A 132539-nucleotide genomic window follows, 5' to 3' on the forward strand; every position below is an offset into this window, starting at 1 on the left:
ATAACAGGCAAGTTTGGCCTTGGAGTACAAAATGAAGCAGGGCACAGGCTGATAGAATTTTGTCAAGAGAATACGATGGTCATAGCAAACACTCTTTTCCAACAACCCAAGAGACGGCTCTACACATGGACATCACCAGACGGTCATCACAGAAATCAGATTGACTATATGCTCTGCAGCCAAAGATGGAGAAGCTCTATACAGTCAGTAAAAACAAGACCAGGAGCTGACTGTGGCTCAGACCATGAGCTTCTCCTTGCAAAGTTTAAGCTTAAACTGAAGAAAGTAGGGAAAAGCACTAGGCCACTCAGGTATGAATTAAATCATATCCCTGTTGAATATACAGTAGAGGTGACAAATAGATTTAAGGAATTAGATCTGATAGACAGAGTGCCTGAAGAACTATGGACAGAGGTTCGCGACATTGTACAACAGGTAGCAACCAAAACCATCCCAAAGAAAAAGAAATGCAAGAAAGCAAAATGGCTGTCTGAGGAAGCTTTGCAAATAGCTAAGGAAAGGAGGGAAGCGAAAGGCAAGGGAGAAAAACATAGATATGCCCAATTGAATGCAGAATTCCAGAGAATAGCTAGAAGAGATAAGAATGCCTTCTTAAATGAACAGTGCAAAGAAATAGAAGAGAACAATAGAATAGGGAGGACCAGAGATCTTTTCAAGAAAATTGGAGAGATGAAGGGAACGTTTAATGCAAAAATGGGCATGATAAAGGACCAAAATGGCAGGGACCTAACAGAGGCAGAAGAGATTAAGAAGAGGTGGCAAAATTACACAGAAGAACTATACAAGAATGAGCTTAATGTCCCTGATAATCACAATGAGGTGGTCACTGACCTCGAGCCAGACATCCTAGAATGTGAAGTGAAGTGGGCCTTAGAAAAGCTGAGCAACAACAAAGCTAGTGGAGGTGACAGTATTCCAGCTGAGCTATTCAAAATCTTAAAAGACAGTGCAGTAAAAGTGCTACACTCAATTTGCCAGCAAATTTGGAAAACTCAACAGTGGCCACAGGATTGGAAAAGATCAGTTTACATTCCAATTCCAAAGAAAGGCAGTGCCAAAGAATGTTCAAACTATCGCACCATTGCACTCATTTCTCATGCTAGTAAAGTCATGCTTAAAATCCTACAAGCTAGACTTCAGCAGTATGTGGATCGAGAACTACCAGAAGTACAGGCAGGATTTCGAAGAGGCAGAGGAACTAGAGATCAAATTGCCAACATACGCTGGATCATGGAGAAAGCTAGGGAGTTCCAGAAAAACATCTACTTCTGCTTCATTGACTATGCTAAAGCCTTTGATTGTGTGGATCATAACAAACTGTGGCAAGTTCTTAAAGAGATGGGAGTACCAGACCATCTTATTTGTCTCTTGAGAAACCTATATGCGGGCCAAGAAGCAACAGTGAGAACTGGACACGGAACCACTGATTGGTTCAAAATTGGGAAAGGAGTCCGGCAAGGCTGTATACTGTCGCCCTGCCTATTTAACTTATATGCAGAGCACATCATGAGAAAGGCAGGGCTAGATGAATCAAAAGTTGGAATTAAGATTGCCGGAAGAAATATCAACAACCTAAGATACGCAGATGATACCACTCTAATGGCAGAAAGTGAAGAAGAACTAAAGAGCCTCTTGTTGCGGGTGAAGAAGGAGAGTGCAAAACTTGGGTTGAAACTTAACATTAAGAAAACCAAGATCATGGCATCTGGCCCTCTCAATTCCTGGCAAATAGATGGGGAAGAAATGGAGGTAGTGACAGATTTTATTTTCCTGGGCTCCAAGATCACTGCAGATGGGGACTGTAGCCAAGAAATTAAAAGACGCTTGCTCCTGGGGAGGAAAGCCATGACAAATCTAGACAGCACACTAAAAAGCAGAGACATCACCCTGTCAACAAAAGTGCGTATAGTCAAGGCTATGGTCTTCCCAGTTGCAATGTATGGCAGTGAAAGTTGGACCATAAGAAAGGCTGAGCGCCAAAGAATTGAGGCCTTTGAACTATGGTGCTGGAGAAGACTCCTGCGAGTCCCTTGGACTGCAAGGCGATCAAACCGGTCAGTCCTAGAGGAGATCAATCCTGACTGCTCTTTAGAAGGCCAGATCCTGAAGCTAAAACTCAAATACTTTGGCCACCTAATGAGAAGGAAGGACTCACTGGAGAAAAGCCTAATGCTGGGAAAGATCGAGGGCAATAGAAGAAGGGGACGACAGAGAATGAGGTGGCTGGATGGAGTCACTGAAGCAGTAGGCGTGAGCTTAAATGGACTCCAGAAGATGGTAGAGGACAGAAAGGCCTGGAGGAATGTTGTCCATAGGGTCGCGATGGGTCGGACACGACTTCGCAGCTAACAACAACAACAACAACCCTTTCCGTCTGAACTGCCAAACTGGAAAGGTTGGGGGCCTCTGGTTTAGAGAAAACATTTATTTGCTATTGTTCACTCTGAAATATCTCTGCATGCTTAATGCGTGCCTAGACACAACAACCTTTCTTCTATGGAAGTGGTGGAATCACCAGCTGAAATGGAGATTCTTCCACTAGGTGGAGTAAAGAGACTTCCTAGCTTAGAATATATTCTGGGGAGGAAAGATCTGAGTTGAAACCCCTACTAGGCCTATATCTGTCATTTCCCGAAGGAAGGCAGAAACTCTGGCAAGTTTCTTGTAATATCAGTGATCAATAAATAAATATCTACTGAGCCTATCCACAAGTGTTTCTCTTTGGTTGTATCAGTTATTGAGGTTTAATTTTTAAAATAATTTGAAGGGATATTCATGGGATATATTTGCTTCATTATTAGGTTGCTGGTTCCTCAGATCCTCACAGTGGTACTTCTGCCAGGAGACAGGTGTGTTCCACCAGATTTTCTTGTTTCCTGGTATCTTTCTTTGGACGGCAAGTCAAGATTAAACCTAATATTGGAAATAATCTGTTGATTTCAAGATATCAGTTGACCTCCTGATGACAGCCTTGAAGAGTCAGAAGAATGGGCATAAAAGAAATGTCTTTCATTTCAGCTTAGATTGGATATTCTTCTTCTCTGGCATCTTGCATTTGTCAGAACATCAATCCCAATCCCTAATATTAGGGAAAGTCTGCTGATTCCAAGTCCTTATTTTTGCTGCTTAACTGTCTTTAGGATCAGTCTTTCAGAAGAAGCACAAAAAGAAATATCTCAATAGGTGAATACACCGAGATCTCAGCCTGTTAAGTCATGGTCTCTGGTGAGCAGGAATGAAGACACACGGTTGAGTACAGAGAAACTCATTCTTTTATTCTTGCTGGAAGTGTACTTGAGCTTGGGCCGCACCCAGCCACAATATATAGCCAAGCCCTATGGTAGCAGCCAATAGGATTGAACCCATGCTTGCCACCTGGGGCTGGCCAATTACAGGACCGGAGACGGCCTGTCTGGGTTGCTGGTGAGCCATTAGCTCTCCAGCAACGCACGTGGTGTGGTACCAAAAGCCCAGTACATAACACAGCCAATGCTCTATTCTAGTATTTTGGCATCATTTCAAAATTATGGTGCTGTTTCAAAGAGAGATCAAACAGAGAAGCAACCTGGAATTAAGGAGAAACTTCCTGTCAGTGAGGACAATTAACTAATGTAATAGCTTGCCCCCAGAAATCATGGGTGCTGCATCTTTGGAGATTTTTAAAAAGAGACTAGACAGTCACTTGTCTGAGATGGTATATGGGGCTGGACTAGAAGACCTCCAAGGTCCCTTCCAGCTCTATTCTATTCTATTCTTTCCTCTGATTGTACCTATGGTCTTCCTCCTCCTCCCGGGAGTCAGGTGCATTCCATAAATTTGATTTTCTTGTTCTCTGATGAACTTGCATTTGTCAAAACATTAAGACCAATTCCTGGTACTGAGGAAAATCTGTTGATTCCAAGATCTCATTTGAGCTCCTGATGACTGCCTTTAAAATCAGTCTTTCAGAAACTGGGCGAAAGGGAAATATCTCAATATATGAATATATAGAGACCTTGACTACTGCCCTATTCTAGTATCTTAGTGTCATTCTGAAACTGTGGTGGCCCTATAGTTTAATTTATGATTATAGGGATGATGTTATCCATTCAGTCTTGTCTGATTCTTGGTGATTCTATTGGCCAACTCTCTACATTTTCCAATCTTGCACTACTTCTTTAAGTTGTTCTAGGCTTTGGCTGGTGTCAGCTTTCGTGCTATCCAAACATTGTGTTCTTTGGCAGCTTGGTTTCCTTTTGCTGCTAACTATTTCAAACATAATTGCTTTAGCCAATGAATTCCCCTGCATGACATGGCCAACATAAGTGAGACACAGTTTTGCCTGTGACATATCTGGTATTATGATAATCTTTGCTGTCCGACCCATGTGCAGGAGTCTTCTCCAGCACCAAAGCTCAAATAAGTCAATTTTCTTTCTGTCTTTCTTTTTTCAGGTCAATCAAATGGCTTATGGCTTATGGCTATCAAACAGCTGCTGCCCATCAAACAAAACATGCCCATCAAAAGGCACTTGCCCATTAAAGAACTGCTGCCCGTCAAACAGCACCTGCCCATTAAATGGCACCTGCCCATCAAAGAAGTGCTTCCCATCAAACAGCCACTGCCTATCAAATGACATGTGCCTATCAAACAGCCACTGCCCTCGAACGATACATACCCATCAAAGGACACCTGCCCAACAAGTGAGACCCGAGCATCCAAGGACAGCTGCCCAAATGACAAATGGGAATGCTGGGCAAGAGGAGAGAAGGAGGAAGGCAAGATGGCTGCCTGGGAGCACTGCCATCACAGGCCTTGTGAGGAAGAGACTGAATAAATAAGTAGAGCCAAAGCCCAGGATTCAAATAAAGCAGCAGAACTAAAAGATAGACTGCTCTAAGGCATTTATTATATACTCTTCCTTTCTCCCTTCCTTATATTTATAAGTTTTCCTTTTGTAAAATAGGAGTTTCTCCCACCCCCAGCCACTGAAGGGAGATACAAAAACCACATCAATTGTCTGAATTTCCAGTTTTGTTTTTTTAAAAATTCCATTTATATCCCGCCCTTCTCCGAAGACTCAGGGCGGCTTACAAGCTTAGCAGTAGCCTTCATTCTATGTATGTGCCTGCTTATTAGGGCTTTCGCCCCCCCCAAGCGGCATTATTACAAAGTCAGCTTAATTGCCCCCAACAATCTGGGTCCTCATTTTACCTACCTTGGAAGGATGGAAGGCTGAGTCAACCTTGAGCCTGGTGGGACTCGAACCTGCACTAATTGCAGGCAGCTGGTGTTACTTAAGGAGGCATTAGCCCACTGCTCCACCAAGGCTCTTTTTGTCTGTTGAGTCTGAGTCAATGTGATTATTATTTTTCTATTGTTGATTTTAAAAAAAGAACCCACAATCAATACTGATCTTCAAAATCGATCTAGGTCTGATTCCCAATCTTTTCAAATGGATATGGAATAGCTCATATTTCTCCTCTATCAAAGTGCTGAATTTTCATTCATTCCTTCCCTCTGGCTAGGATGGATGCACTATCTTTAATCATTTTCTTGAGATGTTACAACAAAAAAATTACCCCTACATTAGGGTTTCATAAAAACTGTGGTTCAAAGATCACTGGGACTCCCCCAACATCACAGAAATCAAAATTATTTGACAGTTATTGAAAATACTGGCAAAAATTTAAGTGTCCCTCTTCCCATTTTTTTAAAATTTGGTTATTTAATGGAAAATGTTCTATTTATGCTAATATTCTATGGATTCAATAAATAAATATTCCATAAATGCATCAATTTTCATTTTTAATGTAATAAATAGCAAAGTATGCTGTATGTAATTCATGCGACCACAGGCCTTTTGGAGAACATCATAAGTAGGAAACGGTTCTGAGAGCAAAAACCTTCAAGAATCATTTTGGAAAAATCAATGTGTACATTGTTCTCTTACATATATTTCTCTTCCATCTGAAATGTTTAATTAATTTCTAGCTGAAGAGTTTTTTTCACCTTTATTTTATCTGCATTCATTTGCTTGACCTATAGCAACGATAAGGGTTTGGCTTGATTTGGATTTGATTTGACATATGCATAATAATGTCACAGGTACCCTGACCTAAGTCCTTTCATGAGATGTTGTAAAACAAATACACAATCATAACATTTGCACAAATACATTATTATCCCCCTATCATTGCTTTAATGTCATCATGATTTGTCCTGGACATTTTATCTTAAATCAATGAGCATTTCTAATCAAAACAGAAGGAGAAGTAGGAAAACAAGCAAAAGATCCCTCCAAGCGTATGCTATAACCTCAGTATTATTTTTATTTTATTTCTAACAACAATAACATATTAAAATCAAACAACAATGCCTGGTCTGTTCTACTAAGAGTGACTCACTCTCTCTCTCTCTCTCTCTCTCTCTCTCTCTCTCTCTCTCTCTCTCTCTCTCTCTCTCTCTCTCTCTCTCTCTCTCTCTGTATATATGTATATATATATATATATATATATATATATATATATATATATATATATATATATATATATATATATATATATATATATATATATATATATATATATATATATATATATATATATATATATATATATATATATTCACGGGTACAGGTATGTAGGTCTTGGCGTATTCGGGTCTTTTCCCGTGTAAGATTGAGGGTGTCTTGGTGACGTTGGGGTGCAAATGCTATGATTAATCGGCTGTAATCCACAAACAATAACCCCATCAACCAATCAACATGTAACAACACAGCCAACCAACCCACTTACAGCAACAAAGCCAGCACCCCCCCCCAATATTTATAAAGAGACGGCAGCTCCGATCACGCTTTGCTCGCACAAGCACGAAGCCGAAGACACCAGCCTGAAGATGATGAGTGGGACCTTGTCGAAATGTCGCCAAGACATTCTCAATCTTACACGGGAAAAGACCTGAATACACACACACATATATACATATATATGTATACACACACACACACACACACACACACACACACAGTATATATACATACATACATACATACATATATGTATGTATGTATGTATGTAACAACAATATAAAATACCTCTTCCAAGCATTTTTTATTCCAATGTGAGGTCATTGGTAAATAAAATTGACGAGTGGAGTTTGCGTGTTGGAGCTGAGGAAGATAGCTGAGGAAGTTTTGGCGGGAAACCTAGGGCCAACCCCATTGGCTGTTCACTTACCTGGCTAGGTATTTAAGGAGGCCAGGTAACCCTCATTCCCCAGTTCGCTACCCCCCTCCAATAAAGAGCTGAACTCACACACCGGCTGGCATCTCTTCCTTGCGTCGGACCCATTACACAATAGTTCCCAACGGGTCAGGTGGGTTCTCATATCTCTGCGGATCTCAGTATAAATATGGGGACGCCGCAGGGGTGTGTGTTGAGCCCACTTTTGTACACGCTCTACACATATGACTGTGTTCCCTATTACCCCAGCAATAAGATCATTAATTTTGCAGACGACACAACGGTGGTTGGTCTCAGCTTATAGGAAGGAGGTTGAGTTGCTGACGGAGTGGTGTAGGGAAAATAATTTCTTCCTCAATTTTAAAAAAAACAAAAGATATTATTGTGGACTTTAGGAAATGCAAATCGAATATTCATCCACTTATTATTGAAGGGAATTGTGTGGAACAGCTCTCGGTGTTTCGATTTCTGGGAATGGAGATAAGAGATGATCTGACATGGGGAGCAAACACCAAAGTTGTGATGAAGAGAGCACAGCAGAGGTTATACTTCTTGAGAATTCTCAGGAAGCATAATCTCTCAAAGGACCTGTTGTTGGCATTCTACCACTGTACCATAGAGAGCATGTTAACCTATGGTCTGTGTGTGTGGTTTGGGAGTTGTACAGTCAGGGAAAAAACAATGCTGTCCAGGGTCGTAAAGACTGCGGACAGAATAATTGGGTGTACTCTTCCTACTTTAGATCAAATCTATGCCTCCAGGTGTTATAAGAAAGCTGTGGACATTGTGCAGGATTGCACGCACCCCGGAAATGATCTCTTTCAGCTTCTGCCTTCTAGAAGGAGGTATAGGGTCATAAAGACCAGGACCAGCCGCTTGAGAAATAGTTTTTATCCAAAAGCGGTTTTGGCTTTGAATGCAGCAGAATGCAGTTTCTGAGAGAACTTCTGTATTTAGTTTTTAGAGTGTTAGAGTCTTTCTAGGGGTTAAATGTGTATATGTAGGGTGGGTGGTATGTTGATATGTATTTTGTTGTTTTTGTTGGGTTTTGTGGGGTTGATGTGGATTTTTCAATTTCGTTGTTCTGTATGGGACAATGACAATAAAGATTATCGTATTGTATCGTACAATATTGTATCGTACACACACAGACACACACACACACACAAAAACAAACAAACATATACATATATACCATTCCTCCAAATGACACTGCTTTGGGTTTTAAGAAATGGGGCACAACTATTGATTTCTGATAGAATTAATTTGCCCTAAAATGTTTTAGGCAAATAGATATAGAAGCATCCTGACACACAGTTTCTACTGAATAAAGAAAGGAGTTTAGTGCTACATGTTATGTAGCACTAAAAGTAGTACATAGTATAATGAGCATATATATATACTGTATATATATATATATATATATATATATATATATATATATATATATATATATATATGTAAATTATTCAAATTGCTAATAAAGAATTTGGGAGGCTGAGATGATCATTTTGAACTTCTTATGTTCTCATCAGTCAGTCATACCCTTTATCTGAGATTCGAACCTGGGCTGATTAGGCAGTGGTTTTAACTTCCTGAGCCACAGGTTCTTTCTCTCTTTTAGTAGCTAGAAGGCAAGGGAAATATGTGTTAAGTATTTGTCAAGCCTTTTTGAATAAATATATATTTCATGGAAGAATATAATAAACAGTTAGAAAATTTGTTACAGCAGTGGTTCTCAACCTGTGGTTCAGGACCCCTGGGCTGGGCAGATGTCATCACGGAGGGTCCATGAATATTTGATGCAGTCTAGTGCTTTAAATCTTGAGTTAAGTCTTGGTGGTATGTGGCCATGGTCTCTGGCCACAAAAGAGATTTAAAGGGGGTCCATGGTGAAGAAAAGTTTGAGAACTACTGAGCTATAATATATTACCACCATCTCATCCTTATTAAAGTTATTTGGCAAGATTCTTGAAACCACACTGACATTGACAAATAATTCTTTCTCTTCCAAACATGGATGATAAATTGCCTAGTAGCCACTATGAAAAATATAATATATTCTTCATGCAGCATTTTTTCATCTCTTCCTCAAATACTGATAATACACCTTATATAGATTCTTTACCAATATTCTGATTATTTCCTCAGTTTCAAGGAAAACATTTTCCAAAAGGGACCATCACATATGTAAATACATTCCAATTTTCTCCTGTTATTGTTAGTGTTACCTAGCAATTTCATGGATTTTTTTTTCAATTTTAGCTGATACTGAATTAAAGGACAGAGTGTGCCTATGGAAAAGTCCAAAAATTACTGCATCAGTTGATTTTCTTATGTTAAGTTACACTACATTACATTTCAATGAACTATAGCAATGAAAGCTGCAGGTTAAAAAAAATCACCCTTCCCAATTAAAGAATAATAGATACAGGAGGCTACTGAAAATTTTGAGAAAAAGGGATTTGTTGAGAAGGAACATAGTTCTAAATCTAGATTACATTTCCAGATAAAGTTACATCAACACTCAACACCCTTCTTCCAAAGGACTATGTCTAGAGATTCCCCAAACTGCTATTCTCTGTGGTTACAAAAACTGTCTCTTACCTACTCATTTCCCTTCTCTTTCTACCTCTCACCACTTTTATGAAAACATAGCACTTTAAAATGGATATTTTTGCATATAGGCTTCTTGCCTGTCAACATCACTCAAAGGTCTTACAACATGTGAAAAATCTCAGCTCAATTTCCATTATGGCCAAAGATTTTCCTTCACCATATGGAACCACCGAATCAGAGGTTCCTCAGCTGGATACAGGATTAGAATTTTGACAGATCTGATTGTATACTCCTAATAGAAGCAACTGATACAATAATGATGATCAGGTCACTTCTGTCTCAAATCATGTTTACATATGTCCTTTTGTTCACATGTAGACAGTGATGGAGTAGAGCTTGTCATCATCATCATCATCATCATCATCATCATCATCATCATCATCATCTATATCTCATCATCACCAAATTTATTTGCCACATTTCCAGGTGAATGGAAATTTCCAGGCAACTATCCTAGAATATGAGTTGGAATACAAATGCTCCTTTTTAAAAACATAGTCATCTATATTTTATGAAGACATATAGATAGTTTTGATAGCTTAATATTGTCTATATACCAGCATCTGTTTAAAGTTTCAGGTCTTTTTATTTATCTTTTTATTACAGCCCTGTTGCCTGTATTCATATAACATATTTAGCAAATTAAACTTAGCTTTATTCTTAATTAACCAAGAGGTTTTGGGGGGGGGGTTTGCATGTTGTGTGAATGTAGACTGCTGGATTAGTTTATGATTCAACGTTTTCCTTTCTTCTCCTCCTCCTCCTCTTTGAAGTAAGAGCCACATCACACCAACTGGTGTGGGGTACATCATTTGCTTTGATAATGATAACAGGTATTTTCATGTGATGTCTGGTTAACAAAGTTTAATCTTCAGAAGCTAATATCTCCTGTTGATATTCATTTTCTGGATGAGTGATTGCTTATCTTTCTGGAAAAAAAGGATCTTAGATATGTCAAGAGTAAGAAGTTGGAACAATGGATTAGTATTAGTTTGAATTAATAGAATGTCAATTCTTCCTGGCTATGACAAGGGGGTTCATTGATGGATTAAGATGAAAATATTGTTAAATATGTCTTGGCCACTTGACCTGGCCACTTACATAAGAGACATTTCTTTATCCTTTGGGCTGTACTATCTGATTAGATTATGATTCACATACGTGGATAGAGCTAGGTAAGTCAAGTCAAATGAGGACAAAACTCTTTCAACTCACATCCATAATACTTCTGTGAGAGGCTATTGTGACGAAAATTGGAAAGCTACCTGTGTAGTTTGTGTATTGATCATAGCTAGACTCCAGCTAAAGGTTAAAAAGGGGTCAATTATTCCTATAGCAATGGTGGTTTTAACTTATGGAAAAAATACAGGAAACTACCTGAATTTCCTAATGGACAAAAGGGAGGGTATAAATGTAATAAAGGACCATTTTTTAAAAAAAACGGTAATCGATTCAACCAATCAGTGAAATAAAAATCAAAGGAGCCATTGGTTAACTTCCAGATGGCTCAGCTCCTAGAAAGAATTATCACTATTTATTTTACAACATTTGTATGTTACCCTAATCACTGGAATTATGGCTGGTCTACAATCATCAAATACTTTTTAAAGAGCACAAAAGACACAATATAAAATAATCTTTAATATAGGAAATGATAATTGTCCAATAATCATAGTATGAAGGCCCATTGGGATAGAAGAATCTTCAGGACATTTCTAAACCAAAGCAGTGTCAGGGCCAATTGTACTTTTGGAGGTAGCGTTTCCAGACTGTGCAGGCTATAAGTGAAAAGGCCTGTCATCATATTTCCCTCTAAAAAATATCTAGGCAGGATCCTCAAGAAATCTTCTCTTTGGTGATTAGATTGGATGGGTGGAATTTTTTTTTAATAATATAGTCCTTGGTACATATCCCGATGTATAAAGACAGTTTTATATATACAGGTAATCCTCAGCTTACAACTACAGTTTGGGGTAGAATTTCCATCACTAAATAATGCAAGCCTTTCAGAGATAGGGCCTATTGTGTAGCGGGTTCTTTGACACAGGAATGAAGACGAGGCAAGTGAATACAGGAAAACTCATGGTTTATTGCTTGCAAGATCTTAACTGAGAATTGGGCTGTAACCAGCCTCAATATATAGTCCAGCCCCAAGGCGGCAGCCAATAGGTTTGAAGCAACCATTACCACCTAGGGACAGCCAATAGCAGCACTGGAGACTTGTAGTCTGGGTTGCTGGAGAGCCGTTAGCTGCTCCAGCAACCCACGTGGTATTACCATTGAGCCCAATACATAACAGGTCCCACGCAACCCCAAATCTCAGTAAGGGAAGGGACTTCCTCCAACTTCCCTCACCCACCTATCTTCCCCATCACTGTCCGTTTGGCTGCCCTGCACCTTGTGGGGCAGCAAGCAGCTCAAAAATCTCATGATTCATGACTGCCACATCTCAGAAGGCCCCAGCCACCCCAACCCAGGCCCAACCAAAATCACCCTTGTTTCTAGACCAGTCCAGGTTTTTTATGCAAAATACCTTTTTGGTGTACTACACCTCTGGGCTGCTTTGGGGTTTTTTCCCCCTCCACAGCCCAAAGCCCAGTCTCAGCCCAGCCCAGGTCAGTCACACCATATCAGCAAAAAACAAAAAGAAAGTGAAGGTCAGCTGGGGTCCAAAAGTTCATAGTTAGGAGGAGATAGAAGGATGTGGGGAATTGAAGCAACCTGTGATCATAGAACTAGCACTTAGACTTATATACCATTTCATAGTGCTTTACAGTCCTCTCTATGTGATTTACAGAGTCAGCCTATTGCTCCCAACAATCTGGGTCCTCATTTTATCAACCTCAGAAAGATGGAAGGCTGAGTCAACCTTGAGCTGGTGAGAATTGAACTACTGGCGGTCGGCAGAATTAGCCTGCAATACTGCATTCTAACCACTGTGCCCCCATGGCTCATAAATGCAGGCAAGCTGCCAAGCACCTGAATTTTGATCACATGACTGTGGGGGATCTGCAATGGCCGTAATTGCAGGTATGAGTTGTAAATCCTTTTGTTCAGTAACTCTGAACAGCAGCTCAACAAACGGTCATAAGTCAAGGACTACCTCTAGTTGTTGTTTCTTTATTTCTCCTCAGACTTATTATTCTCTCCTCTTTTTTCCTTGATTCCTTAGTTTGTTTCCACAGCAACTACAATCATACCCATTAGTTACAGCAAATATGGTGAGCATCGGATTATTGTTTTGCATATTCCACAATACTTATATGTATTTGGGATTTTGTGGGAAAGAAATAGCAGCCACAACAGAAAATATGGGAAGAATATTCTGAAAACAACCTTCTTTTTCGGTAGATAAAATCCCACATGCCTCGGAAAGAACAATATGCCTTTGGAGACATTTTTCTTCTGCTCTAGTCAATTGTAAGGCAAAAAGTGTATACCCAACTTGGTGGCATTCACACAATATCATGAATCTGATAATCGAATGGACCACTGGTTGGATTCAGCTGGTTCACACCCGTTCAAGAGAACCAGTAGCTAAATTTACCTGAATTCAGAGAACTGGCTGATTTCTGGAAGTCCAGTCTAGGCCTCCCAGGCCTCCCAGGTCTAGAACGGCCTACCAGAAGTGCATGGATACCACTTCCAGAAGTCCATTCTAGGCATCTGAGGTCTGGAGGAGGCCACCCATGCCTAGGATGGCCCACCAGAAGTGCATGATGCCACTTCCAGAAGTCTGTTCTAGGCATCAGAGGCCCAGGCCTGCATCACATAATAGAACCCTAGGACACTGCAACCGTCATAAATATCAACCAGTCTCCAAGCATCTGAAGTTTGATCACATGACCAGAGGAATGCTGCAATGGTTATAAGAGTGAAAAAGAGTCATAAGTCACTTTTTTCAATCCCATCGTAACTTTGAGCGGTCACTAAATGAACTATTGTAAGTCAAGGACTGCCTGTATTTTCAAATGTCATGCTATTGCAGGTATCCAGTTCTGACCTGAAAGCAGGCATCTATACTTTTTTTGTTCAAATATGGCCAAAGTCTAATTTTTGGTTGTATTGAACTAGTACACCCAATTCAGCAGTGCTGAGGCAGAAGAGGAATTCAATAGCCTGAATTAATTTTGGTTTCTATTTTCAAATTTTGTTCAGTCAAATTTGTTTAGGGGTAGATTCATAGGAAAATGAAGTCGTCTTTTTAATCTGTTTGAATATATAGTTATCGACCTTCCTTACGCTTGTAATTGTAGGACTTTGCTATTTCGAATGACCTTCAGATCAATGTTACGAAAGTCTTCATGACCAACTTCCCCTTGATTCTACAGAGAAAGGTTATTCATGCAACCCAAATGCCCAAACACAGAAAAACTCAAACTGTATCTCTTTGGCCCTTTGTTTAAGATGAATAAAGCCTTTTAATCTTTGAATCCAAACTAGCCCCTGGCTTCTTGGCATCAACAATTCCTTCTCAGCCAACAATTCTAAGATAAGTTGACTCTTCCTTATTGACAAAACTGATTGGACTCCTTAACAAAGGAGGGATAACATTTGATCAGTCATCCTTGAAATCCCCACCCAGACACCTGCTATAAATATAGATGCTAGCAGTTGTCCTTCCTCACATCTGTGGCTTTACTCCTGAAACGCTGTGAAGTCAAGTCAAACCAACCCAATCCAATCCAAGATGCATCTCCAGGCTGTTGCTTCTGCTTTTCTCATTGCAGTCCTTTGCCAACAGGTAAGGATGTTCAGTCTTTTAACGAATACTTCTGATAATCTGTCCTGAATGTTTAGCAAGATATTCAGTGAGATGCAGGAATGTAATTTTGCACGTACTAATGAAGGAGAATATTTGTAGCTCAGGGATGAAATGAGGGGTCTAGCAGTAGCACTGAAGATATTTCCTAGTTAGGGTAATGAAACGTCTGCAAGAAAACAAGCAAGCTCAGAGAGGACCAAGGGCCTCTCAATCTTGCATGTTTTATTGAGGAATGACATTCTTTATATAGAATAGAGCTGGAGGGGACCTTGGAAGTCTTCTAGTCCAGCCCCCCGCTTAAGCAGGAGAACCTACACCATCTCAGACAGGTGATTGTCTAGTCTTTTCTTAAAGATCTCCAGTGATGGGGCGGCCAGAATTTCCAGGGGTAAGCTGTTCCACTGGTTGATTGCCCTCACTGTCAGGAAGTTAGTGTTGATCTCTACCACCTGCTTGTGCAGCATAATGATGAGCCTCTTATTGCTTTGAGAGGCCAAGACACCATTTGCCTACTGGGGAGATGTTCTCCACCCAAGCTTTCTTGCTGTGCATCCAAAGTAATGTTTTTCTCCTTCTGCTGGTATGTAGCTAGACCAGTTGAGACTTTATTGCTTCATTCTATCTGCCTCCATTCCAATTAGCTGATGGGTATGAGGCCTCTCCAGTGTCCCCACTCAGTGACTATGTTATTCTGGGCTGCTGCCCTGTCTGACATGAAAGCTGGACTTTGATGGGTTTTAAAAAAAAAAACAACAAAGAAAGAAATAAAGATTCAGCAGAGAAAAGGATAAAATGCATAACATTAGCCTTGTTTGCTTTTTTTTTTACTGAGGAATACTATTAATAATGACAATTTCTTGGGCAGTTCACAAAGTAAAAAAACACAGAAAAATAACATAAAAACTATACAGGTAGTCCTCGACTTACAACCACAACTGAGCCCAAAATTTCTAGTTAAGTGAGAAATTTGTTAAGCGGGTTTTGCCCCATTTTCTGATTTTTCTTGCCACAGTTTTTAAGTGCATCACTACTGTTGATAAGTTAGCAACATGGTCGTTCAGTGGCTTCCCCATTGACTTTGCTTGTCAGAAGGTTGCAAAAGGTGATCACATGATCCTCAGAATAGCAATGGCAAAAGCACTTAGACTTATATGCCGCTTCACAGGGCTTTACAGCCCTCTCTAAGTTGTTTACAGAGTCAGCCTCTTGCCCCCAACAATCTGGGTCCTCATTTTACCAACTTCAGAAGGATGGAAGGCTGAGTCAACCTTGAGTCAGTGAGACTTGAACTGCAGAACTGTATTCTAACCACTGTGCAAAAAGAATAAAAGAGATCAAATGATTTTTTAAATTGTATTAGTTTTTTTAATCTCACCTTTATTACTTTATAAGTAACATAAGGCAAAGAACATACATAACCCTCCTTCCATCTCCTATTTTCCCACAACAAGCCTTTGTCAGATGAGTTGGGTTGCAAGAGATTGATGGCCCAAAGTCACCTAGTTGGCTTCCATGCCTAAGGCAGCGCTAGAACTCACAGGGTTCTGGTTTCTAAGCCAGCACCTTAGTCCCGACACTAAACTGGCTTTAGTTTAAGAGATTTGCAAAACATTTTATGGATGGTTAAAAGAAAAAGAAAAACAGAATGCAAGAATAACTGAACTGTTTTATTTTCAAATTTAGGTCCCAAGCTCATTGGTAAATATTATAAATCTTCCATGTGCTTCAAGTATTTGCAGTATTGCATTTCAGGAATTTCACAGATATGTCTGATTTCTAATCTGAGGATAAATGTCCATTTTCATATGCCAACTTTTAAACCTGCATGGCTTTGTGGTATGTGGTATGAACAACATGACATGAACATGCTTGGCACAATACATCAAACCGCCCAATGCAGTAAAATAGTTGTGTAAACAATTCCAGTAACCCAGCTTGCAATTTAAAATGAGTAATGTCAAGAAGTGTAAATAAGATCAATATTTTCCATTCAGATGCCTACTATTATCTTTGAAAATGAATTGGCCTCATGAACAAGATGTGTTTCAAAACAATTGTATTTATCCTGGTGATGAGGTTTAAAATATATGTTTCTGAATATTCTAATAGTTTACACCAGATTAGCTATATAGAAGGGATCAGGTCATTGTGCTTTGGTTTAAGCGATCTACAAAACCATGTTACGTTATTGTGAATGATTAAAAGATTTTAAAAAATGCATGGAAGAAATAACCATACTATTTTAATGTTCAATTTAGGCTCTAGGACTACTAAATCTAAGAAATGCCGTAAGTATTGCAAAGCTTTTCTAATCCTTCCCATGGTGGGACATGTAATAAAATGAATCACAAAATGACAAAAAATGTTTATATGTGCACAAATAAGCATCAGAAAATCATATCAACATTAAAACCAACTATGTTCTGTTGGTTTGGTCAATGTGATCTTCAGAATAGCAATGGCAAAAGCACTTAGACTTATATGCCGCTTCACAGGGCTTTACGGCCCTCTCTAAGCTGTTTACAGAGTCAGCCTCTTGCCCCCAACAATCTGGGTCCTCATTTTACCGACCTCGGAAGGATGGAAGGCTGAGTCAACCTTGAGTCGGTGAGACTTGAACTGCAGAACAATATTCTAACCACTGTGCAACCAGAATAAAAGAGATCAAATGATTTTTAAAATTGTATTAGTTTTTTTAATCTCACCTTTATTACTTTATAAGTAACATAAGGCAAAGAACATAACATAACACTCCTTCCATCTCCTATTTTCCCCGCAACAAAACTTTGTCAAATGAGTTGGGTTGCAAGAGATTGATGGCCCAAAGTCACCTAGTTGGCTTCCATGCCTAAGGCAGCGCTAGAACTCACAGGGTTCTGGTTTCTAGGCCAGCACCTTAGTCCCGACACCAAACTGGCTTTAGTTTAAGAGATTTGCAAAACATTTTATGGATGGTTAAAAGAAAAAGAAAAACAGAATGCAAGAATAACTGAACTGTTTTATTTTCAAATTTAGGTCCCAGGCTTGTTGGTGAGTATTATAAATCTTCCATGTGCTTCAAGTATTTGCAGTATTGCATTTCAGGAATTTCACAGATATGTCTGATTTCTAATCTGAGGATAAATGTCCATTTTCATATGCCAACTTTTAAACCTGCATGGCTTTGTAATATGTTCTCTTCAATGAATAACATATGAACATGCCTGGCACAATACATCAAACCGCCCAATGCAGTGAAATAGCTGTGTAAACAATTCCAGTAACCCAGCTTGCAATTTAAAATGAGTAATGTCAAGAAGTGTAAATAAGATCAATATTTTCCATTCAGATGCTTACTATTATCTTTGAAAATGAATTGGCATCATGCACAAGATGTGTTTCAAAACAATTGTATTTATCCTGGTGATGAGGTTTAAAATATATGTTTCTGAATATTCTAATAGTTTACACCAGATTAGCTATATAGAAGGGATCAGGTCATTGTGCTTTGGTTTAAGGGATCTGCAAAGCCATGTTAAGTTATTGTGAATGATTAAAAGATAAAAAAATGAATGGAAGAAATAACCATACTATTTTAATGTTCAATTTAGGGTCAAGCAAAACTAGATGAAGGAAATGTGGTAAGTATTGCAAAGCTTTTCTAATCCTTCCCATGGTGGGACATGTAATAAAATGAATCACAAAATGACAAAAAATGTTTGTATGTGCACAGATAAGCATCAGAAAAACATTAAAACCAACTATGTTCTGTTGGTTTGGTCAATGTGATCTTCAGAATAGCAATGGCAAAAGCACTTAGACTTATATGCCGCTTCACAGGGCTTTACAGCCCTCTCTTAAGCAGTTTACAGAGTCAGCTTAATTGCCCCCAACAATCTGGGTCCTCATTTTACCGACCTCGGAAGGATGGAAGGCTGAGTCAACCTTGAGTCGGTGAGACTTGAACTGCAGAACAATATTCTCACCACTGTGCAACCAGAATAAAAGAGATCAAATGATTTTTAAAATTTTATTAGTTTTTTTTAATCTCACCTTTATTACTTTATAAGTAACATAAGGCAAAGAACATAACATAACACTCCTTCCATCTCCTATTTTCCCCACAACAAAACTTTGTCACATGAGTTGGTTTGCAAGAGATTGATGGCCCAAAGTCACCTATTTGGCTTCCATGCCTAAGGCAGCGCTAGAACTCACAGGGTTCTGGTTTCTAGGCCAGCACCTTAGTCGCAACACCAAACTGGCTTTAGTTTAAGGGTGGTTAAAAGTTAAAGAAAAACAGAATGTAAGAATAACTGAACTGTTTTATTTTCAAATTTAGGTATCAGCCTTGGTGAGTATTATAAATCTTCCATGTGCTTCAAGTATTTGCAGTATTGCATTTCAGGAATTTCACAGATATGTCTGATTTCTAATATGAGGATAAATGTCCATTTTCATCTGCCAACTTTTAAACCTGCATGGCTTTGTGGTATGTTCTCTTCAATGAACAACATGACATGAACATGCTTGGCACAATACATCAAACCGCCCGATGCAGTGAAATAAATAAATCTCATCTTTATTATTTTATAAGTAACATAAGGTAAAGAACATACATAACATTCTAATAGTTTGCACCAGATTAGCTATATAGAAGGGATCAGGTCATTATGCTTTGGTTTAAGGGATCTGCAAAGCCACGTTAAGTTATTTTGAATGATTAAAAGATAAAAAAAAATTGCATGGAAGAAATAACCATACTATTTTAATGTTCAATTTAGAATCTAGGACAACTAGATCTAACAAATAAGGTAAGTATTGCAAAGCTTTTCTAATCCTTCCCATGGTGGGACATGTAATAAAATGAATCACAAAATGACAAAAAATGTTTCTATGTGCACAGATAAGCATCAGAAAATCATATCAACATTAAAACCAACTAAGTTCTGTTGGTTTGGTCAATATGATCTTCAGAATAGCAATGGCAAAAGCACTTAGACTTATATACCGCTTCACAGGGCTTTACAGCCCTCTCTAAGCAGTTTACAGAGTCAGCTAATGCCCCCAACAATCTGGGTCCTCATTTTACCAACCTCGGAAGGATGGAAGGCTGAGTCAACCTTGAGTCGGTGAGACTTGAACTGCAGAACAATATTCTCACCACTGTGCAACCAGAATAAAAGAGATCAAATGATTTTTTAAATTTTATTAGTTTTTTTTAATCTCACCTTTATTACTTTATAAGTAACATAAGGCAAAGAACATAACATAACACTCCTTCCATCTCCTATTTTCCCCACAACAAAACTTTGTCAAATGAGTTGGGTTGCAAAAGATTGATGGCCCAAAGTCACCTAGTTGGCTTCCATGCCTAAGGCAGCGCTAGAACTCACAGGGTTCTGGTTTCTAGGCCAGCACCTTAGTCCCGACACCAAACTGGCTTTAGTTTAAGAGATTTTCAAAACATCAAACAGCCAAATGCAGTGAAATAGTTGTGTAAACAATTCCAGTAACCCAGCTTGCAATTTAAAATAGGTAATGTCAAGAATTGATGTCATGAGCAAGATTTAATTCAAAACAATTGTATTTATCCTGGCGATGAGATGTAAAAATATTATATGTTTCTGAATAGTCTAATAGTTTACACCAGATTAGCTATATAGAAGGGATCAGGTCATTGTGCTTTGGTTTAAGGGATCTACAAAGCCATGTTAAGTTGTTGTGAATGATTAAAAGATTAAAAAAAATTGCATGGAAGAAATAACTGTACTATTTTACTGTTCAATTTAGGGTGTATTGAATGGGGTAAGTATTGCAAAGCTCTGCTAATCTTTCTCATGGTGGGACATGTAATAAAATGAATCATAAAACAACAAAAAGGTTTGCCTGTGTAAAGATAGATAAGCATGAGAAATCGTATCAACATTAAAACTATGCTCTGTAGATAGGGTCAATATGGCTGTTAATTCTTTATATGAGAATATGTTGGGTGAACCCTCTGTATCTCTAAACATTTTTTCTGCTACATTATATCCTTATAGGAAGTGAAACTTTCTGATTAGTTTCAGAGCTCCACATATTTTCTCCTGCAGTTGCAGGAAAGGGCAGATCTGGAAGGAATAAAGGAATTAACTTTTTGCCTTTCTTGCAACAACCTCTCCTCCTGGCACACATTCAAACATACGTAGCTTTGTGTGCCAGGAAAATCTGCAATAACAACAACAAAAATTTCCTATAAAGCAAGATTTCCCAATGGGGTATCTTAGTGGTCAACACTACCAATCCTTTTTTCAAGCATTCTGTGCAAAGCAAAGCTATACTTCCCAATTGCAAAAGGAGTTCCTGGTCATGGCTAGAGATACATGCAAGATACATGAGGACAGACTAATTCCAGATAGATCAGAAACTGCTTAGAAAGGGTTCTTGAGATATATCGATTGGACTAGCCCAGGGGTAGGCAACCTTGGCTCTTTTATGACTTGTGGACTTCAACTCCCAGAAGTCATAAAAGAGCCAAGGTTGCCTACCCTTGGACTAGCCAGACAAAGAAAAATTGCATTCTTCTTTCGGTTTCATAATTCAATGAATGTGCAGAACCATTGATGAATGATGCAACGTAAAGAAACTTTCATGGGGGATGTTTGCTTACATGCAGGTAAAACTGAGAATAGGAAATGAGGAAGTGAAGAGGATTATCTCATTCTTTGGGTCATTTGGTTGATTTTTTTTTCTAAAACTCCAGACAAACCTGGAAGCCTTTTCAGAATTATTACTTCCTGGACCACAACAGTAATGGTCTCTAATGGAAAAAAATAACTGCAGGTGTATGAGAATCAGTTACACAAATATTTGTCTAGGAAGGAGACCTTCCTGTTGGAGAAAGATTTGCTTATGGGCCATGCTTTTAGTGACACTTCTAAGCTGTGTCCAGAATGAAGTTTAAGTCCCTTGGTGAATAAGAATCAAAGCCAGAGAGCTGTTGAAGGGGCAAAATTCCTCTTGGGTTTACTACTATATATGAATCTTGCTGCTATTGCTATCTTTCTTCAGAGTATTCTATTCAATTCCCCAAATTAATCCTTTGTGGAATAAAAACTGGCTGCTAACTATTATTGGGGTCCATCTTTTATTTGGAGAAACTATAACCTTCTTCCTATGTTGTATACCACAGCTGGTTGTTCTTTTGTTGATATTGGTTCTATTTGTGAGAAGACATGAGTAGCAAGATGAGAACTGGGAAAAAGGAGGGATAGGAATATGAAGTATGGAATTTGTTGTGCTAATTTTTCATGGTTCAGTATAGAAGAGAAGAGAGCATGGAAACTCTCTATTGCGATGCTGATTTTTACATTGCTAGTATACTGATGTGGCAAGGAAGTTACCATTATCCATTATTAAACTTTTTTAATTCCACATTTTTTATTTCAGGTTGTTCAAACTCTTGCCAAAGTAAGTTTCACTATTCATTTTGCTATGGTACTATCCAAAAGGGAGGTTTATTTCTTTGAATGACTTAGCTGGGAGTTCTACTCATAACTAATTGCATCATTATTCCACAGGATGCATTTTCACCATGTAATTTAAATTTATAAACACAATAACCCCTTTGTTAGGTTGAGACAAGGCACTGTCCCATTAGCTGCCACAGGAGATGATTTCATGGCTTTTATGGATTTGCATAAATTTGTGACAGATTACTAATTTTCTGGATGACACAGCCATCAATCATACTGTAAATCAATAAAATAAAAGGGATTTAATAAGGAGCATAGGTTTAAAAAAAACCCTCCTGTTTTATGTTTAGTTTTTTTTTACTATGGATAATTTCCTCAGTAGTCTCTAATACTTGCGTGTAAATTGGATTAAAAATCATGCAAAGGTGGAAGGGATAATTTTTGAAATAAGATTATTTCACAGATGTATCTGTCCTTTACATTGCTCAAGGGCGACTCCGAAATATAATGTTATCATATTTTATCTATATCTTAAATTTGTATTTTATTACTATTACATCTTACATTGTATTTTATTTTAATTCCATTTTAAATTGTATTTTATCAAATTCCATTTTGGATTGCTTTTATCAAGTTTTGGTGACAGTTTGTTGCTGGAACTTTGCATTTTGATATGGCCCAAGAGTTAATCAATAAAGTTGTTGTTACATTGCTCTAGCCTATAGCTAACTACTACCCAGTCGAATCTCCCTATCAGAAGAAAGATGATCAATGTAGCATCCTTGGCTTTCCCAGGCTCTTTAGGAAAAAATATCAATTTTTCGATCCTGATCTGGATTTATCAGATCATACCTCAGATTAAATGGAGAATACACATGTAATAAGTTATTTTTTGTTTTCATGGTTTGGATAGCAGCTCACTTTTTTTCTTTTCCAACTTTTCTTTCAGTATTCACTTTTTTCTCTGTTGATTAACCTTGAGTTACCTACTTTAGTAGGGACGCGGTGGCTCAGTGGGTTAGGACGCTGAGCTTGTCGATCAGAAGGTCGGCAGTTTGGCGGGTCAAATCCCGAGTGCCGCGTAACAGAGTGAACGCCTGTTACTCGTCCCAGCTTCTGCCAACCTAGCAGTTCGAAAGCATGTAAAAATGCAAGTAGAAAAATAGGGACCACTACGGTGGGAAGGTAACAGCGCTCAGTGCGCCTTTGGCGTCTAGTCATGCCAGCCACATGACCACGGAGACGTCCTCGGACAAGCGCTGGCTCTTCGGCTTTGAAACGGAGAGTCGGAAACGACTAGCACGCATGTGCGGGGGAACCTTTACCTTTACCTTTTACCTACTTTAGTAACATCATTAACTTACTGATCCAATAACATATTACCCATTCAGTAACCTGTAAGAAGAAATATAACTATTACTTTTTTTATTTTAGCTCCTTGGAGTAGAACGGGTGAGTGTCTCTATTACCAATTAATTAAATAAAACCAAATATGAACAGTATACAAAAGGTATTAGTTAACAACTGTGTCAGGATTGTATCCATTGGACATGTTAAGCTTGCTTCCTGGAATAAGGCATTACTATAAGGAACCATAAATAATCAAGTGTCTTGAGTTTACTGTCTACAGACGATATGTAAGCCGCCCTGAGTCTTCGGAGAAGGGCGGGATATAAATGGAATTAAAATAAAAAATAAATAAATAAAAATAGGCACTGAAATGAGGAAAAAGTGAAAATATGAGGTGTTTTTTTAATTGATTGATGGGGTTTTTTTAGGGGGAGAGACTTGGTCAAAAACCTAGTAATTTCATCAACTGTGTAAATTTAGGGAAATTGCTCACTTCTATATACTGATTTGAGAGAGCCGCAGAGCAGTGTTAAATTTTTGTGGATGACAAAAAGTAAAGAAAAGATTTCATGGAGGAATAATTAAACCACTTCATTATTTAATTTACCTAGATAAGTACTTTCAATTATCACAAAATGTTTTTGTATTTAGAAATTGTGCACATTATTGGTGTATTTTGAGAGTGCAACAAATATGACCGAATATCCATTTTAAAAGTATATATATTTTCATATGTCAAATTTTAAACCATTGCACCATAATCTACAGTAAATTTCTAAATAACACCTCAGATTGCTTTCCCTTATATACAAAAGATAATCATTCCTCTGAAAATGCTGTCTGTATTGATGATAAAATAAATATGTATATCAGTTATGGCATTACACATAAATAAGAGAAAAAGGTGAAATAATATGTTTTTTCTTCATTAATTTTTATGGCATTGGCCAAAAACTTGGTAATTTTTTACAAGTCTTTCAATTTAGGAAAATTGCTAACCGTGCTACTGTGATGTGAGACATCTGCAAAGGACTGTTCAGATTTATAGATGAGTAAAAAGTAGAGAAATAATTGCATAAGGAATAACTGTACTCTTTTGTTGTTCAATTTAGGCTGAAGAATTAGCAAAGGTGAGTATTGCAAACTTCTGCTAATAACTCCCATGGCAGGACAAATAATATAATGAATTACAATATGACTAAAGAAGTTCCATGTGCAGAGATAGATAATAGATCAGAACATCAAATCAACTTTAAAACCCACTTAGTTTTGCCCATTGAGTCAATATGGCTGCTAATTCTTTACTTGAGATTCTTGAAAATGTTGGGTGAACACATTAAGTTCTCACATAACTGTGGCTGAACCCTCTGCATTTCTAAACATTTTTTTCACTGCATGATATAATTATAGGAAGTGAAGCTTTCTGATTAGTTTCAGAGCTCCCAATATTTTCTCCTGCAGCTGAAGGATAGGGCAGATCTGGTAACAACAAAGGAATTAACATTGCCTTCCTTCAAATAAACCCTCCTCCTGACACACATTCAAATGTATGTAGTTCTGTATTCAAGGAAAATCTGCTGGTGGATCCAAACAACAACAGCAATAAACACGGGGGGGGGGGGGAACCTGTGAAGAAAGGTTTCCTTATGGAGTATATTAGTGGACACCAGTACCATGCCCTTTTTCAAACATTATATACAAAGCAAAGCTACATCTCCCAATTGCTCAAGGGGTTCAGGGTCAGAACTAGAACTATGTACAAGACACTCAAGTGAGGACTTGACTCCAGATAGGTCCGAAACTGCTAAGAAAGAGTTCTGAAGAGTTCAGTTGGGCTGGCTGGCCAGGGAAAACTTATTTGGGTTTCAGAATGCAGCAAATGTGCAAAAGCATTGATAGACAAAGAAGCATAAAGTACCTTTATGCTTCTGTATTTCTCAATAGAGTTCTTGAAGACTTTATTCTGGATTTTATTCATTTCTGAATTGTCAAGGCAATTGAGAAGAGATTCGCAGCAAGATGAGAATTAGGGAAAGGAAGGCTGGGAACATGTTGTATGGAAATTGTTAAGCTAACTTTTTAGGGTCCAGTGTAAAAGACAAGAGAGCATGGATTCCCTATTACTGGATGTTGATTTCTACATCCTAGAATACTAATGTACCAGGGGAGTTATTAATGTCCTTTATTAACCTTTTAAAACAAAACAATAATTCTATGGGTTTTTTTTAAATTCCAGATTCTTCTGTGTGTTCAAGACTCTGTAAGTTTTACTATTATTTTCACAATGGTACTCTCCAAAATGAAAGTTCATTTCTTTGAATGTCTGAGCTGAGATTTTTGATCATAACTAATTGTATCATTATCCCAAAGGACACATTTTCCCATGTCTTTAAATAATAAACACAATAACCCATTTCATAATGAACACAATAACCCATTTCATCATACCTATGATGTAATGTTTTTGACAGCACCTTGTGTAAAACTGTGATAGACTACCAGCTTGCTGGATGACACAATAATCAAATATAGTGTAAATCAATAAAATAAAAGAGATTTAAGAAAGAGCAAAGGTTAGGTTAAACCCTGTGTTTTATGTTCCTTTTTTTTACTTTGGATAATTTCCTCATAGTTTCCTAATGTTTGCATGTATAATTGGATTAATAATTATGCAAAGGCAGAGGGGAAGGATTTTTAAATCTGATTATTTAATAAATGTTTGTTCCTTACATTGCTATGACCTATAGACATGTACTACCCACTGGGATCTCCTTGCCAGGAGAAAGTTAATCATCATAGCATCCTTGGGTTTCTCCAGCTGCTTATGGAATTTATCATTTTTTTTTATTCCGCTATGGATTTACCAGTTCATACCTTCTCAAGTTAATTAGAGAATATATATGCAATAACTTATTTTTTTCATGACTTTGGATAGCAGCTCATTTTTTTCCAATTTTCTTTCTATGTTCGCTTTTTCCCTCTGATTAAACCTGAGTAACCTATTTTAGTAACCTCACCTACCTATAAATCCAGTGACCTATTATCCACTCAGTAACCTATAAGAAGAAATATAACTATTTCTTTCTTCTACTTTAGATCCTAGAAAATAAAGAGTTGAGTGTGTCTATTTATCAATTAATGAAATAAATATCAAAGGGGAACAGTCTTCTATACCCACTCAGGGTTTCATGCTCTGTACATGTTCTTAAATTTAAAAAAAATGGGGGAGATCAGATCAAACTGCTTTGGTTAAGAGATCTGGAAAGCAATGTTATGTTTTTGAGGATCACTCAAAGAGAAAGAAACAATTGCATGGAGGAATAACTGTACTGTTTTATTATTCAATTTAGACCGGTACCAAATCCCTGGTGAGTATTGTTAATCTTCTATTTATTTAGAAAAAGGGTAAGTTACTGAAAATTTTGGGGGTGTAACAATTATGCCTGAATTTCCATGTTGAAATTAAATGTCCATTCCCATGTGTCAAAATTTATTTATTTATATTTATTTATTAGATTTTTTTGGGGCTGCGATTCTCACCTAGAAGCAACTCTGGGCAGCCTAGAAAGTTTAAATTTCATTACACGGTAGCCTTCTGTGTGTTTCTGAACAGACACCACAGTGTGACTATGTTTTCCCTTACACACATAAGATAATCCTCACCCCCTTGAAAAAGTTCTCCGTGCACTTGATAAAATAAGTTATGGCGTGTTCTGCATCAAAAAGAGAGGGAAAAAGTGAAATTATAGGGTTTCCTGCATTTCTTGATTTATTTATTTTAGACAATATTATTTAAAAATCCTGACTGGGGTTACTAGAAGTCCTACATAAATTTAGAAATCTTCTGTTAGATAAGAATGCTATTTGGTCTGAGGGAATTAATGCTCAAAATGCATCTCTTAATGCAGAGAATTAATGTGCACAATGCATTTCTTAACTCCTCTCTTTCACACATAGAAACAAATATATCTGAGTTTCTAATTTCAAATTAAATATCCATTTACATGTGTCAAATATGCAGGTCAATTATGGTATTTCATGCATTAAGAAGAGGTTTTTAAAAAATGTATTCACATATTTACTTTGGGGAGTTTTGGCCAAAAACCTGATGATTCCTATAAGCGTGCAAATTTAGGAAAATTGTTCAGCTCTCTAGAATAATTTAACTGATCTGCAAAGCAATATTAATTTCTGTGGATGGCTTAAAGGTAAAGAAATGATTGGATGGAGAATAACTGTGCTATTTATTATAGCAAATCTTTCTGTACTTAGAAAATATGGTTATTAGTGTACTTCAAAGAGCTGCTTAAGGAATTGAAAACTTTTGGGATTCTTGATTTGAATTCTTTTTTTTTCTTTTGTTCATTTTTGATAGCAGCTTCATTTTTTTTAACTTCCAATTGTCTTCCCATATTATTTTTCTCCTGTTGACGAACCTTGAATAACCTACTTCATTAATCTCCATAATGTATAGATCTAATAACCTATTACCCTCTCAGAAACCTGTAAGAACGAAAATAACTATTTCATTTTTCCATTTTAGGTTGAACAGATTAATGAGGTGAGTTTGCCTGGTTAACAAATAATTAAATAAACACCAAATATGAACAGCTTTATGAAGGACCTTGTTTTGGCTAACAACTACATTAGTGTTGTGTTCACCACTGATGCTAAACATGCTTCCTGAAAGAAGCCATGCTCTGGATTTACACTCCAGAGCAAACCGTAAAGGGTTCCCCTAAAGTATCAAAACCCTCAATAACCTATAAACCCAATAACCTATTGCGCACGGAGTAACCCATAACAAGGAAAATAACTCTTTCTTTTTTCCATTTCAGGTTCAATCTGCCCTTCAGGTGAGTGTGTCTAGTTAACATTTAACTAAATAAACATTACATTGGAACAGTCCTCTATGTGAAGGGCATTGGTCTGACTAACAACTATGTCAGGACTGTGTTCACTGCACATGCTAAACATGCTCCACGAAAGAAGCCACACTCTGTTTTACATACTACAGTGAACCATAAATAGATCAAGTGGTTTGAATTCTTGAAATGTCAACAACCAGGGTAATCTATAGATCCAGTAACCTATTACCCAGTCAGTAATGTATAAGAAGGCAAATAACCATTTCTGTGTTCCATTTTAGTTTCTAAAAGAAAACAAAGAACTGATGAGTGTGTCTAGTTAACAATTAACTAAATAAGCACCTAATATGAACAATCCTCTAGATGAAGGACATTTGTTTGGCTAACAACTATTCAGAGTTTTGTTCACCGCACATAAACGTAGCCTACAGAATGTCTGAACATAGTTTTCCTTATATACATAAGATTGTTTTTTAAAAAGTTTGCTATACCCCTTATGTAAGCTACACTCAGATAAGTTATGGTCTTTTATACATCAAGAAGAGGGGGGGAAATATGAAAATAAAAGTAGTTTTCTTTTCCATTTGTTCATTTAATTTAGAGAGTTTATTGGCTATTTCCATTTATACCAGCTGTGTAAACAATGTATCAAACCTTGCTAGCAGATAGATGTTCCAGAAAAGTTATTCCTGTCCTTTGTTAAACTTTTGAAGCAAAACAATAATTTCATAAACAATAATTTCATAAATTATTGTTGTTATTATTATTTCAATAAATTCATCAAGGCATCAAGTGTAAGTTTTATTACTAATTTTGCAAGGATATTGTCTAAAGGGGAGGGTCATTTCTTTGAATGGCTGAGCTGGGATTTCTTGCTCATAACTGTAGCCTCATTAACACAATGGATGCATTGATGTTGTGTATTTAAACTAATAAATGCATTTGCAAAGCATGTTATATTTCTCCCATCACACCCAAAAAACTACCAAAGATAAACCTAACCAACCTTAGTATTTTCAACAACTGCAACAATTCAGTCTTTAATAAACCTGCCTAAAAATGTGTGATTACAGCCAAGATTGTTGATTTTACAAGTTCTGAACCTCTTCACACCTAAAAAAGAACTCTGCAACTTTAATGTTTCTAATAGGACACCCTGAAAGAGAAAATTGTTTTGAATTTTGTGCAAACGTTTCAAGTTTCCCCAGCAAATTTTTATTTATTTATTTTTATTCCCATTTATATCCCGCCCTTCTCCGAAGACTCAGGGCGGCTTACAATTTAAAGCACAAATCAATGTGCTTAGCAATAGCCTTCATTCTATGTATATGCCTGCTTAGTAGGGATTTCGCGCCCCCCAAGCGGCATTATTACAAAGTCAGCTTAATTGCCCCCAACAATCTGGGTCCTCATTTTACCTACCTTGGAAGGATGGAAGGCTGAGTCAACCTTGAGCCTGGTGGGATGCGAACCTGCAGTAATTGCAGGCAGCTGGTGTTACTTAAGGAGGCATTAGCCCACTGCTCCACCAAGGCTCCACCAAATCCTTTCTGACTGTTGACTGTTGATATAAAGAGTGTTGATAAGTTCTGAACCCCTGTCTACCTAAAAAAATCTGCAACTTTTCAGCTGTCTGACAGAAAACTTAATGTTTCTAATAGGACACCCTGAAAGAGAAAATTGCTTTCAATTTTGTACAGTTGCCCCAGCAAATCCTCACTGACTGTTGACTGTTGATATAAAGAGTGGCTTTTAAATGAGAGTTCTGTGGTGAATATATCAACAAACCAGTGCCCTTTCAAAGGCTGAATTTTGCTCTTGCTTCCCATAGATAGTACTCAGTGGTTGGTCACTGAGGGGCTCAAAACTGCAAATGGGTTGTGTCTACTGCACATACTAAACTTAACTGTTGCTAGTAGATAGATGTTTGAGAAGATTGTTCATGAATTTTGTTAAACTTTTGAAACAAAACAATAATTCTACACTTTTTATTCCAGCTTGCTCGTAATTTAAAACAGGTTAGTTCTAATATTAATTTTGAAAGGATATTGTCTAAAAGGGAGGGTCATTTCTTTGTATGACTGAGCTGGGATTTTTGCATCATTAACACAATGGATGCCTTTATGTTGTGTGTTTAAACTAATAAATGCCATAACCTATTTCATAGCTTCAAACAATCTATAGTACCATCCTCAAACAAAAAACTTCTTTGGCAAAGCATGTTATTATTTCTCCCATCCCACCCAAAAAAACTACCAAGGCTAAACCTAAATAACCTTTGTATTTTCAACAAGTGCAGTAATTTAGTCTTTAATAGACCTGCCTAAAAATGTGTGATTACAGCCAAGATTGTTGATTTTACAAGTTCTGAACCTCTTCACACCTAAAAAAGAACTCTGCAACTTTTTGGCTGTCTAACTGAAAACCTATTGTGTCTAATAGGACACCCTGAAAGAGAAAATTGTTTTGAATTTTGTGCAGGCATTTCAAGTTTCCCCAGCAAATCCTCTCTGACTGTTGACTGTTGATATAAAGAGTGGCATTTAAATGAGAGTTCTGTGGTGAATATAACAACAAACCAGTCCCCTTTCAAAGGCTGAATTTTGCTTTTGCTTCCCAAAGATAGTACTCAATGGTTGGTATGGGGGCCAAAACTGCAAATGGGTTATGTTCACCGCACATGCTAAGCTTAACTGTTGCTAGTAGATAGATGTTTGAGAAGATTGTTCATGAATTTTGTTAAACTTTTGAAACAAAACAATAATTCTACACTTTTTATTCCAGTCTGGTGGTGACTTAAATCAGGTTAGTTCTAATATTATTTTTGCAAGGATATTGTCTAAAAGGGAGGGTCATTTCTTTGAATGACTGAGCTGGGATTTTTGCATCATTAACACAATGGATGCCTTTATGTTGTGTGTTTAAACTAATAAATGCCATAACCTATTTCATAGCTTCAAACAATCTATAGTACCATCCTCAAACAAAAAACTTGTTTGGCAAAGCATGTTATTATTTCTCTCATCCCACCAAAATAACCTACCAAGGCTAAACCTAAATAACCTTTGTATTTTCAACAAGTGCAGCAATTCAGTCTTTAATAAAAAGGTAAAGGCAAAGTGCAATGTCACGTGGTCGCACAGAGAGACGGACACTTGAGCTGGGTAGTACTTCTTTATTGGGTCCTGAATGAAGCTGGAGCAAAGGGGTTACCCGGCGTCTCTTTATACCTGCCCAGGTGAATCGCAACCAATCGATTCAAACCTGGGCTTCCCGCCAGTGCAGGTGGCCAATGGATTTAAACCCTGGCTTCCCGCCAGAGCTGACCATGCCCTGGGGCTGTCAACGACTTGCTCTATTCAGGCTTTCCCGCCAAAAGTGGTTATAGCCTGGAGCTGTCCAGCCCCCTGCTGTGCTGACATTCTGTGTATGCTTTAAGAGCATACACTACATAAAGGTTCCCCCGCACATGCGTGCTAGTCATTTCTGACTCTAGGGGCCGGTGCTCATCTCCGTTTCAAAGCCGAAGAGCCAGCGCTTGTCCGAGGATGTCTCCGTGGTCATGTGGCCAGCATGACTAGACGCCAAAGGCGCACGGAACGCTGTTAACTTCACACCGTAGTGGTCCCTATTTTTCTACTTGCATTTTTGCGTGCTTTTGAACTGCTAGGTTGGCAGAAGCTGGGACAAGTAACAGGCGCTTACTGAACCTCTTCACACCTAAAAAAGAACTCTGCAACTTTTTGGCTGTCTAACTGAAAACTTAATGTTTCTAATAGGACACCCTGAAAGAGAAAATTGTTTTGAATTTTGTGCAGACGTTTCAAGTTTCCCCAGCAAATCCACTCTGACTGTTGACTGTTGATATAAAGAGTGGCTTTTAAATGAGAGTTCTGTGGTGAATATATCAACAAACCAATGTCCTTTCAAAGGCTGAAGTTTGCTTTTGCTTCCCATAGATAGTACTCAGTGGTTGGTCACTGAGGGGCTCAAAACTTCAAATGGGTTGTGTCTACTGCACATGCTAAACTTAACTGGATAGGATATTGTCTAAATGACCTGCTCAAACATCTTGTGGAAACATGAGCTCTTTGTCTCTTTTCTCCAACTTCTCCTTCGTTGATCTGTAGATTATAGTACATTTTTGGATGAACACTGTCATGTGAACATTCTTTGCCTTATACATATATGTTTGCTTTTAAACAATTTTCTGTAGCCTTGATAAAATGTATGTGCAGGACATTATGGTATTTTTTACATCGAGAGGAGGGGAAAAAAGTATGAAATAAAAGTGTTTTTGTCATTTAATCTCATGTTTGTTTTAGGGAGCGTTTTGCCCATTTTTATTTGTATCTGCTATGTAAACAATGTATTAACCCTTAATTAGAAATGTTCAAATCAGGAGTCCTGTGGAATTAAATAAGAACAAAAGAGATCAGGTAAAACTGCTATGGTTTAAGAGTTCTGTGAAGCAATGTTAAGTTGTTGTGGATGATTAAAAGATAAAAACCATTGCATGGAAGAAATAACTGTACTATTTTAATGTTCAATTTAGGTTCCAGCAAATGGGGTAAGTATTGCAAAGCTCTGCTAATCGTTCCCATGGTGGGACATGTAATAAAATGAATCATAAAATGACAAAAATGAAATTTTTGTAGTAATTTCAACAACTCTGTAAATTTAGGAAAATTGCTCACTTTTATATACTGATTTGAGAGATCTGCAGAGCAATGTTAAATTAAATTTTTGTGGATGATGTAAAGAAAAGATTTCATGGAGGAATAACTATACAACTTCATTATTTAATTTACCTATTTAATCTTAATGATTATCACAAAACCTTTGTATTTAGAAATTGTGCACATTATTGGTGTATTTTGGGAGTGCAACAAATATGACTGAGTATACATTTTAAAAGTATACATATTTTCATATGTCAAATTTTAAACCATTACACCATTTTTTTCACTGCATGATATACTTATAGGAAGTGAAGCTTTGCGATTAGTTTCAGAGCTCCCAATATTTTCTCCTGCAGCTGAAGGATAGGGCAGATCTGGAAACAACAAAGGAATTAACTTATTGCCTTCCTTGAAACAACCCCTTCTCCTGACACACATTCAAATGTATGTTGTTTTGTGTTCAAGGAAAATCTGCTGGTGGATACAAACAACAGCAGCAATAAACACGGGGGGGGGGGGGAACCTGTGAAGAAAGGTTTCCTTATGGAGTATATTAGTGGACACCAGCACCACCCCCTTTTTCAAACATTCTGTATACAAAGCAAAGCTACATCTCCCAATTGCTCAAGGGGTTCAGGGTCAGAACTAGAACTATGTACAAGACACTCAAGTGAGGACTTGACTCCAGATAGGTCCGAAACTGCTAAGAAAGAGTTCTGAAGAGTTCAGTTGGGCTGGCTGGCCAGGGAAAACTTATTTGGGTTTCAGAATGCAGCAAATGTGCAAAAGCATTGATAGACAAAGAAGCATAAAGTACCTTTATGCTTCTGTATTTCTCAATAGAGTTCTTGAAGACTTTATTCTGGATTTTATTCATTTCTGAATTGTCAAGGCAATTGAGAAGAGATTCACAGCAAGATGAGAATTAGGGAAAGGAAGGCTGGGAACATGTTGTATGGAAATTGTTAAGCTAACTTTTTAGGGTCCAGTGTAAAAGAGAAGAGAGCATGAATTCCCTGTTACTGGATGTTGATTTCTACATCCTAGAATACTAATATACCAGGGGAGTTATTAATGTCCTTTATTAACTTTTTAAAACAAAACAATATTTCTATGTTTTTTTTAATTCCAGATTCTTCAGTGTCTTATAACTGCTGTAAGTTTTACTATTATTTTCACAATGGTACTCTCCAAAATGAAGGTTCCTTTCTTTGAATGTCTGAGCTGAGATTTTTGATCATAACTAATTGTATCATTATCCCAAAGGACACATTTTCCCATGTCTTTAAATAATAAACACAATAACCCATTTCATAATAAACACAATCACCCATTTCATCATACCTATGATGTAATGTTTTTGACAGCACCTTGTGTAAAACCGTGATAGACTACCAGCTTGCTGGATGACACAATAATCAAATATAGTGTAAATCAATAAAATAAAAGAGATTTAAGAATGAGCAAAGGTTAGGGTAAACCCTGTGTTTTATGTTCCTTTTTTTACTTTGGATAATTTCCTCATAGTTTCCTAATGTTTGCATGTATAATTGGATTAATAATTATGCAAAGGCAGAGGGGAAGGATTTTTAAATCTGATTATTTAATAAATGTTTGTTCCTTACATTGCTATGACCTATAGACATGTACTACCCACTGGAATCTCCTTGCCAGGAGAAAGTTAATCATCATAGCATCCTTGGGTTTCTCCAGCTGCTTATGGAATTTATCATTTTTTTTATTCCGCTATGGATTTACCAGTTCATACCTTCTCAAGTTAATTAGAGAATATATATGCAATAACTTATTTTTTTCATGACTTTGGATAGCAGCTCATTTTTTTCAATTTTCTTTCTATGTTCGCTTTTTCCCTCTGATTAAACCTGAGTAACCTATTTTAGTAACCTCACCTACCTATAAATCCAGTGACCTATTATCCACTCAGTAACCTATAAGAAGAAATATAACTATTTCTTTCTTCTACTTTAGATCCTAGAAAATAAAGAGTTGAGTGTGTCTATTTATCAATTAATGAAATAAATATCAAAGGGGAACAGTCTTCTATACCCACTCAGGGTTTCATGCTCTGTACATGTTCTTAAATTTAAAAAAAAATGGGAGAGATCAGATCAAACTGCTTTGGTTAAGAGATCTGGAAAGCAATGTTATGTTTTTGAGGATCATTCAAAGAGAAAGAAACAATTGCATGGAGGAATAACTGTACTGTTTTATTATTCAATTTAGACCGGTGCCAAATCCCTGGTAAGTATTGTTAATCTTCTATTTATTTAGAAAAAGGGCAAGTTACGGAAAATTTTGGGGATGTAACAATTATGCTTGAATTTCCATTTTGAAATTAAATTCCCATTCCCATGTGTCAAAATTTATTTATTTATATTTATTTATTAGATTTTTTTTGGCTGCGATTCTCACCTAGAAGCAACTCTGGGCAGCCTAGAAAGTTTAAATTTCATTACACGGTAGCCTTCTGTGCGTTTCTGAACAGACACCACAGTGTGACTATGTTTTGCCTTACACACATAAGATAATCCTCATCCCCTTGAAAAAGTTCTCCATGCACTTGATAAAATAAGTTATGTCGTGTTATGCATCAAAAAGAGAGGGGAAAAGTGAAATTATAGGGTTTCCTGCATTTCTTGATTTATTTATTTTAGATAATATTATTTTAAAATCCTGACTGGGGTTACTAGAAGTCCTACATAAATTTAGAAATCTTCTGTTAGATAAGAATGCTATTTGGTCTGAAGGAATTAATGCTCAAAATGCATCTCTTAATGCAGAGAATTAATGTGCACAATGCATTTCTTAACTCCTCCCTTTCACACATAGAAACAAATATATCTGAGTTTCTATTTTGAAATTAAATATCCATTTACATGTGTCAAATATGCAGGTCAATTATGGTATTTCATGCATCAAGAAGAGGTTTTTAAAAAATGTATTCACATATTTACTTTGGGGAGTTTTGGCCAAAAACCTGATGATTCCTATAAGCGTGCAAATTTAGGAAAATTGTTCAGCTCTCTAGAATGATTTAACTGATCTGCAAAGCAATATTAATTTCTGTGGATGGCTTAAAGGTAAAGAAATGATTGGATGGAGAATAACTGTGCTATTTATTATAGCAAATCTTTCTGTAGTTAGAAAATATGGTTATTAGTGTACTTCAAAGAGCTGCTTAAGGAATTGAAAACTTTTGGGATTCTTGATTTGGATTCTTTTTGTTGTTGTTGTTCATTTTTGATAGCAGCTTCATTTTTTTTAACTTCCTATTTGTCTTCCCATATTATTTTTCTCCTGTTGACGAACCTTGAATAAGCTACTTCATTAATCTCCATAATATATAGATCTAATAACCTATTACCCTCTCAAAAACCTGTAAGAATGAAAATAACTATTTCATTTTTCTATTTTAGGAGGAACTGATTAATCGGGTGAGTTTGTCTGGTTAACAAATAATTAAATAAACACCAAATATGAACAGCTTTATGAAGGACCTTGTTTTGGCTAACATCTACATCAGGATTGTGTTCACCACTGATGCTAAGCCATGCTCTGGATTTACACTCTAGAGCAAACCATAAAGGGATCAAGTGCTTTGGGTTCCCCTAAAATATCAAAAACCTCAATAACCTATAAATCCAATAACCTATTGCGCACGGAGTAACCCATAACAAGGAAAATAACTCTTTCTTTTTTCCATTTCAGGTTGAACCTTCCATTGGGGTGAGTGTGTCTAGTTAACATTTAACTAAATAAACATTACATTGGAACAGTCCTCTATGTCAGCGTTTCCCAACCTTAGGAACTTGAAGATGCGTGGACTTCAACTCCCAGAATTCTGGGAGTTGAAGTCCACGCATCTTCAAGTTCCTAAGGTTGGAAAATGCTGCTCTATGTGAAGGGCATTGGTCTGACTAACAACTATGTCAGGACTGTGTTCACTGCACATGCTAAACTTGCTCCACGAAAGAAGCCACACTCTGTTTTACATACTACAGTGAACCATAAATAGATCAAGTGGTTTGAATTCCTGAAATGTCAACAACCAGGGTAATCTATAGATCCAGTAACCTATTACCCAGTCAGTAATATATAACAAGGCAAATAACCATATTTATCTCCATTTTAGGTTCTAAAAATCAATGAAGGACAGGTGAGTGTGTCTAATTAACAATTAACTAATTAAGCACCCAATATGAACAATCCTCTAGATGAGGGACATTTCTTTGGCTAACAACTATTCAGAGTTGTGTTTACCGCACAACTACACATAAACGTAGCCTACAGCATGTCTGAACATACTTTACCTTACATACATATGATTGTTTTTTAAAAAATTTCGCTATACCCCTCATATAAGGTACACACAGAGCAGTTATTGTCTTTTATACATCAAGAAGATGGGGGGAAATATGAAAATAAAAGTGATTTTTTTTATTTGTTCATTTAATTTAGTGAATGTATTGGCTATTTCCATTTATACCAGCTGTGTAAACAATGTATCAAGACTTGCTAGCAGTTAGATGTTTCAGAAAAGTTATTCATGTCCTTTGTTAAACTTTTGAAGCAAAACAATAATTTCACCCTTTTATTCTAGATTCGTCAAGGCGTTTTGACCAGTGTAAGTTTTACTACTAATTTTGCAAGGATAGTGTCTAAAGGGCAGGGTCATTTCTTTGAATGGCTGAGCTGGGATTTCTTGCTCATAACTGTAGCCTCATTAACACAATGGATGCATTGATGTTGTGTATTTAAACTAATAAATGCATTTGCAAAGCATGTTATATTTCTCCCATCCCACCCAAAAAACTACCAAAGATAAACCTAACCAACCTTAGTATCTTCAACAAGTGCAGGAATTCAACCTTTAACAGACCTGCCTAAAAAATGTGTGACTGCAACCAAGACTGTTGACTTGATAAGTTCTGAACCCCTGTCCACCTAAAAAATCTGCAACTTTTCAGCTGTCTGACAGAAAACTTAATGTTTCTAATAGGACACCCTGAAAGAGAAAATTGCTTTCAAAAAACTTCTTTGGCAAAGCATGTTATTATTTCTCCCATCCCACCCAAAAAAACTACCAAGGCTAAACCTAAATAACCTTTGTATTTTCAACAAGTGCAGTAATTCAGTCTTTAATAGACCTGCCTAAAAATGTGTGATTACAGCCAAGATTGTTGATTTTACAAGTTCTGAACCTCTTCACACCTAAAAAAGAACTCTGCAACTTTTTGGCTGTCTAACTGAAAACTTAATGTGTCTAATAGGACACCCTGAAAGAGAAAATTGTTTTGAATTTTGTGCAGGCATTTCAAGTTTCCCCAGCAAATCCTCTCTGACTGTTGACTGTTGATATAAAGAGTGGCATTTAAATGAGAGTTCTGTGGTGAATATAACAAACCAGTCCCCTTTCAAAGGCTGAATTTTGCTTTTGCTTCCCAAAGATAGTACTGAATGGTTGGTATGGGGGCCAAAAATGCAAATGGGTTATGTTCACCGCACATGCTAAATTTGCTTCTTCTTACATGTTTAGTCAACAGCATGCTTAAAAGTGCTTAGCCTTACACACACAAGATTGCTTTTAAAAAGGTCTCTATACCCTTGATTAAAAACAGAGCAGTTATGGTCTTTTATATATCAGGAGAGAAAAAAATAGTATGAAAATAAAGGTGGGGTTTTTTTCATTTGTTCATACATTTAATAGAATATATTGCCCAATTTCATTTAAACCTGCTGTGTAAACAATTTATCGAGTCTTGCTAGTAGATAGATGTTCCAGAAAATTATTCATGAACTTTGTTAAACTTTTGAAACTAAACAATGATGTCACACTTTTTATTCCAGCTTACTGGTGACCTAGCAAATGTAAGTTTTATTATTATTATTTCAAGGATGTTGTGCAGACATTTCAAGTTACCCCAGCAAATCCTCACTGAGTGTTGACTGTTGGTATAAAGTGACTTTTAAATGAAAGTTCTGTGGTGAACATATCAGCAAACCAGTCCCCTTTCAAAGGGGATGAACTTTGCTTCTGCTTCCCATAAATAGTACTCAGTGGCTGGTATGGGAGGGGGCAAAACTATAAATGGGTTGTGTCTCCTGCACATACTAAACCTGACTCTTCTTTCATGTTTAGTATGAAAAATAGTATGAAAATAAAAGTGTTTTTTTATTTGTCCATACATTTAATTTAGAAACTATATTGCCCAATTTCATTTATACCTGCTGTGTAAACAATATATTGAACCTTGCTAGTAGATAGATGTTCCAGAAAATTATTCATGAACTTTGTTAAACTTTTGAAACTAAACAATAATTTCACACTTTTTTTTCCAGGCTGTTAGTGGAGTAGGAAAAGTAAGTTTTATTATTATTTCAAGGATGTTGTGCAGACATTTCAAGTTACCCCAGCAAATCCTCACTGAGAGTTTACTATTAGTATAAAAAGTCACTTTTAAATGAAAGTTCTGTGGTGAGCATATCAGCAAACCAGTCCCCTTTCAAAGGGGATGAATTTTGCTTCTGCTTCCCATAAATACTACTCAGTGGCTGGTATGGGGGGGGGGCAAAACTATAAATGGGTTGTGTCTCCTGCACATGCTAAACCTGACTCTTCTTTCATGTTTAGTATGAAAAATAGTATGAAAATAAAAGTGTTTTTTTCATTTGTTCATACATTTAATTTAGAAAATATATTGCCCAATTTCATTTATACCTGCTGTGTAAACAATATATTGAGCCTTGCTAGTAGATAGATGTTCCAGAAAATTATTCATGAACTTTGTTAAACTTTTGAAACTAAACAATAATTTCACACTTTTTTCCCCAGGTTCTTAATCAAGGAAAAAGTGTAAGTTTTATTGTTATTTTTTCAAGGATATTGTGCAGACATTTCAAGTTACCCCAGCAAATCCTCACTGAGTGTTGACTGTTGGTATAAAGTGACTTTTAAATGAAAGTTCTGTGGTGAACATATCAGCAAACCAGTCCCCTTTCAAAGGGGATAAATTTTGTTCTTGCTTCCCATAAATAGTACTCAGTGGCTGGTATGGAAGCCCAAACTGCAAATGCGGTGGGGGAGGCAATTTGACCATGAGGCATCTCCCACAATGTTAGTTTTAGAATGGTCATTGTAGGTCTTCTGCAAATACAAAAGCCAGTTTTGAAACCTAGTCCTCAATTTAGTCAACTTTTGTTCTAATTCTGTAAAGCTTAAAAAAAAAACTTCAGATAGTTTCCTCAATTGTCTGCTAATGTTTGCATGAATAATTGGATTTAAAATCATGCAAAAGTGGAAGAGAAGCCTTTTCAAACCAGATACATCTGTCCATTCTTGGGGCCTGGGAAAGAACTTTGTGGGGGAAACAAAGCAGAGCCCTTGAACCCCCAAAGGCAGGACAAGGAGGAATTTTTCTGGAAAAAACAATAACCGCATTCTTTAGATTTCCAATAAGAATTATGGAAATGGTACAAGCTATGACCTGGCAATGATTGAATACGGAGGCAGAATAATAATAAAAAACACCTAAATAAATATTACCTAGACCCCAATTCTTTTACTTTTTCTGGCTTTACAACTCAGATTATGACCATTGTGGATTATGCAAGAAAAAAAAGAATGTAATGCAGGGGCTCTGATTACTGCTGATTACTAGTAACCTATTCAGTAATCTGTTTACTCAGCAACCTATTCAGCAGTAACCTATTTCAATAATCTTGAGTAGACAACTTCAATAACCTCAGTAACCTATCAGCCTTCCAGTAAGCTAATAGATGGAAAATAACTATTGTTTTGTTTTATTTTAGCTCCTACGTTAAAAACAGGTGAGTGTGTCTAATTAACAATTAATAACTAAAAACCAAATATGAATGGTCCTCTTTACAAAGGACATTGGTTGGGCTATGTCAGAATTGTATTCACCTCACAGGCTTGAAAGAAGCCATGTTTTGGAGTCACAGCCTAAAAGTCGTTAAGCAAAGTTGGGGTATCTGGATCTGCAGAAAGCTAATGCATTTCTGCAATTTAAAACTGCAAATCTTTGTAACTGTTTGTTTCTTTGCTTGTTTTTTTAGTGATTGAAGATCGGACGTACCCGGATGGTTGACCCAGGTTTCCAAGGACTGCCCGCTCATCGCTTTTTACACTGCCACCCCAAACCTTAATGAAGAATGAAGTTGACAAATCTCAGTAGTATAATTTAGATATAAATTTTGAAAGTTTGATTTTCCTATCTTTGTAACAGAAGGCAATGGGCCGTGAGAACTGCCCTTTGCTATTCTGCAGGATGGCAGGAGCTTTGCTAAAATAAAAATAAATTGCATTTGCATCAAAATCGTTGTTTGTTTGTTTGTTAAAACAATAAACAAAAATAATGTTCTGGTTTAAAAAAAACAATAACATTGAATGATGAGATAAACATTCAGCCTAAATCAGCTTTGCAAAATGGCATGTCAGTGGGGCATGAGATGAATAGACCTGATTCAACCTGGACAGGGGATTTTTGGAACTCCCATAGCAGAAGTTTAAAAAAAGCCAAAAAAAAAGGTATTGTTGCCATGGAAATTACATGTCCACAAGAATCAAACTTTACCTAAGGGAATTTTATTCCTCTAAACGGAAGAAAGAAAGATAGGAGAGAACTAGTAGGAAAACCCAATGAGACTGAACTGGAAAGGAATGATGGTTCATTGTCCTGAGCATGAAGCCAGCTTCTGGATCATTGACCCACAAGAGCTTCAGCAAATAGTATTAAGTGAAACTGTCACAGGTCTAGGTGCAGGTGGGGTCAGCATTCAACAACAGACTGTTGTGTTGTTTCTAATTCAACTACGGTACACTGGGATATTGGGAATTGCATGGTCTCAAAGGACCTGAAGGACAACCGTTTTTGGAAAATTCCCTTCATATTTAGTTATTTGTTTGTTTATTTATTTATTTGTTTGTGGACACCAGCATGACTCTTATGCACACTCTCGAGCCTTTGGAAAAAGTTGCAATTAAAGGCAAACAACTATGACACTTTGGCCATGGAAATTACATCCCAACGAATAACCACTTTATAAAACCTTTGTAAGAACACGCCTGGAATACAGCATCCAGTTTTGGACACCTCCAGTGCTTTTTTTGTAAAAGAAAAAGGTACCGGAACTCACACATGTCACACAACTCACCTTGCCTACCCTACAAGGTTCCATCCCAAAAAAGGTGCCGGAACTCCGTTCTGAGCGTTCTATGACCAAAAAAAAAAAAGCCATGGATACCACATTACCGAAAAGATGTTGATACTTTGGAAGAAATGCAGAGAAGAGCAGCTAGGATAGTTAAAGTCCTGGAGAGTAAATCATATGAAGAACAGTTGCAGTAATTGGAATTGCTAGTCTGGAAAAAAGAAGGAGGGAGGGAGGGAGGGAGAAGGGAGGGAAGGAGGGAGCTGGGAAAGGGAGGGAGGGAGGAAAGCAGCTGGGAAAAAAGGAAGGAAGGAGAGAGGAAGGAAGCTGGGGGGGAAAGGAAGGAATTATTGAAGGGAGGGAGGGAGGGAGGGAGGAAGGCAGCTGGGAAAAAGAAGGAATTAATTTATCTGGTCTTGTTTCTCTCAGGCTGACACCAACAAAGTAACTGTACACAAGGATTAGAAGAGGGCCCAAATTAACTGCTTCATTCCTTGAACAATCATAATTAGTAAAGGTAAACGTTCCCCTGCACATGTGTGCTAGTCGTTTCCAACTCTAGGGATCGGTGCTCATCTCCGTTTCAAAGCTGAAGAGTCAGCGCTTGTCCGAGGACGTCTCCGTGGTCATGTGGCCGGCATGACTGGACGCCAAAGGCGCACGGAACGCTGTTACCTTCCCACCGTAGTGGTCCCTATTTTTCTACTTGCATTTTTACGTGCTTTCGAACTGCTAGGTTGGCAGAAGCTGGGACAAGTAACAGGCGCTCACTCTGGTTACGCAACACTCAGGATTCGACCCGCCAAACTGCCGACCTTCTGATCGACAAACTCAGCATCCTAACCCACTGAGCCACCGTGTCCCTTATGATATAATTAAACAGTGCTAAAACTGAATGCCTGATTGCTCCTAAAATATTCTCTCTATTCATAAATAGCAAAAGTTGCGCATGTTTTGCTGAATGTTCACAGGGTAATACTCAGAAGCTGAAATTCTGCAGCGAAGGCAATCTTCTCCAGATGAAATAGTGTAGTTAAGGCTGGCATAGCCATACAAAGCAGGGGAGATGCTTTTTAACAACTCTATCATATAGTTTCTCCATTCTATTATTTGTCTTTATTTGAATCGTTCATTCCTGCCCTTCAGATCAGTTTTTCCTAGGAAACCAAGGTAGACATGTGTGGACTAGTTTTTCTCATAAAGCAGGTACAAGGAAAATAATACTTTTTTTCCCCTTCAAAATCAAAGTTCATTAATCTTTTTAATTAAATCAATTTGCAAGAGGTTGTAACAATTGTAAAACAATACTGCAATTATTGCTTCCCTGGTGGCAAAGAAAACCCATTTGATGGGAGCATTGAAATGACCCCCACCTTAACTGTTGGATGACAAATACCTACGCAAGTCTGTGAATGGGCCATGGGCCAAAGGAAAGATTGGGGCAATTGCAAAGGTTGTAACGTACAGTCCTCGGATTGTTATTCAGCATTTTGTGGCAACAGCTTTAAGCAAGTAAACAATGCAGCAGGAGAGATGAAACCATTCCTTTGCTTAATCGTCTGGAGTTCCTGGATTTTGAGGATAGAAGGAAACACAAAGGGGGGAGGGAGGGAAGCAGCTGGGGGAAGGAAGAAAGAAAGAAGGAAGGAAGGAAGGAAGGAAGGAAGGAAGGAAGGAAGGAAGGAAGGGAGGGAGGGAGGGAGGGAAGGAGGAAGGAAGGAAAGAAGGGAGGGAGGGAGGGAGGGAAGGAAAGAAGGAAGGGAGGGAGGAAAGAAGGAAAGGAAGGAAAGAAAGAAGGGAGGGAGGGAGGGAGGAAGGAAGGAAGGAAGGAAGGAAGGAAGGAAGGAAGGAAGGAAGGAAGGAAGGAAGGAAGGAAGGACACGGCAGTCTCTTGATGTTATTCTTGCTCGATCCTAATCACAATAATATTAGAATAGTAATTAAAATAGGAATTCAAATATTTGGTATTTGAAAACTGTGGCTGCCCACTCACTTAATTCTCTAGAAGTCTTGGATATTTGTGGAAGAACCAGTTCAATCACACAGCTAGTCAACTGGTTGCCCAATTCTGCCCTTATCTATTCAAAAGCAAAAACCCACTGAATCCAAGAGCTGAGTGCCTCTATCCTGCTCCACAGCAACACAGTCCTTAAAGCAGCAGAAACAACGTTCACTTCCAAATACCAAGCTTTATGAGCAGCCCCTGTAATTACTGGGATAACAGGAAAATAAGGGAAGTGGTTTGGCCTTGCAGGATGGATGGATGGTTCATTTTTTTTACCTTTTAAATTGAACCTACAGTAATGGGGTTTTGTGGTGATCTCCCAACAGTGTATTAATCAGTTCTGGTTCTCTTCACCAAGGTCAAATAAGTGTAAATAAAATGAGCAAAGCCGATAGAATTATTTCTATTTTCAGACTTCAGGGTAACATGGATTTGTATAAAGCCAAAACAGATTATTGACATACAGGGGGAGTTCATCATTAACAGGGCTCTGACAATTCAGCAAGGGGAAAGATGGAGGGATGAGATGGGAAGGAGTGGCTCCATACTAAAAAAAAAAATGCTTGGTGAAACCACATTGCATGTATCTGATTTCAAAGAGAAAAGGGTATCACGAAAGACAAGGAATGAAAATTTCACATCATGGAAATTTAAGCCTAAATTGAAAGATGGAGAGCTGGAAAATTTGGGACAAGGCTTGTCCCACCACTGTTCAGGCTAAAGAACCCAACTCAGCCGATTTCGAACAAGATGAAAGAGGTAGTTAATTTATAATGAGGGTACTTGTAGAGCTCTGTGAAACTGGTGCTAAGTATGCATTTCCTTTCTAAATAGTGTTCCAACTGTGCAAAATGTTCTTTTCCCTGCATCATTTATTGTTCTAGCTTGGCCTCTTCAATTGGGTTGAAGAGAGAAAATCTGGAGCACACCCAGCTGGATAAGTTTGATCTAGCAACTTTATTTGTTAAAAGTCAAGTTCGGCTTATTAGTCTATTGAAACCATAGACTAACACAGTTTTTGTTTACACCAAGTTGTCCTCTGGAGTGAACAATTGTGTTTCAGATGATGATGTCAATCCTACTTTTATCTCACAAGAGGATTGGATCGGTTCACCTTGACCATCCAGGCTGAATAACCATAAATACAGAAACTCAGGAGATTCACTTCTCACTTTGGTGGATTCACGCCTGAATGCTACCAAGAAGAAGTAAAGATGAAGCTCCATGTTCTGATTGCTCTCCTTCTTTGTCTGTTTTGTCCAAAGGAAAGCCTATCGGTAAGGCAGCTTCTGCTTTTAAAGAAACGAGGTGGTTCCATTTCTGATTGTCTAGCATTTCGGTTCTATTTAGTGAGGCTTTCTTAGGTCAGCTAGGATATGAAGTAGATCCAAGAAAATCGAATTAGATCAAAAATCCATCTAGCAAGGGGATGGGACGGTTTCATAGAATAGAATGCACCCATACTCCAGCTCAGTGATTTGCTTCCCGTGGCTGTGAGGAAAGTTAAGATGATGTTGCTATAAGACAAGGCTGCAGCTTGTTGACAGTTACAGATTGGGATGACTTCTTGGGTAGCTGTGATATTGCAGCTTTTGGACGAAGGTTGTTTTTTTTTTGAATGATTGTCACAGATTCTTCCCTATATTTCAATCAATAGATGATTGCTATTAGACATCTGCAGGTCCTGCTACCTGGTGTGTGGGTTGTTCATGAAGAAGCAACATGTACTCTTTCTCACTAAGGCTTGAGAGAAGGTTGATCCTCCTGAACCAACAGTTTTGTCTCAAGGAATGGTCCTCTGAGTAACAAAATAACAGATTTGGAAAGGGCCTTGGAGGTCTTCTACTCCAACCCCCTGCCCAGACAGGAAACTCTGCACCATTTCAGACAAATCTCTTCTTTAAAAAAAAATCCAGTGTTGGAGCACTCACAACTTCTGGAGGCAAATTGTTCCACTTATTAATTCTTCTAACTGTCAGGAAATTTCTCCTTCATTCTGGATTGCTTCTCTCCTTGATCTGTTTCCATCCATTGCTTCTTGTCCTGCCTTTGGGTGCTTTGGAGAATGGGTGACCCCCCCCCCCTCTTCTTTGTGGCAACCCCTGAGATATTGGAACACTGCTATCATGTATGTCCCTCCCAAAGCGGCATGCTTGATAGAAGAGGACAACCACCTCAAATAAATGAGATGTATTTCAGAAGTTGATTATTCTTTGGTCAATAATTAATATTTCTCTTTACTAAGTGTGGGAACGGCCAGAATTTGGCTTCTCAAGAATTTGGTTTCTCACCCTTCTGCTTTTCCGGCCCCCCTTAGCTGGCCTTCACTTGGGTTACAGTGAGAGCACACTCTCCTGGCTCATGGGAAGGCTGGCATGTGGGAGGTTTGGGAAACGCTATGATAAAGCTTTCTCATATAGTACCTTGTTTTTGTATGATCTCATAGGCACCTGAGTAGTCCTCACCATGTATCCAATTATCTATGTATGCTATTTTGTATGAGACTGATGGAGTTTTTTGTAATGTTGGAGGTGAATAAAAGTTCAGCGGGCAGTGCTCAAGGGGCTTTTTTCTGTGGAGACGAGGCTGCCTGGCTGGTTCAAAGCTCTCGATCGACTCAGGTCTGAATTCTTTTTCCTTTGCCTGAATTCCTGTCCCTTCGTCTGAATTTCTTTCCCCTTCATCAAGGTATGGCCATAATCACGTATTCAAAGTTCTGTTTCCTAAAAGCATCCTCTGTTTCATCACTTGCCCCATCCCACAATATTTTAAATTCCCCTCTTGGAGACCTTTCAAATGTTACCACTAAATTATAACTTTCAAGAGCTCACAGGGGACATTTAGGAAACATTTCCTTGGTAATCTTATCATCTACACTTAATTTAAACTAGACTTAAATTGAAATTAAGTTTAGTTTTTGCCCTGTCCCATTGCTTAATCTTATCCTGGCCCTTCATTGTTTTTTTTTCCTCAAGTTGTAGCTTTCCTTACAGTCACAAGGATCCAACCAGGCATTCAGTGCAAACCACAGTGGCACCGTGTCATGTGCCATTCTTCCCTCAAGCATTGGGCTAGGATGGGGGTTTAGCTGGGAGGCTGTTTAGTTGGCACTTGGGAGAGGAGAATACTTTTCTTAGCTATGTTTTGATGGATGATTGTGAGCTGCTTAAGAATCATTATATGAGAGTGGGGGCCCCTATAGGTCCTGTAAATTAATAGGTTTTGTAAATAAAGTTGTGTGTGGAAGTCATGATAATGGTGATATCTCTTGCCTCCTCCTGAGGGATTCCATGTAAGCACCTGGATTCTCTACTCACAACTCTTCCTGCTATGGATCAGTGCAATAAAATGTCCTATCTCAGTTTAAAATCATCTTCTCCTTCAGATGAGCTGAGCTGAGCTGAGCTGAGCTGAACTGAGATGCTATTCTGCCTTATCTTGATGGTCTTCTAGTGGATGGGAATGCCACTTTCTCATTCTGCAAGTAGACTTTTCTCTCATTATGCACTAATTATGTTGTCATGACTTTTTTTCCAACAGAAAAAAATAATGAAGAGAACTCTGGTAAGTATATGTTTAATGTTGGCACGTCTCTAGTTTCTGCTTTCCTTGAGAGTTGTTTAAATTATTTCCTGGTATTTGTGCTTACTTTATTTAGTATCCATAACCATATTCTGGTTTACATTTCCTAGGGAAGGGGAGAGGCCACAGGCTCCCTCTAAGGTCTATTTTTCATCTTTGACATCTCCTAGAATGAGAAATGGAGTTGGGGAGTTGTGTGTGATTCATCGTACCATGGGGAAACAGAGACATTGTCTTAGCATATTGGGCAAACTATACCATAATAGAGAAGAAGGTGTTTTCCCCTTTCCAAAATGCTACAATCCAAGGTACGCAATGAAACAGAATCCTGGAAGAGCCTTGGTGGAGCAGTGGGCTAATGCATTCTTAAGTAACACCAGCTGCCTGCAATTAGTGCAGGTTCGCATCCCACCAGGCTCAAGGTTGACTCAGCCTTCCATCCTTCCGAGGTAGGTAAAATGAGGACCCAGATTGTTGGGGGCAATTAAAATAAATAAAATAAATGTTTGTGCAGTTGGAATTTTATTTGTTTTTATTTTCACAAAGTTTTTCCTGCACCTAGGAGAGCAAACTATTCTGCTACAGGAAACAAAATCAAGCCATATATTCTATCTACTGCCACCATCACCATCAAGCACTGAGTAGGCTGGGTCATTGGATGCCCTTGAGCAGAAGAGTCTTGTTCATTTTGCACAGATGGAGAATGCTGTCAGACCTTTCCAACATATTCAAATATTTCTGCAATTTCCGTAATTTCCATCATTTCCCTTATTCACATTTCGGCCTCTCTTTTAGGTTGCAGGTCAAAATGAAGTGAGAGAAAGGGAAAGAATTAATAAATGAAACTTTTGAAAAGTTAATTGCTGAGTGATTGATTATAGGAATAGAGATGTGTTGTGGTCACCAAGATTGATAAAAAAATAATAATCTGCCAGAATGTTTGAGACTAACAGTTATGACTCAACCAGCACAATGCATTCATCTGCTAATGAATAAGTACTTATAATTCTTCTTTCAAGGAATTTGCATAATTAAGGAATTAATCTTCCCCTTCTCTTCCTTATTTCATCTCAATGAATCTCATGGTTCTCAAACCATTCCTACGGCAACACCTGCAGCCGGCGTCAACTTCCCTCCGTCCAGTGCGCTCCCACAGAGAGGGCCTCCTCAGGGTGCCACCGATCAAAGAATGCCGATTGGTGACCCCCAGGGGGAGAGCGTTCTCTGTGGGCACGCCAGACCTTTGGAACAGCTTACCGGTTGAGCTCCGGATGGCCCCCGACCTTCGCTCCTTCCGGCGTGATCTCAAAACTTTCTTTTTCGAACAAGCTGGCCTGGTCTGATGGGATGGGGTTGGGTTTTTATAAATAGTTTTAATTGTAATATGTATTAATTTTTTGGGCATAATGTTTAATGATTTTTTAATTTTTGTATAATATTTTTATAGTGTATTGCCCTGTTCACCGCCCTGAGTCCTTCGGGAGAAGGGCGGTATAGAAATCAAATTATTAAATTAAATTAAATTAAATATGTGATGATGTGATGGCTCATGAACATTTAAATAAAATTCTAGCTTCATAAGCTGTTACTGGAATGTTTCTTTGGGCTCCCGAGCTTTGTTGGGTTCCCCATGGTGGCTGGGGAATTCTGGGAGTTGAGGTCCACACAACTTAAGTTACCAAGTTTGAAAACACCACAGCAGGTCAGGTGTGGTTCCCCAAGAAGTATTTTGTGAGGTCAACAGGTGGTAGAAACAGAAATTATGTATACTGTGTGATGATATCCTGACATGCATGGCATCACATTCCCCATTATTCCTCTCCCCAAGGACAGCCTTGCACCCACTTTGGGCGACATGCATGCCCCAAAGCCTCATGTTGGCTCTCATAGTGATGCTTTCATGGAGAAGAAAAGTGGGAAGGTTAGAGAATTTATGATTTGGAATCTTCGAAATGATATCTTCATGTCAACCCTTCCCGCAAACAACCCTTTTTTTTCTGTGCAGGACTTACCTATCTCCTTCAGCTCTATTTACCCTGGGGAAAAAAGTACAAAGGAAGAAGGATAAATGGGATAGGTGTTTAAGAGGAAGAAAGATATTAAGCAATTGCAACAAATAAAAGCTACTTACCGGCATGCTACCTTCACCGGCACCGTTCATGCCCTAAAAGGGAAACAAAAGCTAACCCTCCTACTCTGATGTGATAACAGTTATTGGAAATGAGATTAAATATGGGCCGAATGTTTTGGTCCTGCCTGCTAAGAATATGCTCTGGGGATTCTGCAGGGGCTTTTGGTGAAGGAGGTAAAAGGATAATTGATCAGGTGGAAGAAAAATACGAAAGGCAGAAAATAAACAAGAACTACTTACTGTCATTGGACCTCCACCAGCACTGTTTGTGCCCTAAAAAGGAAAACATTGTGAAACAAAATGATAACACCCTGACTTCTACAAGTGTACCACCACGTGACCTCTCATGTCAACCCTGTGCTACAAATACTCTCCTTTATTGGTCCGCCATGACTACCATCTTCTGTGTCTCATATTTGAATTCCTTCATGGTCCAGATAATAGGTAAAGGTAAAGGTTCCCCCGCACATGCGTGCTAGTCATTTCCGACTCTAGGGGCCGGTGCTCATCTCCGTTTCAAAGCCGAAGAGCCAGCGCTTGTCCGAGGACGTCTCCGTGGTCATGTGGCCGGCATGACTAGACGCCAAAGGCGCACGGAACGCTGTTACCTTCCCACCGGAGTGGTCCCTATTTTTCTACTTGCATTTTTACGTGCTTTTGAACTGCTAGGTTGGCAAAAGCTGGGACGAGTAACAGGCGCTCACTCTGTTACGTGGCACTCGGGATTTGACCCGCCAAACTGCCGAACTTCTGATAGACAAGCTCAGTGTCCTAACCCAATGAGCCACGCATCCCAGATAATATATATAACAGCTGTCACTGTCGTGACTACTGCCTGTGAATGGCCTTCGGTTAGGCCGAAACAGGAAATAAAGATTTGTCCCATGTTTGGGGCCTAGCAAGGTAATCTAAATAGTTAACAAGCATTTAACATACAGTATATATATATATATATAAAATGGGCCAAATATTTTGGCCCTGCTTGCAGTGATTATCCTCTCTGGACTGCAGGGATGCTTTTGGTCACAGAGGAAGGAGGGTAAAATGGGTGCTTGTTCAGGTGGAGAAAGAATGTAAGGAAAGGAGGGACAGAAAATAAATAAAAGCTTCTTACCGGCATTGGACCACCACCAGCGCCATTCGTGCCCTAAAAGGGAATCAGAAGGTAAATCTTGTACTCTGGTATGATAACACTCACGACTTCTGCAACTATGTCACCACTACATCCCCTGAATCTCGTATTTCAATTCCAGATTGCATGCGGGACCGCTTTTGTCTGAATGTAGCCAATGCATTTGGTTGGCTAAAGGGTTTAACAAGCAACGAGAACTGAGCAGTGAGCAAAGGCTTCCTTCTCTCATTCAGGTGGAACAAATATATGAAGAAAGGAAAGGTAAAATACAAATGAAAGATACTTACTGGGTTTGGACCTCCGGCAGGGCCATTATTGCCCTAAAAGGGAAACAAATGGTAACCTTTCTACTCTGATATGATACGAGTTATTGGAAAAGAAGTGAACTATGGGCCAAATACTTTGGTCTTGCCTGCTATGAATCTGGTCTGGGGATTCTGCAGGAGCTTTTGGTGAAGGAGGAGAAAGGATAATTATTCAGATGGAAGGAAAAATATAAATGGCAGAAAATAAACAAGAACTACTTACCGGCATTGGACCTCCACCAGCACCGTTCATGCTCTAAAAGAAACAGAATGATAATGCCATGTCTTCTCCAACTATGACATCACTTGGGTAGAAAGCTAAAAAGCGCACTTCTTCGGGGAGAAGAAAAACATGGCAAGAATTATGGAATGGCGCAAAATAAACAGGAGGTGCTTACCATCATTCCACCTCCAGCAGGGCTATTCACAGCCTGAAAGGGGAGGAAAAGGTAAAATATAAATGAAGGATACTTACTGGCCTTGGACCTTTGGCACGACCCCCTGCTCAGGCAGAAAACCTGGCTGAGCTTATTAGCCTAGGGTGCCAATGAGGACATATCATACTGGAAGTGGATGGTGGACTGAGATAAGACTCCACTTCCATCTTCTTGCTCAGTTCCTAGACACCTTTGTTAATTAAATGTCAATTATAAGTTTAATATTTATTATTTTATTGAAAGCCTTGGTGGCACAGTGGTTAGAATGCAGTATTGCTGACTAACTCAGCATTCCACTGCCGGGAATTTGATTCTGACTGACTCAAGCTTGATTCAGCTTTCCATCCTATTGAGGTGGTAAAATGATGGCCCAGATTGCTGTGGGCAATATGCTGACTCTATAAACCAGGGGTATCAAACTGCCAGCCTGCGGGCCAGACACGTCACCAGGAAACTGTGCCCAACCCATTGCCGGCAATGGGGAAAACGCTCCGATACATTGCAGTTTGACATGCCTGCTATAAACCGCTTAGAGCAGACATGTCGAACACAAGGCCCGGGGGCTGGATCCAGCCCGCGAAGTGGTTTCATGTGGCCCGCGAAGCCATCCTGGAAACAGTGAGGGAACGGCCCCCACTGCCTTGGCCCTGGCCCAGAGACCCTCCTTCTGCCAGAGACCCTCAGATCTGTCCCACACCTGCCCAGGGCCCCATAGGCACTCTTGATGCGAACAATGTAGAGCTGGCCACGCCCACCCAGTAGGCCTTACGCACTTTAGCCACACCCCAGTAGGCCATGCCCACCCAGGCCACACCCACCCAGCCCCTTGAGGGCAACCGCAATGCTGATGCGGCCCTCAATGAAATTGAGTTTGATACCCCTGGCTTAGAGAAAGCTTAAAAGCACTATGAGGTGGTATATAAGTCTAGGTGCTAATGCTATAATGCTGTAATTTTAATATTTAATGTTTTATCTTGTTCTTTTTACTTGGTTTTAAGCTGCCAAGAGTCACCTCTGGGTGACATGGGTGGCATATAAGTTTAATACATAAATAATGTTGACTTACCTCCTGATTATTTGACCCTCTTCTGCGACCTCCTGAATTCTGCAAGAAGGAGGAAAAAATCACTCTGGATAATGAATGTCTTCGTAATTATTTTGTCATATCTTCAGCACATGAGGAGGAGGCTATACCTGGTTGACTGAAGTTTATACAAATAAAATGGGAGGGGAGCTTTGACGGCTAAAAAGGCTATATTTTCTTTTCATTTAATTTATCCCAATTAATTCACCATCCAAGCTCAATAATGAAACCAAAAACTTTAAATGGAGTAGAAAAAAGAATAAAAGATGGGGGAAACATGACATAACTGTAGGTAAAGACATATCAACCACCAGAAATAGGCAACATCAAAAAAGCAGTAAAGGTAAAGGTTCCCCCGCACATGCGTCCTAGTCGTTTCCGACTCTAGGGGCCGGTGCTCATCTCCGTTTCAAAGCCGAAGAGCCAGCGCTTGTCCGAGGACGTCTCCGTGGTCAGGTGGCCGGCATGACTAGATGCCAAAGGCACACGGAGCGCTGTTACCTTCCCACTGTAGTGGTCCCTATTTTTCTACTTGCATTTTTACGTGCTTTCGAACTGCTAGGTTGGCAGAAGCTGGGACGAGTAACAGGCGCTCACTCTGCTATGCGGCACTTGGGATTCGACCCGCCAAACTGCCAATCTTCTGATCAACAAGCTCAGCGTCCTAACCCACTGAGCCACTGCATCCCTTATACACACACACATATATATATACACACAAACATTTTCTGTACAATTTTTCTTAATAAAATAAAAAAGTAAAATAATAAAGAATGTGAAAGAAAGAAATGACAGAAGATCAACAAAGCTATTTACCCTCATTCCACGAGCAGCGTTCACGCCCTAAAAGGGAAACAAAAGGGATCTGTTCTAATCTGAAATGAAATCACTCCTGATTTTTCCAACTATGCCATATGGTATCTTATATCCAAATTTTTCAGATTAATTCTTCAGGAAAAAATCCTATGTTCTTTCACACAACGTGGGTCTTTAAAACAATGCATTTCTGAGAGATCTTTTTTTTCAATATTCTTCCACATTCACAGAAAGACAATGTGTACAGAGAAAAATTCTTGCACTGAATTCACGCCATAAGGCATAGGTTTATTGCTGAGAATAGGCAACATTTAATAGACAGAGCTCTGGGGTTAAATCTCTTTCCAGAACCTTCCACAATGCGATCATATTTCACACATGAATCTGAGTTTGCTTAGTTACCTAACCAACTTTAGGACAAGCCTACCAGCTGCACTGACACATCAATCTTAAATGCGGATATTTTGCATCTTGGTTGGTTTTTTTTTTTAATTGCTGTCTGGATTTTCTGTGACTGTGAATTATTTGATCTGGTTACAATTTAATATGTTGCGTAAACTCCGGAAAGATGGTTAGACTAATAGCCAGAATAAGTGTCTTGCCTTGCTCTGTAAAAATGAAAGACGGTTACCAAGGTAGATTTTTTACTTTATTAAATATTTCAGATCATTTGAAAAAAAAAATGTCTTTGCGGGTTGTACAATATTTACAGATGAAAGAAGACCTGGAAAAGGAAGTGAGGGCCTCTATTGCATACAAAAATCACATCTTTTGGGCCATGTAGATCATTCAGAAACTTTAAGGACTGAAACAACAGTAGATAAAAAAGGATCTTTTAAGAGGATTCAGAAAGGCCTTCCTCCCACATATCCCAAAATGTGTTCGGTTGGCTACAAGATTTAGCAACCAATGAGAACCCAGCAGTCAGTAAGGACTTCCTTCGCACATTATACCTAGGACCATGGTGGCGAACCTATGGCACACAAGCCACGGGTGGCACACAGAGCCCTCTCTGTGGGCACGCGCGCCATTGCCCCAGTCCTAGGCCTTCAGCTGGGTTTTATAAAACCTTTTCGCTTTAGGCCTCCGCTGCCATGTGGGGGGAAAAAAAGGTTCAATCAATCAATCAATTTCAACTTCTTACGGGGAAAAAAAAAGATCTTGCAAATTTGGAATTGATTGTTTGAACTTTTTAGTCCCACCCAGTCTGCCGTTACCACCACAGCCACGCCCACCCAATTGGTCACACCCACCCAATGGGCCATGCCCCCAGCATCCGACGATACATAAGTGGGTTTCGGGCTGCAGTTTGGGCACTTGGTCTGTAAAGGTTCACCATCACTGATCTAGGATATCCTTGTCATGAAAAACTTCTGACTGGTTAACTGTCATCAAGATCCTGCTCAAGGTTACCTCGACTTCCACCTCCTTCTGCTCCGTGTTAGAAAATAAAAAAAAATAGGCATGGTTTTATGTACAAGTTCTCTGTCCATTGAGATCTCCTTTACATTATTTCTTAGCTTCCCTGTCAAGCTTTCTCTCTTTCCAGGCCTTAAAATGGGTTTTTCCAATCATCCTAGCTTTCTACCTTCTTTAATGTCATGTTTATGCTTCTCTACAAACATTACTAACTTTATGCAAATTCCTACTGGAATTCCTCCTGGAATATAGGGAGATGCTTTGGGGGAGTGAGCCTCAAGAGGGTGGCTGTTATTACACACAAAAAAAAAAATCAGAGAAGACTTCAAGGAAACGAGAGGCATTAAATGCATATTAACTTACCCTTTGATTACTTGACCATCTATTATTCCTCCTGCCAATCATTGAATTGTACTAGAAGGGGAATAACAAGTCAACCTGGATTATGGATGCTTTTGAAACTTTGTGATAGTTCATGTTTTGGGGCCTCTGTCGGGGCCTCTGCAGTTTATTAAAATAAAACAGGGCCCCTTCTGAGAGCTAACTGTGGTTCAGAAAGCAGTTGCATAAGCACAAAATTGCAACTTGTATGCAACTTGTAAGTGGTGCTATGCAAGCTGCATTGAGCACCACTTGTATTATTAAAGAAAAACTAGGGGTTTTGAAATCCACAGGAGATATACAGAAATAGGGATTCAGAATAACAGAATTAGAAATAGGATGGAAGCCTTCTTGTCCAGCCCCCTGCTCAAACAGGATACTCATAATTCTGCATTTATTTATTTATTTTATTTTTGTCATACTTGTTATGTTCTTAGTTCGGTTAAGCATTGACAAGGCAGAGTGCTGAAACAGCAAGCATGTTTATTAACTCACAACAGAAGCAGCCCTAGAGGCTGCTGAACAGCTAGGCGGCAATCAATAGGTTTAAAGTAACAGTTTCCTGCCTCAAACATAATTATCAGCTTGGAGACAGACAGTCTGGGTTGCAGTAACAGAAACAGTTAAGCAATCCTCCGCTTAAATACAGTAATTAAGATCACACGTTAAGCAAGTGGTATCAACAGTTGAGGCCAATACATTACACTTATGTTGTGTATATTGGAGGTGGTGACCCTTTGAGAGTTGTATGCCATGAAATTTCATTTTAAGGTATGCCGATTAGTGTACATTCAAAGTGATGATAAAGTTATTGTTCTATGCTATTCAGATCCTGTGTCATTCCAGACCAAATGTTTGTCCAATCACTTCTTGAAAACCTCCAGTGATGGAGCATCCACAACTTCTGGAGGCAAGCCATTTCTAATAACTAACTATTCTCACTGTCAGGAAATTTCTCCTTAAATCTGGGCTGGATCTATCTTTAATGATCTTCCACACATTACTTCTGGCCCTGCCTTCAGGATCTTTGAAGAATAGGTTGACCCCCTCTACTCTGTGACAGCCCCTCAAACGTAGGATGCCCTATGATCGCATATTAGATACTCTATGATTGCATACGTTATGATATATTAAAATGAGATTTGGGCCTGTGTTCTGAGGAAACCTGAGAATAAAAAAAACAGTGATATGCATGTGGTGGTATCCTCTCATAGATTGTGAAATTACTTCCTTGATAATTTGTCATGGTTCTGACAAATGGAACTCTTCAAAGAACTTCCAGGCATTGTTTACTTTGAAGAATCTTTATTCATGTTGCACAGCATGGGCACTAGCATAATCAAAGCAAAAAACTGATTTCGCCTCTCCTGAGTACATAGTATCAAAGCACAATTCCCTCCTCTAATTGACAGTCATAAATCACATTCCCTAATTAGCTTGAAGCGCAGGCTTCCTCTCCAGCCTGATGATTCTTTATCATCTCTTATTTCAACAGCCTTGGTTCTCATGCTAGGTTCAGTATTATTATGTCTAGCTGGAGTCTCATGCACATTCCCCCCCACCTCCTGCCCAGCATCATCTAACTCTAAAAGGGAAAAGAAGAAAATGGCTACGTCTCCAACTGTTGTCAATGCAAAAACATCCGATGTTAGCAGCGTTGACCTAATTATGTATAACTCCCCTTTGGGGTTCCACAGACATTATAACGCACATCTCACTCTTTGTAATCTTCCCCACATGGATATTCATAGCTGAGATCTAATTTTCCCCCTTTGATCCTCAGTCCACAGGGGGAATCTTCACCCCAATACAACTGTTGGATCTATTGTTAAGAGATCAGTTATTTGAAAGGAAAGTAAAAACATGCAAAATGCTTTGGCCTTGCCTTCTGGGATTATACTCTGTTGACTCTATGATATAAAAAGATCAAGAGAGGTGTTCATTCAGACTGAAGAATAATATGAAAGAAAGGAATAGCCAGAGTTGAACAAAAGCTACTTACCATTTGTTCAGCTTTTTTGAACACATCCTAAAATGAAACAAAAGGATATCTTTATAATTACGTTGTGGCAGTATGTGCTATCAGCATTGTGAGGGTCAGGCCTGGTTGTTTGACGTGTGTGAGTTCCAGCTTATAGTTTCCTGCTGAATTATTCCTGAAATGTCTGTAGATGCTTCGGGGGTTAAGAGTGAGTCTCAAGTGGATGACTTTGATTACATGTAAAAAGGATAACATAGACAACAAAAGAAATGAGATAAGTGCATATATACTTACAATCAGGTGAGTCACTCCTTTGCCACATTTAGCATTCTGGATAATAGGTAACAACTTTTTTGCGAGGATCTGTAAGGAGCAAGAAAAACCATTATCCCCATTATGAATTCCTTAATAACATCTAACATGGTAGGTATTATTCCCATACTGATTGGAAATAATGCCTCTTGATTTTTCCAAGACATAAAAAAACCATTATCCTCTTTTACAAATTCCGTCATAACCATGTTGCACTGTCCCTTTTCAAGGACAATAAAGTCAAGTTGGTTTTCCAAAACATATTCTGATAAAATAAATCCTCGGAAGGGAAATGAGGGAAGACACCTTACTAACAAAACTTGTAAGAGTATTTGAGCCAACCATTTTATAGAAGGAGAAAAAAAAACACAAAAAAAACCACTTTGGAGAAATCCTCCCCATCCAAAAAGTATCCCTTGGGAAATCCAAAATACAAGTTTCTCCCTTTGCTCCTGGATACCCAGGGGTACCACCACTCCAATTTGGGAGTCGGTGTTTGTGTAACATGTATAGAAGGTATTACAACCTGCTTTAAAAAGGAAAGTGAACAAGTGAAACGTCTGGGGAGATTCTCAGTCATCCAGGCCATGGTTGCCCCAAAGGTGCTTTTTCACGAGGCAACTGGGTTTTCTTGTTTTTTCTCAGAAGATGTTTCACTTCTCATTCAAGAAGCTTCTTCAACTCTGACTGGATGGTCAGGAAGGATTTATATTCCTCGCAGACAGCTGGTCATTTGCATTCTTTTAGAGCAGGGGTCTTCAAACTCGGCCCTTTTATGACTCATGGACTTCAACTCCCAGAATTCCTCAGCCAGTGTGCCTGACTGAGGAATTCTGGGAGTTGAAGTCCATGAGTCATAAAAGGGCCGAGTTTGAAGACCCATGTGTTAGAGAGTAGTTGAGGCCACTTGTCTGTGTCCTCAGGATCACCTGGGTAGTGCAAATGGGTGTGAAGACTTCTTGAACTGATCCAATCAGAACTGAAGAAGCATCATGGATAAGAAGCAAAACATCTTGAAAGAAAAACAAGAAAATCCAGGTGCCTCTTGAAAAAACACCTTTGGGACAACAGGTGAAATATTTTGGCCCTACCTGCTCTGTTTCTGCTCTGGGGTCTCTGAAGATGTTTTCTGGGAGGTGTGGAATAACAAAAGGGATGTTTTATTGAATGCAGGAAGAATAGTTCTGAAAGAAGGAGCAGATATGGAAAAAAATATCTACTTACCACTAGGTCAATAGTCCTAGCTTTGCCTTCTTTACCCATATACTATAAAGGAAATAAAAGGTATAATTTTTATTTTGAAATGATATCACATATGATTTTTTTAACTATACCATCTTTGACGTAAGTACTATGGCAAATGACATAATGTCATAAAATGCACCGTAGTCTTCTGCTCTGGCAAGCTGGATCATGAGAGGTTTATAACGACACAAAAATGATATGCGTGACGCGATATCACCACAAACAAGTTGCAGTTATCTACTTCATCTCAGTAGGGGACACAAATCCCAACAACTGCTGGAAGACAGCACTGTGAATATGTCGCGGCTTGCCCCTATTTCTCATAGGCACACCCATGGCTGAGATTTGGTGCCTGCCTTTGCTACTCATTCCTCAGGGGAAATATCACCACAATTTGGCAGTAGGAGTTTATTTAATGGGTAAATTGTTTCTAAAAGGAAAGATGAAACAGGTGAAATGTTTTTGCCTTGGCTGCTATATTTATGCTCTGGGAAGATGCTTCCTAGCATGGGTAGAATCACAAAAGGGATGTTTCATCCCATGTAAGAACAATATCACTAAATGAAAAGGCAGAAGATGGAGAAAGAGCTACTTACAATCAATGTTTGCATGTCTTTCTCACTCAGAGCATTCTACAATGGAAAGAAGCACATCAAAGTCTATTCTGACATCCAGGACTTCTCTATCCATGCCATCTCTGCCACCTTGAGATATCATATACATGAATTGCTACTTCCCTTCCCTTAGGAAACACACCTTTCTTATCCCAACAGAGTGATTAGTCAAAAAAATCAAATCTGAATTAACAGTATCCTGAGGCTTCTTTTTTTCTTTCTCTTTTCAGTTATGTGAAATAGACTCATGTATATTAACTATGCAAATTTGTCTCTCCACCTATGTGGGCTTTACTTGATTTTTAATGTAGCCATGTCAAGAAAAAGGACTATTGAAAACCCACAATAGCATCTCATTTCCTCTTCCAACTGCTATAAGATTCAGAGCATTTGCTGGTCAGAAAAAGATCCCCCAAAGATTTAGGCCATCCTGAATGCTAAAGCCCCCCTTTTAACACTCAACTCACTCCCACCCATCAAAGTTTGGGGACTGTGGAAGACGGCCATACTTTTAAAAGAATGAGACAACGATCATAGCTTTCATCATAAAACAAGATAACTATCTGTTCTGTCCCAGCCTATGTACATCCTTGTTAAATGCACAAGGAAGAAACCCCTTTTGACAAGTAGGCTGGAGACTCAGAAGAAAACAAAACCCTTTTTAATATTGGTAACAAACCTGCCAAATGGTCCAAAAACAAAGGCAACAAAACACAATCCAAATGGAGGAAATTGTCCACACAAAACACAATGCAAAACAGAAAATTAGTCACTGGCAATACCAACAAAACATGATCCCACAAAGTACTTTGCAACGGTTGCCTTCAGCAACCAGCACTGCCCACACATTCCCCTTTTGTAATTCAGTCCTCAAGGCATGGCTTCTCAATGCCTTCTCTGAAGTCACCCCATTGCTTCTCTCTGGCCTATTCTTCTGGCCTGTCTTCGTTTGCGGGTGTCTCTCATGTCCTCCAGCTGTGCATCCTCCGAGTCCGACCCAGCCTCCCCACCCAGCTTCATCTCATCCTGAGCATGAGTGGAAGGGTCAGACTCCTCACTGGAATGTAAGTCTTGGATCTCATCAGAGCCTTCCCCCGACTCCGATGGCTCCCCAGGCCCCTCCTCCTCAGATTCCCCGGATTCAGCTGTCGCGATCACAGGCTGGCACGGAATCACAACACTATCCTCCTAAATATATAACATGAGTATATCTCCCTGCTTTGTGTACAAGTACTAAACTTTGGTGGGGGTAGGGTAGAACCCAAGAAGGGCTCTTCATCAAATGCAAGAAAGATATTTCACATGAAAAAGAGAGAAGGTGGTCAAAAAGCTACTTACAATTACTTTTATCATGATTTCCTCCAACAGTTCCTGCTACAATGGAAACAAAGGGTATCATTCTCTCTTTAAAGCATATATGACTTCTCCAACTGTGGTATCTCTACTATTTCATATATCATAAAAATTCTGGGAGTTGAAATCCATGCATCTCAAAGTTGTGGAACACTTCAGTAGGGAAAACAAAACTCTCCACAGGGCTCCTCTATGCAAAAAAAGGGTCCCCTGGCTTTACTAACACAAACCACAGAAGCGTTATCTGACTATAGTAGCTGCATTTTGTTAATTGCAGGAGTTAGCAAGTTCTTTGAACCAAGCAGTGTCTAAGGACTTTCTTCGCCTAATTGTCTAAGACACTCCTAGTCAGCTTCACCTATGGCCCCCCTTTTCCTTCTCCCTCTGCCTCATTCTGAAATGAATCACAGACGAATATACCAACTAAACTTGACTATCTACTATTCACCTCCTCTACATGATTTCCAGGGTGGCTGTCTGAAGCAAAGTGAAGTCTGAGACCCCCTATGTAGAGTTTCGTTTCCTCCTGTAATGCTACATGACTTTTTCCTGATTAGCTATTTGCTAGTCAGAAAAAGCTGCAAAAAGTGATTTATGCTATTCTCAGCCTTAAGGTCCCTATTTTCCTATTCAGCACCCCCCCAACACACACACACACACACATAGCCTGTGGTCATGAATGGAGAAAACAGCATCTATTTTTCTGATACATATCTTATATTTATCTTGTGCTGCGACATTATATCAGTAAGTGATAGGAAATTCAGTCTATTATAAAAAAAAATAGGGATGAGATTGCTAACGGTACGCTGTGAGAAAATAAGGGTCCATCTTGTAAGACATCATGAAGCAGGTGCCTCCACAACTTATGATGATGCAAAACTGAAGATATATGTGCCGTGATGTCATCACACAAAGGCTGCAAGTAGCTACTTGCTGACACCACTCAACAACTGCAGCCATGACATCATCTTGCACACATGATCTCTTGTCCCTCTTCCACAGAGGGCTACCCGTGTGAGAGATCAAAATCTTTTTCTTTAGCCCAGGGGGAAAACGTATGTCCAATTTAACTGGTGGGTTTTGGTTTTTGTTCTGAAAGGGTTGCTTTAAGCTGCTTAAAAAGCAAACGTAAAAAGAAATCAAATGTTTTTTATCCTGTTTTCTGGGTTTGTGTTTTCTGGGCTCTGGAGATGCTTTAAGTGTTGGGTGAAGGAAGAAAAAAACACAGAGGTGCCTGTTCAAATGCAAGAAGAATATTAAAGAAAGAAATGGAAGTAAATAAATCAAAGTTACTTACTACCAAATCATGCAGAGGACCATCTTTGATGAAGGTTTTCTACAAAGGAAATGAAGGAGATCAGTGTTATTCAGACAAGATAAATATCACTAAATATAACTATACCATCACAGATATCGTCAATACCATGTATCAATTTCTTCTCTCTCTCTCTCTCTCTCTCTCTCTCTCTCTCTCTCTCTCTCTCTCTCTCTCTCTCTCTGTGTGTGTGTGTGTGTGTGTGTGTGTGTATGCAGACAGACAGATATAGATAGATAGATAGATAGATAGATAGATAGATAGATAGATAGATAGATAGATAGATAGATAGATAGATAGATAGATGATAGACAGACAGACAGACAGACGGACGGACAGACAGACAGACAGACAGACAGACAGACAGACAGACAGATAGATAGATGATAGACAGACAGATTACACGTTTTAAGCCTAAACCACCGAGAAGATTTGTGAAGCCAAACTGTTTCAAATTCTGGCAATAGTTAAACTTAAAACGATGCCCTCCTTTAAATATTTAAATGTTCCCAAGAACTTATAGCTTGCTGCTGGAATTGTTTCTGAAAGGTGCAGAGATCTTTTTGGGGAGTGAGAGTCAAGAGGGCTGCTGTGAGCACATCTAAACAGGATAACATAGACGATATAGAGGGAATGAGAGAACTTAAGAGTGTGTATACTCACAATCAGTGAACATCCTGCTTTACCACCATTAATTCCCTTAATATTGTTTAACACGGCAGGCATTATTTCCTATAAGAAAGGAGGGGGGGGAAATCGTCCTTTTTATAGATTTCTTCATAACCGTGTTGTGTCAATGCAAGATAAAAGCATCTACCTTGCCTGGGCCACTGTAGCCCATTAAAATAAACTGGTAAATCCTTGAGGACCACACAGGATATTGATGTGAAAGGCCTCACAACACCAGAGTAGGTAGGCAAAGCCTTATGAATCATTTGAAGCAATCAGGGTAAAAAAAAGGAAGAAAAAAAAGCCATGACAGGGATTCCAGGTATGTTACTATATTGTCAGATTTAGTAGCAGATTCTTGAAGCCTTCATTACTCCTTTTTAAGGAGAACAAAGTAAAGACTCTCTTTCTTACCCATTCTACTTACCCAGAGCTGAACAACCATCTTCTTCTCCTCCCCTCTTCTCAAGGCCAGAGCTGAATTTCTCTACAAGCTATGTATCACAACCTGGATACTAAAACTTTCTCTTTACTACTCAGGCTTCAATCTGAGCGCAATTTTTACCTAGTCTAGTCTAGCACCGGTCATGTTACCTAGTTAGGGCAATGAAACGTTTGCAAGCAAACAAGCAAGCTTGGGTCTTGCTTATTGGGGCTGGTGTTGTTAGACTCTTCTTCACTTTTGGGGTGCCCTGCTTTACAGCAGTGCAGCTGGATGTATTTTTAACAGGTAAAGCAGTGCCTCCAGCTGCTTCATCAGAACTGGCCCAAGATTTTACCCTTGTCTTCTTTCTTGATGGTCTGGAGACAATGGGAATGGCTGCTGGGAGTGGGAGTGGAATTACATGCGAGGATATTTCACAAGGAAAGAAAAGAGAGTGAACAAAGAGATACTTACTATGAATGCTTCATCTTCACACTCCTCTTCTATACAATCCTGCAAATGAAACAAAAGGTATTACATCTATTCTAACATGACCTCACCTCTCTAACTTAAGTTCTGCGGAATAAGATGTGCAGCTATATAAGTTTTTGAAATAGGCAGGCCACTATTACCATTTTTGATATCACATATGTCGATTGCTTCATTCTATAGAGGAGATACACTCATATTCTTATTAGAATACATTCTGATTGGCTGTAAAAGATACCTCTGGATGAACTGTGCTCAGAAACTCTTTGTTACATTCTCTTTTCAATATTCTTCCACCTTCAAAGAAGGGAAATCTGCACAGAGAATCAAGTGGAATAATGCTTGTATTGAATTTCTGTCTCAAAAATGCTTGTTGACAAAAGAGGGCAGTTAATAGAAAGGTCAAGAGGGGTTCAAGCTGTTTGGGAACCTGGCGTTAAATCACTACCTTCCATATTTGTAGTCCTTGACTTATGACTTATCACTTAGCGACTGTTGGAGGTTATGATGGACCTCCCTGGGTGTATGTTTTCAATCGTTTGAAAAACCCTTCTTTCTGGCTTCCACAACATTGCCTGGTAAAACAAACTTTGGAAACGGAGATGAGGAAATATACCATCTTACCAACAAAAGTGGGTTTGGACCACACAAATGACATCCTCCCCCCATTAAGGGACAGAAATTACAGGGAGAGAAAGAAATTGTTCAGGACGCTCTTCCCCAACGCCAAACTTTCTTAGATCCAATTCTGAAAAAGTGTTGTCCACACATACAACCAAATAAAATGGGTTTGGGTTTAGGTTCAGTGACCCAGGGATGTTTTATTGCAGGCAAGAAGTAACTGCACAAGATGAAGAAAAATCTACTTACCATTAATCTGTCAAGTTTCTTTTCTTCCAAAGAATTCTATAAAGGAAACAAGCACATCTCATTGTATTCCAATAGAAGGTGCCCAGAACCTTTCTATCCATGTCATCACTACCATCTTAGATACCATATACATGAATTGCTGTTATTCTTCCACTTGGGAAACACACATTTCTTATCCTAAGAGGGAGTGGTTACGTTACAAAATAGAATTTATTTAACTGTGTTCTGAGCCTTTTCCCCCTCATTCTCATTTCAAAGTTCTTTCATATTCATGGAAGTATAATATAGATAGAGAAACCTGAGGGATCACGGTTGTATCCTATTCATCAACCTACAAAATGGTTGCTTAGAAAAGATAAATTTTACCAGACACGGCAGTTGGCAGATAACGCTCTTTTGAGAACACTCTCCATATTTTGTATACAAATGTAGATTCACTTCAGTTACACACCTATACACAAAAGACATCCCTATATTGTGGGGCTTTTTTATTCTACTTCACCTAGCCCCTTGCTCTTCTGTCTCCTCGGCCTCTTCCTCCTCCAAGTAAGTTCAAATCTAAAATAGACTCACTGTTAAATAGGCAGATTTGTGTTCCCAACTATATGTGCTCTACTTGACTTAATAATAATAATAATAATAATAATAATAATAATAATAATAATAATAATAATAATAATAATAATAATAATAATAATAATAATAATAATTGGAAGGGACCTTGGAGGTCATCTAGTCCAACCCCCTGCTAAGGCAGGAAACCCTATACCATTTCAGACAAATGGCTGTCCAGTCTCTTCTTAAAAACTTCCTTTGAATGTAGCTTTATGAAGAAAAGGAAATATCGAAATCTCACAACTGCAACTCATTTCCTCTTCCAACTGTTACAAGAATGTCAACTGAAATTCAGAGCGTTTTCTGGTCAGAAAAAAAAGTTCAGGAAAAATTTAGGCCAACCTAAAATTCTTCTTTAAGTACTCAACACGTCAAAACACCTCAAAGTTTTGGAACGGATGGTGGTGAGTAATATTTTCATAGGTTTAATCATAAAACAAGATAGCTCTCCTCCTAAATATGCAACCTTGGTATATCTCCATATATATAATTGCTAAATTGAGGGGTGGGTTGGTTAGAATCTCATGCTTGTATGCTTCATTGCATGCCAGAAAGATATTTCACAAGGAAAAGGGGAAAGATGATCAAAGAGCTACTTACCATTAATTGTGCTAGACCTTCTTCACTAATTGCATTCTACAAGGGAAAGAAAAGGTATCATCTCTACAGTAGTGGCCAAAATTGTGGAAACCTTTTGGGAAAATTGTATTTTTGAGGTTTGATGGCTAATTATACCACTTTTGGGGGGGAGTAGGACCATAAAATTATATATCAATGGAAAGATAATTTAATCAAGAATGTAATGCAACAAAGTTTGTTCAGTTATCTGTACTGTATTCTATGAAAGAAAAAGAAAGAACAACTTGCTTAGGTTGATATCAGGTAGCTTTCCTTCGTCTGATTGTAGCCAATGAGCAAGAGTGTTTAGGGAGCCAATCAGGTGTCATCTTGTTTTGGCAATGAGCCAATCAGATCACAGTAGGATTCAGTTAGTGATGTCGTGTATTGAAGCTGAGAGGACGACATTTGTCAGGGTGTTATGTGATCGCTATCAAGTTGGTTGGGTTTTTTTTTGTGTGTTCTTTCATTTAGTGAGCTTGTAAAACGTAATAAAATTAAAGTAATGGTGCAAAGAGTTGACTGGTTGCCCAGAAAGCGATGTAAAATAGTATTATTAAGTGAAGAAGGCTACAGCTATAAAGGAATTGGAAGAAAAATTGGTGGAAACTTAATCAAAGGCGGCATTTCTACTGTACACTTTTCCCAAAAGGCCGCTACTGTATTCTCATATGAGAACATATGTCATGTCTTCCACCATGCCATCTCTGCCATTTTGTATATGATATAAATGAATTTCTTCCTTCTTCAAATAGAACCAGTCATGTCTCTTGGGGATAAAACTCTTCTGTAAATATGCATAATGTGCCTTCATTTCACGTGTGAACCAAGATTAATGCTATCCAAAATGTGTGTTTCCAAAAAGCATCTCCATATTCTTGGTAAATGTTTTCAAGGAAAAAAACCCCAAGAAGGTCCAGTTCCTTTTTTGGAAAAGCACCTTTGAGGCAACCAGGACCTGGATGTTAAGAATCTGCATAAACATTTAGATTCATGCTAGCTATCCCACCCGATCAATAAACGTCCCAACAGCTGCACAACATCCCTAATTTGAATAGTTTTAATGTGCGTTAGATTTTTATACATTGTTTTGTGGTTTACTGAGTTGGGAGAGCACAGATCATTTCATCATTTTAGCATTTAATTATCACCCAAACTACAGAGAAGAAGGTGGAATTAGTAGCCAGAACAAATGCTTTGCGTGGTCTCAATAATACCAAGGAGCTAACTAAATAACCTTGAGGAAGACTTTGATTTAATAAAATATTTTGGATCATCCGAAAAATGTCTCCTTTGTTTGCAGATATATTCCAATAAAGTAAACTTTGAAATAGGAGGTTTAGGAAATCCATTTATCAGCAAAACCGCATCTGATGAAGGGAATATTAGATGGGTCACAACCATGAGGAGTAGAAACTACCACTAGGGCAGTGTTTCTCAATCTCTCAACTTTAAGCTATGTGGCCTTTAACTCCAGAATCCCCCAGGGTAGCATGCTTTAAGATGTATGAACATCAATAACTTCCCTTTGTTGGCTAGGGAATTCTGGGGATTGAAGACCACCCATCTTAAAGTTGCAGAGGTGAAGGAACACTTCATTAGGGAAAGGAAAAGGCCCCATAGGCTCTCCATGAAAGAGCTAAAATTCATGGCAGAATCTACGAATTGCTGTTTTGTGAGTATGTGTAGAAACAAGAATCCATGGGTTTGAGGATGATTGCTTTTTACCCTTCAGGAAATCGAATAATCAAGGAGTGAGATGACGCAAGGAAAGAGCATAAGACAAAAATGGAATTACTTACCATAATTCTTTCCAACATTCTTTCGTCATCTTTCTGTAAGGGACATAAGAATGATCAGTCTTATCCTCACATGATAACATAATACGCCTTCTCTAACTGTTCCACCACTAGATAGTACACATGTAGATGTCTGCATTCTCCAAATAGAAAACACATACTGTATTTCTTACTACAAGAGGGAGTAACAGTATCTTCTGCATTTGGGCATTAGGGTTTAACTTATTTTCAATTTCTGTATTTGTACATTTTTGATATTTATGTCACTGTTCACCGCCCTGAGTCCTTGGGGAGAAGGGCGGTATACAAATCAAATCAAATAAATAAATAAAAGCCCAAATACAATTTAATAGAGATTTTTTTTAATCTATTCTTTTTCCTTTCAATATTCTTCCACATTTGCACAACCTCAATATACATAAGGATAGCTGAGGATTTAGGATACCCAAGACCTCTTCACTGTAACAGTGCTATCACTGCCAACCTGAATATCTATTCATAAATTGCTGCTTTCCTCCAGTCAGAAAATACATATTCATTGTCACAACAGAGAGTGTTAAGGCCAAAACAAAAAAGAATTAACCCTGTTCTGAGACTTTTTCTTTTTTCCCACTTATTTTCCTTTCTTCTTCTTCTTTTTTTATAGTTTTATCGTATTGTAAAATTCTAATTGATATTTTCATTAGTTTAATTTAAATTAAATTATTAAAATTTAATTAAATTATGTTATCAGTTTAAAAAAGAGATATGTTATAGGAATATCAGCCAGAAAGAAAGAAAGAAAGAAAGAAAGAAAGAAAGAAAGAAAGAAAGAAAGAAAGAAAGAAAGAAAGAAAGAAAGAAAGAAAGAAAGAAAAGGAAGGAAGGAAGGAAGGAAGGAAGGAAGGAAGGAAGGAAGGAAGGAAGGAAGGAAGGAAGGAAGGAAGGAAGGAAGATTAAAATATTATTCTCTCCTATATCTTATATATTTTATTATTATTTATGTATATCTTGCCTTAATTATTTTTATGTATAACTCAAGGCAATGAATGTGTACAATGCTGCTTGTTTCTCCTACTTTCTCCACACAACAACCCTGTGAGGTAGATTAAGCTGAAAGAAGGTGACTGGTCCAAAGTCACCTAGAACTCACAGTCTCCTGGGTTCTAGTCTGATGCCTTAAACCCCAGACCAAACTCACTCTTTACTCCATACCTCCCATCAGATTGCTCTTTAGGATAACCCATTCTGTTACAAATGTCTGGGAATCTTCCATAGAGAATACAACAACTGCAGGATGACATTGTTATGTACATATCATTGAACAGTGGGAGGGCTGAGAAGGTACACAGAATTAAAGTGTAATGCAGTGTCGGGATTTGGAAAACTTAAGAGAAAATGTACTTGTTGCAAAATTACCAAAGGAGTTACAAGCCAAGCTAAAACTTCAAAGACAACAATCATTACAGTAATATCCTTGGTCTACTTTTCAGAGTCATAACTGAAGAATGATGAATTAGGGTTTAGTGGAACTGAAGCCCTATTTCAATGATGGCAAACCTATGACACACCTGTCAAAGGTGACATGTCATGATGTTTTGGGTGACACGCCAACATTCACCAGTATGCAATCACAAAAAAACAATGAAACAATAACAATGAAAGGACACCCCATTCTCGCAGGATATTTGGAGGCTGTGGTGGTCACACAAGAATGGGGTGTACTCTCACAGGACCTCCGGGCCCACCAGAAATTACACAAGGGGGTTGTGTTATTGCGTGACCTTCAGCATCTCAAAAATTCACACGAAAACAAGTCCGGCTTTCCAGTGGTTTTCAGAGGCTTCAGGGGCTGAGGAAGAACATTCTCTGAAACTGTTTCAAGAATGAAAGCTTTGTGTGACTTTTATGTCCGAGAGAGGATTAGAACTTACATTTTCACTTGATTTGGCAAAGTGAATTCCATCCCAACCCAAACTATTTCTCCCGCTCAGAATTCAGTTGAGTAACAATACCCTAGAGATGAAGCTCTTGCTAACTCTTCTGGAGTCGGTGATTTATGCCTACTTTTTTTCTGAACCTAGACATAGCTCTGAGCTCTTTTTAGAGAAAAGGGGGTATATGTATTTTCCCCAAAGGGGGGGGAGGACAGGAATCCAGTACGATGTAACTTACTCACCAGATACTTTGCTTTATTGCCCTGAAAAGAAAACAAGAAAACATCCTTACTGTTGCATCTCAGATGTGCAGTTTCTGATTACTGTTTTTTTTTTGTTGTCATTTGTAAAACAGAGAGAAATTACACCACCAGCAAGATGAGGAGAAGGAAGAAGACCTGAGAAATTCCAGGTACATGTGTACATTTTAGTAATTATTTTTGCTAAAAAGGAAAATGGAGTAGATTTGAACATAGGAGGAACGTTCTGGATTTGCAGGCTTGCTGACTCTCAAACTGATATCTAGGGCAACCTCAAAGTTCCCTTCTTCCTTCTCAAAATATGCCTGGATCAGAAAACCCTTCTGATGCAAATCGTGCAAATACTGGATCTAAAGGAATGGAAATCGAACAAAGGGATAATGTATTATATGCTCATAAGTCATTCAGACACGGCTCGGTCCAAAAATGAAGACATCTAATCCTGATGTGTCCCTTGTGATATGCCGTTGATGATAAGAGATATTTCTACCTCTGCTTCAATCCACTGAGATTGGAACCTGATTTGGAATTGGGTCCGGCATTGGGACAGAGTCACCAGTGCCTATAACCCAGCAGAGGCATCCTCCAAGGCTTCTGCACCTCATTCCTTCTCTTTCGTCCAGTTTTCTCCAGTACAAATTGAGAAAATGCTACATCCTCTTCCTATTACCACCTATGTCAGAATCTACTACATCTTCCAATACTGCAGCCCTTCTTCCAAGTATTCCTTTTGTTGATATGTCCAAGTAAAAAAAAATAATTACTGTAAAGAGTTTTGGGTAGCCAATAAGCCTTGACACAAATGTAAATTAATCATCAAATATTAAGGTTCCTTAGATGTTTACAGGTAATATAATGTGATGTGCAGCTTAGGTGCTAATGAATTTGTGAATATTGCTCTCTCCCATACTCTCTCCCAAACTCTTCCCATACCTTACACAGTTACTAATATACTTTCAACCAAAAGTATTTTTAGCCTTCTGTATCGATCCAATTCATAAGTTCAACAAGAGGTTATCTCGGATTCCAATACTAAGGTGAACACTGAAAAAGCTAATGCAGAAAGCAGAATGCCAACCTGAATTCAGAACTACGGATACAGATGAATTTCTGATGATTCAAAGATGATTCAAAGCCCTCTGCCTGATTTTTTTTTAATCCATTCATAAAGAACTGTGTAATTAAAGCATGTAGAGAAGCTCAATTAAATGGTTACTCATTTCATCTGCAAGCACCCCAGCTGAAAGGCTCTTGCAACCCACAACATTTAGCCTTACATTTTGTGCAGAAAGCGTAAAAGTCAAAGCAAAGATTAAAAGGAGATGCATCTTGTTGCTTTTCAGCTCTTCTGGTCCTTGGTGTTCTTCTAAGTGACTTTACTTAGCTCCACTGCCACATTTTAATATCTTAATGCCCAAGCCTCATTGCCCAAATCCAATGCCTCTATTGTTACTTGATTTACATGGAAATGTTAAGCTTCCGTTGCATCATGCACAATTGTTCCATCATCCAAGTTCAAATTGAAGCTAAAAGACAGAGGTTGTGTCAGAAGGACTTCTTTCTATAAGGACTACCAGAAGTGAGTGGCATAAATCCAGAGGACCACTTAAATGGCAGCACAAATTTGGAATTGCTCCAGGGATTGTCCAAGTTTGAAGCCAGATTTAGCCAGATTTATAGCAGGCATATCTTTGGAATCTTTTTGCTGGTAGCAACATAAGCCATCCTAAGCATTCTGGTGCTTGATATTGTGATAGAAGGTGTGAATGCCTTCAAATGTTATCTGGCTCTCTATATCAGAAAAGTCCCAAATAGTATTAGGCTAATTGTATAGTCCTCCATCAGATGCCTTTTTATAATTCTTCAATAAAGATATTTCAAAGATAATCTCTTCTGAAACAGTTCCAAGAGTAGCAAGGCTCCTTTTGATGGAAAACAACCTGGTGGCCTTCACTGATTGGTTTGATAAATTGTAAGGAAGCAAACAAAAGTATCTTATACTTACAAAATAAGGATGAGGAGCCTACGAGTCCCATGATATGATTATAACTGCCAACAGAGCACACACAGTTTCCAAAGTGACACCAAACCAGAATCTGAGAAAGTAGCAAAAGTTGCATATAGGTCTGGCAAAAAAAACTGTATTAAAGGAAAGGAAAAGAACGGTCTTGCAGCACATCTTTAAAATTTATTACACTGGAACTGACAAGATGTAGTTATTGCACTCAAACTTGTGCCCTCTCTTTCGGACACCAGCAAATCCAAACTCATCAAAGCCCAAAGCTCCCACATCGGTATTATCAGCAACACCAGGATCCTCTCACCCCTAAGACTTCATACTAATTAATTAATAATAATAATAAACCTTTATTGTCAAAGTACAACATGTGTACATTGAGATTAGCTGAGCCTCCCCCCCGTGCTCTCTCCCCCCAACACACAGTGACAACAAACCCTCCATCCTACCACACCATGTGAACCAACTACACCACACACCAGCCTCCCAAGTTAATTCTGCGTAAGTTCACAGAGATTATGTCCCATTTAAAAGCCTAACAGCCCACGGATAAAAGCTGTTCTTCAGCCTGTTGGTATGGCTGGCTATACTCCTATATCTCCTACCGGATGGTAGGAGAGTAAAGAGATACCGTCCAGGGTGTGAGTCGTCCCTGAGAATTTTCCTCACTCTTCCAAGGCAGCGGACCCTGGCGAGGTCATCCAGTGGTGTCAGGGAACAGCCCACAATGTCTTGTGCTGTGCTCACTACCCTCTGTAATACTTTCCTGTCCGCGGCTGTCAGACCAGCATACCAAACCACAATACCATATCTCTACAATGTAATTCAGATAAGGAGAGTGTGTAAATTTTGGAGGTCTAGAAGCTTCCTTGATCGTTGAAAGGCTCTCTCTCATCTGTTAGTAACCTGAACTCACATGGTGGTGAGGGTGACCATATCTGATGGCCTTTACTTATCAAAAGTCTTTTATTCGACTGCTTCCTCTTTTGACAATAAGGCCATTGGTTTGGACTCACCGAAGCGTGCCAGATGAAGTGTAAATGACTTACAAAACCCAACATCATCAAGAGAATGAAGAGCAAAGAGTGGAAGAGAGACAAGATGTTCCACCCATTGTTTGCTTGTATTTTTTATTTTTGTTTTTGTTTTGTTTTGTTTTGATGTTGATAGTTGAACAACTCCTGGCAAGAGAGGATCTAGTAGGGTGTTGAGGTACCAATGAAGGAGAATATTTGTAGCTCAGGGTTGAAATGAGGAGCCCTTGATGCTCTCTGAGCTTGGCTGTTTTCTTGCAGACGTTTCATTACCCTAACTAGGTAACATCATCAGGGCTAGTCCAGCCCTGGTAATGTTACCTAGTTAGGGTAATGAAACGTCTGCAAGAAAACAAGCAAACTCAGAGAACACCAAGGACCCCTAAGGGTTTTGAGCTGTTGACCTTAAGTTATTTAGTAGGATTGTGCCAAGCTTGATGTCAGGTTTCTGACGTATGGGCTTACCAAGTGACTCTGAGGCATTGTTTACCTGAAAAGCAATACACAAGTCTTAAAGCAATACACAAGTTTAACATATGAAATAGCTACTTCTTCATCTCTTGTCAAGCAAGAACATTCGATGTTAGCAGCGTTGACACTTTTAAGAAGTGGCCCATTTTGAGGCCGATTCTTGTCATTAGCCAATCTCTCCCTTTCAAAAGCACCACGAATCTCTGCCCGCCCGCCCTCTGCCTTGCCACAAATCTGCAGTGCTCGCCCAAGGGGCTCCCTGCAATAGCGTGGAATATCTGGAAGGCAGCAGCTTGCCGGGACCCACTGGTTTGCTTTCTCTGGTCCTGAGTGCTGCCCTCATCCCAGCCACCCCACTCCCATTCACCAGAATAGAAGTGGCAGCGAACCCCACCCCGTTCATAGTGTTGTTGGCATTGTTGCCACCATTTTCCCATCACTTGGAGCCCACTCTGAGATCACACACTTTGTGGGCGAGCCATTCCCCTTGCCAGTGGTGGGATTCAGCTGGTTCGCACCACTTTGGCAGAACTGGTAGCTAATTTTTTTGTTGCCCAGGCCCAGAATGGACTTCCGGAAGCGGCATCCACACAGAGAAATGGTTGTTCACCTATATGAATCCCACCACTGCCCCTTGCAGGCACACAAAGCACAGCAGGTAGTATCATTCTGCTTCTTGCCAAGGGGGAAAAACAGGTTTGCACACACACACACACACACACACACACACACACATACACACAGACCCCAACCTTTACTGTTTTCCCACTTCAGGAAGCTAAGCCAGCAGGACTGCATCCAACAGAAAAGTAGAGTCTCACACTTCAGTGCATGGACTGGCTACCGGGACTTGTGGCTACTTGTCCCACACTGGGATTTGGCTGGGGACAAGTTTTCCTCAGCAAATTACCTGGGACGAGGGAGCAGGATAGGAGTGATGGTGGACCATTGGCGGGGGCCAGCTGAACATGAATATCCGTGGGGGGTTGGCTGCAGTAGGGGGAAGGCATGGGGTGGAAGTGGGCATTGTCATGTGGCCATGACGAATTGTCCTAGACCCAGCAGTTGGACTAGAAGACCTTCGAGATCACTTCCACGATCTCTGTGTTCTATGATCTATTGCAGGTTTTGATCACAGTGGAAATGAATGAAAGGAACAGCGTTTCAATTTGCTTCAATGTTTCCAAACTAAATGGTCTGCTTCCAACACAAGATGTAAAGACCACCCATGACCAAAAATAAATCATGGGACTTTTTGTGTGTGTGTGAGAGAGATCCTTTTATGTCTATGGAGATTCTCAGTCCTCCAGGTCTTAGTTATCCCAAGGATGCTTTTTCAAACGGCAGCTGGATTTTCTTGTTTTTCTTCTTCAGCTTCTTGGTTATAAATCATTCCATTCCCCACCATTCAGTCAGAGCTGAAGAAGCTTCTTGGATGAGAAGTGAAATGTCTTCAAAGAAAAATAAGAAAGTCCAGATGCCTCGTCAAGAAGTATATTTGGGATATCTTTTTGTGATTAAGGTGCTGGAGGGTTGAGACATTTTGTGTTAGCATTTCTGAACGTGGGTATTTGATCTGAGCAATGACTGTTTTGTAGCTCTAGTGGAAATTTATTTGCAGAAAACACATGTTGTGAGCAACTAACTAGCTACATCTTATCAGGAGGAGTATGCAAGTGTCCATGCTCTGTGCACGTGTGCTAGTGAACAAAAGCAGAAGGAAATGACCCAGATGAACAATATGTAGACTAAGAGTAGGCAAAGTGATGAGGAAAGGGGGACAAAGTTAAATCCTTATTTGGTATCTTTACCCTACTTAACCCTTGTGGTCAAAAGGTCATGAGGTCTTAAAGAATCACCTCCATGGGATGTGGATGTTTAACACAGTGTTTCTCAGCCTTAGCAACTTTAAGACATGTGGACTTCAACTCCCAGAATTCCCCCTGGCTGTAGAATTCTGGGAATTGAGGTCCAGAGGTCTTAAAATTGCTGAGGTTGAGAAACACTGGTGTAACATAACCATAATATATGCTCACCATATACGTGTTCACCATATTCTTTACTGTTAGCAACCCAATTTCTAAACCTGCAGGAACTCCTTATGGATTTTTGGGTAAGTCTTCAGGTGCTGAAAAGTGCATCTTATGAAAAGAGTAGCTTAGTGTTACTACTGTATGCAAAGATGGAAAATCTGACGGCAACATCTTATTAATTACAAAGGTGCATTTTAAAACGTACAATTTAAATAGTTTCCCCTTAGAACTGACTGAGGGATGTTTTTGTTTTTTAAAAAAAGATGAGACCTAACTGTTCATCTCTATTTTTTAATTACTTATTTCAGAACAGACTGTTATTTTGTTGAGAACATCTGAATGAGGAAAAATGACCTTCATTTGCTTACAGAATTTAATCACAATATATCCATTTCTTCCCCACTTTTTAATAATTCAATTTTTGCCATTTTTAAAAATAAATATGTTTGTTTTATTTGTTCATGGTTTGCTTAGTTTGCAGCTACTCAGAAGTGATTTGGCCTGTGTTCAGTAGCACTTAAATGTCAATAGAATAGAATAGAATAGAATGGAATGGAATGGAATGGAATGGAATGGAATGGAATGGAATGGAATGGAACGGAACGGAGCGGAACGGAACAGAACAGAACAGAACAGAATAGAATAGTTGGAAGGGACCTTGGAGGTCTTCTAGTCCAACCCCCTGCTCAGGCAGGAAACCTTATACCATTTCACCTGAACAATATATACATTAAAGTATATATCACCATAAATCATATTATAAAGGATCCATTGGGCATAACACCATTCATTATAGTAATTTCTTTATGCCTGGGTTAACTTCTGGATTATTCCCTGCAGTTTTCTTGGCAACATTTTAGGAAGTAGCTAGCTGTTGTCTTCTTCTAGGGCTGAGAAGTGACTAGCCCAAGTTTACTCAGTTGCCTTCATGTCAGACAAGAGTAGAATTCATAATCTTCTGGTTTCTAGCCTGCTATCTTAAACCACTATACCAATCTGGTACTTTTTCTTTCCATTATATGGACAAATATCTGAACTATATGGACAACTATCTTCAAATATTTAAGCATTGCTGGCTGAGGAATTCTGTGAGTTGAAGTCCATGCATCTGAAAGCTGCCAAGGTTGAGAAACATGAACTATACAGATGTGCAGGTAAGAAGAATGAATCCATCCCAAACCAGTAGTGGGAGACTTTTCATCTAACTTTAGTTATATTCTACTGCAGTATTTAAGATCACAATCTGCAACAACATCAGCATCACAACTCTTCTTCATAGATGCACATCAAACAAGTGATGTTTGCGCAATTGGGATTTATTTCTTTTTATTTTCACAAAGGTTTTTCCCACACCAAGGACAACAAACTATTCTATTACAGGAAACAAATTAAAATCAAGCCATATGCTGTATCTACTGCCACCATCACCATCAAGCACTGAGTAGGCTGGATCATTGGATGTCCTTGAGCAAAACAGTCTTGTTCATTTTGCAGATACATGGAAAGCTGTTGAACCTTTCCCAGCATATTCAGTTATTTCCATAATTTCTGTAATTTCCGTCATTTTCCTTATTTGAGTCTCGGCCTCTCTTTTGTGTTTCAGGTAGAAATGAAATGAGAGAAGGAAAAAGAATTATTAAATGAAACTTTGAAAAAGACAATTGTCTTATAGGAGAACTGTGCTGTGGTTACCAATGTGGGAAGACAACACACACACACACACACACACACACACACACACACACACACAAAGAAGGAAATATTTTGGGGAATATTAAAAAGGCAGAATATTATATTTCCCCAAAGGATCTTAAAGGCAGAAACCACACACACTCAAGTCTCTCTCTGCCCCAAGCAGAAACCAGGTCTGTAGAAATGCAGATCTGATAATCCTTTCAGAAAGACTGGAGCCAGGAAGCTTAGAGCTGATGGGATTAGAAAGACAAAGGTCCCTAGAACTAACAACCCCTCACCCAAAAAATCCAACATAGGACATAGCCATCAGCCACAGCCACAGGGAAACAGGACATGACCTTTAGGACATAATAAGATTAACCCACCACCATCAGAATACAAAAGGAAACACTGAACCACAGGTCAAAGTTCATGCCACAGGAACAACTCCAAATACAAAAGCGTTGGACCCACTACATTACAATCTGCTCCTTCTTTCTAAAGCAGTCTCCATTTTGTTTATTCCCAGCTTGGACTGGATCCCGATGAAGATTTTTCTTTCAACACAAAGACAATCTGCCAGAACCTTTTGAAGCTAATAATTATGACTTAACCAGCATAAAGGATTCTTAATGCATTTCATCTGTTAATTAGTAAGTACATTCCTCTTTATTCTTCTTCCCCACGGACAGTCATACACTCATTCTGGACCACATTCATGCCCCAAACTCTTACATTGTCTCTTAGAGTGATGTTTTCTAATGGAGAAGAAAATTGGGAAGAGTAAAGAATTTATTGTTTGGAACCTTAGAAATGTTACTTCTCTGTCAACCCCTTAAACATTCTACTTTTTTCCATGGAGGACCTACTTACATATCTTCTTGAGCTCTGTTTGTCCTGGGAGAAAAGCAAACATGTGTAAATTCTTTGCTATGAATTAATTCAGTCTCTAGATAAAATATGTGTGTTCTTCAAACAATCTGATAGGATCCTGAAAGGCATCCATGTTCTAGAGTGTTGTGAGGCACAAAACAAATAAAACTTACTTACATGATTTCTACCTCCATCACCGAAATTCCGGCCCTAAAAAGGAATAAAGAAACTTATTTAATCCAATATGATATCACTTATGACTTCTCCACCCAAGCCATCAGTACCATGTTTGGTATGAATTAATTCAGTCTGTAGATAAAATATGTGTGTTCCTTCAGACAACCTGATAGGGTCCTGTAAGGTACCCAGCCTGGAGTGAAAATTTCTGATGCTCCCATCTGGGAGGAGGTTTTGAAGTATTTATAGCAGGACTACCCAATTCTGTAACAGTTTTGTGCCCCATGCCATCCACCTTTCTAGCAGGAATCTGCAGCAAGACAGGCAGAGTAACCATATTCCATATGGTCTGTACTTTGAAATATTAAACTAGATTAAAGAGGTGGCATTTTACTTTGTTAAATATTTTGTAATCTATTGAAAAATCTCTCTTTCTGTATTCCATAAAATTTCCAGTTGAAATGTACACTGGAGAAACAGGGGAGTAAATCTTCCTTACCAGCAAAATTATGTCTGTTGGGAAGAACACTTGTACCCTGTAGATCAGACGTGACCATTAAGGAGAGACACCACCAAGAGAGACAAAGTTGTGCAGTTGCCATTCATCTTTGTGAAAAGGGTGTCTTGAGGGGATTCAGAAAAGGCCTTCCTCACATCACAAAATGAAGTCAGATTGTGTTAGGAGCCACTTTTCCCAAAATAAAGCAGTTGCATTTGATTGAGTATAAGATTTAGGAATAAATGAGAACTCCTACAGTATGTGACTCTTTCCTGGGACATCTGCATCACAGAACCTTCACTAGATCCTCTCTCTTCAGCTACTTCAACCTCTTCTACCTTCTTGTACTCCAAGTGAATTAGAAAATAGTTGTATATGCAGATTTCTCTGTTCATCAAGATTCTCTACATTATTTCCCATGAAACTGCCCAGTCAGCACAGAGAATCTTCACCCCAGTGTGGCTTATTTTAATGTCAATTATTGAAAGGAAGGGTAAAAAGAGCCTTGGTGGAGCAGTGGGCTAATGCCTCCTTAAGTAACACCAGCTGCCTGCAATTAGTGCAGGTTCGAGTCCCACCAGGCTCAAGGTTGACTCAGCCTTCCATCCTTCCGAGGTAGGTAAAATGAGGACCCAGATTGTTGGGGGCAATTAAGCTGACTTTGTAATAATGCCTCTGGGGGGAGGGCAAAAGCCCTAATAAGCAGGCATATACATAGAATGAAGGCTATTGCTAAGCACATTGATTTGTGCTTTAGATTGTAAGCCGCCCTGAGTCTTTGGAGTAGGGCGGCATAAAAATGGGATTAAAAAAAAAGACACCAAATGTTTTGGCTGCAATTATTCTCTGAGGACTTTGACGTGCTTATGGTAAAGGAGGAAGAAGAATAAAAGGAATACTTGTTCAGGTGGAAAAAGAAAATGAAGAAAGGAATGGCATAAAGCTAATAAAAGCTATTTACATGCTTTCCACCTCCACCACTGCCATACATGCCCTAAAAGGGGGGGAAATGGAACCCTTTTAATCTGATATCACCTATGACGTCTCCAACCAAGCCATCAGTGACATGGTTGGTTACTTGTATATGGATTATTTCCTTCTCCAGATAAAATACGTGCGTTCTTTCACATAACCTAGAGTGAAAGGGGCCACAGACACACATATCTTAAACTTTTCTAAGGGAAAATATCTGTTCTTTCACACAATCTGGAGTGAAAATATCCCAATAGACACCCATGTATTAGAACAGGGGTCTTCAAACTTGGCCCTTTTATGACTTGTGGACTTCAACTCCTGCCTGGCTCAGGAATTCTGGAAGTTGAAGTCCACAAGTCACAAAAGAGCCAAGTTTGAAGACCCCTGTATTAGAATGTTGTGAAGGTTTTTTTTTCCTTCCCCTTTTCAATATTCTTCCACATTCACACAATCAATATATCCATGCAGAATATTGACATTGAATTTTGAATTTTTGCTTCTATTAGGTTTATAAACAAGTAAGTTAGCTGTTGAGAACAGAGGACTTTCAATAGACATGGGTCTGAAGTTGATGCCTTTTCAGTAACCTTCCACAATGTTATTGTATTTCATATATGAATGTGGGTGCTTGTTAATTATCAAAACAAGTCAAGGACAAGCCTGCAAGCTATATTGATACATCAACATTAAACCAGGATAGTTTTGTATTGGGTGGGTTTCTTTTTTGGATTACTATTTTGTGTGAATGTGGGATATTTGATTTGCTTACCATTTAATACATTATGGAAAATGTCAAAATATGGTTAGACTAATAGCCAGAATAATTGTGTTGCATTGCTCTGTAACAGATCTAGATTACTATTTTGTTTACCAAATATTTCAGATCAATTTTAAAAAATGCTCTCTTTAGGTTGGACAAAATGATCAAGTGAAATAAAGTCTTGAAAAGGAGGTTTCAAATCCATTGCATTAGAAAGCCGTTGCATGCAAAATGGAATCTGATGGGAAGATCTTTTGAGCCATGGACATTGGTGTTGACTATTTAGAATAGTAATCAATAGAGAAAGGCTCCTCCTTTATGGAAAAATGTCCCTTGTAGGGATTCAGAAAAATCATTCCTCCTACTTTTCCAAAATGAATTATGGGGCATATTTCCCTGAATACAACAGCTTCATTTGGTTGGTTACATGATTTAGCAAGCAACGAGAACACAGCAGTCACTAAGGACTTCCTTTGCACATTATATCTTGGACATCCTTGTTATGGAAAGCTGTTTTCCAATTCACTTTCTTCTTGTCCCTCTCTCCCATGCCTCCTCCACTTCTCCCTCCTTCTACTCAAAGTAAGTTAGAAAATGGAAAGGGTTATAGTTGCAGATATACAGTACATTTCTCTCCATCAAGATCTCCTTTACATGATTTCCTGGGCAATTATCGAAAGCAAACTGGTCTTCGAAATGCCAGGGAAGAATCTTATGTCTTCTTCTGCTTGTTGTTTTTTTTTTTTTTACAAATTTCTACTCAAATTCAGATTTTTGCTATTGAGAAAAAGACCCGGAAGCGACATAGGACGTCCTATGTCCTAACGCAAGTCTTCATATTGAAATCATGCTGTGTTAATAATGGAATTCCTCTGAGGGAAACAGAGAAGTCTGGAGATCCACATGGCAAATTCACAGGGCCAATAGCATGATGGGGGAAAACAAGCTACAATATTTGGTAGTCCAAAGAGCTTGAAAACCTGACTGGGTTTTCCACTCCATCCCTGTGAAACTCTAGTGGAGGCAGTGAAAATAAGTCTTAGCTTCTCTCTCCTGCTTTCTGTTTCCAGGGCTTAAAACCTTTTTCCCTCAACCACCCTTTTCTATCTAGCTGCTTCAAGGTCGCCTCCATGGTTCCCAACAAATTCATCCTTTAAGCCAAGGGTCTTCACACTTGGCCCTTTTATGCAGTGGTGGGATTCAGCCGGTTCGCACCACTTTGGCAGAACCGGTAGCTAATGTTTTGTTGCCCAGGCCCAGAATGGACTTCCGGAAGCCGCATCAACACAGAGAACCGGTTGCTCACATATTTGAATCCCACCACTGCTTTTATGACTTGCGGGCTTCAACTCCCAGAATTCCTCAGCCAGCAAGCCTGGCTGAGGAATTCTGGGAGTTGAAGTCCACAAGTCATAAAAGGGCCAAGTTTGAAGACCCCTGCTTTAAGCATCCCTAACACCTTTGAAATTTCTTTTGGAATTTTTTTCCTGGAATAGGCTTACAGAAAAAGAAAAGACCTCATGGAAATGGGAGACATTAAATGCATATTAACTTACCCCTTGTTTACTTGGCCGTCTGCCACTTCTTCTGTCGCCACCACCTCTTCTCTGCAAGAAGGCAAAAAAAAGTCAAACTGGATTATAGATTCCCGTGTAAGCCTTTTTGTATACAAATGTCATATGTATCTTTCATTCCCCTTTCTTTTGACAACGTAGACTGGCAAGTCCCCCTAAGTGACGTGTAAATAATATCATGTGTTTCAGGTGACAGTTGTGGCACAGATTCATTTTGTTCACCAACTGGGCCTTTTCCTCAACCACAATCTCCTTTAGGCAGTCACTAAAGCACCTGGTCACCCCAGGTCTTGAATGCTTGAATGCTTACAGCAGTTCATCGAGTGACCGTTCAAATTTACACTGGCAGTGAAAAAGGTGACACAATCATTTTGCACACTTAGGACCTTTGTGCCATCCCCCTGGTCGTGTGATCAAAATTCAGATGCTTGGCAACTGGGTTCATACTTATTTATTTTTTTTAATCCCATTTATATCCCGCCCTTCTCCGAAGACTCAGGGCGGCTTACAATTTAAGCACAAACCAATGTGCTTAGCAATAGCCTTCATTCTATGTATATGCCTGCTTATTAGGGCTTTGCCCCCCCCCAAGCGGCATTATTACAAAGTCAGCTTAATTGCCCCCAACAATCTGGGTCCTCATTTTACCTACCTCAGAAGGATGGAAGGCTGAGTCAACCTTGAGCCTGGTGGGATGCGAACCTGCACTAATTGCAGGCAGCTGGTGTTACTTAAGGAGGCATTAGCCCACTGCTCCACTTATGACTGTTGCTGTGTCCTGGGGGGGGGGTCATGTGATCACCTTTTGCACCTTTGGGGGATTGAGTCTCAAAAGAATGGCTGTGATTACATAAAGGAAATGAGAGACATTAAACTCATATAGACTTCCTGCAAGCATACTAAAAAGTGCACCACCTGGCTGGCCACTCTGCAAGTAGGAGAAAACAAGGTCATCCTGGATTATGGATGCTTTTGAAGCTAGGTTGTCGCAGTTCATGTTTTTGACATGTGTGTGAACCTGAGCCTCTATATAATCCCCCAAAGGTCCCCTCCTATAGTTTAATCAAATAACATGGGGCTCTTTGGAAGCTAACTGTGGTTCAAAACGCAGTGGCATAAACAGAAATGGGAACTTCTAATTATATCCATGTGTCATCAATGCTCTGACACCCACATCAAGCACTCTCTGAATTATTTTTTTAAAAAATATGAAATACGCAGAAGATATGATTGCAAATGGTACGATGTCTGAAAATGAGTCAATTATTGGAGAGGGAGCTAAAAATAAGCCAGGTATTTTTGGCTCTGCCCACTATGATTATGCTTTGGGGATTCTGGAGATGGTTTTGGTATTGGGTGATCCATGTGATCACTACCACCTTCACATCTCGTATATGACTTTCTTCATTCTCCTGTTAACTAACTTGTGTTCTTTAATACAACATTGGGGACGAAACAGATGCATGTGTATTAACCTGTTTTGAGAGGGTTTTTTCCCCTCTATATATAAATTCATCCTTTCAACATTCCTTACTTTCAGGAGATGCTTTTTTTGGGGGGGGGGACAGTGGTGGAATTCAGTCAGTTCACACCACTTTGGCAGAACCGGTAGCTAATTCTTTGTTCCCTGAGCACCAAAATGGACTTCCGGAGGTGGCATCTGCACAGAGAACTGATGGTTCACATATCTGAATCCCACCACTGGGGGGGGGAGGGTTGAATTTCAAGAAGACAGCTGTGGTCTTGTACACACAAAAAAAGAAAATGCAATACAAATGAGAGGCATTAGATGCGTGTTGACTTACTCCCAACGGATTCGTAAATCCAGCACCTCCTCCTCCACCACCAGCACCACTCTGCAAGAAGAGGAAACACATTATTCCTGGGACATCCTGATAATGGAGAACTGCTTTCTAATCCATTTTCACGTAGTCCCTCCCTCCTATGTCTCCTCCAGCTTTAAGTAGCTTAGAAAATGAAATGTAGTTATGGTTGCAGAAGCAGATTCCTCTGTCCACTCAGATCTCCCTTACATGATTTCCTGTGCAGCTACAGGAAGAAACCCAATCTCTGAAATCCCAGAGAAGAATGTCATGACCTCTTTTAATTTCTAATAAATGTTTAGCTCAAAGTCAGATTTTCACTGGTCAGGAAACAAAATCACCCAAACCACCTAGGCTACCCTAAAGCATATCTTCATATAGACCTGCATAGTAGGACAATAATGGAATTCGCTTGTGGGAAACGAGGAAGAAATTATAAGTTTGCAATCCATAGATGCTGTACATTTACCAGTCAAACGGCATGATGAGTGAAAATATGGTGCAGGGCTTTGGTACACCAAGTAGCTACAAAAAATCCTCTCTGTCTGATTTAGAAAAGTTAGAAAAGTTAGAAAAGTAAAAGGTAGATACGGTTGTAGAAACAGATTCCTCTGTCCATTGAGATTCACAGGTCAAACAGCACGATGAGTGAGAATATGATGCAAGGCTTTGGTACACCAACTAGATAGAAAATCTGACTGGTTTTTCTCCTCCCTCCCTGTGATCCTCTACTGAAGAAAGCAAGAATAACTCTTAGCTTCTCTCACATGCTTTTTCTGCTTTCAGGTCTTAAAACATATTTTTGAAAAAAATCCCCTCTGCCTGATTTCTCCAAGGTCAGGTTCATGGCTCTCTACAAATTCATCCTTTCAATATGCCTCACAGGATCCACATTCCTAGTAGAATTGCTCTGGGACTTTCAGGAGATGCATGGGGGGGGGTTGAATCTCAAGAGGACGGCTGTGGTTGTGTACACAAGAAATAACAGAAAATGTAATGCGAATGAGAGGCATTAGATGCATGTTGACTTACTGCAAACGGATTCGGACGTCGAGCACGTCCTCCTCCACCACCAGCACCACCAAAACCACCCTGCAAGAAGAAGAAAATAAATCATCCTGCATTATGGATGCCAGGTAAGGAGCGTGAACATCCTGATGATGTAAATACACGGACATGCAGGCTCCGGTATCATTGCACAAATTGTGAAATTACTTTCTTGAGCACAGAATTCACCGTATCTCGGTAGATATCACCATCCACATTTGATCTCTTGCCCTCTTCCCCACATGGACGTCTGTGGTGAGGTCCAACTCCCCCTTCTGCTCAATCCACAGGGGGAATCTTCACCCCAATACGGCTGCTGCATCTATTATTAAGGGGTCGGTTATTTGAAAGAAAAATAAAAACCAAATGCTTTAGCTCAGGCTCCTGCAATTATGCCCTCCTGACTCTGGAGATACTTTTGGTGTTAGGAGGAAGAAAGATCAAAGGGGTGCTTGTTCAGATCAACGGAGAGCTTGAAAGGAAGGAATGGCATAATTTTTTTAAAAAGCTACTTACCAACAATCCACCGGCACCAAGCATGTTCTAAAAGGGAAACGAAAGGTAACTGTTCTACTCTGATAACACCCAGGATTTCTGCATCCATGTGATCACCACCACCTTCATATCTCATATATGAGGTTCTTCATTCTCCTGTTAACTAGCATGTGTTCTTTCATGCAACAAAGAGTGATAGTGTTGTGATTCAGGGTCAGCCTGTGGGTTCGGCAGTTGGGTCGGATGACTCAGAGGAGGAGGAGGAGGGGGGTGTTGAAGAGCTTGCTGAGGGGGTTGGACAGCTTGATGAGAGCCCTCAGCCAGGCCCCTCTCACCTAGTCACGACGCAGACCCAGCTGTGTGAGCCTGACAGCATGGATGAAGGTGACCCACAGCTGGCCCTGTTCAAGGACGCCCGACGCAGGAGGCAGTCAATCAGGAGTAAACAGAGGAAGGCAATGGGGCACCTCGGAAGGAGGCAGAGAGAAGCCACGCCCTGAACTGTATTTAAGGGGGAATGCGTGGGAGGGCTGGTTTGCTGAAGGCAACCACTTGAAAAGCTCCTGTTTCTTGGTTCGTGTCTTGTTCTATTTGTTTTTGTATCAATAAATTTGGCAGGCGTAATTCCAGCCTCTTGCCTTCTTGTAAAAGGGGTTGTCCCTGCCTTTTCTGCAGGGCTGGTAGCAGGCTGGTACAGAACAGATAGGGACCAAACTGTGTTAAACTGTTTAGAGAAGGGCTTTTTTCTCTCTCTTTGTTTTCAATACCCTTCCACAATTCCATGGAAAACAATATAAATGGACCTTGTTTCATGATTCCCTCATTTATCAACCATTTCAGTTACGATGGTGGTGATAAAGTAACTGCAACCAATCCTCATATGATCTTTGAACGTGGTCAAGAAGAAGATAGATAAACTATGATCACAACGACAGTTGGAGTTTCAATCAGCAACACTTTCATTTTGCAACTGTGTTGCTGGTCCAAACTGTTGTCACAAAACGAGAACTCCCTGTATGCACTGAGATATATACTCTGGTGTTGAATTGATGCTGATATTGGATGCGTGCATTGACACATAAGTTGACTGCTGATAAGGAGGACCGTTAATTGACTGTACTTGGGTGAACATGACTTCACGTTAGTTATTTAAGGAAGTGAAGGCAAAGCCTACCCGCTACATTTACACAACATCCTATTCTTGAACAGTTTTCATCCTGATTGTTGTTGTTTTATTGTGGTTTTTTATTACTATATTCTGTGATTGTGAATCATTGGGCCTGCTTACTGTTATGAAGATTGCAGAAAGACACTAATGAAGGAGAATAAGTGTAGCTCAGGGTTGGAATGAGGGGGTCCTGGGTGCTCTCTGAGCCTGCTTGTTTTCTTGCAGATGTTTCATTATCCAAACTAAGTAACATTATCAGTGCTAGGGCTAATACTGATGATGTCACCTAGTTTGGGTAATGAAAAGTCTGCAAGAAAACAAGCAGGCTCAGAGAGCACCCAGGACCCATCATGCAGAAAGACAGTTAAATGAGTAGTCGACGTATGTATGTTAGATTTCTACTACATTAAATACCCTGGATCACGTCAAACAAACTCCCTTTCTAAGTACCACAAAATTTCCTGGTGAGCAAACCTTGGAAAAGGAGAGGAGAAAATCCATCTTAGCAGCAGAACTGCATCTGATGGGCAGACCTTATTGGCCATGTACGTCAGCCATGACAATTAATGAGGAAAACAACCAGTGGGGAAAGAACTGTGCACTGTCCCTTCCTCTATGCAAAAAGTGTCCCCTGAGAGGATTCAGAAAAGGTCTCCCTCACACACCCCACAAAATGAAGTGGGGTTGCATTAAAGGTAAAGGTAAAGGTTCCCCCGCACATGCGTGCTAGTCGTTTCCAACTCTAGGGGCCGGTGCTCATCTCCGTTTCAAAGCCGAAGAGCCAGCGCTTGTCCGAGGACGTCTCCGTGGTCATGTGGCCGGCATGACTAGACGCCAAAGGTACACGGAACGTTGTTACCTTCCCACCGTAGTGGTCCCTATTTTTATACTTGCATTTTTATGTGCTTTCGAACTGCTAGGTTGGCAGAAGCTGGGACGAGTAACAGGCACTCACTCTGTTACGCAGCACTCGGGATTCGACCCGCCAAACTGCCGACCTTCTGATCGACAAGCTCAGCATCCTAACCCACTGAGCCACCGCGTCCCTTGGGGTTGCATTAGGGGGTCACTTTTCTCTGAACACAGCAGCTGGTTGGCTGCAGGATTTGCCAGGCAATAAGAAACCAGCGATCAGTAATGACTTTCTTCACACATTATTCCTGGGACATCCTGATCATGGAGAGCTGCTTTCTAATCCATTTTCACGTAGTCCCTCTCTCCTATGTCTCCTCCACCTCCACCTCCTTCTACTCTAAGTAAGTTAGAAAAGTAAAAGGTAGATACGGTTGTAGAAACAGATTCCTCTGTCCATTGAGATTCACAGGTCAAACAGCACGATGAGTGAGAACATGATGCAAGGCTTTGGTACACTAACTAGATAGAAAATCTGACTGGTTTTTCTCCTCCCTCCCAGTAATCCTTTACTGAAGAAGGCAAGAATAACTCTTACCTTCTCTCACATGCTTTTTCTGCTTTCAGGTCTTAAAACATATTTTTGAAAAAAATCCCCTCTGCCTGATTTCTCCAAGGTCAGGTTCATGGCTCTCTACAAATTCATCCTTTCAATATGCCTCACAGGATCCACATTCCTACTAGAATTGCTCTGGGACTTTCAGGAGATGCATGGTGGGGGGGGGAGAGAATTGAATCACAAGAGGACGGTTGTGGTTGTGTACACAAGAAATATCAGAAAATGTAATATAAATGAGAGTCATTAGATACGTGTTGACTTACTCCCAATGGATTCATAAATCCAGCACCTCCTCCTCCTCCTCCATGACCACCACCCTGCAAGAAGAAAATAAATCATCCTGCATTATGGATGCCAGGTAAGGAGCGTGAACATCCTGATGATGTAAATACAAGGACATGCAGGCTCCGGTATCATTGCACAAATTGTGAAAGTACTTCCTTGAGGAGACAATTCACCGCATCTCGGTAGATATCACCATCCACATTTGATCTCTTGCCCTCTTCCCCACATGGACATCTGTGGTGAGGTCCAACCCCCCCTTCTGCTCAATCCACAGGGGGAATCTTCACCCCAATATGGGGTGAAAGGAGAGGAGAAAATCCATCTTAGCAGCAGAACTGCATCTGATGGGCAGACCTTATTGGCCATGTACGTCAGCCATGACAATTAATGAGGAAAACAACCAGTGGGGAAAGATCTGTGCACTGACCCTTCCTCTATGCAAAAAGTGTCCCCTGAGAGGATTCAGAAAAGGTCTTCCTCACACACCCCACAAAATGAAGTGGGGTTGCATTAGGTGGTCACTTTTCTCTGAACACAGCAGCTGGTTGGCTGCAGGATTTGCCAGGCAATAAGAAACCAGCGATCAGTAATGACTTTCTTCACACATTATTCCTGGGACATCCTGATCATGGAGAGCTGCTTTCTAATCCATTTTCACGTAGTCCCTCTCTCCTATGTCTCCTCCAGATCCAACTCCTTCTACTCTAAGTAAGTTAGAAAAGTAAAAGGTAGATACGGTTGTAGAAACAGATTCCTCTGTCCATTGAGATTCACAGGTCAAACAGCACGATGAGTGAGAATATGATGCAAGGCTTTGGTACACTAACTAGATAGAAAATCTGACTGGTTTTTCTCCTCCCTCCCTGTGATCCTCTACTGAAGAAGGCAAGAATAACTCTTAGCTTCTCTCTCATGCTTTTTCTGCTTTCAGGTCTTAAAACATATTTTTGAAAAAAATCCCCTCTGCCTGATTTCTCCAAGGTCAGGTTCATTGCTCTCTACAAATTCATCCTTTCAATATGCCTCACAGGATCCACATTCCTACTAGAATTGCTCTGGGACTTTCAGGAGATGCATGGCGGGGGGGGAGAGAATTGAATCACAAGAGGATGGTTGTGGTTGTGTACACAAGAAATATCAGAAAATGTAATACAAACGAGAGTCATTAGATACGTGTTGACTTACTCCCAATAGATTCATCAATCCAGCACCTCCTCCTCCTCCTCCACGACCACCACCCTGCAAGAAGAAAATAAATCATCCTGCATTACGGATGCCAGGTAAGGAGCGCGAACATCCTGATGATGTAAATACAAGGACATGCAGGCTCCGGTATCATTGCACAAATTGTGAAAGTACTTCCTTGAGGAGACAATTCACCGCATCTCGGTAGATATCACCATCCACATTTGATCTCTTGCCCTCTTCCCCACATGGACATCTGTGGTGAGGTCCAACCCCCCCTTCTGCTCAATCCACAGGGGGAATCTTCACCCCAATATGGGGTGAAAGGAGAGGAGAAAATCCATCTTAGCAGCAGAACTGCATCTGATGGGCAGACCTTATTGGCCATGTACGTCAGCCATGACAATTAATGAGGAAAACAACCAGTGGGGAAAGATCTGTGCACTGACCCTTCCTCTATGCAAAAAGTGTCCCCTGAGAGGATTCAGAAAAGGTCTTCCTCACACACCCCACAAAATGAAGTGGGGTTGCATTAGGTGGTCACTTTTCTCTGAACACAGCAGCTGGTTGGCTGCAGGATTTGCCAGGCAATAAGAAACCAGCGATCAGTAATGACTTTCTTCACACATTATTCCTGGGACATCCTGATCATGGAGAGCTGCTTTCTAATCCATTTTCACGTAGTCCCTCTCTCCTATGTCTCCTCCAGATCCAACTCCTTCTACTCTAAGTAAGTTAGAAAAGTAAAAGGTAGATACGGTTGTAGAAACAGATTCCTCTGTCCATTGAGATTCACAGGTCAAACAGCACAATGAGTGAGAATATGATGCAAGGCTTTGGTACACCAACTAGATAGAAAATCTGACTGGTTTTTCTCCTCCATCCCTTTGATCCTCTACTGAAGAAGGCAAGAATAACTCTTAGCTTCTCTCTCATGCTTTTTCTGCTTTCAGGTCTTAAAACATATTTTTGAAAAAAATCCCCTCTGCCTGATTTCTCCAAGGTCAGGTTCATTGCTCTCTACAAATTCATCCTTTCAATATGCCTCACAGGATCCACATTCCTACTAGAATTGCTCTGGGACTTTCAGGAGATGCATGGCGGGGGGGGAGAGAATTGAATCACAAGAGGATGGTTGTGGTTGTGTACACAAGAAATATCAGAAAATGTAATACAAACGAGAGTCATTAGATACGTGTTGACTTACTCCCAATAGATTCATCAATCCAGCACCTCCTCCTCCTCCTCCACGACCACCACCCTGCAAGAAGAAAATAAATCATCCTGCATTATGGATGCCAGGTAAGGAGCGCGAACATCCTGATGATGTAAATACAAGGACATGCAGGCTCCGGTATCATTGCACAAATTGTGAAAGTACTTCCTTGAGGAGACAATTCACCGCATCTCGGTAGATATCACCATCCACATTTGATCTCTTGCCCTCTTCCCCACATGGACATCTGTGGTGAGGTCCAACCCCCCCTTCTGCTCAATCCACAGGGGGAATCTTCACCCCAATATGGGGTGAAAGGAGAGGAGAAAATCCATCTTAGCAGCAGAACTGCATCTGATGGGCAGACCTTATTGGCCATGTACATCAGCCATGACAATTAATGAGGAAAACAACCAGTGGGGAAAGATCTGTGCACTGACCCTTCCTCTATGCAAAACGTGTCCCCTGAGAGGATTCAGAAAAGGTCTTCCTCACACACCCCACAAAATGAAGTGGGGTTGCATTAGGTGGTCACTTTTCTCTGAACACAGCAGCTGGTTGGCTGCAGGATTTGCCAGGCAATAAGAAACCAGCGATCAGTAATGACTTTCTTCACACATTATTCCTGGGACATCCTGATCATGGAGAGCTGCTTTCTAATCCATTTTCACGTAGTCCCTCTCTCCTATGTCTCCTCCAGATCCAACTCCTTCTACTCTAAGTAAGTTAGAAAAGTAAAAGGTAGATACGGTTGTAGAAACAGATTCCTCTGTCCATTGAGATTCACAGGTCAAACAGCACGATGAGTGAGAATATGATGCAAGGCTTTGGTACACTAACTAGATAGAAAATCTGACTGGTTTTTCTCCTCCCTCCCTGTGATCCTCTACTGAAGAAGGCAAGAATAACTCTTAGCTTCTCTCTCATGCTTTTTCTGCTTTCAGGTCTTAAAACATATTTTTGAAAAAAATCCCCTCTGCCTGATTTCTCCAAGGTCAGGTTCATTGCTCTCTACAAATTCATCCTTTCAATATGCCTCACAGGATCCACATTCCTACTAGAATTGCTCTGGGACTTTCAGGAGATGCATGGCGGGGGGGGGAGAGAATTGAATCACAAGAGGATGGTTGTGGTTGTGTACACAAGAAATATCAGGAAATGTAATACAAATGAGTGTCATTAGATACGTGTTGACTTACTCCCAATAGATTCATCAATCCAGCACCTCCTCCTCCTCCTCCACGACCACCACCCTGCAAGAAGAAAATAAATCATCCTGCATTATGGATGCCAGGTAAGGAGCGCGAACATCCTGATGATGTAAATACAAGGACATGCAAGCTTTGGTATCATTGCACAAATTGTGAAAGTACTTCCTTGAGGAGACAATTCACCGCATCTCACTAGATATCACCATCCACATTTGACCTCTTGCCCTCTTCCCCACATGGACATCTTTGGTGAGGTCCAACCCCCCCTTCTGCTCAATCCACAGGGGGAATCTTCACCCCAATATGGGGTGAAAGGAGAGGAGAAAATCCATCTTAGCAGCAGAACTGCATCTGATGGGCAGACCTTATTGGCCATGTACGTCAGCCATGACAATTAATGAGGAAAACAACCAGTGGGGAAAGATCTGTGCACTGACCCTTCCTCTATGCAAAACGTGTCCCCTGAGAGGATTCAGAAAAGGTCTTCCTCACACACCCCACAAAATGAAGTGGGGTTGCATTAGGTGGTCACTTTTCTCTGAACACAGCAGCTGGTTGGCTGCAGGATTTGCCAGGCAATAAGAAACCAGCGATCAGTAATGACTTTCTTCACACATTATTCCTGGGACATCCTGATCATGGAGAGCTGCTTTCTAATCCATTTTCACGTAGTCCCTCTCTCCTATGTCTCCTCCACCTCCACCTCCTTCTACTCTAAGTAAGTTAGAAAAGTAAAAGGTAGATACGGTTGTAGAAACAGATTCCTCTGTCCATTGAGATTCACAGGTCAAACAGCACAATGAGTGAGAATATGATGCAAGGCTTTGGTACATCAACTAGATAGAAAATCTGACTGGTTTTTCTCCTCCCTCCCTTTGATCCTCTACTGAAGAAGGCAAGAATAACTCTTAGCTTCTCTCACATGCTTTTTCTGCTTTCAGGTCTTAAAACATATTTTTGAAAAAAATCCCCTCTGCCTGATTTCTCCAAGGTCAGGTTCATGGCTCTCTACAAATTCATCCTTTCAATATGCCTCACAGGATCCACATTCCTACTAGAATTGCTCTGGGACTTTCAGGAGATGCATGGCGGGGGGGGGAGAGAATTGAATCACAAGAGGATGGTTGTGGTTGTGTACACAAGAAATATCAGAAAATGCAATACAAACGAGAGTCATTAAATACGTGTTGACTTACTCCCAATAGATTCATCAATCCAGCACCTCCTCCTCCTCCACGACCACCACCCTGCAAGAAGAAAATAAATCATCCTGCATTATGGATGCCAGGTAAGGAGCGCGAACATCCTGATGATGTAAATACAAGGACATGCAGGCTCCGGTATCATTGCACAAATTGTGAAAGTACTTCCTTGAGGAGACAATTCACCGCATCTCGGTAGATATCACCATCCACATTTGACCTCTTGCCCTCTTCCCCACATGGACATCTGTGGTGAGGTCCAACCCCCCCCCTTCTGCTCAATCCACAGGGGGAATCTTCACCCCAATACGGCTGCTGCATCTATTATGAAGGGGTCGGTTATTTGAAAGAAAAATAAAAACCAAATGCTTTAGCTCAGGCTCCTGCAATTATGCCCTTTTGACTCTGGAGATACTTTTGGTGTTAGGAGGAAGAAAGAGCAAAGGGGTGCTTGTTCAGATAAAGGGAGAACTTGAAAGGAAGGAATGACAGAATCTACAAAATAGCTACTTACCATCAATTGACTAGTGACTATAGCCTAAAATGGAAACAAAAGGATACCTTCATAATTATTTTGTGGCTGTGTATGCCATCAGCATTTGGGGTGGGTCAGGTCTGGGCCATTGCAATTTCTTCGAATCTGTTTGCCCTAGTTGGCCAAGAGGGTATTAATATCAGAGGAACAGATATAGCAGGACTATTATCAAAGGAAATGCTTTTGAATTCCTGGGTGGGCAAGCCAGGAACTACAGTGATGGCAGCTCACCCAGTCCTGTGATGCTACCAGGGCTGACCATTTCTGGTCAGCAGGTTCAGTGTCTATAAGCCACTGTGCCACTGCCCCAAACTCTTCACAGCTCTCCAGAAGGTTAAAAAAAGCTTATTCTGGGAGACCTACTGGAGCCCAAGGGGAAAGGTGTTCCATAAGGCAGAGGCTACTATGGGAAAGGAATCCTAGGTCCCATAATTTGAAGTCATCATCATCATTCTAGCCTTTGTCTATCCACTGCAGGATGAAGGCCTCTTCTGCATGTTTCCAACCAATAAGGTCTTGAGCTTTCTTTTGCCAGTTGGGTCGGCAATACTTGCTGATGTTGCCGATCCATCTTGTTTTAGGTCTCTTTCATGGACGCCTTTTATCAAGTGGGATCCATTCTATGACTGCCTTAGTCCACCTGCCATCAGTTTGTCTCGCTATGTGACCAGCCCATTTATATTTCAATTCTTTTACTCTTCTGATGGCATCATAACACTTTTCGATGATATTGTAATACTTAACAATATTATTTGAAGTGTGAACTTCAAATCCCAGAATTCCCCAACCAGAATGCTTGGAGCTGAGTTTTACACATCTAAACATTTGAAAAACTGGTTCATCTACCGTATTTTCCGGCGTATAAGACGACCCAGCGTATAAGACGACCCCCCAACTTTTGAGAAGATTTTCAGGGGTTCAAAAGTCGTCTTATACGCCGGAAAATACGGTAGTTCGAAAATCATTGCACTAAATGGCAACCTTCATGGGAAGAGGCCTTAAAGAATACCTGTCTTAACCGATCTAGTAGAATGGACAGATACCTTTTAAAAAATAAATGTACAAATCTTTATGGAGTTTTCTGCTCTCTTCATTTAAGCCTTTCTTCTAAGCCCCAGAAAAGGCCTGTGGAGCCAGAATCTTTCCAATTCTGAGAATAATCATAATAATGCTCTCCTTTAAATATCATAGATTCCTGCTGGAATTGTTCCTGAAATGTCTGTAAAACCCTGGGGGGAGTGGGGGGAGCATCTAAGAAGGATAGCATAGAAAACATAGAAGAAACGAGAGAAGGTATGTGTGTATTTACTTACTATTAGTTTTTGCACACCTTTGCCACCTTTCATGCCCTTGAAAACATTTAAGAGTTTTGGTCCGACTTGCTATAAAGAAAAAGAAAAAAACATTATCCTATTTATGGATTCATTTATAAATTATGCTAATGCATGAGAGAAGCATCTGTGTGGGTCTTGCCTGAGCTACTGCAGCCCCCTAAAATAAAACAGTGAGCCCTCGAAGATCACAGTGGACATTGATATGAATGGCCTCATATCAACAGAGTAGATATGTAAAGCCACATCAACCCTTTGAGATAGGCAAAGTCAAGGAAAGTCATGTTAGGGTTTCTAGGAAAACCACTATTATGTGGTTGAGCATATTAACAGAATCTTGAAAGCCTATCCAAAAGCTCACTATTCCTTTTCAGGGATAACAAAGTCAAGCTGGTTTTTTCCAAAATATACAGTATTCTGATAAAATTAAACATGAAAAGGGAAATGAGGAAAGACACTTTACTAGCCAAACCTGGAACTGACAGAACGACCATTTGAGCCAACAATTTGCCATTTTGCAGAGAGAAAAACCACAAGCATGGAAAAGTAACTTTGGAGAAACCCTCCCTCATCCAAAAAGCATCCCTTGGGGACCGCCCAAAATAGAAGTTTCTCCCTTTGCTACTTGATACTCAGGGGTAACATCACTTCAGTTTGGGAGTGATATAGAAGGTATTATTTATTATATTATATACTATACCGCCCTTCTCCCGAAGGACTCAGGGCGGTGCACAGGGCAATAAATACAAAACAGGATACAAAAGTTAAAAGCGATTAAATAATTATAAGCTGCTTTAAAAGGGAAACCGAAGAGGTGAAATATTTTGGCCCTGCCTGCTCTGTTTCTGCTCTGGGGTCTCTGAAGATGCTTTCTGGGAGGTGCGGAATAACAAAAGGGATGTTTTATTGCGTGGAAGAAGATTATTTCTCAAAGAAATGATAGAATATGAACAAAAAATCTACTTACAAATAAGGCCCCCAGTTTAAGTGGACCTTTACCCAAATTCTGCAAGGGAAACAAAAAGGTATAACTTTTATTTTGAAATGACGTCAGACAGGATTTCTCTAACTGTCCCATCAGTCTTCTGTTTACGCTCTGGGGACTCTGGAGATGTTTTCCGGAAGGTGTAGAATCACAAAAGAGATGCTTCGTTGAATGCAAGAAGAATATCACTCAACACAAAGTCAGAAAATGAAGTAAGAGTTACTCACCAGTAACATTTTCATTTCATCTTCATTCAAAGAATTCTGCAATGGAAAGAAACACGTCAGATTTTACTCTGACAGGAAGGCACCCAGGATCTCTCTGCCACCACGACCCTTTTGACATGTCATACTGTATACGTGAATTGCTGCTTCCCCCTTTCCTTCCCCCCCCCCATGCCACATTTAGAAAACAGACATTTCGTATCACAACAGGGAGGCCTTCATCCAAAACTATTTTTTTAAAATTAACAGTGTTCTGAGGTTTCTTTTTCACAGTATCAAAATGTACATTGAGAAAACTGAGGAATAAGGATTTTATCTATGCATGAACAGATAAGATGGTTGCTAGGAAAAGAGGTGCTTTAATAGCCAAGGCATTTGGATGTCAACACTCTTTTGAAATATTGTCCTACGTGTGTATGTATGTGAATATATATATATATATATATATATATATATATATATATATATATATATATATATATATTTGTTGTTGTTGTTGTTGCGAAGTCGTGTCTGACCCATCGCGACCCTATGGACAATGTTCCTCCAGGCCTTCCTATCCTCTACCATCTTCTGGAGTCCATTTAAGCTCACGCCTACTGCTTCAGTGACTCCATCCAGCCACCTCATTCTCTGTCATCCCCTTCTTCTATTGCCCTCAATCTTTCCCAGCATTAGGCTCTTCTCCAGTGAGTCCTTCCTTCTCATTAGGTGGCCAAAGTATTTGAGTTTTAGCTTCAGGATCTGGCCTTCTAAAGAGCAGTCAGGGTTGATCTCCTCTAGGACTGACCGTTTTGATCGCCTTGCAGTCCAAGGAACTCGCAGGAGTCTTCTCCAGCACCATAGTTCAAAGGCTTCAATTCTTTGGCGCTCAGCCTTTCTTATGGTCCAGCTTTCACTGCCATACATTGCAACTGGGAAGACCATAGCATTGACTATACGCACTTTTGTTGACAGGGTGATGTCTCTCTCTCTCTATATATATATATTCACATACACACACACATAGATAGATAGATAGATAGATAGATAGATAGATAGATAGATAGATAGATAGATAGATAGATCCAGAAATATTGGGACATCGACACAATTCTAACATCTTTGGCTCTATACACCACCACAATGGATTTGGAATGAAACAAACACAATGTGCTTTAACTGCAGACTGTCAGCTTTAATTTGAGGGTATTTACATCCAACTCAGGTGAACAGTGTAGGAATGCCATCCTGAATGCTAAAGCCCCCTTTCTACCACTCAACCTACTCCCACCCATCAAAGTTTGGGGACTGTTGGACTTGAAGAATTTTTAAAGAATGAGATAACCATCACAGCTTTCATCATAAAACACAATAACTATCTCCCTAAATATATAACATGGGTATATCTCACTGCTTTGAATAGGAATATTAAATTTTGGTGGGGGTTAGGGTTAGAATCCAAAAAGGGCTGCTTCATCCCCTGTAAGAAAAGAGAGAAGATGATCAAAGAGTTACTTACCATCATTTTTATTATATCTTCATCATCCAGTTCCTTCTGCAATGGAAACAAAGGGCATGAGCTCTATTCTCACATGACAACATGCAGGAATTCTCCAATTGTACTATCTCTGCCATTTTGTGTATTATAAAAATGAATCCCTTTATTCCTCCCTCAGATAGAAAACATATATTACTTATTACAGCAGGAAGTGATTTGGGACCAAAAAGACATATAGGCTCCTTCTTTCTCTTTTCAATATCCTTCCACAACCACAAGGTGCACAGAGAAACCTAAATCACTGCAGGCCTTCATTTCATATGTGAACCTGGACTGATGCTTGTTTACTTAACCATGTCAATAAAAACCCTAGCAGCTGTATTGACATTTATTTATTTATTTATTTATTTATTTAGATTTATATACCGCCCTTTCCCGAAGGACTCAGGGCGGTTTACAGGGCATTTAAAAGAAAGTCAATACAAACGTTAAAACAAATTAAAAAAGATTAAATAGAACCCTGAGAAAATTAAAACCCAGTTAAAATTAAAAATTAAAAAATTCTCAGCCTGGGCCAGAGAGCTCGAAGAGCCAGGTCTTCAGGTCCCGGCGGAATGAACGGAGGTTGGGGGCGGTCCTAAGCTCCGCAGGCAGCTGGTTCCACAGGGCAGGCGCACCCACTGAGAAGGCCCTACCCCTGGGTGTTACCCGCCGGCAGTCTTTAACCTGAGGAGACCCTTCCTGTGGGAGCGCACTGGACGAAGGGAACTTGATGCTGGCAGCAGGTGTTCCCTCAGATATCCCGGACCCTTGCCATTTAGGGCTTTATAGGTCATCACCAGCACCTTGAATCTCACCTGAAGGTCAACTGGAAGCCAATGCAGCTCGCGGAGTAGAGGTGTTATAATAATAATAACATAATATTCTGTGGGAAGTCACCCCACCCCCAGAGAAGGAAATATTAAAAGGGCAGAATATTACATTTCCTCAAAGAATCTTAAAGAGGCAGAAAAGCATGCCCAGTTTTTCTTAATAGCCCCAAGTCATCCTCCTCCAAGCAGAGACCAGCTCTGTAGAAATGCAGATGTGATAATCCATTCAGGAAGGTTGGAAGCTCTCCAGCTAGAAGCTGAGGAAGACAAAGAAACCTAAAATTTACATACCCCACCCAAACTCTAAGGCAGGACATAATAGGATTAGCCCACAGATGCCAAAGGAGCACACTCAGACTCAAGTCAAAGTACATGACACAGGAAATACAAATCCTCAAACAGGAACATGAAACAACCTCAAGAGCCCCAGAGGGTATAAAAACCCACTCCCTACATGTTCTCTCTCTCTCTTTTTCTTCCAGAGCCATCTTTCTGTCTGGCTCTGCTCTTCCATAAACTACAACCTTCTTTCTAAAGCAGTCGCCATGTTGTTTATTCCCAGCTTGGACTGAACCACGATGAAGACTTTTCCTTCTATACTACTCAATTATATCAGTAAATGATAGAAAATTCAGTCCTTCATAAAAAAAAAAAGGAACAGGATTGCAAATGGTGTGCTACGTAAAGTCAAACAGGCATTCACAACTCATAATGATGCAAAAGTGATAACGGGTATGCCATGATAACATCCCAGAAAGGCCACAACTACTTGCTGACACCCCTCACAATTGCACACATGATCACTTGTCCCTCTTCCACAGAGGGCCATCCATGTCAGAGATCAAAATCTTTTTCTTTAGTATTCAGCCCGGGGTGGGGGGAGGACTTCTGTTCAATTTAGCTGGTGGGTTTTTGTTTCTGTTTAAAAAGCAAATGTAAAAACAAGTCAAATGTTTTCATCCTATTTTCTGGGTTTCTGTTTTCTGGGCTCTGGAGATGCTTTTAGTGTTGGGTGAAGAAAAATGAAAAAGAGGTGCTTGTTCAAATACAAGGAGAATATTAAAGAAAGAAATGGAAGTAAATAAATCAAAGCTACTTACCAGTACCTCAGCCATAGGACCCTCTGGGGCGAATGTTCTCTACAAAGGAAATGAAGGTCAGTTCTATTCTGGCAAGATAAATATCACTAAATATAATTACACCATCACAGGTATCTTCCATACTGTATATCAATTTCATGTATATTTTTCATTCAAATAGAATAGAGCTAGAAGGGACCTTGGAGGTCTTCTAGTCCAGCCCCCTACTCAAGCAGGAGAACCTCTACCATCTCAGATAAGTGACTGTCCAGTCTCTTCTTAAAAACCTCCAGTGATGGAGCACCCATGATTTCTGAAGACAAGCTGTCCCACTGGTTAATTGTGCTCAGTTAGGAAGTTTGTCCTTAATTCCAGGTTGCTTCTCTCTTTGATCAGTTTCCAACCATTGTTTCTTGTCCTGCCCTCAGGTGCTTTGGAGAATAATTTGACCCCACCTCTTCTTTGTGGCAGCCCCTGAAATACTGGAATACTGCTGTCATGTCTACCCTATTTCTTCTTTTCTTTAGACTAGCCAAACCCAAGTCGCATAGCCGTTCTTTGTATGTTTTAGTCTCCAGGCCTTTGATCATCTTAGTTGCTCTTCTCTGAACTTTTTCCAAGGAAAAAAATTGGGAACTGTGCCTTTGTAATCACAAATTGAATGATATCCTAAAAGACCACATATTAATAGCATTCTGAGACTGGTTATTATTGTAAGCAAAGAGTTTTCATGGTTATTTTTCTTAAAAGGCCTATTATTCTGCAGCTTTTCTAAAGGTTTTCCTCTTTTAAGCCTTTCTCCTAAGCCACAGGGAAGACCCGTGAAGCCAGAATTCTGGCAGTAGCCAAAACGATTCCCTCCTTTCTATGTTCCCAAGAGCTTAAGAGTGTCCTGCTGGGATTGTTCCTGAAATGTCTGTAGATCCTTTGAGGGGAGTGAAGTTCGAAAGGGCTGCCGTGATTACATTTAAGGAGGGTAACATAGAAGACAAAGAGCACAAGAGAAAACTTAAAGTGTTGATGTACTTACCATCAATGCACACATCGGTTTTCCATTATCAATGTCCTTAAGAATTAAAATTATACCAGGCATTACATCCTATAAAGGAAGAGGAAAGGCATTATTCTCTTTTATGGATTCTTCATAACCACTTTGTGTCAGGGTATGACATAAGCATCCGTGTGGGCCTTGCCTGGGCCAGTGCAGTCCGTTAACATACACTGGTGAGACCTTGAGGGCCAGGGAGAATATTGGTGTGAATGGCCTCATGTCATCGCCAAAGACGGATTTAGTAGCAGAAGCTTGAAATCCCATCCAAAGCTTTCATTACATCCTTTAAAGGACAAGGACAAAAAAGCTTGGTATGCCTAACATTTCCTCCTGGAGATAGTTTACAAAGTGTCTTGATCACACATACAACAAAATGAAATGAGTTAATATTAAGAAACAGAATAGAATAGAGTAGAGTAGAGTGTCGTAGAATAGAGTAGAGTAGAGTAGAGTAGAGTAGAGTAGAGTAGAGTAAAGTAGAGTAGAGTAGAATAAGGAATGAATAGAATAGAATAGAATAGAATAGAATAGAATAGAATAGAATAGAATAGAATAGAATAGAATAGAATAGAATAGAATAGAATAGAATGGAATAGAGCAGAATGGAATAGAATAGAATAGAATAGAATAGAATAGAATAGAATAGAATAGAATAGAATAGAATAGAATAGAAAAAAATAAGAATAGAATAGAATAGAATAGAATAGAATAGAATAGAATAGAATAGAATAGAATAGAATAGAATAGAATAGAATAGAATAGAATAGAATAGAATAGAATAGAATAATAACTTTACTGTCACTTTGAACGTACACTAATCGGCATACATGAAAATGAAATTTCATGGCATACAGCTCTCAAAGCATTACCACCTCCGATATACACTACGTAAATGTGATGGGAAAAAATAAATAAACACAGAATTATGCATGTACCCACATATGTTCTACGGCACAGAAAAAACAACAGTATACATTTCATAAAGAAAGAACACAGGATGAGCAAAGAGGCACTCACTGTGAGATCTTCAAGTTTACACTCCTTCTCCATGCATCCCTGCAGGGAAAGCAAAAAAAGTGTTATTTCTATTCTGACATGACATCAAATAGGACTTCTGGAACCAGGCTCCGCTGCATAAGATGGGTAGCTAGCCATACCATTGCTATAATCTCTGCTATCTTATATGTGGATTGTATATTTCAATCTTCTTCTTCTCTTCTTCTTCTTCTTGCCCAACCCCCTGCTTAAGCAGGAGATCCTATACCAGGGGTCGGCAACCTCGGCTCTTTTATGACTCGTGGACTTCAACTCCCAGAATTCCTGAGCCAGCATAGCTGGCTCAGGAATTCTGGGAGTTGAAGTCCACGAGTCATAAAAGAGCCGAGGTTGCCTACCCCTGTCCTATACCATTTCAGATAGGCCAGACATGTCAAACACAAGGCCCGGGGGCCCACGAAGTGGTTTCATGTGGCCCGCGAAGCCATCCTGGAAACAGTGAGGGAACGGCCCCCACTGCCTTGGCCCTGGCCCAGAGACCCTCCTCCTGCCAGAGACCCTCAGATCTGTCCCACTCCTGCCCAGGCCCCCATAGGCACCCTTGATGCGAACGATGTAGAGCTGGCCACGCCCACCCAGTAGGCCATATGCACTCTAGCCACGCCCACCCAGTAGGCCACGCCCACCCAGGCCACACCCACCCGGCCCCTTGAGGGCAACCGCAATGCTGATGCGGCCCTCAGTGAAATTGAGTTTGACACCCCTGAGATAGGCAGTGCTTTTTTTGTAAAAGAAAAAGGTGCCAGAACTCACACATCTCATACAACCCGCCTTGCCTACCCTACAAGGTTCCATCCAAAAAAGGTGCCGGAACTCCGTTCTGAGCATTCTGTGAGAAAAAAAGCCCTGCAGATAGATGACTGTCCAGTGATGAAGCACCTACAACTTCTGAAAACAAGCTGCTCCACTGGTTAATTGTCCTCACCGTTAGGAAGTTCCTCCTGAATTCCAGGTTACTCCTCTCCTTGATTAGTTTCCATCCATTGTTTCTTGTCTTGCCTTCTAGTGCTATGGAAAATACGTTGACCCCCCCTCTTCTGTGTGGCAGCCCCTCAAATACGGGAATACTGCTAATCTTTCTTTTCTCTAGACTGGCCATACCCAAATCCTGCAACCATTCTTCATATGTTTTAGTCTCCAGGTCTTTAATCATCTTAGTTGCTCTTCTTTGCATGTTTCCCAAAGTCTCAACATTTTTTTCCTAATGTGGTGACCAAAACTGGATGCAGTAATCCAGGTGTGGTATAGATGAGATATATACATTTCTTATCAGAACAGGGACTGACAGGGTGAAAAGAGCACACATGGGTGCTTTGTGTTCTGAAACACTTTGTTACATTCTCTTTTCAATATGCTTCCGCTTTCATACCACAGGAATCTGCACAGAGAATCCAGTGGAATAATGCTTGCATTAAAGTTCTGTCTCTAAAGATAAGTTGCTTTTTGACAAAAAAAGGGGGCTGTTAATAGAAAGGTCAGTTGGGGTTCAAGCTGTTCAAGAACCTGGCACTTAATCTCTATATTCCGTATTTGTAGTCCTTGAGTTATGACTGGTCGTGTAACAACTATTCAAAGTTACAGAGGACCTCCCTGTTTTGGATCATTTGAACAATTCCTCTTCCTAGCTTCCACAGCACTGCCTGGTAAAACAGACTCTGGAAAAGGAGATGATGAAATACACCATCTTACCAACAGAAGATGTCAAGTTTCCGACCTTTGGGCTTTTCAAGTGACTCTGAGGCATTGTTTACCTTAAAAGTCCTTTATTAGCCTAATACACCAGCAAATGCTTGCTCGAAGGAATCTGGAATCTGAAATCTCCGCCCCTTGCACAATATATTAAAACACGATTCTCCACCTTTCTAATTTTGTCATTAATCATATTCTCCAATTAATTTAAAGAATCAGTTTCCCTTCCGTTAGAAAACCCGCCAAGGTCTTATCTTCTTTAGTTAGAATGACCTTGAAAGGACAACCCTACTCATCCCCACTCCCAACCTTAAATTCAATCTTTTAAAGCAATACACAAGTTTAACATACGAAATGGCTACTTCTTCATCTCTTGTCAAGCAATAACATTCAATGTTAGCAGCGTTGGCAACTGCTTTTGGACCTTACAGATGACACCCACCAATAAGGGACAGAAATTCCAGGGAGAGAAAGAATTTGTCCAGGACACTCTTTCCCACTGCAAACTGTTCCTTAGAGGCGGTTTTGAAAAAACCTTATCCACGTATACAACCAAATAAAGTGGGTTTTGGTTTGGGGTTATAACACAGGGATGCTTCATTGCAGGCAAGAACTATATTACTCAAAGTAAAGAGGCAAGATGAAGAAAGAGCTACTTGCCATTAATGCCTCCATCTGTTCGTCCTTCAAAGACTCCTATAAAGAAAACAAGAATGTCAAATTCTGTTCTAATGGAATTTACCCAGATCCTTTCTATCCATACATCACTATTGCTTTACTCAAGAAGCAGGCGAGACAGCAAGTTAACAGTTTAACTTTTTTATTCGGAACCAGGCAAAGAACAAGGGAACATGACAACTATTTATACTGACAGCTGCCGGCGGATCGACCAATCCCGGGTGAGTCTTCTCCCGCGCCGTGGTCTCCGCCAATCGGGTTCGTTTGGTTTTGACAGCTCGGAGCTGTCATCTGTAGCGCGTGTTGAGCTGTCACTTTTGGCGCTTGCGCGGTTTCGCCCGGCAGCTTTTGACAGCTGTCAAAAGCTGCCGCGGTTTTACCTCAGTTCTGTAACTTCTGTTTAACTAATGTAAATAACAATTAGTAATACACAACACCCCTTCCCCCTCCCTCTGATTGAGTTGATTTTACCCCAACTGTTTCTTCTTTGGTTTTCCCCATTCATAGTCTTTCAGGTATGTGGGAGGTTTCTTCAATCTCTCGGAGCGCCGGGGGGTAGCCTCGGTAGTATGTTCTGGTTCCCTTGGCGCCTCTTGGGTCGGTTCCGGGGGTGGGGGGTTTGGCTCTGCAGGATCTGCGTACATTGGAGTGGGGTGTTGAACTGGTATGCTCCGATCAGGGGAGTCCTGTCGTGCCAGTCTTTGTGCCGGTGCTTCTGTCGGTATTTCGTCGTCACCCCTTCCCCCTATAGTTTGAGGACTGCGTTGGCGTAGTTGGTCTATGTGTCTGCGGATGTGTATATTTTGTCCGATGTCAATGATGTAAGACAAAGGGCCTGTTTGTTCGATGACCACCCCTTGTGTCCATTTGTTTCCTCCCCCGTAGTTTCTCGCCCAGACAGCTTGCCCAGTGGTGAGAGTTCTATGATGGAGGGGTAGGTCTGGGTCTGGAGGGGATCTGTCTGGGTGGAGACGGTCCAGTCTGGTGGTCAATCTTTTGCCCCAGCGAAGCTCTGCTGGGGACTTTCCGGTAGTTGTGCAAGGCGTGGTGTGTTGGGAGAGAAGAAATTGTGCCAGTCGTTGGTGCCAGTTGCCGGAGATGATCTTGCGCAGGGCCTCCTTGGTTGATTTTACCATCACCTCTGCCAAGCCGTTCGACGATGGGTGAAAGGGAGCCGAGGTGGTGTGCCTAATAGAGTTCGCCGTTGTGAAACTCTGGAATTCGTAGGAGGTAAATTGGGGCCCGTTATCGGAAACTATAACATCAGGGAGGCCGTGCGTGGCGAATAATCCCCTTAAAACTTGTATAGTGGCCGAGGAGGTTGTATTGGCTACCGGCGCCACTTCGAGCCATTTTGAAAAGCTGTCTACGACAATTAGGAATGATTGTCCCTGGAACGGACCTGCATAATCTATATGAATGCGGGACCAAGGTGACTTTGTCGTTTCCCATCTATGTACGGGCGCCTGTGGCTGAGCTGCTCTAACCAGCTGGCAGGAATAGCAGCCAGCTACGTGTGCCTCAATGTGTTTGTCTATACCCGGCCACCACACATAGCTCCTGGCCAGAGCCTTCATTTTGACGGTGCCCGGGTGCCCTTCGTGGAGGCTATCTAGCACCTTAAGCCTGTGTTTGTCAGGGATGATTACTCTGCAGCCCCATAAGAGACATCCCTGATGGGTGGATAATTCCTTTTGTTTTAAGAAGTAAGGTTGGAATTGTGGTTCCTGGGGTGCATATTGCCAACCCGTGGTGACATAGCCTAGGACTCTGCCTAGGATTTTGTCTCCCGCGGTAGCTGCGGAGATATCTTTGACAGTTAAGGGGCATTCTGGCAGTTCTGAGATAGCCAGTATCCTTCCAGCTGGTGCTGGGTCTGGGTCAACAATTGGCTGCGGCAGTCTGCTCAGGCCGTCTGCATGGCCCATGGTTTTCCCTGGCCTGTATTCTAGTTTGTAAGAATAGGCTGATAGAAATGTAGACCATCTCAGGATGCGGGGAGATAATATTTGTGGTGTTAGCCTGTTTACTGTAAAGAGTCCTAATAGGGGCTTATGGTCAGTGTAAATAGTAAATGGTCGACCATACAGGTAATCATGAAATTTTTTTACGCTGGCCACTATAGCTAGAGCCTCTTTATCGATTTGAGCGTAATTCCGCTCAGGTTTTGACAGCGTTCTCGAATAGAACGCTACAGGGGTCTGTATTCCTTCTTTAGTTAAATGGCTTAGGACCGCTCCGATGCCGTACGGGGAGGCATCGCAGGCGAGACATAAGGGCAGCTGATCGTTAAACAGGGCTACCGTTGTGCTGCTGGAGAGTAAGTTTTTTAGGAGGTTAAAACTTTTATCATGCTCAGGGGTCCACGTCCAAGGTTTGCCCTTGTCTAATAACCTATGTAAGGGTTCTGCAATGGAGGCTTTATGCGGTAGGAAGGTGTGGTAAAAGTTGACTAACCCTAAGAAAGCCTGAAGTTCTTGTTTGTTTTTGGGGGTCGGTGCTGTTTTGATAGCTTTAATTTTTGTGTCCGTGGGGTGAATTCCCTTAGCGTCTATTTTAAAACCTAAGAACTCTGTTGAGGGCACCCCGATGGAGCATTTGTCTCTTTTTAATTTGAGACCGGCCTTCCTGAACCTTAGGAGTACCTTAGTTAGTTTGTCCGCCAGGTCATTTTCTGATTCCCCTGCAATTAGGACGTCGTCAAAATATGGGCAGACCCCGGGAATTCCCTTAAGTGTTTTCTCCATGATTTCCTGGAAGATTCCCGGGGCTGCAGAGATGCCGAATTGAAGGCGGTTAATTTTGAATGCTCCCTTGTGGGTGACTATTGTTTGAGCCAAAGCGGTGTCAGGGGTGACAGGCAACTGTAAATACGCCTGCGCCAAGTCTAACTTGGCAAATATGGCGCCTGACTTAATGGCCGCGAGGATGTCTTTGACAGCCGGTACCGGGTAGGCATGTGCGTTTAAAGCGAGGTTGAGGGTCGCTTTATAATCGGCACATAATCTAATTTGGCCGTTTGGTTTAACTGGAGACACTATGGGTGTCTCCCACTCGGCCCCTTCTACCGGTTCGAGGACCCCTAAGTTTGTTAATCTGTCAAGCTCCGCTTCTATTTTTTCCCTCAAGGCGAAGGGAACCCTTCTGGCCTTGATTCTGACAGGCATCACATTTGGGTTCAGTTTAAGTGCTACGGGCGGTCCCGTGTATTTCCCTAGTGAGCTGTCAAAAACGTCCGCGAATTGACAGCAGACGGATTCCAATTTTGACAGCTGAATGGCGTTGACACCTGTCAACGCTATTCCTAGTGCCTCAAACCAGTCTAATCCTAGCAGGCTTATTCTGTTTTCTTGGGTCACCAAAATAGGAAGGGATCCTTTAAATTTTTTGAACTCTACGGGGACGGAAGCTTTTCCCCGGAGTTTAATGGGCGTTTTCTGGAAGTCGGCTAGGCGGAGTTTGGTGGGTCTAAGGGCGGGCCTTTTCCTACTTCGGTTACAAATGTCCCTGTACGTTTGCCATGAAATTAGTGAGACGGAGGACCCAGAGTCCACCTCCATCTCACAGGGAATTCCATGAATCCGGACGTCCACCTTGATTTTGGGCTTAAGAATGCTGTGGACTGTATGTTTCTCCGCCCTCCCCCTTACATTAGACACTGGGGTTCTGGGGCTGTGCCTAGCTCTGAGTGTATATGGGGCCATACCTTCGGCTGTCACCTCCAGGTCGTGCAGGTTTTCCCGGCTCCGGCTGCGGCACACGGCTTTGAGGTGGCCTGTCTTCCCGCACCCGTGGCATTTGGCACTGCGGAACCGGCACGTTGCCCTAGGGTGGCTTCCGCCGCAACTGGCACACTTCGCCCTGTTTGTCGGGAAGTTGGGCCCCCTCTGATTGTTGGCAGGGCCCCCCTTGTAGTTGCGTTGCATCCTCAGTTTCTCGAACCGCCGTTGCACCGCGTCTATATCTGTGGGGCCATCGTCGTCCTCAGACCCGCTGAACCTGCCGTCTTCCTGGTGCACGGACCCCCGTGGTCCGCTGTCCGGTACTCGTCGGTCGTCTCCGTGGCAGTCTTCGTATGCGATGACTTCCCTAGCCACATCGGTCATTGTCATTTCAGGCTTGGCGATCAGCTTCTTCCTCAGCCGTTCGTCCTTGAGCCCTATGACAATCTGGTCCCGGATTCGGTCTTCCAAATCCGGGAACCGGCACCGACGTGCGGCATGTCTGACCCTGGTTATGAAGTCATTTGCTGACTCGTCAGGAAGCTGGAGTTTCCGAGCGAAGTTCACTCTCCAGTAGAGTTCTGACTTGAGGGGCATGAAGTATTTACTCAGCCCCTCAGTGAGGTCTGCATAGGAGATGGTGGCGACCGGCTCCGGGGTGAAGATCCCCACAGCGGCATCATAAACGGCGGGGCCGCTGAGCCAGAGGAGGGCGGCCGCCTTGGCCCGGTCATCCGTGATCTTCTTGACTACCAGGTACCCTTCTACCTGGCCCAGATGCGATTCCCAGCCCTCTGGGTGGCGGGTATCGAATTCTCGAATGTGGCCGTGGTTCGTCATGCTGTCTGTAATTGAGGTGCTGCTGCTTGCGTTGAATGGAAGTTTGACTTCCAGTGACTTCAGCAAGTGACCAGCTCGGCTAAGGGAAAAAATCTCTTCTCCCCTTAGGTAGTGACTTCAGCTAAGCAAGCAGCATCCCACCTTCGTCGCCAGTGCTTTACTCAAGAAGCAGGCGAGACAGCAAGTTAACAGTTTAACTTTTTTATTCGGAACCAGGCAAAGAACAAGGGAACATGACAACTATTTATACTGACAGCTGCCGGCGGATCGACCAATCCCGGGTGAGTCTTCTCCCGCGCCGTGGTCTCCGCCAATCGGGTTCGTTTGGTTTTGACAGCTCGGAGCTGTCATCTGTAGCGCGTGTTGAGCTGTCACTTTTGGCGCTTGCGCGGTTTCGCCCGGCAGCTTTTGACAGCTGTCAAAAGCTGCCGCGGTTTTACCTCAGTTCTGTAACTTCTGTTTAACTAATGTAAATAACAATTAGTAATACACAACAACTATCATCTTAGATATCGTGTACCATACATGAACTGCTGCTTTAGGAAACTTCTTATTACAAAAGGGACTGCTTAGTCTAAAAACCAATTTTGAATTAACAGTATTTAACAGAGGTTTCTTTTTTGTTTTCTTTCTCTTTTCAATGTTCTTCCACCTTCACGTAAGTATAATATGCATCGAGAATCCCAAGGAATAATGGTTGTACCCTATTCATCAGTATATGATAGCTCAGAAAATGGTAGCTTTACTGGGGGGAATAACAGCTTTTCAGAATATTGCCCTGTATATTTAAAATCTAGATTCATTGTACTTAATACACCTATAGAAGTAAGAAATCATTATGATGGAATGTTGTTGTTCTGTCTTTTCCTCCTCCAAGTAAGTTCAACTGCAAAATATATTCATTATGAAATAGGCAGACTTGTGTTTCCACTTATATGTACTCTCTTTTCAGTGTAGCCATGTGAGAAAAAAGGGGTTTATTGGAATCCCACAATAGCATCTCATTTCAATAATTCTGTAGCATTCTGTAAATGATACAGGAGTTTCAGCTCAAATTCAGAGCATTTTCGGGGGCAGTTAAAAGTCCAAAAAAGTATTTAGGCCATCCTGAATCCTAAACCCTTTATTTAAGTACTGAATACAGCCCCACTCACCCCTCCCAAACTTGGGAATGGCTGGGGGCAACATTTAATTAAGAATGAGTATCATAGCTTTAATCATAAAACAAGATAACTGTCCTCCAAACTACTGTATATAAGCTGGGTATATTTCAGTATATATAACTGTTAAATTGGGGAGCGGGGTGTGTTTGTTAGAAGAGCTGCATAGTTGTACGTAAGATATTTCACAAAGAAAAGATGGTCAAAGGGCTACTTACCATTAATATTCCTAGATTTTCCTCACCAACTGCTTTCTACAATGGAAAGAAAGAAAGAAAGAAAGAAAGAAAGAAAGAAAGAAAGAAAGAAAGAAAGAAAGAAAGAAAGAAAGAAAGAAAGAAAGAAAGAAAGAAAGAAAGAAAGAAAGAAAGAAAGAAAGAAGAAAGATAGAAAGAAAGAAAGAAAGAAAGAAAGAAAGAAAGAAAGAAAGAAAGAAAGAAAGAAAGAAAGAAAGAAAGAAAGAAAGAAAGAAGGTATTATCTCTATTCTCACATGAGAACATACTGTATATCACTTCTCCAACCATTTCTGCCATGTCATCTACAAGAAAAATGAATTCCTTCTTCAGATTAGAAAAGATTGGTCCTTTAATAGACATGTCTCTTGGACGAAATCTCTTCTGGGAATATGCAGTAAATGTCTCCATTTCATATGTGAACTGATGCTGGTGAATTCATGCTAATATGTTACCTGCCAATAAACACCCTAACAGGTGCATTGGCACAACATTCCAGACTTCGATATTCAGTTAAATTGTTATACACTGTTTTGTGGTTTACTGAGTTGGGAGAGTACAGATTATTTCAAATGGGTTACCTTATGGAATTCTGGGACTCATGACTCCCATGGGAATGAAATTTGGCAAGGTTGTGGCCTCCACACCTTCCAATTACTTCCCAGAAAACCATAGGTTGTATGGTGCAAAGGAAGAGGGGATGTGCCTATTCCTGCCCTCGTTCCCACCTCCCTCCGGCCTCTGCACCCAATCGGTTGGCAGCAAGGCCTTACAGGCTAGAGGCCATTGGCTGCTTTGGAAACAAGGCTGAAGTTTGAAATATCTTAATGGTGAGATGGAACTGGCTAGGGCAAAGGTCTGCAACCCGCGGCTCCGGAGCCGCATGCGGCTCTTTCAGCCATCTCCTGCGGCTCCCAGTCCTCTGCCATGTGCAGTCCAAAAAAAAAAAAGTGGGACTAAAAAAGTTCAACCAATCAATTCAAATATGCAGGGTAGGTGCATATCTCGCCTTGGCTCCACTCTTCAGTCAAACCCTGTTCTGCACATGCGCGCATGTACGTGCATGCGCACACATTTTTTGTGGCTCCCAGTTTTTCCTTTTGTGAGGAAACCGGTTCCAAGTGGCTCTTTCACTGTTTCAGGTTGCTGACCCCTGGGCTAGGGGTATCCAGCAGTCAACAGATGAGCCTACCTGGAAGAAGGGGGCCCTTGAAACCTGCTGGAAAAGGGGATGCGGGTGCGAGTCTCCTTGTAATCTTTAGCTCCCTTTGTGGTATTTTTCTGGAGTGAAGTTTAATATGTTTTATTTAAAAATGAAAGAGCTAAATTTCTTGGCAGAATCTATGAACTGATGTTTTGTGAGTATGTGTAGAAATAAGAATCCTTAGGTACAGTAGAGTAGAGTAGAGTAGAGTAGAGTAGAGTAGAGTAGAGTAGACTAGACTAGACTAGACTAGACTAGACTAGACTAGACTAGACTAGACTAGACTACAATACAATACAATACAATACAATACAATACAATACAATACAATACAATACAATACAATACAATACAATACAGCTGAAAGGGACCTTGGAGGTCAGTTCTTTTCTTGCAAGATATCTTCCATAATTGTATATCAGTTTCATGTATATTTTTCATTTGAATAGAGCTGGAAGGGACCTTGGAGGTCTTCTAGTCCAGCCCCCCGCTTAAGCAGGAGAACCTATACCATCTCAGACAAGTGACTGTCCAGTCTCTTCTTAAAAACCTCCAGTGATGGAAGGCCTACAATTCCTGGTGGCAAGCTGTTACACTGCTTAATTGTCCTCACTGTCAGGATGTTTCTCCTCAATTCCAGGTTGCTTTTCTCTTTGATCAGTTTCCAACCATTGTTTCTCGTCCTTCCCTCTGGTGCTTTGGTGAACAACCTGCCCCCCTCTTCTTTGTGGCAGCCCCTCAAATACTGGAATACTGCTATCATGTCACCCCTATTTCTTCTTTTCTTTAGACTAGCCAAACCCAAGTCCTGAATGATCAAGGGCTGAGATTGCCCAAGGAAAAGGCATAAAATAAACAAAGAACTACTTACCACAACTTTTTCCATCATGCCTTCACTGCCATTCTACAAGGGAAAAAGAAGGGTATCAGTTTCATTCTCATTTGGAAAACTTAATAGAAGATGATCCTGTTGCAAAATTACCAATGGAGTTACAAGATCTACTAAAATTTCAAAGGCAACAATCATTAAGTAATATCCATGCTCTATTTCTTTACTGTCATAACTGAAGAAGGACGAATTAGAGTTTAATGGAGCTGAAGCACTATTTCAGTGATGGCAAACTTATGACACACGTGTCAAAGGTGACCTGCCACAAAGTTTTGGGAGACCACAATCGAATGAAACTTATTTTCAAAAGCGTGCCTGATTCTTTGCAGGGTTTTTGGAGGCTGTGGTGGTGCCCACACAAGAATGGGGTATGCTTTCACATGGCCTTCAGACCAACCATAAATTACACAAGAGAGTCCTCCAGGGCCTCAAAAAAATCATGCAAGAACAGGGACAGTTTTCCAGTGGTTTTCAGAGGCTGCAGAGGCTGAGGAAGAGCATTATCTAAGCAGGCCTCGTGCATCCTGGAGCTTCCTCAGGAAGCCTTGGGGAAAGGCATGAGGTGGCCTTTGGGGTGGTGACGGTGATGCCAGGCCTCTACTTCAGGCCAGCCTCCGAGTGCCAGTATTTATGGTAGCCCAAATGCATCTGTAGGGAGGGAGGGGAGATTCAGAATTGTTTCTTTTTTGTTCAGGGCAGCGAGGGACATGCCAGCAGAATCAAGGTGGGTATTTTCTAAATTTTTGACAGGCCCAGCCCAAAACGCTTGCCATCCCTGGACTATTTGCTACCACAGAAGTGTTCTTTCCTAATCCAAAGAGAAAAAAAAACCTAAACAAACAGGGGGGGGGGTGGATCCCAATGATGAGGGGGGGGAAATCTCATCATTAAGACTGACTGTTATTCTATTTCATTTTTATTTTAGCTCCTAAATCAAACCTTCCTGGATTTGCCCCTGTTCAGGTCACCAACCAAAGTTATCTGAGATGTTCTGTTGATTCTCCCTCAGCAGCCTTGATTGCATGATAGCTGCCCCACTATCCATCTCTGCTCGCCTTTCGTGCTTTGGCAAAGGGAATTGCATCCCACTAAAACTATTTCTAAGGGACACGGTGGCACAGTGGGTGAAGACGCTGAGCTTGTCAATCAGAAGGTCGGCAGTATGGTGGGTCGAATCCTGAGTGCCGCATAACAGAGTGAGCGCCTGTTACTCGTCCCAGCTTCTGCCAACCTAGCAGTTTGAAAGCACATAAAAATGCAAGTAGAAAAATAGGGACTACTACGGTGGGAAGGTAACAGCGTTCCGTACGCCTTTGGTGTCTAGTCATGCCGGCCACCTGACCATGGAGACATCCTCGGACAAGCGCTGGCTCTTCGGCTTTGAAACGGAGATGAGCACCGACCCCTAGAGTTGGAAATGACTAGCACGCATGTGCGGGGGAACCTTTAACTTTACCTTTTTAAAACTATTTCTGCCTCTTGGGATTCTCAGGCAGACGATGATGATGATGATGATGATGATTATTATTATTATTATTATTATTATTATTATTATTATTATTATTTATTTATTTATTTATTTATTTATTTATTGAATTTCTATACTACCCCACTCCCGAAGGACTCAGGCTGGTGTACAGGGCAATTAAAATACAACATACAAAAGTTAAAAATAAAATTAAATTAATTCAGCCCTAACAAATAAATAGTTAAAAATGAACTCCAAACCCTTAGTCCAGGCCGGCCTGTTCAAATAACCAGATTTTCAGGTCACGGACGAAAGAGCAAAGGTCGGGAGCCATCTGGAGCTCAACAGCCATCCAGATGCCCACTTCATAGACCACCGGTTGAGCAATAATACAATGGAGGAACATTTTGCAGACTATTCTGGACTGGAGGATTAATACCAATATATGCCTCTGGAATTAGATGTGACGGTGAGCTTTTTTTGGAGAAAAGGCAACAAATACATTCTCCCAAAAGGAAAAAAAAAGGACAGCCTGCATGATGTAACTCACTTACATTAGTCTCTGTACCGTCATCATCCTGACCAAAAAAGAGAAAGAAAACTTCATTATTCTTGCATTTCAGATATGCAGTTTATGATTACTGTTTTTTTTTCTTGAGCCATTTGCCCATTTGCAAAATGGAGAGAATTACACCATCAAAATAAGGAAGAGAAACAAAACACCTAGGTGATTTTATGCCTAATGGAGGACTATACCTTACTCTTACGGCTTACTTAATTGCAAACCATAAGGAAACAAAATCCATACAATGGCAGACAGATTTCTAGTGCTGATCATCATTTTGTTTCTTTTCTAATCTTGATTCTTAATCCAAATATTCCAGCAGTTGCTCCAGCCTGGACTCCAACACCTAATATGTTCTTCTTATTCTCCTTCAGCACCCTTGGCTGGAGAATAGCTACCCCATCATATCTCTCTGTTCTCCTCTCCTGATTTGGCCAAGGGAACTGTGTCCCACAACATGTATTTCTGCCTCTCAGAATTCTCAGGCAGATATTATCTTCATGGTTCCCCTATGTTTATCAACATAGGGGAAAAAACATCAGGATATCTAGCATGATGTAACTTACCGTAGAATCTGCATCAGCATTATCCTTGTTATCCTGAAAAGAAAACAAGAAAATTTCCTTATTATTCCATCTCAGGTATGCATTTTCAGATTACTAGTTTTCTTGTAGTCATTTGCCCATTTACAAAACAAATTCCACCATTAGCATGATGAGAAGAAGGAAGAGGATGCAATAAATTTCACGTAGCGTAGATATGCCCATTTTAGAAACTTCGTTTTTTGTTTTTTGTTTTTTGCTAAAAAGGAAAATGCGATAGAAGGAATATATGTGATTTATTTGCTGGCTCTCTCTTTCAGACAGATATCTTGGGCAACTTCAAGTTTCCCTTCTTTCTTCTTAAAATATGCCTGCCAAAGAAAATCTTTCTGATGCAAAAATCTTGTAAATATTGCATCAAAAGGAATGTTGTATGAATATAAATCAGACTGTGTGCTCTTTGCAGAGGAAATGGAGCATAGGGTTAAAGCCGCAACTGGCGCACCAGGCAAACCTGGGCAAAAGCCCCCCTGGTCACAGCTCCTATATGATCTTCCAAACTGAGCCGTGAATCCAGGAGGATGCCCAGGTTGCGAGCCCTATCAACAGGGGGTAACACCTCACCCCCCAGAGTTAGCGATTGAGAAAGCTGGTTCTCCTGAGATGCCGGTTCCCCTAGGTTTATCAAAATTACATAAAGCAATATATTACAGATTATTCTGGACTGGATAAATTACACTGACTCTTTTCTCTGAATCTAAGTCAGACTGTGTGCTCTTTGCAGAGGAAATGGAGCATATACATTCTTCCAGGGGGAAAAAACATCAGGATATCTAGCATGATGTAACTTACCGTAGAATCTGCATCAGCATTATCCTTGTTATCCTGAAAAGAAAACAAGAAAATTTCCTTATTATTCCATCTCAGGTATGCAGTTTCAGATTACTATTTTTCTTGTAGCCACTTGCCCATTTACAAAACAAATTCCACCATTAGCATCATGAGAAGAAGGAAGAGCTTGCAATAAATTTCACGTAGCACAGATATGCACATTTTAGAAACTTCGTAATTTTTTTTTTGCTAAAAGAAAATGCGATAGAAGGAATATATGTGATTTATTTTCTGGCTCTCTCTTTCAGACAGATATCTTGGGCAACTTCAAGTTGCCTCTCGGGATTCACAGGCAGATGCCCACTTCACAGACCACCGGTTGAGCAATAATACAATGGAGGAACTTTTTGCAGACTATTCTGGACTGGAGGATTAATACCAATTTATGCCTCTGGAACTAGATGTGACGGTGAGCTTTTTTTGGAGAAAAGGCAACAAATACATTCTCCCAAAGGGGGGGGGGAAGGACAGCCTGCATGATGTAACTCACTTACATTAGTCTCTGTACCGTCATTATCCTGACCAAAAAAGAGAAAGAAAACTTCATTATTCTTGCATTTCAGATATGCAGTTTATGATTACGGGGTTTTTTTTTCTTGAGCCATTTGCCCATTTGCAAAATGGAGAGAATTACACCATCAAAATAAGGAAGAGAAACAAAACACCTAGGTGATTTTATGCCTATTGGAGGACTATACCTTACTCTTACAGCTTACTTAATTGCAAACCATAAGGAAACAAAATCCATACAATGGCAGACAGATTTCTAGTGCTGATCATGATTTTGTTTCTTTTTAAATCTTGATTCTTAATCCAAATATTCCAGCAGTTGCTCCAGCCTAGACTCCAACATCTGATATGTTCTGCTTATTCTCCTTCAGCACCCTTGGCTGGAGAATAGCTACCCCATCCTATGTCTCTGTTCTCCTCTCCTGATTTGGCCAAGGGAACTGTGTCCCACAACATGTATTTCTGCCTCTCAGAATTCTCAGGCACATATTATCTTCATGGTTCCCCTAGGTTTATCAACATTACATAAAGGAATATATTACAGATTATTCTGGACTGGATAAATTACACTGACTCTTTTCTCTGAATCTAGATCAGACTGTGTGCACTTTGCAGAGGAAATGGAGCATATACATTCTTCCAGGAGGGAAAAACATCAGGATATCTAGCATGATGTAACTTACCGTAGAATCTACATCAGCATTATCCTTTTTATCCTAAAAAGAAAACAAGAAAATTTCCTTATTATTCCATCTCAGGTATAGAGTTTCAGATTACTAGTTTTCTTGTAGTCATTTGCCCATTTACAAAACAAATTCCACCATTAGCTTGATGAGAAGAAGGAAGAGGATGCAATAAATTTCACGTAGCACAGATATGTTGATTTTAGAAACTTTGTAATATTTTTTTGCTAAAAGAAAATGCGATAGAAGGAATATATGTGATTTATTTGCTGGCTCTCTCTTTCAGACAGATATCTTGGGCAACTTCAAGTTTCCCTTCTTTCTTCTTAAAATTTCTGCCTCTCGGGATTCTCAGGCAGATGCCCACTTCACAGACCACCGGTTGAGCAATAACATCATACAGGAACTTTTTGCAGACTATTCTGGACTGGAGGATTAATACCAATTTATGCCTCTGGAACTGGATGTGATGGTGAGCTTTTTTTGGAGAAAAGGCAACATATACATTCTCCCAAAGGGGGGGGGGGAAGGACAGCCTGCATGATGTAACTCACTTACATTAGTCTCTGTACCGTCATCATCCTGACCAAAAAAGAGAAAGAAAACTTCATTACTCTTCCATTTCACATATGCAGTTTATGATTACTGGGTTTTTTTCTTGTGCCATTTGCCCATTTGCAAAATGGAGAGAATTACACCATCAAAATAAGGAAGAGAAACAAAACACCTAGGTGATTTTATGCCTAATGGAGGACTATACCTTACCCTTACAGCTTACTTAATTGCAAACCATAAAGGAAATAAAATCCATACAATGGCAGACAGATTTCTAGCGCTAATCATCATTTTGTTTCTCTTCTAATCTTGATTCTTAATCCAAATATTCCAGCACTTGCTCCAGCCTGGACTCCAACACCTAATATGTTCTGCTTATTCTCCTTCAGCACCCTTGGCTGGAGAATAGCTACCCCATCATATCTCTCTGTTCTCCTCTCCTGATTTGGCAAAGGGAACTGTGTCCCACAACATGTATTTCTGTATCTCAGAACTCTCAGGCAGATATTATCTTCATGGTTCCCTAATGTTTATCAACATGACATAAAGGAATATATTACAGATTATTCTGGACTAGATAAATTACACTGACTCTTTTCTCTGAATATAAATCAGACTGTGTGCTCTTTGCAGAGGAAATGGAGCATAGGGTTAGGGCCGCAACTGGCGCACCAGGCAAACCTGGGCAAAAGCCCCCCTGGTCACGGCTCCTATATGATCTTCCAAACTGAGCCGTGAATCCAGGAGGATGCCCAGGTTGCGAGCCCTATCAACGGGGGGGGTAACACCTCATCCCCCAGAGTTAGAGATGGACAAAGCTGGTTCTCCTGAGATGCCAGTTCCCCTAGGTTTATCAACATTACATAAAGGAATTTATTGCAGATTATTCTGGACTGGATAAATTACACTGACTCTTTTCTCTGAATCTAAATCCGACTGTGTGCTCTTTGCAGAGGAAATGCAGCATATACATTCTTCCAAGGGGGAAAAGCATCATGATATCTAGCATGATGTAACTTACCGTAGAATCTGCATCAGCATTATCCTTGTTATCCTGAAAAGAAAACAAGAAAATTTCCTTATTATTCCATCTCAGGTATGCAGTTTCAGATTACTATTTTTCTTGTAGTCATTTGCCCATTTACAAAACAAATTCCACCATTAGCTTGATGAGAAGAAAGAAGAGGATGCAATAAATTTCACGTAGTGTAGATATGCCCATTTTAGAAACTTCGTATTTTATTTTATTTTTTTTTGCTAAAAAGGAAAATGCGATAGAAGGAATATATGTGATTTATTTTCTGGCTCTCTCTTTCAGACAGATATCTTGGGCAACTTCAAGTTTCCCTTCTTTCTTCTTAAAATATGCCTGCCACAGAAAATCTTTCTGATGCAAAAATCTTGTAAATATTGGATCAAAAGGAATGTTGTATGCCTGTAACTTGGTATGCCTTCATTCAGATGTGTCCTGGCCTAAAAATGCAGAAGACATTTAATACTGATATGCCCCTTGTGAAACAATGTTCATCAGAACAGATATTTCTATCTGTGCTTCAATCCAGTGAGATGGATAAACACCTCAGGAACCTGACACTGACTTGGATTTGGGTCAGGCACTGAAACTATGACTAGTTAGGCAATCCCTAGTGCCCATGATCCAGCAAAGGGGTTATCCAAGTCTTCTTCACCTCATTCCTTCTCCTTTTTCCTGTTTTCTCCAATATGGATTTTTCATCTCCTTTGACCAACATCTACATGCATTTACAAATTGTTATAGATCATCTTTAATTTAGACTCCAGCTAGAATTTAAGAGACGTAGTCCTTAAGCAAGCCATCACATTACCAGACCAATTTTATGACCGTTTTATTGCAGTTATTAAATGAAGCTTCCCCCATTGGCTTTGCTTCTCAAAAGATAGCTGGGAAGTTTGCAAATCATGATTATATGACCTCACGATGCTGCAACCGTCGTAAGTACGAAATGGTTGCCAAGTACCCAAACTGAATCAGATGACCACGGATATGGTGCGGTGACTGTAACTTTCAGAATGGATGGTAGGTCATTCTTTAAACCATTGTTGTAGCTTCTAATCGTTGTTATACAAATGATCATAAATGGAGGATTTTCTATATGCATGGGTCAAACATATGTCAAGACATCGTAGGTAGTTGAAATATTCCTCTCCTTCTTTAACTTAAGATTTCTCTTTTCTGTTGAAGATCGGCATCTTATTAGCCAGAAGTCAATGAAATCAATTTTTATTCATGTCAAACTCTTCCTATGCCTTGCATAGTTAAAATTTCTTTTCAATTAGAGAAATTTTCAGCCTTCTGTATTGGTCCAACTCAGCAGGTCCAACAAGAGGTTATCTCTTATTCTCATGCTTATGTGAATGCTGAGAAAGGTAATAGGATACCAACCTGAATTCAGAACTTCTGACACTTGAATTCCTGATGATTAAAACACTAAGTACTCAAAGCTCTCTGCCCAATTTTTTAATCCCTTCATGAAGAAATATGTCAATTAAAACATGGGGACAAGCTCCACAAAATGCTTACTCACTTCATCTGCAGAACCCCAGCCAAAAGGCTATTGCAAGCCACAAAAATTAGCCTTACCGTTTGTGTAGAAAGTGTAAAAGTCAACACAAAGATTAAAAGGAGACGCATGTTGCTCATCAACTCTCCTGCTCCTTGCTGCTCTTCTAAGTGACCTTATTCAGCTCCACTGCCATGTTTTAATATCTTAATCTGCAAGCTTCATTGCACAAACCCAATACCTCTATTGTTGCATGATTTACAAGGAAGTATGGAGCTTCCATTGCATCATGCACTTATTCCATCATCCATGTTCAAATCGAAGCTAAAAGGCAGAAGTTGTCTCTCTGCCCACAGTAAAGTTCTAACATAATGGAAGAAGTACTCAAACCCTTTTTCTAAGAAGTATCTGAGATGAGCTGCATAGATCCAGATAATCCACTTAAATGGCAGCATCGATTTGGAATTGGTCCAGGGATTGTCCATTGTTAAAGCCAGATCTGGTACTCTTCCATTTTATAGCATGCATTTCTTTGGGATCTTCTTTCTGGTGGCAACTTAAGTGGGGAATCCTCTCCCATCTGGCTAGAAATCAGGAGAAAATGTTCTCTCAAAGCTCTCTACAGAAAATGATAAAGAATAGTTATATTGACCACCAACAGGCATTTCATAGTCCCAAATAAGATGAAGCTAGTCATGTAGTCTTTGTAGTAGTTACAGCAATTGAAAATACCCTGTAGGGATATGCATTGGCTTAAAATAGAGAAATCCTCCTCAGTCTTGGATGTGGAAGTCATACAAAATGCATACATATGGGCAGTGGTGGGATTCAAATAGGGGAACAAACAGTTCTCTGTGTGGACGCCGGTTCCAGAAGTCCATTCTGGGCCTGGGCAACAAAAAAATTAGCCACCGGTTCGGCCGAAGTGGTGCAAACCGGCTGAATCCCACCACTGCATACAGTATGGACCACGACTTAATGTAATATTTGCATTTTTCTGCTCTGAGACTTTAAGGGACTGTACGACTGTACGACTGTACGATTCTGATAAACAGTGAGAAGCATTTCACCTACTTCAGCTCAACTGGGGGTTCCTTCATAGCGTTTTCCATAGTGAAGAATACATGGTTGAACTGTAAGGTTCTTGACATTCTTTGAGCCTGTTTTTCTTCTTATATATGTTTCATCACCTTCTAGCCCTATTATTCTATCTTCTGTCATTCTGTGCTCTAAAATAGTTCACCCAGATCCCAACCCAAAAACCTAGTTAGGAGAGCTTCAACAATGCAGCCTACACTCTGAGCTTCTTGTAGCTGTTACCCTCAGCAAAGGCCAGTTTGTTAGAAAGCTTTGGGTATGCAATTATTTTTTTTGGATTAAAACATAAAAGACAATATTAATTGTCAGAATATTAATTTGCTAATAGGGACAGGTGCCTGGATCACCATACCCCTATTTCTCTAATTCTGCCTTATACTTTTTCCTATGGGGACAAGGTCTAATCTAGGCTCCCCTTCAGAAAAAAAAATCTTCCAAAAGATAAGGACTTTCACAACACCCTACTTGTGCTTTGTGTCTTGTGCCAAAATCTTAGTTTTGATCCAAAAGTCTTTATGTAAGCATGCCGCTCTTTCCATCAAATGTTTTTTTTAATAGTTCTTTAACAGAGGTTAGGTCACTTTTGCAAACAAGAAGATAATTCCTATTGAAACACTTCCAAGAGTAGCAAAAGTCCTTTCAATGGGCATCAGTGTGATGACCTTAATAGATTGGTTTGATAAAAGGTAAGGGGGCGGCACAAAAGATTGTCTAATTCTGACAACACCACCAAGATAAAGGTGAGTGGCCTTACGAGTCCCATGATGTGTTTATAGATGCTGTAATCTTTTCCAACAGAGCACATATAGTTCTCAAAATGGCATTAAACCAGAATTTGAAAAAAAAGGAAAAAAAAGCTGCACTGGGTAAATGGAAGGAAAAGAAGGAGTTTCAGTCTTGTTGCCCCTTTTTAAAATTGATTACTTTAGAATTGACATGATGTATTCATCGTAGGCAACCTGCCTTCACTTGTGGCATCTCTGACAACAGCACTTGCAAACCCGTCAAGGCCACATCATTATTATCAGCAATACCAACACCCTCTCACTCCTCCAGATTCCATATGACAATATGACAAAAGAGCCTTGGTGGAGCAGTGGGCTAATGCCTCCTTAAGTAACACCAGCTGCCTGCAATTAGTGCAGGTTCGAGTCCCACCAGGCTCAAGGTTGACTCAGCCTTCCATCCTTCCGAGGTAGGTAAAATGAGGACCCAGATAAGCTGGGGGGCAATAAGCTGACTTTGTAATAATGCCCCTTGGGGGCCCCCAAAAGCCCTAATAAGCAGGCATAGACATAGAATATATATAATTTAGGTAAGAGCAACGTGTAGATTTTTCAGGTCTAGAAGCTTTCTTAATTGTTAAAAGGCTGCCTTATCTAGTGGTGACCTGAACTGGCATGATGGTGAAGGTGACCATATCTGATGGCCTTTACTTATCAAACAGTCTTTTATTCAACCACTTCCTGCTTTGACAATAAGGCCAGGTTTGAAGTCACTGAACCATGCCAGATGAATTATACACAACTTACAAAACCAATAGCATCAAGAAAACTTCAGGATTTGGAAGAGCAAAGAATGGGGGAGAGAGAGAAAAAAAAGTTGTTCCATCCGTTGTTTTTGTTTTTTATTGTTTGGTTTTGTGCTAGCATTTGGACATTGGTTAAGAGGGCACCCATCCATTTAGCGTGTTGGGCTTAGTTATTAAGTTGGACTGTGCCAAAGCTTTCAAGAGGGCTTCATGTTGAGGCCCGTTCACGTGGGGAAATCTTTCCAAGTGTCTTCAGAGAGCAACAGGCACACCCTCCTCTAAAAAATTGTGTATCAATAGCCAAAAAACGGTTTCTACCTGTGTGCAGAAATAACTCCTGGCCCTTGCCGTCATTTATTGGAAGAATCAAGAAATGCTTTTCTGCTAGAATTGCTGGATAAAATCCCAGGATGGTGGAAACTGCCTTCCAAAGACAAATTGTGACATCTCTGCATCTCAACCAAGTCAACCTTATTATGGGTGAAACAAGTGGTTCAAATGAAATTGTGTCCCCCACATACACTCTTCCTTACTGGCTTGATAATGAAATGAAAAACTTCTTAGCTAAGGTATGACTTACTTTAAATTAATATGTGGTATTTGATTCAGTTCAACATCAGCTTTCTACATATTGGCACAAGCAACCTTGAAATCATCTCTGCTTATTTTTTCATTCCATTTTTCTTGTCTTCGTCTTTGAATCAGATGTTGACCTCATTTCAGCAGCAATGTAATGGCCACTATTTCCAGATGTGAACATTGCTCATATTTACAGATAGTGGGAGTGGCAGGGATGGAGGAATGTCAGGTTGGTCTCCAGACTCCCCAGGTCAGCCTTTGCAGCAGAAGTACAAAGTTACGCCAAAGATATCTGGGAAATGCAAGGCTTAGCAAAATTGCTAAAATATTCTCTGTTACTCCCTTCCCTGGAATCTTTTTCTTTGGGCATCTCTTACAATAGAAAAGGGGCATGGAGTTTAAATGCACAAATACCATTCCACACACAGTCGTTCAAATGGCTTTTTTTTTTCTTGTTAAACTCATCGTAAATTTTGATTTTGATGAATCAACACTTAGTGGTACAAGATCTGTTTTAAGCACTGAAAACAAATGAGTAGGCTTAAAATGAAAATGAATAATATAGCCTTTTTTTAGACTTCTCCTTCCCTTTCTTTTTGTCCTTCCCCTATTTCCCCTCTTTCACCATTTGATTAATTATCATGAGGTCAAGGAACAAAGTGAAGGTAAACATTCTAGACTTCTAATATCTGCATGCCACATCCAGCATACACAAGACCAAGATCCGTATCTGAAGAACCATCTTACCACAGCGTAAATCTGGATGGGTTTATATTCTAGTAGCTTGCCGTGTCAGTGTTGATGGTTCTTTGATTAAGCTGTTTATTATTATAAAACCCTAGTAAGACCACACCTGGAATACTGCAACCAATTTTGGTCATCATACTACAAAAAAGATGTTGACACTTTGGAAAAAAATTCAGAGAAGAGTAACTAAGATGATCCAAGGCTGGGAGACTAAAACATATGAAGAACAGCTGCAGGACTTGGGTTTGGCTAGTCTAAAGAAAAGAAGAAACAGGGTCAACATGATAGCAGTATTCCAGTATTTGAGGGGCTGCCACAAAGAAGAGGGTGTCAAACTATTCTTCAAAGGACCAGAGGGCAGGACAAGAGATAATGGTTGGAAACTGATCAAACAGACAAGCAACTTGGAATTAAGGAGAAACTTCCTAACAGTGAGGACAATTAACCAGAGGAACAGTTTGCCTTCAGAAATCATGGATGCTCCATCACTGGAGGTTTTGAAGAAGAGATTAGATAGTCACTTGTGTGAAATGATATAGGGTCTCCTGCTTGAGGCAGGGGGCTGGACTTGAAAACCTCCAGCTCTATTCTATTCAAACTATTAGCTGTTTGCAAGTTCCTTGATTGGGATATTGTTTGCTTCTTGATTGTCTGATATTAATCCTGGTGTTAATCTGTGCTCATCTGGGTGTTGATTACTATTGATGTTTTGGTCTTTTGATTCCCCTTTTGGCTTGTTGATTGTCTCTTTTGCACAGAATGTTAGGTCTGGGTTATGTCTATGTGTCTATTGGTGGCTAATTTCTTAGTGCCAAGCTTCTAGGAGTTGTCTAGCATATTTGGACTTGGCTTGGTCTAGGATGATCAGGAGATAACTAGGGCGTGGATGAATGTGTATCTTACCAAGTCTCACTTATCCTCACTATGAAGGTCACTTTGTCTACAGCAGTGTTTCTCAACCCTAGCAGCTTTCAGATGTAAAACACACCTGAAATTTGCCAACTGGTTGAGAAATACCAGTTTATAAATTTTGTTGGTAAGAAGAGTGGAACCCAACCCACACCAGCACAGAAGTGGGATACTTTTCATTTGGTTTTAGTTATATTCTATGGCTGTACTTAGGACCTCAGTTTGCACCAATATCAGCATCAAAATTGTTCTTCATATGTTTATATCACACAAGTGATGTTTGTGCAATTAAGATTTATTTATTTTTATTTTCACAAAGCTTTTCCCACACCAAGGACAGCAAACCATTAAAATCAAGCCCTGTATTGTATCTACGGCCACCACCTCCGTCAAGCACTGAGTAGGCTGGATCATTGGATGTCCTTGAGCAGAACAAGCTTGTTCATTTTGCAGAAATGGAGAATGCTGTCGGACCTTTTCAGCATATATTCAGATATATCAGTATTTTCAGTAATTTCGTTCACTTCTATAATTATTTCCATCATTTCTATCATTTCTATGTCATTTCCATCATTTTGTCATTTCCATCATTTTCCATTATTCCAGTTTCAGCCTCTCTTTTATGTTTCAGGACAAAATGAAATGAGAAAAAGGGGAAATAATTACTAAATGAAACATTTTTGAACAGGGAGTGTTATTTCCACTTACCTTTACTTCTTTTGGACAAGGTCTCAAAAATGTCTTCCCAAGTCACCCAGTTTTGTGCTACCAACTATACAAAATGCCACATTATTAAGTCTGGTTACTAATTTACTTGAAAGTAAAGATTTGTCCTGTCCAGCCATGTCCAATTCTAGAGGGCAGTGCTCCTCTCCGTTTCCTAGCCGAGAAAGTGAGTGTTGTCCGAAGACACCTCCGTGGTCACGTAGCCAGCATGACTATATGCCAAGGTGCACAGAATGCTGTTACCTTCCCACTGAAGTAGTATCTATTTATCTACTCACATGTGCATGCTTTTGAACTGCTAGATTGGCGGGAGCTGGCACTCAGGTCTCGAACCCAGCCTGTCAATTTTCCAGCTGACAAGCTCAGGGTCTTCAACCGCTGAGTCATTGTGCCCTGCACTAATTTACTTAGCATTTCTGGTTATATTATTTTATTCTGAATTATTTTACTCTATGCATTTTTAATTATTTTGATCCTATTTGTTTTCCTGTTTTATGCATAGAAATATGGGAAATATCTACTATTAGATTTATTTTTTGTATCTGGCCTTATGACAATAATAAACTGAGTTGATTTTATTTCCCCCCTCAGTCTATTTATTCATTGTCCAATTTATATAGCTCCCATCTCACCAAACTAGCCACTCTGGTGGTGTACAACAAAGCTAAAACAGTCAGTGCATAATATCTAAAACCATTACCATTATTAATTGTTAAAAACAGAGAACACAATAACAACACTATACTGTAAAAGCAAAGCAAGAACTAACTATTAGCAGATGAAGGGATGCCAATAATTCTTAACTAATTCAATTATCGGGGTGGATGCTGCCACCATTTCATTCTTTCCTGCAATCCTTCTAACTATGAGGTAAAATATATTTATAGACAAATTAATGGATATCTTACCAAATCTCACTTACCCACTCCCTATGAGAATCACTTTGTCTACACCAGTGTTTCTCAAACATGACAGCTTTCAGATAGAAATCACCCCTGAAATTTGCCAAACATGTTTACAGGTTTTGTGGGTAACTACAGTGGAATCCTTCCCAAAGCAGCACAGAGGTGACTTTTCATGTAACTTCAATTACATTCTGTGGCAGGACCACAATTTGCAACAATATCACCATGAAAACTGTTCTTCATACATGCAGATCAAACAAGTGGTGCTTGTGCAGTTGAGATTTATTTTTATTTTCACAAAGCTTTCCCCACATCAAGGACAGCAAACCATTAAAATCAAGCCCTATGTTGTATCTACTGCCACCATGACCATCAAGAGCTGAATAGGCTGGATCATTGGATGTCCTTGAGCAGAACAGCCTTGTTCATTTTGCAGAAATGGAGAATGCTGTTGGACCTTTCCAGCATATTCAGATATTTTCAATATTTCCATCTTTTCAGTGTAAATTTCTGTACTTTTTGTAAAGACAATTGCTGAAGTGATTATAAGAGGAGAGCTGTGTTGTGGTCACCAAGATAGGCAAAATGTCAGAACCTTTTGAGACTAAGAAGTAAGATTCAAGCAGCACAACGCATTCTTAATGCATTGCATCTGTTAATTAATAAGTGATTGTAATTCTCCTTCCAAGGAATCCCATTTTCATGTAATCTAATAACTAATCTTCCCCTTTTCTTCTTTTCTTCATTCTCAGTGACTCTCACAACTCTCAAGCCATTCCATACATCAGATGATGTGAGTTACAGCTTATGAACATTTAAATAAAACGTCTATGTCTAGTTTCAGAATATTTATTTGGCTCCCTTGTACCTCCCTGGAGATACTAATCAGTGTTTTTAAGATGTAGCATCTAACATCTAGTTATATTCTATGGCGATACTTAGGACCACAATCTGCAACAACATTGGTATCAAAACTGCTGTTCATACACGCAAATCAAACAAGAGATGTTTGTGCAATTGAGATTTATTTGTTTTGATTTCACAAGTTTTTCCCACACCAAGGACAGCAAACTATTCTGCTACAGGAAACAAATTAAATTCAAGCCATATACTATATCTACTGCCACCATCACCATCAAACACTGAGTAAGCTGGATCAATGGATGTCCTTGTTCATTTTGTAGCTACAAAGAATGCTGTTGGGCCTTTCCAGCATATTCAGATATTTCCATCAATTCCGTTGTTCCAGTTTTGGCCTTCTTTTATTTCAGGTCGAAATGAAGTGAGAGAAAGGGAAATAATTACTAAATGAAACTTTTGAAAAGATAATTGCTGGAGTGATTATAGGAATAGAGCTGTGTTGTGGTCACCAAGATACACAAAAAAGTCTGCCAGAACCACTTGGAACTAACAATTATGATTGAACCAGCACAGATTCTTAATGCATTGCATCTGTTAATTAATAGGTACTTGTACTTCTCCTTCCAAGGAATCTCATTTGCATCACAAAAGAACAAATCTTCCTCTTTTCCTCCTTACTTCATCTCAATGAATCTCACAACTCTCAAGCCATTCCATACATCAGATGATGTGAGTTACAGCTCATGAACATTCAAATAAAATATCTATGTCTAGTTTCAGAAGCTGTTACTGGAATGTTTCTTTGGGTTCCCTTCCATCTCCCTGGAAGTACTAGTCAATGTTTTTAAGATGTGTTTTTAACTTTAAAATGTGTGGACTTCAAGTCCCAGAATTCTCCGGTCATCATGCTGGCTGGGAAACTCTGGGTATTGAAGTCTACACATCTTAAGTTGCCAAGTTTGAAAAACACTGCAGTAAGTCAAATTTGGTCTCCAACTTCCTGGGGTACACAGGCGATAGACGTAGGGAAGAAATTGTGTATATTGTTACACATAAATGAGAAATTATGTATATTGTGTGAGGATGTCATGACATACATGGCATCACAACCCCTTTATTGCTCTCTCCATGGACAGTTATGCACCCACTTTGGAGGACATGAATGTCCCAAAAGCTCATGTTAGCTCAGAATGATACTTTCTAATGAAGAGGAAAAGGGAGGAAAGAGGGAGAAATTATTGCTTGGAACCTTAGAAATGATACCTTTCTGTCTACCCCTTAAACATCGCACTTTTTTCAGTGGAGGACTTACCTATTTTTTTGAGTTCGATTGGTCCTGGGAGAAAAAAACACACACATGTAAATTCTTTGTTACTTTTCCTTTCTTGTAAATAATAAACACATTGTCTCGCTGTTTGGATGAGAGTCACACAAAGGCCAGCTTCACACAACTTAACCCCATCAGTGATAATTCCAGCAGCTGCATTTTCATCATGTAGGGCCCTTAGATACCAAACATTCACCTTGGTTAAGTTCTCTGTAGCTTAGTTGGCTTCCCAGATCTAGTTAAACATATGTTTCAATGTACTGTGTAAATACATAAAATTCCATACATTAAGTACGGAAGGCATGATGTGGGTAGAATGAATGTGTGCACAAACAAACATTTAAGGCAAGGCAGAGAAAATAAATTAAAAAGAAACACCGGAAGTCAGCAGGCCACAATGCTTGTTATGGATGGCTTGTCTGAGTTTTTGTAACGTTTCACCATAGATTTCTGAATTGATGGTCAGACCACATTTCATGAACTTCACCAGCACTACTCTTTTGGCATCTTCACATTGGACTAGATGACCTCCAAGGTCCCTTCCAACTTTATTATTATTATTATTATTATTATTATTATTATTATTATTATTATTATTATTATTATTATTATTATTATTATTATTATTATTATTCTATGACACCACTTCCGGTTTGGTGTTGTTTCACGATAATGCTCGCCACACACCATAAGATGCACCCAAGAACTTTTGAAGCAGTTCCATTGGGTAAAAATAGACCAAATGTTTATTCTCTGGCAATTTTGACATCTTCTTGAAGAAGAAAAAAGAAGGATAAAAGTGGTACCTGTTGAGGTGGGAAAAGAATATGAAGAAAGGAATGGCAGAAAATAAATAAAACCTACTTACCCACTCTCCATCTACATTAGGGAAATTCATGCCCTAAAATGGAAACAAAAATGGACCATTCTACTCTGATATAATAATATCCATGACTCCTCCAACCTTGTCATCATTTTTGATATAATATGTATAAATTCATCCATTATCCAGGCAAAAAAACACCCCAGTATTCTTTAACAAAACACAAAGTGAAAGAAGCCAAAAAGATGCACATCTATTAAACTATTATTGGAAATGTAGGTCAAAGCAGGCCAAACATTTGGCCCTGTCTGCTCTCTTTCCGTTTAGAGATGTTTTTGGTGAAGGAGGAAGAAGAATGAAAGGGATATTTTTTTCAGATGGAAGAAGAATATGAGGAGAGGTATGGCAATAAATAAATAAAAGCTATTTTCCTTTAATCCATTTAGAGCTTTATTAGCCATATCCTAAAAGAGAAATAAAATGTAACCCTTCTACTGTAATATGGCAATTTTATCTCAAATTCCAAAATTTTTGCTAGTCAGAAAAATATATCCAGAGAGGATTCGTTCTTAGATTTTATCTCAAAGTTTCTTTGTTTCCTGGGCTTGTTTCCTTTAAATGTTCCTAACAATATCCAAATTCCTATTGGAATTACTCCTGGAATATTGGAAGATGCTTTGGGGGAGGGAGTTTCAAGAGGGTGGCTGTGGTTACATTCAAACGGAATAACAGAAAAGACTTCAAGGAAATGAGAGACGTGAAATGAATATTGACTTACTTGCATCATACCCATAAGTCCACCACCTGGTCTGCCACCTCCGTTCTTCAAGAAGGGGAAAAAAAAACAAAAGCCTGATTTTGGGTGTCTTTGTTATTCTGTGTAGACCCTCAGATATCATTGCTATTATGATGATTCATTTCTTGTTTTCAGTTGTTTCAATTGTATATTTGGATATTGAATGTGATCCAGAGCTTTTTGGAGTGGGTGCCCATAACACATCTCAGTCATACCCGGCACACTTGTGAATAAATGGGGAATGTTCCAAAATGAAACCCCCAAATTTGAGTTCTGCTACTCTATTGATACACTTAAACTTTTTAAAAAGTATCTATATGTATTTTTTAGATAAGTCACCCATGGAAAAGCTGACTCTCAAGTTTTTAACCAAAATACCATGAAAAATGCACTACTGTACCTACAAAATAAACCAATTGTCAAAAATATCCCTAAGGTGCTTTTCCAAATGACAATTGGACTTTGGGAGGGGGGGGTTTCCTTGAAAATGTTTTGCTTCTCACCCAAGAAGCAGTTCTAACTGAATGATAGTGAATGGAAGGATTTATCTTTTTTGCAGTCATCTGGTCGTTAACACTGTGAGTGTGAGTCATTTGCTCTCTAAAAGGCATTGAGACCACTTGGTGGTTTATCTGTTTATCCTCAGAGTCACCTGAATCAAAGTGCAAATGAGCATGGAACCTTCTTGGGATGACAACAACAATAACAACTACAATAACTACAACAACAATATTGGACGGGACCTTGGAGGTCTTCTAGTCCAACCCCCTGCTCAGGCAGGAAACCCTACACCATTTCAGACAAATGGCTGTCCAGTCTCTTCTTAAAAACTTCCAGTGTTGGAGCATTCCCAGCTTCTGGAGGCAGGTTGTTCCACTGGTTAATTGTTCTCACTGTCAGGAAGTTTCTCCTTAGTTCTAGGTTGCTTCTCTCTTTGGTTATTTGTAAGGACTTTGATGTAAACAGGAGATACCGGTAGATGGTGTCATATCCCCTCCACTCTACTGAGAGAGGGCTGTTCACTTTTAAGATAGATGACCTCTTTGACCCCTCTTTTAAGCCAGTGTTCCTTTCCATCCAGAACTTTGCTGCCTTCAAAAGAGTGACCTTTACTTTTCAGATGCAGATGGTCTGGCTGAATCCTGTCCTGATAGGTTTGTTTTTCTGTGTTGTGTTATGCACTTGTGTTTTGTTTCCCCAATGTACAGATCTGCTCATGTCTCGCTGTATTGCACTGCATATACCGCATTGCTCCATTTGTGTCTGGGTATTTTATCCTTAGGGTGGACAAGCTTCCGCCTTAATGTATTCTTGGGTTTAAAGTGTGTGTGTATATTGAAAATCCTCCTGGAGTTTTCAGGTATTCCTGCATCGTACAGAATGACATTTGTTTTCTCCTCTTTGTCTGTTATGTAGGAGCTTCTGTTGGACACTACCTATTTCCTATTTACAACACAGCCCTTTCAGCAGTTCCAAGTAGGTTCCACACCCATTTGCACCCTTATTCAGGTGGCTCTGGGGATACAGCTAAACCCTCAAGTTACCTCAATGATTCTCAGACAGCTAATAACTAGATGACTGCAAAGTTGAAAGTTGAAGTCCCAGATATTGAAGCTCCATGCACCCAAAGACATTTGGTCATGCCAAGGTTCAGCCAAAACCAGTTGTTCCCCCCTCCAGGACCCCACAGCCTCCAGGCTCAGTGAGAGGGCAGCAGAAGCATCACTTGGATCACCAGGGGTGGAGAAATAAAGTTGAATATAATCAGCGTACCGATGAGGGGGCTTTCACCAAGCAGGCGGGTCAATGATCTAATGGACAGGTGGATGCACTAATAGCATTAAAGACCCTATCCACTTCATTGGCCCCAACAGGCTTAAATTGTTCCCAGATACCTGGGCAAGATCTTCCCCCGGGCATCTCACACGGACCTAACCATGCTTGGGTTTCCAACTGGAAACAAATACTAGCAACTTTGTCCCTCAGATAAGATTGTGCTCTGGGGACTTTAGATATGCTTCTAGTGTAGGTGGAAAGAGATAAAAGGGGTGCTTGTTCAGATGGAAGAGCATTCAGCATAGCACAAAATAATAGAAAAGGCTATTTACAGTACCTGTCCACCTCCACCACCTAACAAGCCCTAAAAGGGAAAAAAAGAGATAACTATTGTCATAATATGCATGACTTCTCCAACCACACCATCACTACCATCCTTAGTGTAACATGTATGAATTCCTTCATTGTCCAGATATAGAATGTGTTTTTTCACACAATCGGCAGTAATAGGGACCAAAAAGATGCATATATATTAAATCTTTTGAGAGGTTTTTTT

At 40.0% G+C, this 132539-nt stretch overlaps 3 protein-coding genes across 34 annotated transcripts; 1 reads left to right on the plus strand and 2 right to left on the minus strand.

Annotated features, from left to right (window-relative positions):
- Nucleotides 1-19054: 19054 nt before the first annotated feature.
- LOC308671875 (uncharacterized protein) lies at nucleotides 19055-41321 on the plus strand (the record flags this gene model as incomplete). Its single annotated transcript, XM_081334358.1, has 22 exons — nucleotides 19055-19099; nucleotides 19392-19421; nucleotides 20401-20415; nucleotides 22039-22059; nucleotides 23499-23516; nucleotides 24527-24544; nucleotides 25651-25674; nucleotides 26765-26782; nucleotides 27958-27975; nucleotides 28253-28270; nucleotides 30280-30300; nucleotides 31067-31087; nucleotides 32838-32852; nucleotides 34097-34120; nucleotides 35209-35226; nucleotides 36402-36419; nucleotides 36694-36711; nucleotides 37118-37609; nucleotides 38833-38853; nucleotides 39325-39345; nucleotides 40795-40812; nucleotides 41062-41321. 18 exons carry the CDS (start codon nucleotides 19055-19057, stop codon nucleotides 37157-37159), a joined length of 402 nt encoding a protein of 133 aa, XP_081190484.1. The 3' UTR covers nucleotides 37160-37609; nucleotides 38833-38853; nucleotides 39325-39345; nucleotides 40795-40812; nucleotides 41062-41321.
- Nucleotides 41322-48266: 6945 nt separating this feature from the next.
- LOC308672291 (uncharacterized protein) lies at nucleotides 48267-70599 on the minus strand. Of its 7 annotated transcripts, none has more exons than XM_081335080.1 (20): nucleotides 69914-70599; nucleotides 67759-67791; nucleotides 65939-65974; nucleotides 64724-64759; nucleotides 63839-63877; nucleotides 62935-63003; nucleotides 62254-62292; nucleotides 60939-60974; nucleotides 59583-59618; nucleotides 58966-59007; nucleotides 57724-57792; nucleotides 57451-57477; nucleotides 55431-55481; nucleotides 53649-53675; nucleotides 52815-52853; nucleotides 51710-51742; nucleotides 50115-50147; nucleotides 49875-49907; nucleotides 49756-49779; nucleotides 48267-48531 (listed from the first exon to the last, which is right to left on the minus strand). In XM_081335080.1, exons 2-19 carry the CDS (start codon nucleotides 67774-67776, stop codon nucleotides 49771-49773), a joined length of 672 nt encoding a protein of 223 aa, XP_081191206.1. In that variant the 5' UTR covers nucleotides 67777-67791; nucleotides 69914-70599; the 3' UTR covers nucleotides 48267-48531; nucleotides 49756-49770. The 7 variants fall into 7 exon arrangements, 4 of the variants coding, with proteins under 4 accessions (XP_081191206.1, XP_081191207.1, XP_081191209.1 ...); XM_081335081.1 differs by lacking the exon at nucleotides 50115-50147 and adding an exon at nucleotides 51535-51567; XM_081335083.1 differs by lacking the exon at nucleotides 49875-49907 and having other exon boundaries at nucleotides 69914-70598.
- Nucleotides 70600-76786: 6187 nt separating this feature from the next.
- Nucleotides 76787-120129, minus strand: LOC308672053 (uncharacterized protein). Of its 26 annotated transcripts, XM_081334625.1 has the most exons (31): nucleotides 119986-120067; nucleotides 118387-118419; nucleotides 117369-117392; nucleotides 116811-116843; nucleotides 116112-116168; nucleotides 115579-115611; nucleotides 114751-114783; nucleotides 114174-114197; nucleotides 112134-112166; nucleotides 110042-110077; nucleotides 104084-104119; nucleotides 101696-101734; nucleotides 100658-100726; nucleotides 99649-99687; nucleotides 97698-97733; nucleotides 96200-96235; nucleotides 95955-95993; nucleotides 94970-95038; nucleotides 93636-93659; nucleotides 93116-93166; nucleotides 91908-91961; nucleotides 90700-90753; nucleotides 88286-88339; nucleotides 85405-85431; nucleotides 84874-84933; nucleotides 83824-83874; nucleotides 82001-82051; nucleotides 78211-78243; nucleotides 78034-78057; nucleotides 77896-77918; nucleotides 76787-77075 (listed from the first exon to the last, which is right to left on the minus strand). In XM_081334625.1, exons 1-30 carry the CDS (start codon nucleotides 120043-120045, stop codon nucleotides 77904-77906), a joined length of 1227 nt encoding a protein of 408 aa, XP_081190751.1. In that variant the 5' UTR covers nucleotides 120046-120067; the 3' UTR covers nucleotides 76787-77075; nucleotides 77896-77903. The 26 variants fall into 26 exon arrangements, with proteins under 26 accessions (XP_081190751.1, XP_081190750.1, XP_081190754.1 ...); XM_081334624.1 differs by lacking the exon at nucleotides 77896-77918 and having other exon boundaries at nucleotides 116112-116135; nucleotides 119986-120051; XM_081334628.1 differs by lacking the exons at nucleotides 77896-77918; nucleotides 93116-93166 and adding an exon at nucleotides 89519-89546 and having other exon boundaries at nucleotides 88286-88311; nucleotides 119986-120051.
- Nucleotides 120130-132539: the final 12410 nt, after the last annotated feature.

Source organism: Vipera berus (assembly GCF_964194415.1).
Source record: "Vipera berus genome assembly, chromosome: 9".
In the NCBI taxonomy this organism is placed as follows: Eukaryota; Metazoa; Chordata; class Lepidosauria; order Squamata; family Viperidae; genus Vipera; species Vipera berus.

Bases quoted from the DNA above. Each gene is read 5' to 3' on its own strand.
- LOC308672291 (XM_081335080.1), bottom strand. The intron at 55,482-57,450 runs GTAAGTAGCTTT...TTCCCCTTCTAG, and splicing joins TCAAAAAAGCTGAACAAATG to TACAATTCAATGATTGGCAG. The intron at 49,908-50,114 runs GTAAGTAGTTCT...TTTCCCTTTTAG, and splicing joins CTGGTGGAGGTCCAATGACA to GGCATGAACGGTGCCGGTGA.
- LOC308672053 (XM_081334605.1), bottom strand. From the start codon at position 120,045: ATGAGCAACATGCGTCTCCTTTTAATCTTTGTGTTGACTTTTACACTT. The intron at 115,612-116,111 runs GTAAGTGAGTTA...TTTTCTTTTCAG, and splicing joins ATGACGGTACAGAGACTAAT to GATAACAAGGATAATGCTGA. The intron at 77,076-78,033 runs GTAAGTAGGTCC...GAAACACAAAAG, and splicing joins AACAGAGCTCAAGAAGATAT to AGAGGCCGAGACTCAAATAA.